The sequence below is a fragment of the Lepidochelys olivacea genome (genome assembly GCF_965140295.1).
Source record: "Lepidochelys olivacea isolate rLepOli2 genome assembly, chromosome: 21".
Classification (NCBI taxonomy): domain Eukaryota; kingdom Metazoa; phylum Chordata; order Testudines; family Cheloniidae; genus Lepidochelys; species Lepidochelys olivacea.
The window spans coordinates 10,444,070-10,565,965 of NC_140431.1; the positions used below are offsets into that span (position 1 = coordinate 10,444,070).

At 46.4% G+C, this 121,896-nt stretch overlaps 5 protein-coding genes and 1 long non-coding RNA gene across 20 annotated transcripts in view; 2 read left to right on the forward strand and 4 right to left on the reverse strand.

The window, feature by feature from the left end:
• Positions 1 to 8,937, forward strand: part of HMGA1 (high mobility group AT-hook 1) — a 21,133-nt gene extending 12,196 nt beyond the window's left edge. For all 9 annotated transcript variants that reach the window (XM_084610892.1, XM_084610890.1, XM_084610891.1 and 6 more), the window contains 2 exons: positions 1,629 to 1,679; positions 5,684 to 8,937. In XM_084610892.1, the coding sequence (XP_084467018.1) occupies positions 1,629 to 1,679; positions 5,684 to 5,740 (108 nt within the window). In that variant the 3' untranslated portion in view covers positions 5,741 to 8,937. The remainder of the gene's footprint in view (positions 1 to 1,628; positions 1,680 to 5,683) is intronic.
• Positions 8,938 to 10,884: 1,947 nt separating this feature from the next.
• On the reverse strand, positions 10,885 to 22,979 carry SMIM29 (small integral membrane protein 29). Of its 4 annotated transcripts, none has more exons than XM_084610954.1 (7): positions 22,889 to 22,979; positions 21,804 to 21,913; positions 20,953 to 21,003; positions 19,032 to 19,220; positions 17,540 to 17,565; positions 16,606 to 16,711; positions 10,885 to 11,958 (listed from the first exon to the last, which is right to left on the reverse strand). In XM_084610954.1, the coding sequence occupies exons 4-7, from the start codon at positions 19,140 to 19,142 to the stop codon at positions 11,896 to 11,898; spliced, it is 306 nt and encodes a 101-aa protein (XP_084467080.1). In that variant the 5' UTR covers positions 19,143 to 19,220; positions 20,953 to 21,003; positions 21,804 to 21,913; positions 22,889 to 22,979; the 3' UTR covers positions 10,885 to 11,895. The 4 variants fall into 4 exon arrangements, with proteins under 4 accessions (XP_084467080.1, XP_084467082.1, XP_084467081.1 ...); XM_084610956.1 differs by having other exon boundaries at positions 20,953 to 21,052; XM_084610955.1 differs by lacking the exon at positions 22,889 to 22,979 and adding an exon at positions 22,843 to 22,888.
• Positions 22,980 to 32,720: 9,741 nt separating this feature from the next.
• On the reverse strand, positions 32,721 to 42,356 carry LOC311510924 (suppressor of cytokine signaling 2-like). 4 transcript variants are annotated; one of them, XM_084611044.1, is made up of 3 exons: positions 42,338 to 42,356; positions 34,491 to 34,769; positions 32,721 to 33,475 (listed from the first exon to the last, which is right to left on the reverse strand). In XM_084611044.1, exons 2-3 carry the CDS (start codon positions 34,642 to 34,644, stop codon positions 32,994 to 32,996), a joined length of 636 nt encoding a protein of 211 aa, XP_084467170.1. In that variant the 5' UTR covers positions 34,645 to 34,769; positions 42,338 to 42,356; the 3' UTR covers positions 32,721 to 32,993. The 4 variants fall into 4 exon arrangements, with proteins under 4 accessions (XP_084467170.1, XP_084467167.1, XP_084467168.1 ...); XM_084611041.1 differs by lacking the exon at positions 42,338 to 42,356 and adding an exon at positions 41,908 to 42,187; XM_084611042.1 differs by lacking the exon at positions 42,338 to 42,356 and adding an exon at positions 36,667 to 36,876.
• A 17,940-nt stretch (positions 42,357 to 60,296) lies between these two features.
• On the reverse strand, positions 60,297 to 92,861 carry NUDT3 (nudix hydrolase 3). The gene is made up of 5 exons (XM_084611376.1): positions 92,646 to 92,861; positions 72,825 to 72,935; positions 66,438 to 66,482; positions 65,740 to 65,824; positions 60,297 to 64,796 (listed from the first exon to the last, which is right to left on the reverse strand). Exons 1-5 carry the CDS (start codon positions 92,742 to 92,744, stop codon positions 64,618 to 64,620), a joined length of 519 nt encoding a protein of 172 aa, XP_084467502.1. The 5' UTR covers positions 92,745 to 92,861; the 3' UTR covers positions 60,297 to 64,617.
• A 382-nt stretch (positions 92,862 to 93,243) lies between these two features.
• Positions 93,244 to 110,725, forward strand: LOC311511075. Its single transcript, XR_014709197.1, has 3 exons — positions 93,244 to 93,367; positions 107,730 to 107,853; positions 109,374 to 110,725. It is a non-coding gene; the product is annotated as an uncharacterized lncRNA (long non-coding RNA).
• On the reverse strand, positions 99,784 to 111,219 carry RPS10 (ribosomal protein S10). Its single transcript, XM_084611377.1, has 6 exons — positions 111,080 to 111,219; positions 109,135 to 109,284; positions 108,417 to 108,588; positions 101,576 to 101,653; positions 101,071 to 101,126; positions 99,784 to 99,873 (listed from the first exon to the last, which is right to left on the reverse strand). Exons 2-6 carry the CDS (start codon positions 109,282 to 109,284, stop codon positions 99,832 to 99,834), a joined length of 498 nt encoding a protein of 165 aa, XP_084467503.1. The 5' UTR covers positions 111,080 to 111,219; the 3' UTR covers positions 99,784 to 99,831.
• Positions 111,220 to 121,896: the final 10,677 nt, after the last annotated feature.

Sequence of the window (121,896 nt, forward strand, 5' to 3'; positions counted from 1 at the left end):
CTTCTTAATGGCCATTTAAGATTGAAGTGACTTCTTGGCATTTGGGCACTGGGAGCCTGAGGGTGTCTGGTCACAAGATGTCCCTCTCCCTTGGATTTCTTGGGGGCCAAAGTGTAGCATCCACAGGATTTCTGTTCTGGGAAGCAGGAGGTAACAGAACTTCCCACACGCACACATGCACGCAGTGGGCTCAGTGATGAGATTTCTACTCCAGCTGTGCAGACAGACAGGGTTTGGACCAGACAGATGGGCACCCAGAGTTTTGCAGGGAGGAACCTCCTGCCCCTCTGGAAAGTCCTAGGTGGCCTTCCCCGTCACACAAAGCCGGTTGCATCCAACTGGGACAGCTGGTGACATTTGTTTGTCGGTGTTGGCATGAGCATTGGCTTCGTGTGCAGCATCGAGGCAGCTGGGGTTTGCGTGCCCGAGGCTGGGCAGGGAAAGGAGGTCTCCCTGCTGCATGGGGCCCCAGGCCTTTCTCCAGGAAGGAAAGTGGGGGTGAAGCAGGGAAATGTCTTACCATAGACTCTGGGCTGCGATCAGATGGACGAGGGGAGGGTTCACACCCCATCTTCTGTTTAACGGCAGCCTTGAGCATCCCACCATTATTCTAGCCAGCTGCAAACGGTGGACGGGCCCCAAAGGAATTGTGTGGGGCAGAGGATAGAAGGAGGCTCATTTCTGAGCACATTCCTCCAGATCCAGACTCCGCAGCCGTTTCCAGTCATGTGCTTGCTCCGGCCATTGCTGTGCCTGCGCCCCCTGGATCTCAGCCCCAACAGGGAAGGAGTTTAAGAGGGGAGCCGTTCCAGAGGGATATTTTCCCCCAGTAAATGGGAAGGTTAAATTGGAAGGGGGAGGCGAGAGTTGGGATGCCTGGGTTCTATTCCTGCTGTGGGGGACCTTGGACAAGTCACTTTCTCCTGTGCCTCAGTTTGCCCAACTGTAAGATGGGAATAAGGATACCCATCACACAGGACTGGCGGGAGGAGTGCTTTGAGATCCTTGCCTCATAGAAGGATTAAGTCTTATAGCTAGGGCGATGCGTAGGGAGGAATCTGTGGCAGCAGTGACCCAGCAGCAGTGTGCTCGTTCTCCTGGGGTCGTGTGTGTGTGTTAGTGAGGGGGATGAGGTTACCAGCTTCCTTCAGGCCCCCACCCGCCTCCCCAGGAAGTCTTTGAGGACAAAATGTATAAATGACAGAGTATGAGACATCGCTATGCTTATCCGTGGGGGAAGAGATGGGGGAGAGATCGACAGAAGGTTCAGGGAATGTGGTATGTGTGTGTGTTTGTGTTTTAAAGCTGTTTTGAAAACACGCGACTCATATCCTGCAAATTTCTCTGAGTCATGGGGCTGGGGCCTAGCCATCGCATGCAGGAAAATAACTCTTGGGGGGGGGGGGAAGGATCTAGCCCAATGGGGCCATCTTTGTGTCCAGCAGCCCAAGGGCAGCCTGGGAACTGCCCCTCATGTGATGAGTTTGACAGGTGACAAGGGGGGAAGAGGAACGGTTGTCGTGACATCTGAGCTAGAAGACAATAGAAATCAAAGATGTCCAGGGAAGGAGGCGAGCGTGTGTTTCTTCGGTCCCCTCTGTGGATTTAAAAGTTCTCTCTGTGTTTAGAAAGCTGCAGTAACACCTGGGAGGAAACCTCGAGGCCGGCCCAAAAAATCGGTAAGTGGAACCTTCCTTTCCTAATCGTTCTCCTCTGGGGCCCGATTCTGCCAGGTGCAGAGCCCCCCTCTGCTCCCAGTGAATTGAGAGCATGCAGAGCCCCACAGGATCAGGCCCTTGCACAGATACAAGGTGGGGAAAGAGGCCTGCTTCTTGCAGGGAGGAAGCCAGTCTCGGTGGTGAGGGGTGGGATCAAGAGGAGTAGCATGAAACTCATCTGAGCTTCTTGTGTCCTGGAGGAATCACGGTGATGGCAGTCCAGGTATTCCACACTGCAGATGGATGGCTTCACTTCTGCACTGTAATAAGAGCTGGTCTCTGTTCTTGGGAGCTTTCCAGTTGGTGGTGGGCTAATGCATGTACTGACACTGGCTAGCCTGCATGGGTATCTGTGCTCGCCAACTACTGCGCCCCATGCCATAGCCCCTATACTGCTGATGGAAATCTCCTTTTGCACCAAAAGCTGGGTCTGAGAGCTGTCTCTTCTGTCATTGTGAATTTCCATGGGAATCATGCAGTTCAATGTGGTCCCACGCTCGTTCGACTACTTTGCAACCACAGCAGCACAACCGAGCGTGGAAGGGACTGGGGTGCAAGGAGCTGCGTCTCTGGGCTGAACATTAGCAACACAGGCCATGCTCTAACCGAGCAGAGGGCATGAGGTTGTATCTTGGTACTGGAAGGTCCTCGGAACCTGTGCTGTAATATAGCAGGGGGGATGCAAGTTCCTAGGGCAGCAGCATAGAATTAGCAGAAGGGTCGCAGTCCTGCATCGGTGCCAGATGGCCTTGGAAGCAGCATTGTGGTACACCTTAGGGGTGTGATGCAGTGTACTCTGGTCGAGGGGACACAGTCACATCCTGGTGCCGGATGACGCCTGGAGGGGTACAGCGAGGGGACGGGTGTCTCACTGCCAGAGGGTTCCTGGGGGGTAAACTGTAATATGGTAGGTAATAATCCACCTCTCTGTGGTCCATGACCACTCTAAATGGCTATAATTAGCTCAGTGTTCTTTCCTTGCTCCCTGGAGTGACTAACAGGAAGTGGCTTGTTCTCTTCAGCTAGCTGGCACAGGCCTGCCCAAGGCTTTGTGGTGTGTTACCAGGGTGGCATTCCTGCAGAGTGAGTGTGCAGCAAATTCCCTCTGCCCCCATATGTTGCTCCTCTTTCTTCCCTTTCCCAGCCACTGAGGATCTCTGGCTGTAACAGACCCTCCCACAGTGCCTGGCAGTCTGAGCTTACCCCAGCAGCACCCCGCCCCACCCCAGGAGCGATAAGCTACTGCAGCAGCCCCACCCTTCCCCTGCTGTAAGCTGCTATCTGCTGCCCTAGGGAGCACTCTGCTGGCTCGGCAAGCTCTGCAGAGCCGTGGTTTTCTTTCTTCTCTCCAGGCTAAGGCAGCGCTGCATGCCTCTTCCGCTGGGTCCCCTTCTACAGCCAGCTTGAATAGCCTGGCGATTTGGGGCACCCTGTAAACAGTACTTGAATTCCTCCCACCTTCTCCTAACTGCTCCACGGGCTCCTCTGCATCCCTCCAGCCCCCTGAGGATTTCAGTCTTTGCTGTCTCCAGCCACCACCTCTCTTTGAACACCCCGTAACTTTCTCCCTGGTGTAACTCCATTCAAGCTAAGCATTACGCCACTGTCAGGGTCACATTGCATAGCAGGACCCCCCCCGCCCCCCACCTCAGCCCTTGGCAGAAACAGCCTGGCTAAATGTGTCCTGCTCACCTGCTGCTGGTTGGCTGTACTGACTCCACATCCAGAGAAGGGGCGGGAGCCTGGATAGTTGGTTTCTAATATCCTGCATCAGTGCTGCAAGATGCTGCCGCTTGCCACCAGATTTGGAGGGGGCTCCTAAATGCAGCTTTGAAGGGAGTTTGTCTGGAAACTCAAGACCAGGGATGACAACGTACATGGTGCACAGAGCACTTGGCCGCTCGCTCTTCAAGACGTAGGTTCAAATCCCAGCTTGGATAATAAGAGGGGAATACTTGTTCTAGGCCTGTCTGGTAGGAAAATGCCTGACTTGCCAAATTCTGGAATCATCCCTAGCTAAATGGGGCCTGAGATGGGAATGGCAAAGGGTGGGCTTCAGATCTAGATTGAGGTGCATTCATAAAGCCACAAGGGACTGTTATGATCTAGTTTGACCTCCTGCACAATGCAGATGACAAGTGTCCCCAGCATTCCTGTGTGGTGGAGGGAGGGAATTGGGGTGCTTTGCCATGGCAACAGCAGCGGGGGGCTGGTCTGGCACTGCAGGGGTCTAGCCCAAAGATGCTTCGTTGAAACTTGCACAATCCCTCGCTCACTAGTGTTCTAGAACAAACATAAGAATGGCCACACTGGGTCAGACCAAAGGTCCGTCTAGTCCAGGATCCTGTTTTCCATGCCAGGTGCTTCAGTGGGAAGGAACAGAACAGGTAATTGTCAAGTGATCCACCAAGCTCGCCTCCAATTATTTTTACAGTGTCTTTGGCTTTGAAATCTGCAAATTCCTTTGCAGGCTCCCCTGGGGAGCTGTTACCTCTACACCTGAAATTCTCCAAGCAAAAGCAATGTCTAAACTGAAAACAACTCGGCCTGTGAGCAGGGCCTTGGCTTCGCACAGCTGCAGGATTTTCTAGCCGGCTTCCTCACTCTCCAGGTGGGGCTGCCAAACCCCTTTTTCTATTTTGGGTTGCCCTGGCATGCTAGTTAACCACAATCCGCTTCCCAGGAACGGAGAAGGGTTAACCAGGGCCCATCACTCCCTTCCTTCCTTCGCTAAGTGAGAAGGCCTGTGTCACTGGAAAACTTTGTATGGAATTGGCAGCTGCTTTCCATGCCGGCTTCAAGGGTTTGTTTGTTTTTTTTTTTTTATGAATGAAACGCGCGGAAGTGGAGGTTGCTGACTCAGGGCTGACTGTGAGGGTGACTCAGACTGGTTTGCGAGCGTGCGTGTCTCTTTAAAGAGAGCCAGGCGGAAGAGTGCATTTCAAGGAATGCCTTAGCTCCCCGGGTCCGTTTCATGCCATCGCTGGGGCACTCGGCCCAGGGGTTCCTGCCAGCGGTGCTGACGCGTGCTCCCTGCTTTGCAGGTTTGGGAGGTGGGGTGAGCAAGGGAGGGTGCTGCTCTCCGAGTGGGCGAACAGAGGTCGATTGCGAAAGGGGAGGAAGAGTAGGGTTGGTCTTAACAGGCATGTTGAGATTCCAGCTGCTGCTGCGGTCCCCTCTTGTGGACTCTGGGAAGCATTACATCTAGCCGCTGGATATGTTTTTTGTTGGGCTGTTCACGTCCATGGAAGTTACTAGTGTTGAGTATTTCTGCTATGGCCGAGGCTAAAGACCTACTCAGGACCAGGGCGCCCACCACCACATTAGTACCTGAGACTGGCCCTGCCAACACCAGCCGGCGCAGGTGCTTCTCCCTGAGGACGGTAACCAGAATCCATTACAGAGGCCCGTTGGAGGCACAGAAGTTGGGGTGTCTCCTTGGCAGAGGCGCTATAGTCCAATGCTAAGAGCAGGGCACTGAGCGTCAGGATTCTTCCATGTTCAGTTCCAACCATCGCCAATTATGCCGACTACCTTGGTTACGTGACTCTGTCTCTCACTCACTTTTTAATCTGGAGCTCTCCAAGACGGGCAAGTGCCCTTATCCCCATTTCCCAGGTATGGAAACCCGGGCAAAGAGATGGAGAGATTTCCCCAAAGTCACCATGGCAGTGCTGGGACTAGAATCCTGGCATCCTAGCTCGGATCTATGCCTTGGAGCGGAGCCAGTTCCAAGTGCCTGGCTGGGCCTGGAGGTACTTGGGAGCTTGATTTGAAGTTTAATCTGGTTAGGGCTCCACTCAAAGACCGCTGAGTATGAACGTTTTAAACATACAGAGTTGTCAAGGGGCAGGTCTAACGAGGGCTGTGTCTTTAATGGTGCAGCACTCGTCATGGGGTATGCTCCTATGCTGACCTGGAGCCAGGCTGGCCGGGTGCTGCCTCACTCCTCCCTTCTCTTACAGCAGAAGGACGAAGAGGAAGTGAACGTTTCGCAGGAGTCATCCGAAGAGGAGCAGTGAAAACGCTTGAACCCGGCACTACCTCATCGTTCAACTTACCAATTTCTCGTCAAGTTCTTGGACTGAGGAAGGAACCAAAACAAAACAGAAATCCTTGGTGGGAGTTTTTTTTTTTTTTTTTTTCCTCCTCCGCGCCCCCCACACAACTTTCTCACCCTCAAACAGCAGCAGCACTGGGGTTCAGATCAAACCGACGGAGCGGCCACCACGCTCGCTGACGGACGCTGTTAACTCGAAGGGGGAAACCGGGCTCTGTTGTTTCTCTTTCTTATTGGACAGGGTTAAAATTTAGCCTATTGGCTGATGTAGTTTCTTTTGTTCCTAGTGAAGTTCACTGTGGGAAGGCTCCTGTAGAACGGTTGCTTTATTGTTTTGTGATTTTTTTTTTTTTCCCAAACACACTTCAGGGTAGGGAAAGGAGGAGAGGGGGCTGCTTATGGCTGTCTGTATTTTTAGTTTTCTTTTTAAACTAGTTGGGGACAGATCTGTTAAAGCCCTCCACCCACGCACCCCTTTTCCCTGCAGCATCTCTACTTTGCACAGGAGCTGCCCCAAAGCTGCAGGTGATATGAGCTTCTCCCTGCAGCCCTGAGAGGGGAGCCAAGGTCTGTCAAGGGGAGTGGGGAGTGTTAGTCTGACAGGGCTGGCTGAGCACCACTCCCCCATCTCAAACTCCCTTGTCACACACAGCTGCAGAACCGTCTGACACTTCCCCCTCTTTCCTTGGTGCTGATGTTCGAGCCCACCCTCCTCAGCTGCTGGCCCTGCGGGGAAGATTTAAAGGTGGAGGCTGCCCTTTCTGCTCTGGGATCCCCTAACTGAGAGGGCATGAAGGAAGCTCCCTCTCCTGTGCTGCTCCAGCTGAGCTCCCCAAAGCTCTGTGCTGGCCTAGGGGAACCAGCACTTGTGTAGTTTTCTCCTTTGGGCCCAGCAGCAGAGCAGGGCTATGTATTAAAATCACTTTAGGGGGTAGGGCAATAGTAGTGCATCCATGGCTGGCTGCACGAGGGCCTCTGAGCTGCAGCTACGTGTTAATGGTTTGTTTCAGTTCAACCAAGGCATGTTCTGTTGGCACTGAGGTGTGATCACACCCAGCACGCAGAGCCCCGCTGGGGGAATATTCCACGAGATAGGACTAGAGAGACCCAAGTTCTATTCCAGACTCTGCCACTGGCCTGCGGCAAGTCACATCACCTGCGTGCCTCAGTTTTCCCCATCTGTAAAAGGGGGATAATGTTACCAACTGCCTCTGTAAAGTGCTGGGAGAGCTACAGATGAAAAGTGCTAGGCAAGAGCTAAGTATTACCATCGGGTGCATTTTGAAGGACCCCTAGACAAGCCTACAGAGCATCCTGCTCATGATAGAGCAGGCTCCTCCTTGCAGTCAGAAGAGTGGCACACCTGAAACACAGAGCAGACACATGGTATAGGGACCAGCTGGCAATCCGATCCACCCCTGCCCCCACAGGTGACCAGTGCACAATCGCAAGCCTGGAAGCAGGGTGCAGCCAGATTTGTCTGAATTACTCTAGGGCAGAGATTAAAACTGACCTGCTGCCATCTTGAGAGAACTTTTAAGACTCAGTGCTCAAGAATAGTTGTCCTTTTGTTTTAAGTTACAAAGTCCAGCCACCCCTTGCTCTTCTATTACGGAAGCACTAATGCTTTCTGCATCCCTCCTTCCAACTTACAAAAGCAGACTTCCCTCTCGGCAGAAGACCGAGACTCCCCGCAACACACAATAGATGTAACACGGCACTGTTGGCTGCCTTTTCGCTTCAGCTTCCCCCCACCCTGTGTGTAAGGCTCATAAGGCCGGCTACCCTCAGTCATGCTGCAACAGCCCTCTGATTGCAGGACTGTGGGATCAGCCCCAGAGGGGTGTCTGCCATTTAAAGGGGAATTTGCCTTTCACAGGCAGCATTGCTGATTCTTTCTCTTTCCCATCAGCTCTGCGGAGTTCTCCATCAGGAATAGCATCGCAGGCTTTTTAGTGACACTTGTACTTCCAGGCCAGATTTCAGGGGATTTTTTTTTTTAAGGTTTATTTTTGTTGGTTTGTTTTTTCCCTCCTCCATTCACAACTACCTCTGGATAATTTAAGTTCCATTCTCTTAACCATAGATATGCTGCTGCTGTTACTGCTGCTGTACTGGTTACAACATTTATTATTCCAACATGGTCTTTCTGGTTTTTATTCCTCCCCCCCGGGAATGATTCATTTACAGTCGGGAGCCGAAGCTGGGTGGATGGCTGGGAGCGGTGGGGGGAGATCATTTTAAAGTGTTAGGCTATTCTACTATAGAAAGGGACAGAATTTTTCAAGGGGGTGTGGTGAAGACACCCCGTCAACCTTTTCCCCCAGGCTTTCCAGCCAACATTAGAAAAACAAGAGAAAACGGCAAAGCAGCAACCCATGACCTATTCCCCACCAGCCATTAGCGCTTGCCAGTGGGGAAAATACCCCTCCCTGTCCCTCTACCCCATTGGGATTAGTGCTCTACTGCCGTGGCCTGGAAACATTCCCCGGCGGCTCGAGATAGCTGAACTGGAGATGTTGCTCTCTAGAGAGAGAAGCAGCCTGGGTCGGGCACAGGACTAGGCCTGGGTCTGAATAATGGTGGAGTCAGCCCCTGCCTCTGTTTCCCCACCTGCCTCTGGAGGGGATGATGTTCGTGAGGTGACTCAACAACATGGAGCGCCTTAGCTCGCAGGAAGGCGCCCCTGCTTGCGGCAGGTAAAGGAGGGGCTGGGGCGACATATTGTTCGCTCGTTAATCCACATCAGGTACCAGGCCACTTACTCTTTTCATGCTCCATGCCTCAGGCTGGGGGATTAGACTCAGCAGGAAAGTAAACAGCTTGAGCGGCTGCCTCCAACGACCTGAGAGATCCCTTCGCCACACCACACTCCATCCATTTAGCTACAAACAACTGCAGCGGAGCTGGAGGTTATTACTATGGGGAAGAACAAAGGGGTGAAAGCAGTTTTGGGGTTTACATTGAGAGTTTTTACTGGGTGTTCAAGTCACCTGTCCAGCAGGGCGGCGGGGGGGACACCACATGAGTGTAAGCCGTGGCTGGAGAAAGCAGGTAGATGGCTGACAATTGGTAAAAAGTGGATGTTTTTTGGTCCATTGTTAAAGACCTTTTGGTTTCCTATTTGCAGTTACTTGAATAAAACATTTTATGGATGTTTCCAGCCTCCCTGTCTCTCCCACCTGGTGGGTTGGTTTTAGAGCCGCACCCAGCCCCTGCCACAGAACCACCACCCCTCTCCCTGGCAGGCAGGCCTCTGCTTTCAAGCTACATACAGACAGAGCACACAACACAGGGCTGCTGGTGGCCACTCGCTTTCCACTGAGACCTCAGGTGAGCAGAACAGCACCGGACGCAAGGCCCCTCTTCCAGCCTGGAGCCACAAGGGGGGCAGGAGCATAGACATATATGACAGGTGAGAGCAGCAGCTCCTACTCTTCGCAACAATGGTTCACTTCTGAGCTAAATAGCTCCCCTGACTATATCCCCAGCACCTAGGGGTATTCCTTATAGATCTCTCCTCAGGGCAGGGAGAACATCTGACACCCCCCTGCCTGCCCGTTAGCTGAGGCAACAAGGGTGCAAGCATAATAGGGTTTCTGGCAGCAAATGGATCCTCTGTATAGTTTTTGGTTAAGGCTGCAGGGCACGTACAGCTCCACACAGAGCATGTTCCGTGCACTGACCTTGGGATTCCAGAAATACACCCGATGGAAGTAGTGGGACCTTCAAGTCAAAGAAAACCACACCCAGCATCTAGATTTTCAACTCGTGCCCCTCCACACAGCGTGAGCACCTCTGCAAGTAAAGAACTGCAAGCCTGCACGCTCAGAGCTGCAGAGAAAGTTAGAAACTTGCTGCCCACTACAAGTTTCATTTGGTCAATGCCACAAATGATGTGTGCTCGTCTCAGCTGCTTAGCTTGTGGGCTGCTGTCCACATTGCGCTTTGGGTGACCATGACACGCACGCTCACGTTACACATTCCCTATTAAACTGCATTTGCTACGTTACCATTCCCCACTCTTTCATGAGAGCCCGATCCTGCCAGGGGCTGAAGGCTCCTCCCGGGCGCTCAGCTCAGAATTGAGCGCTGCAATTCCCTATGGCACCCCAGTTGCTTTCATGTCTCCAGACAGGCCTCGCAGGCACTAATCGCGACAGAGAGTGCCTGTGAAAACAGCAAAGGCTACTGTAGGGACGAGGCAGCAGATTCACACATACCTATCTAACGGAACAGACTGCGAGGCCAGGTTTCAAACAAGATGGTGAGGAGGCATCTAAAGGGTCAGAGTTAAGGTGATATAGGCACCTTATTTGAGGAGTGTGCAGCCCTAACTCTGCATTTTCTGGGTTTCTAACCAGGGCTTTGGAGCGGAGCCTGGAGCTGGAGTACGGAGCAGCGGAGCTGCAGGTTTTTGCCTGGAGCTGGAGCAGAGCCGGAGCACAGCTCCAAAGCCCTGTTTCTAACATTTGAGGGATTTTTAAAATTGACGTTCTGGAATGGTTACCATGCATTTGAATTACTAATGTATACCTGTAACTTCAGCATCATTGTAACCACGATTGGTTTAGATCTCTATTTTTTTCCAAGCTTCCTGTCACCCAGTTTGAAGGAGGCAAACAGAACAGCCCTTTTACCCCAGGATCTCCCAGTGCAGAAGATCTCTCACTGGGTCACAGCCACATGCAACCTGCTTGCATGAAGCACTCAGCATTAGCACCCATCTCTACTGCATTCAGGGCAGGGATAGGGGGAGTGTGAGGAGAATCCTGGAAATAAAGGATTCTCTAAAGAGCAAGCAGACAGGACTGAGCCAAGGACCAGCCTTCCCCCACGCACACTCTATGCCACAGTCTGGAGAGATCAGTGGACCTGACTTCAAGACAAGTGATGGTGGTGTTTCTGTTCTGCTCAGAGGACACAGTTCCTCTTCAGTCAGGACATCCCAGGCCCAGCTCTGCAGTTGACAAAGGGTTAACACAACATAAGCTGCACTTCGCACGGGTTTTGACTGCTCTAAGCGGAAAGACAGGAACTGCAGATTATCCCCCCCTCCCAAAAAAAAAAGCAAAAAAAAAAAAGATGAGATCTTACCAGAGACACTCATGTTCACGGTGCCTTTTTATTTACAAAATATAGAGATGAGCTACTATTGAATACAAAAATCACCCACATAGAAAGATCCACCTTGCTGAACTATTACAGAGTTCGGTTGTTTTACTATCCAGTAGCTTTTGTGCCAGGAAGACTTCTCCTCCTTGGCAAATACATAAGGCCTCTTGGCTGAATGCAGAGACAGACATTTTTGCTCTACTAAATGCACCCTGTTTTTACTGCATAAGCAAACTGGACCCATCCCTGCCCTGGGGTGACTGGAATCAAAGGACTGCTTCAAATGCTCGCTGTCAGCTATTTCAAGATCACAGCAAAGGCTCCATTAAACTAGGTATTAAGATCCCCAGCTGCACAGTTCAACAACAGTCTCCATACAGAGAGCGCAAGAGATACAATCAATCAGATTTGTGCATGGGACTGCCCCCACGCAAAGTAACACGCCCAGCACGTGCATAAATAGATAGGCAGCATGGCAGGAGGTTTGTTCTCTGTGCAGTCAGCAGATGCATCTGCAATACCAGAGCTGCGTTGGTTTTAAGTGGCTTATACTGAAGGGGAGGCTGCGATAAACTGGGTTTATTGGGGTTGAGTCTTTGAGCCACCCAGCAACGGAGTTTCATCAACACACTCTCAGGATCGACAGCCTCTCTTCTGGGCCCACGCGAAAAGGCTCAGAGGGTTTTATATCCACAGCCAAGAGGGGGAAAGAGCCGCTCCTGGTCAAAACGTGCAAACCCAAGATTCAGCTCATGTCTTCAGTGCTTCGCCGGCAGGCACGCTCAGGGGCAGCTGCAGCACGGTCTGACAGCGCTCGGAAGCTAAAGCCGGCAGGGCCTACACCCACCTGCCCCAGAACGGGGAGAGGCGAGTGGAAGTAGAGCGAAATGGAGGATGGAGCTTTAACAATTAACTCCATGTGGGAGGACTTGACGTTAGCACAGAAATTGACGACAAGGGAGAGGGGTGGAGGTGGTTAGTACATCGCCTCTCCGAGCTGCGTTACGCTTTCATGTCCATGAGCGAAGTCCGATGGGGCTGGTATCCACCCCAGCCTCGCATCACCTGCAACAAACAATACATGCTTATTTGCCTTCCAAGTGTCAGGCATTCCCCCCTTCATGGGCACAAAAGCAAGGTCAGGGTTAACCTCTCGGTCAGATAAGGAAACCAAGGCACAGAGATTAAGCGATTTGCCAGAGGTGGGAAAGGCGTCGGGATTAGAACTCGGGAATTCCCAGGGTCCACTGAGGCGGTGAAAACAAACAAACACAGTCTGTATCATGAGGGGCTGGTTTTCCTTTCCCCCCTCCTACATGTGTCATGACCTGGAAATCCCATGCATCAGTCTCCAGGAGGAGGAGAAACTCTGGGTGCTGTCTGCCTAGGACATAGCAGCAAACAGCATTCCTCAAGTGCATGTAATAAGAGGCAGCTCTTGAGATGCTGGAGAAGCCAGATCAGCTGGAGTGGTCAGTTTCTCTCATGAAACATGCCTTAAAGTTCAATTGAAGCCCAGTATCACAGCCACAGTGCCTGTCCAAACCAGTTATTTTCATAAATGAGTTTTCACCACCCTGTAAAACCTACACAATCCTGCAGACCCAAGCCTTCGGTTTGTGCACCAAACAGGCAGAACATGGGCAAGCGCAGGAAAAATGTCCCCAGCACCTTCCCCTGGCCAAAGGAGTCAGTCTCTGAGCCAGTCAAATCATGGCCTCTGCTGAGTCTGCTTGCAAAAGGGGCCCCAAATTAGCACCACAAGTTTGTGTAGCGTGTACACTAGCCCGCTTGGAACGGAACTGAGTCTAAACCACTTCATTTCACCAGGGGGCACCGTAGTGCCACCAGAGAGTAAATGCACAGCTTGCTGCTGATCCAGGCAGGATTTGAATCAGCAGTCTAGCTCAGAAAGGTGCTATGGGCTGGTTTACATTATGAAGTTAGGTCAATCTAGATACATTACTCAGAAGTGTGAGCATAGTAAGGCGACCTAAACCCCAGTGTAGAATTCTTCCGTCAACCTAGTGCTGCATACACCGGGAGATAGATCGGCTTAAGCACATCACCCAGCGCATGGATTTGTCACACCCCTTAGCAACATAGCTGGCTTGACAATGTTTTAGTATAGACCTGGCCTTACTAAGAAGGCCTAGTAGAAACAGGCAAGGATTGAACCCTTTTGATCTAAATTTCCTCTAGTTTTGATCTAGTGCATTACGCTCATGCCTAGGACAGCTGGCCTGAACAAGATCATGCAGCTTTGTTGGTGATCATTTCAGCGCTAACACGTCCCCAGTAATCAGCCACGCCACACTCAGCCTGAATCACTGACCTAATTTCCACACGGCCGATGTTGTTTATCTCTAGCGCCTGGCCTCTTCTCAACTCCCCGTCCATTATACCCTTTAAATTAGAGCTTGAGGCCCCACATTTAGGTTTTGTGAAAGCCGGTTGTTGTTTTTTAAATTCAATATAATTAAGTTAAAAATTCCCCTGCTGTATTTGCAACCCAAACACTGCAGCCTTGGGCTAGCACGTGAGAACTACAATGGGAAACTGACCTGTTTTCATCATCCAAGTGGAATGAAATGCAAAGCAGTAGAAATGGTGGAAAGTCAGATCTGGACTTTTGTACAGTTTTAGTAATCTACAGTATTATTAATTCATTTATTTTAAGATGTGATTAACAGTTTATGCCCACTTTATTCTGGAGAGCTTTACATTAAATAGTTATAGATTCAGAATGTTCTACATATTTCAAGTGCATAATAAAATAAATAAAATACTACTACTAAATGCTTAATTCTTATATAGGGCTTTTAAACCATAGATCTCAAAGCACATTACAAAGCCTGATATTATCCCCATTTCACAGATCGGGAAACAGTCAGAGAGAAGCGAAGGACACTCGGCCAGGTCAATTACAGAGCTGAGAACAGAACTCAGCTTTCCTGACCCACAATTCAATGACTTATTCCCTCAACTGTGCAGCCTCCTTTCACCCAGGGGTCACTGTCACTACAGGCATATTTTAAAGGACAGACTGATCAATCTGAGAAAGGGGGAAATCTTGTACAGATTTTTACTGATCCTGGTAATTCATAGATTCATAGATATTAAGGTAAGAAGGGACCATTATGATCATCTAGTCTGACCTCCTGCACAATACAGGCCACAGAATCTCACTCACCCTCTCCTGCGATAAACATCTCACCTATGTCTGAGCTATTGAAGTCCTCAAATCATGGTTTAAAGACTTCAAGGAGCAGAGAATCCTCCAGCAAGTGACCCGTGCCCCATGCTACAGAGGAAGGTGAAAAACCTCCAGGCCTCTTCCAATCTGGAGGAAAATTCCTTCCCGACCCCAAATATGGCAATCAGCTGAACCCTGAGCATAGGGGCAAGATTCACCAGCCAGATATCCAGGAAAGAATTCTCTGTAGTAACTCAGATTCCACCCCATCTAACATCCCATTGGCCATTGGCCCTATTTACCATGAATATTTAAAGATCAATTAGTTGCCAAAATCATGTCATCCCATCATACCATCTCCTCCATAAACTTATCGAGTTTAATCTTAAAGCCAGATAGGTCTTTTGCCCCCACTGCTTCCCTTGGAAGGCTATTCCAAAACTTCACTCCTCTGATGGTTAGAAACCTTCGTCTAATTTCAAGTCTCAGCTTCCCGGTGGCCAGTTTATATCCCTTTGTTCTTGTGTCCACATTGGTACGGAGCTTAAATAATTCCTCTCCCTCTCCGGTATTTATCCCTCAGATATATTTACAGAGAGCAATCATATCTCCCCTCAACCTTCTTTTGGTTAGGCTAAACAAGCCAAGCTCTTCAAGTCTCCTTTCATAAGACAGGTTTTCCATTCCTCAGATCATCCTAGTAGCCCTTCTCTGTGCCTGTTCCAGTTTGAATTCATCCTTCTTAAACATGGGAGACCAGAACTGCACACAGTATTATGAAGTATTATGGTTCAAAGCTCTAGTTACAGCAGATGAAGGAGTTTTCAAAACCACATTTTTGAGAGGCAAGTGGGTATTTCCTCATATTTTTTTCTGAAGCCAGATTTTTAAAAATATACCTCCATTTCTATTCAATGGCTCCTGTTGAGTAACAGCAGTGATATTTAAAGGAACATAATCAATGTGAATTTCTCTTTTTTAAATGGACCAAGTGCAAAAAAAATCCTGTTTCTGACAGAGCCCCTTTAAAAAGAATATCTTGTTAAAATCCTTTGAAAACCAAATGACAAGGTTTTTCTGCTCTCTTGTTAGAGTTTAGGGCTCTTTTCAGCAGAGGAAATACCAATGCTGCAAACACAAAGGTAACTTTATACCCGGGAATAGACCCAATGAGTTACATGGTAAAATGTTTGCAAGGTTGGGTCCTGACAATACCGAGGAAATCCTTTGAACTGACTACACAGAAAGAGCTGCCAGAGAAAGGACGATTCATTTCACATATTCATAGGTTCCAATGCAAAGAGAGGCCGTTGTGATTATCACCTCCTGTGTAACACAGGCCAGAGAACTTCCCCAGAATAATTCCTAAAGCAGATCTTGTAGGAAAACATTCTGTCTTCTTTGAAAAATGATCAGTGCTGGAGAATCCCCCACGACCCTTGGGAAATTGTTCCAATGGTTAATTACTCTCACTGTTAAAATTTAACACCTTATTTCCAGTCTGAATTTGTCTAGCTTCAATTTCCAGCCCTTGGATCATGTTAAACCTTTATCTGCTAGAGTGAAGAGCTCATTGTTAAATATTTGTTCCTCCTGTAGACACTTATAGACTGTGATCAAGTCAGACATTCCTTGACCTTCTCTTTGTTAAGCTAAATAGACTCAAGAAGCTCAGTCTATCTATGACTATAAGGCAGGTTTTCTGATCCATTGATCATTCTCATGGCTCCTATCTGAAGCCTCTCCAATTTATCAACATCCTTCTTGAATTGTGGGCACTGGAGCTGGACACAGGAGTCCAGCAGCAGTCACACCAGTGCCAAATGCAGAGGTAAAACAAGCTCTCTGCTCCTACTCAAAATCCCCGTTTCTGCATCCCAAGACGTACGAACCCTTTTGGCCACAGTGTCACACCGGGAGCTCCTGTCAAGCTGATTCTCGACCACAACCCCCAACTTTTCTGCTAACACTCTGGTGATAGTGATCTCCGCTGTGACCATTAACAATACTAGATACAAATTTCCAGACCAAAAATGTGGTTTGCCAAGTTGACAGTGAACCTTTTCAACTTCGCATTTTACAACAGCCCTTAGGACTTAACCACCAGGAGCAAGCTCACTGGGAGACTACACAGAAGCTTGAGTCACCCTGTGTTTACAGGCCAACAGTGGCACCGAAAAGTTGTTACTGGCCCGCTTAACTAGTCACTCAAGCACTGATCCTGGTCCTGTGCTCAGACCCCATCCCCCATGTCTCTTGTACAAGACGGCTGAATGCACAGTGCTTTCCTGGACAGATCTACAGCAGGTGAGATAGGATGAGGAACATTACCGAGCATCCAGGCTGCTCCTGCCAAAGTGACTCCCTATGTTCCTCTCCGGCAATCCTCCTGACTCACAAGCACGTTACCCCAAAAGCAAACGTGACCGACACCTGGCTCCAAGTGGCATCATGCCCGCTCATGCCACCCATCCATAGCCGCCCTCACACGTGGGCTCTGGACCCGAGAAGCTCACCTTGGTGTCGTCTGGATCCCCCAGCAGCTCCTGTTCAGCCTCGTGCAGGTCCTCCGCGGGGTCGTAGCTGTACATCGGTAACAGGTGATGACGTAACCTGTCAAACCTGACGCAGGCAGAGACAGGGGACTGCGAGGCTGCTCTGGGAACCCGCAGCCCCGCCATGGACCAAAGACTGACGCTGACAATAGGGTCACACGGCCAGCGGAGGAGGCGGGACAGTCATGGGGGCTAAGATTTCCAGAGCCGCCTAGGGGATGTAGACACCTTCCTTGCCTTAATTTAAATGTTTAAACGGCTTTGAAAATCTCACCCCAGGTCTAGAGCCCATGGGCCAAAGCCAGCACTCGTTCCTCATTCAAAACTACCAGCTTGCTGTTACCTCACGCTCCTCCCCCATCTCTTTGTTCAATCCACCTGCTGTCGCCTCTTACACTCGGGTCTAAGCTCCTCGGGGCAGCGGAGCGCCTAGCACGCTGGGACCAAGCACGCTGAAGTCAATGGGAGTTTGGCCCGTGCAAGGACTGCAGCGTTTGAGCCCACAGCTATTGCCACCACAGGTCACAGCCGCACACAAAGGATGTGGTGTCACAGAGCCAAGTATCCAAGTCAGGTGGAAGATACTCATTGCCACAGAAGGCGGACATGGACAGACCATGGGGACAGACGTTAATTCTCACTGCACACCCTCCCTTCCCTTAGCACCATTCCTGATCTAGGGGGGAGACCCTAAATCTAAAGGGACCAAGTGACTACAGCCATTGAGTTCTCTCCCAGACACACAAATGCTCCCCCCGAGTGAGTCTGGATATACTCTACTATCTCCAGCTAGGCCAATGCTGCAGATGCCATATGACCACCACTCTTCTCCAGCCAAAGCAAACCCAGACGTCCCCTCCTAACACACCAGCAGCCCCCAGACTTAGCCACTTACCTCCTCTTCTTCTGAATGTACATCATCTGCAGTGGGGGGGAAAAAAGCATGTAGTGAACAGGAACACAGCCCATCGGTTGGCGTTATCACATTTAAGGTGAGTTTGGCCCTAATGAAAGGGACTGGCCAGCCCTAGAGACCTCCATTCGGAAGGTGGCAGCACTATCTTTCTCCCATATCACCCCCTGTCAGCGGGCCACAACCTCTAGCTGGAGGTCTCCAGGCACCTGAAGCCGGATTTTCAGGACAGCTCCGCACACTGGCGGCTGAGCTCTTTGGAGACGCTGGCGGTAGGTGTTAGCGAGGAGTTGGCCACTTGAGAAGAGCCGGTTCCAAAGAAGCTCGGTCTCTCTAGTCCATTCCACTGCTAGCAAGCTGCCAGCATTGGCATCTGATTTGTGATCCGGACACATGTTCAGCAGGAAGCAGATAAATCCGCCCATTTCACAGACAGCTGCTGGGTGGCCTGCAAGCAGTACCCATCCCGCTGGCAGAGGCGAAAGGCTCTGTACCCCATTACCATAGGCCAGGAAGGACCATTAGAACCTTCTGCTCTGACCTCCTGCACAGGCCAGGCCAGAGAACCTCACCCAATGATTCCTGCATTGAGTCCATGCCTTGTGGTCAAGCTAGAACACACTTCCTTTAAAAAAAAAATTTAAAAAAGCCCTCCAATCCCCTCACCCTACTTATAGTCTACAAGACACCACCCCGGGGATGGTCTTTGGCCCATCATTGCCCACTTACAATGAATCCTCCCTTCACATGCAACCCCACCCCAGGTCTCCCCTCCTCGATTCGAACAAAACTGTTTGGGGCAGGAGGATCTCTCGGGTTTTGGTTTTAGATTTGAGCTCTTCAACTGAGCAAGCTGCCTGGGCCAGCCCAGCTCTAAGGAGCTAAGATGTAGTCAGGTGTTTGGGGAGGCCACTAGCGACTGAGAAAGAGAGTCGAGGCACTTCCATGTCTGCATTTAAATGCCCAGTGCCCTCCCAGCAATCAGCCAAAGATCAGAGACAAGAAGCCACCAGGCACTGTACCAACAGGGCAGATTCTGCCAGGCCAGCAGGGAACCACGCCCTCCCGGATCTCACACTCCCCAACTCTTTGGGGATGTCAGTGCTGGGGAAAGGCCTCACACAGCCACCCCTCAGGTGGACTGACATCCTCTAGCCACAGAGCAGGGATGGCCCAGGCAGCAGCAACTCAAGCTCATCACACACCAGCATAGGTCAGCCCCAACCTGGAGAGAACACATCTAGGGGCAAGAGGGGAGTGTGGTCTCTATGGGGCCCATTCAGCCCTTGGTCTCTGCCGGAGCTCCCAATGAGAGGGGATCGTTTCTGTAGCATGATCCACACTGGGACCAGCAGCCACCAAGGCGGTTACAACTTTTGGTCAATGACGTGGATCTGAACCAGCGACCTAGAGGATCGCATCTATACACCATGGGGGCAGGCTAAACTCTTCCAAACAAAAACAAGTTTCTTACCACCACCACAACGATGCCCACGAGGGTGATGAGGAAGAAGGGCACCAGGACATACCCTACCAAGGAGTCGCTGGAGGTCCCGGCGGAGGTGGGAGTGGTCGTGTTACTCATTGCATCAGATGCAGCTGCTCGAGAGGAGACAGAGGGGTGGCTCCGATCTTCATCGGGAAGACAACCTCTTGGCTGACCCTCTCGGCCATAAACAAACAATCAAAACAAGAGGGTAGATTTAAGATGCAAATCAGTTTCTCCCATTCAGCTGCCAAATTCCAGCCGGGGGGAGGGAAGGGTGGAGGATGTGAAGCTGCCAAATTGGTACCATGGCGTATAACACGAGTCATGAGTTAGTCACAGACTGACCATGACGGCTGATTCCCACAGAGGAAACATATTCAAGCCTTTGGCATGTAGCCTAGCGGGTTGCTTCAGACCCCACCCAATGCCCATTAGGGTCAAGGGAAGGAGTAGCAGGTAAGGGATCGGATCCTTAGTGTTTAAACCTATGAGCATGAGTAATGCACTCAGGAAAGGGATACTTTAAAAAGCTACCCATGCTGCATAGGGAAACGGCACATTTAAAAACAAGCCTGCACTCGCTGAGCATCTGCTTTCCAATGCTTCAATGTGCTCAGAGAACATGGCCCAGCCACAGAGCCCCAAGCCCTCTGCATCAGTAACTCCACCCCCATTTTGACAGATGGGGAAAAACGGAGGCAAAAAATAGGGGGAAGTGATTTGCCCAAGACAGAGTCGGCCCCGGTGCAAATGTGGGCCAGTCACCTCTCTCAGTTTCCCCATCAGTTAAAACGGGGATGATACGCCTCCCTTCACCCTTGGTAACGTTTATGAGGCACTGAGAGGAAAGGTGCCAGAGAAGGAAACAGCCCTCCGCAGTGCTAGGTAATATCAGCCTGCAACCTGGGCAGGGATTGAAGCCCACACCCCTCGCCACCACCCTGTCGTGCCGCTGCATCTACTAGAGAGAGGGGACGGGCCTGTGGTTTAGGCACTGGCCTTTGGGACCTGGGTTCAGTTCCCTGTTATGCCACTGATTCCTGTATGACCTTGGGCAAGTCGCCCTCTTTGTGCCTCAGTTCCCCACCTATAAGACGGGGATGTTAATGCTTTGTTTCACCTCCCCTTTGTCTGTCTCACCTATTTCGATCGTAAGCACCATTCCTCACTTCATGCACATACAGCTCCTAGCACACCAGGGCCCTGATCTCAGCTGGAACACTAGGCATTAGCCTGACACCAATAACAGCACTAGGCTCAAGGAAATGCCAACACATCTTCACAGCATCACTGCTCCCCACAGAAACACCCAGATGAGGACATCGCTTCAGAGACAGCTCACAGCCCCTAGCACAATGAGCCCTGGGTGCAGCGGTAATACAAATAATAATTAACAATGCGCCATTTGCAGGCGGGGAGGAGGGGGAAAAACAGCTCAACTCTGTCTCAAATCTCTCCTCCGTGATGCCGGTGCAAAGACCTCCCCCAGCAGCTTAATCCATGAAAGAATCTCTGCCGTGGACAAGTATCTCAGAGCACGAGTTTGCAATACGCAGCACAGACAAAAACTCTCTTGAGATGGATAAAGACACACATTGAAATCGACAGCAAAGGCCAGACCTTGGCTTGGGAGCAGACCCCCGAGCATTCTGGAGTCAGGAGACACTCTGGAAGCCCTTACGCACCAAACAGCCATGAAGATGCATCTCAGAAGAGCACAATGGGCCTTTATCTATGACAGGGAATTACCCAAAGAGCCACAGGGAGCAGCTTGACAGAGTCCTGTGCAGGACTCATCCCAGGCCCCACCATTGTTTATTGTTTGTATTACCGTCGCACCTCATGATGGCCCATGAGCCCATTATGTTAGGTGTTATACAAAAAACAAAACAAAAAAAGTCTGTACCCCAAAGAGCTTCCAAATCCACGATCTGGTCTCTCCTCCTTTGAAGGAATGCTGGCAGCCAGTCGAGAGCCAGGTTTGGGGGAAAGAAGGCAGAATGGTCCTAAGAAATATTGTCATGCTTGGATGCAAACATTCTCCACCAGCAGCCCAAACCCCACAGTACTAGGCCATGGTATCATTAATCCTAGTATCCATGATTTACTTACCCCTGCCCCAGCGTGGGGGGGGGGGATGGAACAGGTGGCCTCTTGAGGTCCTTTCCATCCCTACATTTCTGTGGTGCTGTATCCCCCAGACAGAGCACAGATGACTTACAAACCTTGAAGGCTTATTTCAGATTTGGGGGGGAAAAGCCCAACAAAGAAAGAACGAATGTAAAGTCTGCACAAAAGACAGCACTCAGACTCGCCCTTAAAGCCCATCTGGAACGGACACCGTAGCAGATGGGTCTGGAGTCTTCTTGTACTCAAAGGCAATACAGAAAAAAAAATAGAATTGTAACATCTATCTTATGTACGCACGAGACTCATAGGAGTCAGCCTGCATTGCCCAAGCAAAAAAGAAATGCAATGAATAAGGCTCTAAAATCCTGAAACAGGTATCGGCCTTTTGACCCCCTATAGCAGGGATCTGCTGCGATGGAGTCCATTGCAGGATCAGGGACTGCATGCATATTGAGAAATGAATAGATGTTTAGAACTTAGTTATCTATAGGGTTATTGGTACTGAGCTAGGGGGCTTTATTGTTTTTAACCTGGTGGCAGTGTCCCCCTTTACCTGCAGTGTTCTCCATCCCCTTACACATAGCACCCCCTCCCAGGTCCCCCGTTGTTAGCGCATGCCCTGCTCACCACCAAAAACTCCACAGCGCTTGGGCAGTGTGTGCAATGGCTGCTGCTGGCAAGGTGTCACTCCCGAGCTGCGTTCATCACCCGCTCAGGGAGGCTTTGCGAAGCCACAGCTGGGTCCAGAGGAAGAAAAAGCACAGGCTCAAACTCGAGCCCTACCAGAAAACTCTGTGGGCTAGTGGACGATCCCTGCAGCGTGCTGTGCTTTGCTTGCTACGCTTTCCCCTAACCCACCCCCCCCTGCAGTCCCGCTGCAGGCCCCAAAGAGACTTCTGCCTTCCCCTAGTCTGGCCACCCTTCGCTTTCCAGTATCACTCCTGCCAGCTTCCACTTCATTTTTATCCCACTACACCCCACCCCTTGCCCCCTCTCCCTTTGCTGCCCCCCCAGCCCCCCTTAACCCCACGCCCTCTCCCTTTGCTGCCACCCCCAGACCCTCCCTTTGCCTTGCTGTGTCCCCCCTGCCCCCTCTCCCTTTGCTGCCACCCCCAGACCCTCCCTTTGCCCTGCTGTGTCCCCCCTGCCCTGCCCCCTCTCCCTTTGCTGGTACCCCCCCAGCTCCCCTTTGCCCTGCTGCGTCCCCCCCGGCGCTGCTCCCATTCCCTTCGCTGCCACCCCCAGACCCTCCCTTTGCCCTGCTGAATCCCCCCGCCCCCTCTCCCTTTACTACCACCCCCAGACCCTCCCTTTGCCCTGCTGAATCCCCCCACCCTGTCCCCACTCCCTTTACTACCACCCCCAGACCCTCCCTTTGCCCTGCTACGTCCCCCCGCCCTGCCCCCTCTCCTTTTGCTGCCCCCCTCAGCCCCCCTTTACCCCACTGCGCCCCACCCTACCCCCTCTCCCTTTGCTGCCACCCCCCAGCTCCCCTTTACCCCACCCCCTCTCCCTTTGCTGCCACCCCCCAGCTCCCCTTTGCCCTGCTGCGTCCCCCCCCGCCGCCCTGCCCCCTCTCCCTTCGCTGCCACCCCCAGACCCTCCCTTTGCCCTGCTGCGTCCCCCCCCGCCCCCTCTCCCTTTGCTGCCACCCTCCAGCCCCCACCTTTGCATGCCACGAGCTCCGGGCAGCGCCAGCGCCAGCCCCTTACCTGCCGCCCGGCCCCGCGCACCCGCTCCTCGCCCCACCCATCCGGAAGGGCCCGGAGGCGCATGACTGACAGCCGGCCGCGGCGGGGCGGGGCCTCGGCCGGGGCCGGGCGGGGGCGGCTGCTGGTGCAGCGGGGAGGCGGCAGGGGGCAGCAGCTGCTCGCCTCCGCGGCCAGGGTGAGCCGGCCGGCGAGGGGGGGCGACCAGGGGCAGGGAGGAGGAGGAGGAGGAGGAGGAGAAGGAGGGAAGAAGGCCCGGGAGGAGCTGTTGCCCCAGTAGCCCTGGGCGGGCTGGGAAGGGGGTGCAGTGGGGCAGCCCCCCCCGGGGAGGTGCTGTCAGGTTGGGGGGGCTGTCAGGTTCACACCAGCCGGGGGAGGGGGGGTCTGGCGGTGGGGAGAAGGGGCAGCACGCGGCTACAGCAGGGGACCAGGCACTGTCAGCCCAGGGCCCTGGCAGCAGCGAGGGAGCCGTTCGGGGCACTGTGCCCTGCAGGCTTCTCTGGGGCAGGGTCCCTCCTTTCGCCGGGGCTGCTGCCGCCTCGCCCGGGCCTAAGGTCCCTCCCACCTCCGGATGAACTCAGCGCCACGGGGCCGTGGTAGCCGTCCCAGGGCCACGGGCGGGCCGTAGGCACCGGCACTGACGTCGATGGGTCTTGCTGCCGCACCCTTGCTTCGGCTCAGACGCTGCTGCGGGCCCAGTGGCGCCCCACTGCCACCCAGCTCGGGTCAGCATCCTGAGACTGCTCCATGGGAGGGATGAGGGGAGATGCCTTCCAGCTATCGCGTGGTGAGCTATCTGACATACCTCCATGGCCACGAGGAGGAGAAAACCAGGGATCTCCTGGGAGGAGCTGGACTTTCCTATTTGTGGGAAGGATGGGTAGAATCCAACAAAGACTTCAGGGCAGACATAATGGAGAAGCTTTAAATGTCCCTCAACTGCAGGTCTTCCACCCCATCCTCAGCCAACTGGCAAAGGCCATAGGGCAGTAGGGGACCCCCAGCCGGCTCTGAGGCCCCATCCTGTGTCCTAACAAATGGTCTCCAAGGCCCAGTGCCACAGACGGCCCAATAGTCCATGAGGTTCCATATCATACCTCCAAGCCCCATAGCACATATCACCTCAGTGCTCTGTGCCCATCTCTAAGCCTCCTCACTACAGAAACTAGTACTGCATCCTCAGATCCAGCTGCAACACAGTTGTGTCCAGCCCAATTAACACATGGTTTGGCCTTGCAGCATCCACGGTCCCTAAATTGTGGACCCTGTTAACACCTTGTTCAGTCCCTTCTATACCCTGCTTTAACTACATCAGGTGACTATCGTGTCATCACCAGATCCTGTAACATGGGAGATGCTTACAGCACAGATCCAGGAGCTTTCAATGGCCCAGAGCTAAGTCTGCTGTCCCCTCCTCCTGAGAGCTTGGGGGCAGAGGTGTCAAAGGCCAATTTGGGGCTCATTTTTCAAGAAGCTGAGTGCCCATAACTCTCACTGAAGTTAATGCAGGTAGAGGGCTCTACACCCCTTTGCAAATCAGGCTAGTACAGAGCTCATGACAGCAAAGCCACAGGGGTGTCTTTCTTGTACTAGCAATCAAGGAACGGCTGAGTTGAATCAAAGACGGTGGCTGAAGTCTTCAAACTTGGGTGCTTAAAATTATTCACCTATATCCTTATCTCAGCACATAAATAAGAGACCTGATTTCCAGAGGGACTAAGCACCCACAGAGCCCCATGACTGCCACTGAGTTGTGGGGTGTTGGTCATCTCTGGAAATCAGGCCACTTATTTGGATGCCTCAATAGGGATGTAGGGACCTCACTTGAAACTCCCTCCTCCCCGGCCACCATGTTGTGACTCTTCTCTTTGGATTCCCCACTAATTGGAATTCTGGCCCTGCCTTTCAGACCAGGCTGGGTTGCAGTTTCCTTGGGAGAGGGAATTCTCTCCTTGATTAAAGCAGCATTCGAAGAGTCCACGGCAGTGGGGAGGAGGCCACCTGCCTCTGGCAGACACCGCATTACGCTACGCCTGGGCTTGCCAAGTCTTTCCGGTTGGAATCCCAGGACATGCCAGTCTGATGTTCCCTGGACATTCCCTGTCCCTGTGCGCCTGAGAGATCTGCATGCCAAGGAGAGGGCAGATCCTCCGATGTCCCCATTATGTTATCGGCCTTATCCCACTGGGAGATGTCTCCACTCTTCACATAGCGCTGATTGGCTCCTGGCCAGATGCTTCAAAACCAACGTGTTCACGAGGCAAAGAGCCAGCCTCAGGGAATCTGTAGTCAAGGCAATAGCTCTGGCAAGCGTAGGCAGGACATGAAGAGCAACTGTGGAATGGGAGAAAGCATAGTCTCAAGGTTAATGCACAGGAGAAGCGGGTTAAAGTCAGGGCACCTGGGTTCCACCTCCCCAGCTCTGCCAGTGACTGCCTGTGTGACAATTCACCGCTGTGCCTCAGTTTCCCTATGTGTTAAATGGGGATGATACCTCCCTCGCTTTGGGGTGTCCAAGGTGGTGGCATGGTTTGAGAGTCTGTCTCGGTCCTATCTACTCTGCAGAGCAAACTGAGTTTATCCATGTGGGAGGACTACTGTGTTATAGATTCTAGACAGAGATTACAGTGTAGACAGGACCGTGTCAGTTGGTTATTCTGACCTTAACATGCATGTCAAGAAGGCAAACACAGCGCTAACAGGTCTGAATGGAAATGCCATGTGTCTTCTCAAGCAGATTCAAAAGGAGGAGCATGCACCCACCACAGGCACACGGACATGGCTTATGAGCTCAGACATCCACACAGGGCTGCGTGCAACCTATGGGGAATTCAACCTGAGGCTCAGGCTCCTTGAAAAGTCTGCATGCTCCACAGCCTATGCACCCCGTGGCTTAAAACCGTCCAGACCAGCAGGGGTCTCTGTTCTGAGCTCTTTTGATCCTCTCTCATTCGCCAGGCCAGACCGTCAGCTGGCGTAAATCCACTCCCATGGAGCTCCACAGATTAATCCCATGCTTTGTCAGACCTGATGTGCCTAAAGCACTGTGTGGATGGGACAATAACTGAATTTCAGTGCATGCATGGACCAAATTCAGTGTCAAACTTAAGATGGGGAAGTGGAAAATGCTGACACTCTGTTATGGAGAAGGAGGGTTCAAGAGTAAAAAGAGAATTATCTTTATACATGTAAACAGCAACAGCTAGGAAACTATTCTAAGAGGAACATATACCTAGGCTTGGAAGAATTTTATTTTTATTTTCTTATCATTTCGACAGATACAATAGATATTTATTTTTAAGCATTTTCTTATTGATTTACATGTTCACAGTTGCATGAAATTCGGGGGGGGGGGGGCCAGGCATTATGTATTTAATGACAGTAGGCATTGCGAGTCAAAGTTAAAGCTTTATAACCATTAAAGCACAAATTATCAACAGCACATGTCAACATATACCAAGTGAATATCCTCAAATCAATCCCTAATAAGTTCCCAAGCAGCGTTTTTCTTACTTTGCCTCGCTGTACATTGTGATTACGGTGGATGGAAATATTGTTTCGTCAGTTTGTGTGTGTACAGTGACGTCGGCCTTTACCAACATGGATCAATAAAAACTAATCCTTCCAAGCTTACATATAGCTATTTCAGATGCCACATTGTTAGCCAGGGAAACTCATTGCTGCAGGGTATGAGGGCAGCAAATGGTTTAGGAGAATACAAAGAAAATAAGGCAGAAGGAGCCTGATTCTCCTTTGCCCTGCTACCAATCGGATCGGCTAGTGCCTTTCAGTCACCTCCCACTAGCGTGAATGAACAGCACTAGAATAGTGATGGCATCTGCAGGCACCGTAGCGAAGATGACCAGACTTTCCATTCTCATGCTTCAAGGCATGAGCTGTTCTCCAGCTGGGGTCAGGGTTCCCTTTGGGATACAGTATATTGGACCCCTGGTCTGGTGCCTTGTGTTTATTTCCCCACCACCACCACCTTCCTTTGAAATATCTGGGAGATGCTGCTGCTAGAGACAGGAGAGCAGACTGGACGAACTGTTGAGCTGCTCTGAACATTATTGGAAACTGACCCTGCAACACAAATGGCAGCCTGCATCAGCCATCACTCCCTCCCTCCAGCTGTCTTCGGGGTATGTTGCAGAGACTGGCTGCTTCTACCAGCAGCTGCCAAGTTTGCATGGTTCTTGCAAACTGTTGCTTTCCTTCACACGCGCACATCTCTGCAACCTTCCCCCAGCTCCTAAAGGGTCACAGGGAACCAAAGGGAAAATGGACAAGACTAGCTGGAGAGATCTCAGCTAGTTTCACCGCAGGCTCCAATCTTGTTTAATTTCATAAGGCTGGACCAAAGCTGCAGTCAGATGCCCTTCAGGGAAAGCTCAGGTGGTGTTGGCAATTCAATAGGTTGCACAATTCACCCCATCAGTATCTGACAGCGAATAATTCACAATGAATCGTTTAATCAGAAACTTTGGCTTAATGCCCTGGCCATGAGATTCTCAAATTCATTAGCTCACCACCATGATGTGCAAATTTCTTCAGGGAATCAGACTTGGCCTGCCTATTGCTCACAAATGCCATGCAGCAGCTATTCATAATTTGCACTGCATTGGGTAGTGATCATAATGACATGGGGCCTTGTTTCCCTTCGTTGAGTGGATGATTTATGTAACTGACCAACACCACATAAACGGGAAATTTTACCAGTGAATCTACAATGCGCCTTTGGCAAATATTCAAGTTTTATATCCATCTTTTGTGAGCATCTTATTCAGTGTGTTACCACCATAGAGCTTAGATCAGGGCCCTCTTGTGCTACAGACACATACTAAGAGAGACTCTCTGCCCCCAAAGCAAAGGGTGGGAGAAAGGAAGTATCACCCCTATTTTAGACACAGAGAGATAAAGGGACTTGCCCAAGGTCACCCAGAAAGTCCATGGCAGTATCAGTATCAAGAGTCTCCTGACTGCAGTGCCTTAAACACAGGTCCAGACGGGTCATCTCCTTGCGCACATGCGAGTAAAGCTTAAGCACCGAAGGACACGAAAAGAAATCACAACGGCGGACAAATGCCAATGTGCGTTGGCATTCAAACAGAAACAAGCAGAGAATATTTCCCCCCGATTCACGCAGCTCTAGACCGTCTCCGGGGTCCCAGTGTGTGTCATTAGGGAGTGCCGCGCTGTTACCAGGTGCCACCTTTCAAAGGAGACATAAACCCAGGCTCCTGCTCTCCTGGGAGCAGTCATAATGCAATCGCACTGTTTGCAAGAGCCGAAGCGTCCTGACAGTACATCTCTTCTGCCTTCTTAAAATCCCCTGGCAGTTTCACTGGCACTGGCATTCTCCATTTTCTGCCCTATTCTGCACTGTTGCTATGCTCTGTCAAACAGCCGCTGCCTTCCACATGAGTGGCTGTACGGAAGTAGTGAATAAAGCTATCTGTAGGGAGGAATTGTTATCTAGTGGGCCTGGGAAGTGGAACTGGCTTGTTTTCCTGGCTCAGTGGTTCACTCCGTGATCTGGGGCAGGACATTGAAAACGAACCAACCTCTCTATGACAGGTTTCAGAGTAGCAGCCGTGTTAGTCTGTATTCGCAAAAAGAAAAGGAGGACTTGTGGCACCTTAGAGTGGCACCTCACTTCATCGGATGCTGTAGCTCACGAAAGCTTATGCTCAAATAAATTTGTTAGTCTCTAAGGTGCCACAAGTCCTCCTGTTCTTTTTGCAACCTCTCTATGCCTCAGTTTCCCCCTGTAAAACAAAATGGAACTGATACTCCCCCAGCTCCCGGGGTGGGGGTCGAGCTTAGATAATGAACGCCAGGTGGAAAGTGCACCGGGTTGTTTCTATACAGCTGGCCTGGCAGAATTTGGGTAGCCCTCTGTGCTGCACTGGGGAGATGCACAAACGTGCCAGCCGATTATCTTCGCCATCTCACATGGGAGCCCAAGCCTGGATCCTCCCCGCAGCACCCAACCCCCACCTCAGCTTAGCCAGAGGAGGAGGGCGAGCCTCTTTGCACAAGTTCCCATCCCTCCTGCCGGCTGCTGCATAATCCTCTTTGCGGGCGCGGAGGCACCAGATGGCACTGCTAACTGGGTCAAACGAGAAATGGAGCCATAAAGCTCAAGTTGCAGTGGGGGAGGTTTAGATTGGATATTAGTCAAGTTGCAGTGGGGGAGGTTTAGATTGGATATTAGGAAAAACTTTTTCACTAAGAGGGTGGTGAAACACTGGAATGCGTTACCTAGGGAGGTGGTAGAATCTCCTTCCTTAGAGGTTTTTAAGGTCAGGCTTGACAAAGCCCTGGCTGGGATGATTTAACTGGGAATTGGTCCTGCTTTGAGCAGGGGGTTGGACTAGATGACCTTCTGGGGTCCCTTCCAACCCTGATATTCTATGATTCTATGATTCTATGATTCTATGAAAGCAAAAGGCGCGGGTGGGGCCGCAGGAGCTGACAAGCCTCTCAGCATCCTGTTCTCGGAAAGCCAGCAGCCATGCTAGGAGCCATGCAGGGGGCTTTCGAGGGAAAGACGAGGAAGGAGAGCGCGAGGCGGAGAGAACTCAGCCCTCCCAAGAGCACACAGGCATTTCAAAGCGGGGGGGGGGGGGTCTTTGCAAAGGAATAGGTGGGCATTGGGGAGACCAGACAAGCGCCGGTGAAGAATAACCGAGCTGGCCTCATGGAGAATCACTGGCATCCTGCGAAGAGAATAGGTGCCAGGCAGCAACCCTGCTACAGCAAGCCCATGGCTGCCGTGGAAGAATGCAGCGAACCCAGCACGAGAACCTGTCTCCGTTCAACGGACGCCGTAAGAAATTCTGCCCTCGGCCACGCCCACCTGCCTAGGCTACTTATGGTGATTTCTATGGCATGCGGCCACTGAGCAGCTAGCAAACGTTAGCACGCTGGGCTTGCCCACACCCTGGCAGGGAGGCCAGTATCGCTTCCATTTTACAGATGGGAAAACTGAGGCATGGAGGGTCAGGCCAACCCTTTCAGAACGGGCCACTGATTTCGGGTTCCCCACTTGCCTTCTGCAGCCCTCTCCCCCACAGCAATCCTGCATGAGCCAAGGCGGCCCAAAGAGCTCCTCCCTCGTTGCAGAATGTCTATGGTGGAGCCAGGAAGCGGACCCAGGCGTCCTGACTCAGAGTCCCTTTCAGTGGGGCTGTATGGGGGTAGCAGGGCAGAATTTCCCCTCCTGTTGTGCCTAGGGGGCTGTAGTCTGTGTGTGAATCTCGATTGCTGTGAGAGTGGTGCCTGCATAACCCTTGGCCTTAGGTATGAGCTCTATCCTGTGTGGGCCTCGTCCCACGCCGCAGGGCAGTGTGACAGCCTGGACTCCTGGCTCCAAGATGGGGCCGGGGGTGAGGGGGTTGCATTTTATTTGAAATCCTCCACAGCTTGGAGATCCCACAGTTAAAAACAGACAAACCGGCAGCAAACCAAATAAACCCCCGTGCCAGCCTTACTCCCCCAGCTGCCAAGTCACTCCCGCTTGGATTTCCACATGGAAACCCCTGGGGTGAGCCAGGGAACCATGCCAGGTTCATCCCCTGGCTCTCTCCCTGCATCACCCAGGGAACCAGTCACATACGGAGCCCTGGCTGAGGGGCTTCTATGCGGTCCCAGGGAGCAAGACACTGGACTCAGCCTCCCCTCCCCATTCTTCTACTCTTCCCAGAAGAGACTGGCTGGAACTCAGTCCCCTCATGAAACCAGAGGGGCGCACCTGGGTTTTTAAGTGATTTGCCCAAGGTCATACAGGGAGTCTGTGGCAGAGCTGGGAACGGAGCCCAGCTTTCTTGGCTCCAGCCTCTGTCTTTCCCCATGGTACTAAATGCACAGGCTTGAAGGACAGGGTTTCCTCCTAAGTGCCATTATTATTTATACCATATTTGCACCCAGAATTTCCAGGCATGGAGCAGAACCCCATTGTGCTCGGTGCTGTACAAACCACAAAACAAAACAACTGTCCCCTGCCCTGAAGGATTTAGCGCCACTGGGGCGCCGACATAAGATGAGGAATAAACCAGCCTGCCTCCCTCAGAGAGGGAGAGCGTGATGGCCATGGGCAGCCCCTCATTCAAGTCTTTCAGCAGCTTCGCAGGAAGCAAATCCAGAATCTGGAGCTCCAAAAGAGGAAACAACAATAAACCAGGCACCAGGCTGCTCCTGACATGCAGCAACTGCAAACCCACGGCAGGTAATTCCAAAGTGCGTCTCATCCTCCCTGCACAGATTCAACTGAAAGGCATCGGCTTCCAAGAACTGCGCTGGGCTAACGTATTTGCTCTCCCCTTCTCTTGCTGGCAGAATGATAAGCAGATGTGCCTGTTATCACGCTTTCCTAGAAAAGCTTGTGAGAGGCTCTAACCCTCCTGCAGAGGCTCGGGGTTTGCAAGGGGAAAGGCTAATAAAACCCCACGCGTGCGAGGCTTGGACACACACACACTCCCCACCCAAGCCCCACAAGGTTGTGAATCCACGGTAGCACTGGTTGTTTGTTTAAGAGGAAACAGGAGCATGTTTGTTGTTTTACAGACACTTGTTCCTAGCCCCAGTTGAGGAAGGCAGCAGGGTTCGAGGTAGGGACCATCTAAGCTACTGCTCCCAAATTTTTTTTTTTTAATAGAACTACCCAGCTGCAAAAACGCACGGCCAGTTACCCCAAATGCAGTCATTCTGCCCACACATCTGGGCCGAGAGGTTACTGACCAGGAAGTTCAGCCCTTTGCAGGGTACATGGGAACAGTGAACCAGGGCTTAAGGGGCACATAGCCTTTGTGGTGGCCCTCTGCACAGGGGTGAATTTCCTCCTGCCTTGGGAACGTGGTAGATTCCACACACAGCATGAGTAATACATCCCCCCCGCCGCTCCCACGGGAATAGGAATCACGGCTCAGTTGTGTTTCTAAGCAGGGCTACAGAACTGTCAGGGTTTGAATGCAGGGCTTGTGGAGAAGGGGCTGACGGGGTCTGTGGAACAGGGTGAGCCAGTCCGCCTACCTCCCAAGGACGTTGCACCATGTGTGGGAGAAGCCACCCACCATCCTCCTTGTGGTAGGAACAGCTAAGGCCTCATGGGAGCGGGGAAGGTTTTCCCCGGATGCACCAGTATAACTCTGGCTGTGCCCTGTGGACAGACCAAGACGGTGCTGCAGGAGGAACTGGTCTGGGAAGGGGAGCAGCAGTTGAGCCTGGTTTTACTTGGGCCTCGCGCAACTAACAAAACACTGGAACAAAGAACCACATGCTGCCAGAGAAAGCAGTCTGCCTGTTTCCCTCACACGTCTCCAGAGAAGCCAGCCAATCAATCCTGTCTGAGGTGAGCTTTAAAACCCGCAGTGGAGCAACTGCTGGGGTGTAAAGAGCACCATAGAGCTGAGCTTCAGTGTGTTTTAGCCCCGGCTGCTTCCACCATAGAGATGCCTAGAGATCTAGTCCCCCACTGGGGAAACCCAGGTCAAGATTTTCCCGTAGTGACCAGGGATTCTGGGTCCACGGCTGGAGACACCTTAAAAGGGGCCTGATTTCCAGGCAGCACCGAGCACCCACCCTCTGTCAGGCCCCTTTACGGTGTCTCAAGTTGGGCCCGAAAAAAACATCAGTCGCTCTGGAAAAAAAAAAATCTCAGCCCCAGACGTGCATCAGGACTTGGTTATATTAAAGAAATACCATCAAACCCTACCCAAACCAGCCCACCCTCTCCCCCAACAGCCATAATGGAAGCCCTGTCCAAGGGACGTTCGGTGAAGCAAGCAGAAGTCAGTGCAAAGATGTAGCAATGGGAGAACAAACAATAGTACAATGAATTTTTATTACCGGCCCTAGCTAGGGACACCAGAGCCAGAGAAAGACTGAAAAAAACCACGCTTTCTGCCCCCGGCCTGCTTCGATCCCAGACCCTGCCTTTCGCTCAGCCCCTCACACTTGTACCTGACCCCGAAGCCACGTTCTGCCGCACTCCAGCTGAGCAACACCAGGGGCCCTTCGGAGTCCATCCGTGCTGGCACCAGAGCGGAGTGGGTTGCGGGGAGAGCACCATGTTTTGCCAGGGTCGGATGGAGAGGTGCGGGGTCTCTCAGAGCACGTATGGGTACTTCAGCAGGTAATCCTTGAGCCTCCCAGGCAAGGGCAGGGCCGTGACCTGCCGGGTGCTCCTGTTGATAGTGAGTCTGCACAGGTGCTGCAAGGCCGGCACAGAAACATACAGGGGCTTGATCAGTTTCAGGTGGATGGCCGGATCCTTGGACAGGGACGTGATCTCCTGCTCCGATGGCCCCAGCCGCTCGGCTTGCTTCAGCGAGGCCAGGGAGTAGAACTGGACCAAGGCCATGGCGTCTTTGAAGCTCTGGAGCTTGGGCTTGGCCAGGACGGACGAGTCCAAGCCGAAACGGCCGGCACTGTAGCAGATCCGGATGTGGGTGGGCCCGACAGAGGTTTTGACCGACAGGGTGAGCAGGTTGTCTGGGCTGGAACTGTTGCGCACCAAGAAGGAGCCTTCCAGGGCAGGGCAGAGAATGCGCCTGGCCTCTGCTGCGGTGAGGGGACCCCAGTACCAACCTGCCCAAGAGAGAAAGCACCGTCACACGCAGGTCAGCCCTGGCGCTTCACCCCACAAAGCTGGCCCTGAGGGTCACAGAGAGGGGAAGAGTCAAGGTGGAAGGAGCATGCTGGCTGTCCCATGCAAGAGGTTTCCAGAGGAGCTGGGGGACAAGGGAATAGAAGGGGCAGAGGTATAAGGCCAATGGGTAGGCAGCTGGTGTGCTGTGACCGATGTTTTCGTGCTGACCAGTATCACCTTATTGCTTCCTCGTGTTCCCCCCAGCTGTTTGCTTTCTCCACCTGTTGTCTATAGTCTGAGAGCTCTTCAGGGCTCCGAGTGCACTGGGGCCCTGACCTCTAGGGCCGGATCTACCACAGTTCAAATAACAGAGGCCCATTTCCCTGTCCACTGGTGCAGATTTCTCCAGCAGCAAAGGCAGCTCTAGGGCTATCCCCACTGGTGCAAACTGACGCGTGGGGATTTAATGAGAGTAATGAGTTGCCAGATTGACATCCCCGGGGCTGATGGCCCCTGTTCAACCCAGGGTGAGGCCATGCTGCCCAGCCCATGTTTTCTGACCCAGAGGAAAGCTTATAAGGGTAAGAAGGGAATTCAGGTCTCCATGACCCAGCCAGTTAGTGATCTGTCTGCTGCGGCTACTGACAAGTTGTGTGTGTGCAGTTCTCAGAGCATGACTGAGGTTGCATTAGAAGCCCGAGAGAAGTGCTGAGCACTTGCCCTCTGGAAATCAGACGCATTTAAGGAGTCTCAAGACGGACACCCAAAAATCATTAGCTGCTTTGGCTTGTCTCCTGACCCTGAGATCTGGTTGGCTGGAAAGCAAATGGCCAGAACCAAGGGAAGCTATTTCTAGGGATATCTAAGACTTGGCCTGGACAGAGCCCTGGAGAATAGTCTCTAGGGAACAGCCTTGGGCTGGAGAAGGGTGAGGCTAGAGGATCTAATAGCTTTTCCCATGTCTAGCGTCTGTGATAATAGGTTTCAGCTTCTTGGACATCCATCCTCCCTTACCAGCTTGCTCCAGGTGGCTTATGGTGCAGTTGCTCTGGGCTGAGTTCACGTCCTCATCATCCCTGGCCTCTTCCCAGCCATCCCGTTCAGAGCCATAAGGGTAAACGCTCAGAGCCGGCTTCTCCCTGCAGATCACAGCACTGGGGGACTTCATGGTCCAGTGTTCCGTTGGCCACGGGGGCTCAGGGAGGGCATCTCAAGGTGCGATCAACGGGAGGTCGCTCGGGGAAAGGAATGCTGCTGGAATCACTGGGGACATCTCATATGGCTTCTCTACACCTAAAAGGTAACACAGAAGAGTAAAGAAAGGGGAAACCAGCACTAGGAGGCCCAACCTGTACAAAGCCACTCGCCCAGGAGCTTGGCATCACCAGAGACCATCACTATTGACACCGCCAGCTGCTGCAGGGCGTTCCTTACAAGACTGCTACACTGGAGGTAGCAAATCCAATGACGGCGATGAGGAGCAAAAGACAATAGGAAGGGACAAGAGCCGACACGGTGACTACTGCAGCTTGATAAGAGAATGGGGTAGAGCTGGTCAAAATGATCCAACTTTCAACGAAGGGCTTTTGGGGTCAAAATTTCAATACTTTAAATGTGGATTAAATCTGTGAATTTTTCTCCAGGGTTTTTCACCAGCTCTAGATCGTGGGGCGAGATTTTGATATGTTTCAATTACATTTCAGGACTTAGGGGGAGAAAAAAGTAAACCAAAAAAAATATATATATAACCCAACCCAAAAAACCATGAAAATTTATTTCTGTCCAATTCTATGCGTGTAAGGAAATACAGAAGCCGCTTCTGAGTTATATTGGGAAGAGTTTGTAACATGGAACCATCGCTGCAGGGGAAGTGGGGGAAACATCCGGGAATGGACAGAGCCCTGGAAACCATATCCTAGGCTGATGGAACCCTGACAGGTTTTTATGTCTGTCTCCTAACATTTCAGATAGACAAGACCAGCTTAAGAATGAGATGGGCAGGATGAAAGCCACCAAGCCCTCCGTCACCATGCTATTTGCCCTGTTTAAATGAAAGGTGGTGAAGGGAAAGACCAGATCCTGCCACCCTCACTGAGGTATCAGGTAACAAACCAGATTTCCCTGGGGGCCTGGAGGCTGGTGCCATTAATATGAATCAATAGCTGACTCTAACTTTTGGTGCTCAAGGCTGCAGTGGGTTAAGCAATGGCCACGCTGGTTCACACCCTTGCTTCATTAAGCATGTTTTGAGCTCCCTTGAGCCCGGGAGGAGCGAAGCCCTGATGAGGGGACCCTAGAAATAGAGAGAATCCCCTGGTTCTATCTCATCTAGTCATTAGGGGAAACCTCCTCATACTTTTATGGACAGATTAAGTGAGTTGCCCAAGGTCAGGCTGCAAGTCACTGTTGAAGCCAGGATTAGAACTCAAGAGTCCTGTCACCCAGTCCCTGCTCTAACTACTAGACCACAATATCTCAAATACCAGCCAAGACCACTTTGGCAAACACCAGACACTGAGAGATGGCACCATGCTGCCAAGCACCAAGCAGAATGGAGAGGAGCTTGGTTTAAAGAGACAGCAAACTCCTGAGTTTATCTGCTCTGCTCATGCGAAGCGCTCCATCAGCCCCACCGGCATGCGAACTGATGGGTCTTAGTGTTTCAAACCAGACGACCTTTCAGGGCCCTGAATTTAAGCCCTGGAAGTGTCCCTGCAACAGCCCCCTCCTGGTGGAGGTGACAGTCCCTGCCTTCAGGGACGAGTTTATTTCTCCAAACTAAAATAATCCCATGTAAATTAGAAGACCAACGAACCGGGTCCTACCACCTGGCCCCTTTCCAGATGATCTGCAGGTCTCACCTGATCCCCAGCCCCCGACCCACCACCAGGGAGGCAGATAATTCGTCACAAGGGGCTAAGCCCACCTCCCTTAACAGACAATCCCCCTCCCCTCATGACAGAACCCAACTCCCATGGGAAACGAATGGGAATGTGGTGCCTAACGCCCAGCTGTGCCTATGAAAGTCCCCCCCAGAGCAAATTGGGAAGCACAGACAAGGAGGAAGGATATGGTGCAAGGGCACACAGGTGCAGGGAAAGAGCCTGCAGACAAGAGAAGGTGAACAAGACAGATGACGCTGGTGGATTTGTGCAGTCCGGCACCAGAGCCAGCTGCAGCAGATACCTACCCGGGCTCTCTCCCCACCTCGAGCTGCTGCAGAGACTCCACCATGCATAGGTCACACAGTGCAGCCGATCCTCCCAGTGCTGGAGCATAAAACAAACACACTGTCTGGCTATTTAAATCCACCTCCCCCTGCACCTTGGCTCCAGCCTCTGTCCAACTGCTGCATTCAACTCCTCCGACAGCAGCTCTCACCTTGGATAACCCTCCAACAAGAGCAAGTCTCTGGGACACTGGCTGCCACCCTGGCCAAGGTGATTAAAGCCTTTGCTTTCCCTCTGCCTGCCAGAGCTCCCCCTAGGCCAAGTGAATTAATTCCCCTCTAACAGGACCGGCCCTAGGCACCAGCAAAGCAAGCACGTGCTCGGGGCGGCACAATTCCAGGGGTGGCATTCTGGCCCCCCCTCCCTTTTTTTTGGCTTTTCTCAGAGTTTGGGATGGCAAAGAACCTAGAGCCGGCCCTGCCCTCTAAGCCAGGCACAGGTAGGGGTCAAGCGAGCTCGTTTGGCCAGGCAAGAGCATTTCAGGGGCAGATGGCTGCCAGGAGAGGACTGCTCTGGAATCCTAATGAGGGTGGATTTATATTGGTCTATATGGAGAGGGATTTGCTGTCTGAGGAATGAACTGACGGTTGGTAAAAGAGACAAATGTGGCAGAGATCTGACCCTGGAGGGCGGGGGGAGGATCAGGGGGGTGCAGAGCTGAGGCTCAACTTAGGCAGAGTCCCCCACTTCCCCATGCTGAGATCAAGGGCCAATTCCGACCCCCTTCGCCACAGTGGGTTTATGAGATTTGACTGAAGTTTTCAAACCGAGAGTGTCTAAAATTAGCCTCCTAAATTCACCTAGCCCCACTCGGCCTGATTTGCTGAGCACCCCCAAATTCCACTGAAGTCAACAGGAGCTGCAGGGGCTCGACACCTCTGCTGCCCAGTACTCTTCCTCTCTGCCACACTGCTTTGCCTATTCAGACATCAAGCTCTCTGGAGCAGGAACTGGTCTCTTATTATGTTTGTACAGCACCTTAGGTGCTACTAATCCAAATAGCGATTGTTTCTATTTAGGAGCTTAATGATGAGTTAAAGAGCTTTGCTTTCGGTACCCAGGACCGAAAACTTCAGCCTCTATTCTGATCAGGATTATTTCCACCATCTGAATGCAAGGGTCTCTTCAGAGAGCTAACACCTACATGGATTGCATGAGGAAAAATGTAGCACAGCTCTAACATTTCTCCCCCCCACACGCACCATCTTCAAGAAGCTGTACTAACATCCACTCTTTAATCAACACAACGTCCCTGAAGTCTTTCAGATGGGGAAACTGAGGCAAAGGGAGGGTCACTGATTTGCCCAAGGTCTCACAGAGATAGTCAGTAAGCTGGAAGGAAGAGAAGATTCAAGGACACCATGGCCATGAGGTTTCTATCCCACAGCTCCCCCCTTCCCTCCCCCCCCGCCCCGGGTAGAACATTAGAGATAACAAGGTTAGAAGGCTTTTATCTAACAGCATGCTGCCTCTCTGGTGGGCATTTTAGAGCACCACAGTTCCAGGCTCTGGGTAAAGGGTGGAACAGTGTTGCCAGTAATTGACAAGGAGGAATTGTCAGAGCTTTGTACAAAACACAATGGTGCAGATGCCGATCAAGTGTATTCTCCCCAGGCTCTGCTAAAATAACCCCCCACTGCACTAAGGTTCTGACCCTGCTGGTAAAATCATTTCACCCTCCCAGGCTTGTCATTTACCTCACTCCTTATTATCTGTAAAACTCACCATAGCTGGAAAAATAATCAGTACACTGAGTGCTGGATCCAGAGCCCTCTCCCCAATGAGTGCTGGATCCAGAGGCTTGAGCACCTCTCTCTAATGGGCCCGACACAAACACCACCCAAATTTGGGACAGCCCAGATCTAAACTCCATGCCTTGAGTTCATCACTGGTTTCTAGACCCAGTATGATATCTGACCTTCAAACTGACATGGGTCCTGCACCACTCCAGTCCTGATCCCCATCCACGTCTTTGGTCTCTCTTATGCAGGGTCCATTTTTGGCTTAAGCTACTCCTTAAAACACCAGCCTTTCAGTCCCTGACTGTAATTTGATTGTTTGTGCAGCCACAAGAGCACTTTAAAAATAAAATGAGACAATGCTAAATAGAATTGGCAGAGTGTACATCACTGCCTTCTAACTATTCAGTTGCATGCCATAGCCTCTATAGTGTTAACAGCCAGTGGAGAGTCTCCGGCAGCTCATATAGCAGGGGTCTGAGCACAAGGATCTGAGGTCTGCCCCTGCTGTTCCCATGAACTTGTGTCACTGTAGGCATAGCGATATCTGTGAAGTCCTTGGGGGGCCCAGAGTCTCAGTCACACTGTTTTCAAATACATAAGGCAATCAGGATGCAAGGCAACACTGTATTGTTCTGAAGTCTCTACTGGCTGGAGTGGAAAACAACATCTGCTTGGAGGATGGCAGCTCATTCCAGATGCTGGGGCTTGAGGACTGGAATGTAAACACTGAAAACTCACCTTCTCTGGATCATCTCCAAAGGCTGTAAAAAAATGAAGTCATCTTGGGGAAAAGGAAAGAAAGAATAGAAGGAAGGAAGGAAGAAGGATGCCTTGGAAAGTCAGATTCCTCCCTCTCCAGCTGGAAAGTGATCTCCCCAGGACAATAAAACCACAACAGAGCTTGCTGCTTCGTGACACTGACATGCCTGCATCCTAAAGGAGCGCTGAAAAACCGCCAGGACATACATTGCAACATACTTGACAATCATCATCAAACATTAACGGCGAGCTACCGAGCCATGTCCCCGGCCAAATCCCTCCCCTCTCCCTGCATTTTCAAGTGGATACGGTCTCTTTCATTGGCCCGTCTTCAGGAAATGAACTCCCTTGCAGGTAGAAGACGGCTGCAGCTGCAATGTCTTCTAGGCTTTTTTGTTTATTTATTTGAAATCACATCCACCCATTTCCATCACCCCCACGGCAGAGAAGTCGCTGCATTCGGGCGTTTGGTCTACACTGGAAATAACATGGGATAGCCCTCATGAGGTCACACACAGCTTAGCTCAGCACAGGCCAAAGGACTGTCCTGCTTGACAGAGTCCGCGGACCACGGCGAACCAGGACAACACATCCTCCTTCACACTGAGCATTTACAATCATGTTACTCAACACGTGTCCTGACACCACCTCGCTTCCCAGCGGAGAAGAGGCTGCGGGGCCCAGTTCACAAGCGGGTGAAAGCACGATTGACTTCAGCGGAGTCTCAGGGGCTGGCACCAAGTCTGAATATGTTCCTGTGACTCCGCTCCCTGCCTCGTGGGCCAGCCTAGCCATGTGGGCACAGAATGGGCAATGGCCCATGACCAAGAACAAGAGGTTTTAGAAAGGAGACTCCTCTAGGGTGCTCTTTTGATTTAACCATTGGGAACAGGTTTGCTACATTTCCTCCAAACATTTGTCTCCCTCCCTTACTATAGTCTGTTTTAAGGAGCTTGTGGTCATTTCTTCCTGCGAACCATCACCCTATCCTATGGTTTAAAGCTCTCCCCAGCTCTAAGCCTGCTGCCCCTTCTGTTCACAGGTTCCCTGTTACCATCTCACCATGGCTCCCCAAACCTAAGTCTTTCTGATAGGCAGTTTTACGATCACTGAGAAGACACGTGTGACTATTCCCACTAGGATAAAGGTGATGGACGCTCATGGCACAGGGCATAAGCCGATTGTCTGAGGGAGGTCAGGAACTCCACTTATGAAAATAGTGCCTGGAACAAGTGGTTACGTGCATTATTTGCCTTCATGGGAAGCATCAAAGATGGGCTTACCAGTCCTGATGCGCCAGTGGTCTGATCTGGCATGGCAAAGCCTAGGGTGCTGAAAGTCGACAGTAACAGCCAAGGAGCATGGGAGAGGGTGAGAGCAAGACGCCTGTCAATCAAACCCTGAGGCTGCGGCTCCCCCTTGGCAGCTAGGCTGGGGAAGTCTGCAGTCAGCTGTGTCCCACTTTCCTCTCTACCAGTGAGCGGCACTAGAGACCCAGCACAGAGTTATTAACACCAGCTCTCAGGGCAGGCTACACTGCACCTCGGTGGGTTTCTTTGGTCACACTGGAGAAAAGGACTCGCAAGGGGAGGGGAGAAGTTGCAGGCAACCGACCCACACTGGAATCAAGACCCAGACCCCATCTTCTGGGCTCCTCCTGGGTGGGGGGAAGAGAACTGACACCAGCCAGCGAGCCAGGACTCAGCAGAATGCCAAGGAGCCAACCCCTCCCTCCCCCCTTCCACCTCTCTGCTGTCCAACAGGCTCCTGCTTTGAGCCAGGTTTGTGCTCGGGCCACCTCAAATGCCCAGAGCCAAAGAGAGGGGCATGCACCCCTCTGCGCCCCGGCAGAAACAGCTTGGTACTGAGGATTGACTCCCTTACAGAGGCTCCCTGGCACCCTTGGTTGCCGAGCACCCACACACGGGGGGTGCTGGAACCATTTGGGGGGGGGGCTCAGAGCCATTGACCCAAACTGTCAACCCTGCATATGATGGAAACCACTTCAAGTCAGGGGGTGCAGCAGCACCCCTAGTTCCAGCCCCTCTGGCCACCCACAGAACCCACTGCCCACCCTCCCCGGGGGCTGTGCTTCCCGGGAACAACTGCTGGAGACTTTGCAGGGCCAGCAGCCCTGGAAAGGATCTCTGCCGCTGACACCCACCCCTCGGATCTCGCTAATCCAGCCGCACACGCTCCTACCCCCCCACCCCACACGGTGCTGCTGTTTTAGGGGAAGGGGCAGCTAAGTGGCTGGCGCGGGGGGTGGGGGGTGGGGAGAGTTTGGTAATAAGTGATCAGTAATTCACTGCTCCTTGTGTGGGAACGAAAGGACCGGGCATTAAAATCCCTGGAGCTTGGGGGGGGGCGACGGGGGACTCTGCTCACAAAAGAAGAAGCGTTGCAAAAAAAGGGGGGTGGGGGCGCAATGCCCAGCTGCTGCGCTCTGTTTGCTGATCCCAGACACAACCCCCTCCCCCAGCATCCCCCCCGCCCCGTGCAAAAGTCATCCCAAGGGGAGGCACGATCCACCCTGCGGGGGGGGGGATCTCCCTGCAAGACCCCTCCGTGTCCTTTATCCAACCCGCCCAGGTGCCGCCCGGCGCAGCACACACCTGGCATCGCCTGCCCGCGCCCCGGGGGGCTGGCAGGGGCACGGACTCGGGGGGGGGGGCGCTCGCCGGCCGGAGCGGTGGGTACCTGTCTCCCGGTCGCCGGGCCGGGGAGGAGTGAGCGCGTCCAGGTGTGACCATCCCGGGGGGGTCACCGGCTGCTGGGGGGGGGAGACACGCGGGGGGGGGTCCCTCCCCTGCTTGCTCAGCTGGGGGAAGGAATCTGCTGGCAACCCTCCCTCCCCCGTGCTCAATGCACCAAGGGCCGCTGGCTGGCGCCCCCCTGCCCCAAGCCCCGGGCAGGTATCGGGGTCGCTGCAGCCTCTTCCCTGGGGGCGGGGCTCCAGGCCCCACCCCGCCAGCTCCGGACAGTGCCTGGCCGCGGAGGGGGGGCTCCTCCCCGGGGAGCTGGGGGAGGAGTTTCGTGCGGCCACACCCCTGCCCGCTGGAGCTGGGGGGCGCCCGGGTGGGGAGAGGGGGTCCAAGCAGCCTCTAAGGGGAGCGGGGGGGACACACACCACAAGACACGTGTATGGCCCCTGGGGGAGCGACCAGGATCCGCCCACGGGCCTCCAGATCGCTGCAGCTCCCTGCCCGGAGCAATGAACGGGGCTGGAGACCCCCCGGCCTCCCCCAAGGCAGCACCAGGGACCCACCCGCTGGGCAGAGCCGGGAGGGGGCCCCCTGGCAACCCAGAGAGGGCGGGCGCTGCAGGAGGTTGGGGGGGGGGGCACGTCCAGCCCTGCTGCTGCGTTGCAAGGAAGCTGCAGCAAGACACTGGGACTTGGGAGAAGAGGAAGGAAAACCTGAGGGTGCCGGTCTCCTGCCCCTTTAGAGGCTGGTCCGCTGGTGGATAACAGCCTCCTGCTGCTGCCAACTCATGGAGTTCCAGCCTGGGTTCAATGCTAAAGGCCAAGGGGTTCAAACCCCACAGAGGCATGGGGAGAAGGGGGGGGGGTTACATGAGCAGGATTTTGGGACAAGGGGCAGATCCTGCTCGGAGATCAGACATTAATAATGCCACCCCCCTAGACCCATTGTCCTGGCAAAGTCCTGTCCTGGGAAGATGCTTGATCACTAGGGTAATCCTGATATTAGGGGTCTTATACAGGCAACTATACCCCCCCACACACACGCGCACACACACGTTCCAATTTTCCACACTTGCTCCTTGGTCACCCTATTGATCACATGGGACATTGAGCTTTAGAAAGGTTTTGATCCCCTGCCCTACTTGTGAAACTGACCTACAGAGCATGCCCTGCCCCAGTCAGCAGGATGCGCACCCAGGGCTTGGGGAAGCTCCCATCCCTCCCATCATGGGCTCTCTCTCTCTTTACTTCGTCATCCAACGGCCAAGCCTACTGAAGTGGAGGGCAGTGGCGTGAATAGAAACGGGCCCAATTTGTCCCCAAGGCAAGTTGAGGGCATGGCCCATCCAGCCCCCTTCCAGAGGGAGAAAGAAGTTGGGATGCCCTATAAGAGAGGTGCTCAATCATCTCTAACCCCACCCTCGCCCCCACTCTGAGCCCTGCAGCTCCATGGGGAATATCAGGCATGAACAGTCACCCCTAGTGTTATCCCTTTACTGGGGCTGCATGGCAGGGGGCTCCCAGCCACACGCCGCATGGCACAGGGAACCCCACCTTTCCTATACTTAAAGTGTCATGAAAGACAGAGGGGACACATCGGGCATTCCTGTCCCGCAAGCTCAGCCCTGCGTTTGATACCACAGCTGTCTCTCCTCTCAGGGCCAGGCCCAGTTGTGAACACTTTCCCAGCTAACATCACACTGATGAGCAAGGTAGAAATACGTACGTGCAGCCTCGGCAGGGACCAGGCTGCAGGGGTATCTTTGCAGGACATTTTCTGGGAAAACCTCCCATGGGATTTACCTCACCATCCCTGCCCCAGCTCCCCAGCCAATGGGCTACAGCAAAGATGATCTCACTCCTTACCCGCCCACCCCACACACTCATACCTAGCTATTCCCAGCATTGGGTTTGCTGCTAGACTTGTCCAGCAAATCCTAAGGCAGCCACAGCTTGTGCTTGGGATCTAGGCAATCCCAAAGTTCCCGTGATGCCATGCCAGGGCCCAGAGTAAGGTTGAACTTCATCCCAGAATAAGAACCTGGATGGATGGATAGACAGCTCAGTGTAACCTAGTTTCCTGGTGCTCGTTAGAACCAAGAGCCAGCCAGAGCCTCCTGCTGCAGCTGTGTACCCCTGGACTAAGGCCTATTTTGAGGGCATCTAAAAGCAGTCTTTAGTTCATTCTCTAAAGCAGAGACTCTGCACTCACCTCCTCCCTCTCTCCCCATCTCGTTTGTTTCATCCCAGTGAATGAAGAGTTAATACGGCACAAAATCCGGCAAAAGGGGTGGGGGGGGGGGAATCAGCTTCGAGCCCAGGGAAAGCATGTGCAGATCTGCATGGTGAGGTTAGCTGTGCCTGGAGCTGAACACAAGTTCTGCACCAATGGTAAGCCCTTTGCTTTACTTCTTCCTGCAGTTTGCCTTCCTCAGCAGCCCTGCCAGAGTTCCTATAGCCTTTGCTGAGATGCTTTGGCCTTCTCTAGCCCCTTACATCGGAGGATCTCACAGCACATTACACACGTTTGTTTAACTAAACACAACATCTTAGTGAGACTGAGGGCTAAGTACCATTTGCCAGAGTGGAGGAAACTGAGGCACAGAGAAGTAAAAGCAACTTGCCTACAGTTAGTTGGCAAGTCACTGGCACAACCAGGAAGCGAGCCCCAGAGTCCTGCCTCCGAAGCCCAGGCTCTAACCACTAGACCACTTTCCTGCCTAAAGCTATAAAGCTGACTCCCAACCCCAGGCTCTATCTACCATCCCTATTCATTTTTTGTAAGTCACAATTTCATAGCCCATCTCTGCCCCATCCATTGGTTACCACAGAGGTGACCTGGATTTGAAGGCAGCTGCCCAGGAGAGGATGATGCAGTTGTCCTCAGGCAAGTTCTCCACCCATAACGCTGAAAGATCAAAGCCACGCTGCTGAGATACAGCAGGGATTTCACACACGTGATTGCCATTATTTGTATAACAGAGCACCCAGGGTCTCCACTCATGACCAGGGTTGCGTTGTGCTGGAGTGACATAGGAAGACTCGGTCCCTGTTCTGAGGTGCTTAATACTGAAGACAGATGGGGGTATGGGTGCTCAGCATCTCCAAAAAAGATCCAACCCTGTATCTCTACCATTGAGCACCCAGAAATGGTGACACCCAAAGTTACCGGCCCCACTAGAGAATTTTGGGTGTAGTTTGTGTGTGTCCCACATTGCTATCCACTGTTAGGGGAAAAAAGGGGGTGGGGGGGTTGATGGGACTGTGCGGCTTGGCTAATGTGCATTAGTGGGTGAAAGGCTCTGTAGCAACGAGGCCTGTTTAAGTCCCTTGTTCTGCTGTTTGCTCGTCACTAACCTAAGGTGTTCAAATCCGGAGAACAGTCACAACAAGGGCTGCGGTGGGTGTGTGGCAATTTTCCACTTGCAGACTATTTGGCATAGGCGGGACCCTGCCCCGTGGGATATAAGGCAAAAGAGCCAGAGGCTCACATCCCTCTGAAAGTCACTGGAAGTTGGGCACTTCACTCCCTTAGGCAACCTGGAAAATCCCAGGCTAAATCTGTCTAAGGCATTAGCTGAAAGCTCCAGAGATGGAATATTTATACATGATGTAACCTCCCATCAGGCACTTCGCTGGTCTCTGCTTCCTGCATGAGAAATGCTGGGGAGAACAGGATAGGGAGGGGGTGGGTAGTTCCCCCTCGGCTTCCATGGCGCAGTTAAAAATAAACCAAGAATTTCTAGGAAATTTCCTTGGACAGAGAGAGAGCGAGAAATGCATGCAGACTGGGCACCCTCTGGAGGTGAAGAGGGGTCTTGCAGCTACCTAAAAGAAATGGAGTCATTCTGGCTTATCCCCTCACGAAAGAGGCCTTTGAGCTTTTCCTGGAATCTCTTATTATATAGGAGCAGCCTTCAGGGTAGCTTGTAACCGTGGCTGAAATCAGTTTCAGGCGGAGTGTTGTCTGACCTAGGAAAATTAGGATCTGTATTTCACCACTGGTACCAGCAATGCCACAGAAAGGGCTTTGCTGTTTTTACCACCTCGCTCCGCAGAACCCTCTGCCTTCAGCTCTAGGGCACGTTCTCAACGAAGTAATAGAACTAACTCCCCTTTGCCTGGCATGAAAGCAGAAGGAGCCCAAGTTGCTTTGCAAGCCCCAGACGCAGCATGGTGGAGGGCAGCACCCGGCCCTGTACAATAGCTTGGTGCTGAGGGCTGAAACCACTTACTCTTAAAGTGCTCACAGAAGCCTTAATTTCGGCACAAGCCCTCATGATTTAAGGGCTCATTCCCACAGGTGTCAACTCCCTACAACTCAGGTTATCGATCAGAGAATGATGAAGGGCTGAGGCAGGCCTACTGGGATTTGAACCCGCGGCAACAGGGGGCATTGCCAGCCCAGTGTGGCTGTACACTTGTGACGAATACATCTTGCAGTTCTATGTAGGAAGGTTTGCTCTTCCGCAGCCCCAGCGTTTGGGAACAAAAACAGATCTCTGACCCTCAGAACAGTCGTTCCCATCTACCACTGAAGGGCCATTTAGCACTCTGCAGCCAATCACACTGGGCCAAACTCCACACATAGCTAACTTAACCGAGAGCTGCAGGTGCTCAGCCCCTCTTGGGCACTGGCCTTTCCCATGCAAGGATCACTTGCCTTCATCAGCGCCTGCATTCATCAAACCTGTGGCTGCAGCTTGTGGGAGTGAATAGCTGCCATGGTGTCAGAGAGGGTTTCCAACTCCCAGGAAACAAACAGGGTTTGCACATGGCCTGAGACATGCTAGACCCTGACTTTAATGACCCACAAAGGGGAGTGTTACAGGGTCGGTCTTTAGGGCACCCCGAGGGGCATGACAGGGCCCTAGCCTCACCCCAACTTTGGTTTTCAATATCTAGGTGGTCAGCAGCCCAAGTGTGGTGGTGGGAGACCCAGCCCTCTCTCCAGCTTAGCCTCTGGGCATGCACCCTTTCTGGGGTTACCAGCACAAATGGACCCAAGGGCGTGGCAGAGAGCCTCAGGCAGGCTGGAGCCCAACTCAGCTCCCCCCGGGGAGTCTCTAGCAATAGCCCCAAAGTGATGGTCCAGCACTGGGCCCTCCTTTTCCCTCCAAGGGAGCTCAGACCAGCAGTAGCTGCTGGAGCAGCTCCTGACTTCCACAAAACCCTCCCCAGGAGCTGAACTCTGCTCTCCTCCCAGGTCTGCCAGCATCTGAGCTGGGCGTCTCCCTTTCATGCCATCCCTCCTCACCGGACTAAGGTGGTGGTGGGGCAAGGCTGCTTGAGCCCAGAGCAGTTCATTGGTCCTCACCTGGTTGGCATGGGGTTTGAACCCCCCATCAAGCTGTGTGACTTCCATCATGCGGGAGGGTGGGCTTTACCCAAGGGAGCCCTGCCTCTGGCCACTCGCTCCCAGCCAGCTGCACAAACATAGGGGGAGAAGAATTCAAAAAAAGAATCGGGTAAATTCCCAGAGAGCAGGTCTATCAATAGGTATTAGCTAAGGTGGCCAGGATGCAACCCCACACTCTGGGTGTCCCTCAACCTCCAACTGCCAGAAGCTAGGACTGGACAACTGGGGACGGATCACTTGAAATTGCCCCATTCTGTTTGTTCCCTCTGGCACATCTGGCATTGGCCACAGTCAGGGACAGGATACTGGGTGACATGGACTCTTGGTCTGACCCAGTATGGCTGCTCTTATGGCATGAGAGGCTGTCTCAGAGCTCGTCTACAGGGTTTGTCTGGAAAGTTAAGACAAATCAACTAAAGATGTGAAGTTCTTGTGCGTAAGTTAAAGCATGTTAACCGAACTCTCATTCAGGAGTAAAGTGGCCCTAGTTACCAGCTAGTGGGCTTAGCTACAGCAAACAGGCTACTTTACCCCTGAATGAGAGCGCTTTAACTTCACTCCTTTAACTGATTTGTCTGAACTTTCCTGAGTGTCAGCTTCCAGGCCATTCAGGTGCTGACATATTACAGGGAAGTGGGGCCATACAAGAGCCTAGATATTCAGGAATTTTGAGGCTATTTAAAATTAAATGTGCCCAGCCTAGTAATCCCTTGAAAGATGGGTAAAGGAATACAAGAACCGGTGAGCCAGCACCATCCTAAACTAAAGGAATCAGGTACCTGTTTGGCTGCAGTGGGAGGGTCATGTGACTGCCTTTCAGCACATGCAATTCAAGCTTTTTACTTTTGGCATTTAAAGCCTTGATTAATACAGGACCAGAAATTGCTTCCTGTCCCATGGAACAGCTTGGGTAAGGGATGACGTCACTGGAACCCTCCTCCTTTCCGTATTTCTCAGATGGTCTCTGAAACATCCTTCCAGGCAAGCCTGAATGCTGCATTCCTACTCGAGCCTCCAGGATCCAGCCTTGGGATGCGTAACTCTGCTGTGGTAGGGCTTCTCCTACCTGCTTGCTCCCGTCTTCTGTCCAAGTCACCCTCTTTATGAGCCTCTGGGCCAGCTCCTGAGCAGGTGTAAACTGACATAGCTCCAGTGAATGGAGCGACACGGATTTACAGGAGCGGAGTATCTGGTCTACTGCCTTTAGAACGACATCGTTTTGTTGGGCTCTGCAGCATACAGGCATATGTGGATATAAAGTGTTGTAACAAGTGTCCCGCAGTTATACTTACTAACTAGCTCCCCGTGGGGGAAGAGGAGAGAGTTCTGCTGTAACGTGCTAAAGGTGGATGTTTAGCCTTCCCTTTGGCATACGTTCGCACTGCGATCTGCTAGAAGGGAGACAGCGCATGTGCATCTGTAGTGGATAAAGACCACCACACAAGGGCCGTGGCTAACTTTTCAAAAGGGCGAGAGATTGTATTCCCCACCTCTGCTGGCTACAACCTGCAAGCGATATTAAATGGTCCCCAAAACTTCATTAGTGTAGAGTTAAAGGTCACCCAGCAGTGCCTTGTGCCCCCAGACCATAGCCAAGAATAAGAGATATTAAGTCTTTAGAGATGAAATATTAGTATTAATTACTATTTAACACAGGGCATAAGCCTGTAAGATCTAGGCCTGTAAGATATTCAGCTTAGCCACACAAATCCTTAGGCCCAAAACAGGCTGGCATGACTATTTGCCCAGAAGATAACCTTGTAGCAGTAAAGGGTAAAATTACAGTGGCAAGACAGGCATGATGCCTGGGGAGACACCCGGATGACCACCACAGGTGGATGTAGTGATGAGGTGGAGGAAGATAAGGACGCTCACTCCAGGGTCCATCACCAGCGGACATGTGTGATGCCAGTCAGAGCACTCAATGCTTTACACTATCTGGTACTGTATCCGTGGCTGGGGGATTGTGTGCGTGCTTACTGGGTGTGTTAAAAAAGGGATAAATTGACATGGTTTCTCATCAATATCTAGAGTCTTTTATTCTAATGATACTGATAATATTCCTGGTGCAGTAACCCACAGTAGACCAAACCTTTATTGACCTCGGCTGTCTAAGACATTAATTAGTATGGAATTAATTCAATCACCAATAAAGCTACAAGATCCCAGTTCACATGGGAGGCATAGAGGGCCCCCCTCCCCCCCCAAAAACCCCATTAGAGCCCCTTTCTACAGTAGTTGTACTACTCAGGGCACATTTCCCAAAAGTCTAAAACCCCCTTGACAGAAGTGGATAGTGCGACATGCCTACAGAGGATACTCAAATTCCTGCCAAGGAAAGGGTTTGAACTTACATTGCAGAGATCAGTTCAATAGCCACAGGCTGCCTCTTGAGCCAACAAGCTGCTGTGAGAATGGACTGCCTGCAACCCCTTGTTTCAACAGAGCTCAAATCTCATGCACATTTCATTCTGTCTAACACTAGCTACTTTCCTAACCTCACTCTAAATAATTTATCTGGTATAATTCGTCCCTCTCCAAGCGGCAACCAGTGCCATGCGCTGGCTGAGAGAAATCCCACGCAATTCAAGAGTTTGGGGTGGATCCGAACCATAGTTTGAGCCCAGGGGTAGGCAAAAGAATATTAGAAGAATTTTAGATTTTGTAAGATGTTGGATCTGTAGGGGGGTTGATCTAGAGAAGACCTTGCTTGAATGACCTGAATTTTGGACCACTATCTAGCACCCCATCGAGGCACAGCAAATGTCAAGACCACCTGAGTTCACAGGCAGATTTTAGAGCGCATAGAAAAATCCATCTTTAAACAAAGTGATGATCAAGCTTCATTATAGACATTATGCATTACACACACGCGTGTACAAACTGCTACACACAAGCGTGAATCCCCGGCTCACTGAGAGTTGATATTTGGACAGCATGGTGACAAACTATGACCCCATGCAATATCTCCGAGGGCCATATGGTCGTCTACGAATGGTTTCCGTATTACTGCGGGCCCAGGACTGCGTGTAGCACAGCTCAGCCGGGAACTAAGACCAGTGGAAGGTGTGAAGGGGACTCGTCAGCTTGTAAACCCCACCAGAGAGATACCACCCCCTGAGGAGGCTTCCATATACTGGTTCAAACTGGCTTTTCCAGAGACTGATAGACAAAAGAAAGGGCTTTGGATATAAACTGGTTCAGAACCTTCCTTCTGATCCAGCAGACAGACAGCTTTCTGTTCATGGGCAGCCCTCCAACCCTTGTGGAAGGGCTGCAAAGACTTTAGCCTACTAGGGCATTAAGACTAAGGGGTGACTCCTGGCATGCTTAGTGCGTGTTTAAATCTATTATGTCTTCTCTGTAATTATTTTACCTTAAGAATAAATGTGCTTGCTTAGAAGGAACTGGGTGGTAACTACAGCTGGCAATATACTGTGCATAGCCCCTGGAGAGAAAGCAACCACCCGGGCTGGGCTTTAGGCAGCCTGGTTTGCTGGGGATATCACAGCAGAAGGCAGGGAGCTGGGCAGCCTTAAAGCCCTCAGGCAGAAGGGAGTAGGATAAGGGTCCCTGCCCAGAGACATATAATGGCTTAAGACCTGAGGGGGGATACAGGTGCACTTACCCTGAACCTGTGACAAGTGTTTGCAGAGATCCTTTGCTAAAAGGCAATATAAGCGCAATGTTAAATTACAACCTGGTTACTGATGAGCCATCATGCGGTTAGTGTTTGGGACATTAGGCAGGCAGGTAGAGCAGAGCAGGGTTTTTCTTCTATCTGCTCTCCGGGTATAGCTACAATCTGAGATGGGGAACCTGACATTAAACGTAATGCCTGAACTTTAGGAAAGCAGGGGCACCCGAGAGGAGGCTGCTATACCCCTCCCTCCTTCCCATGCCTAGCATTAGAGGGATACCGTTACATGTGGAACATGCCGTCACACTGACACTCGTGCTCTTGTCTCTGAGCCAATTCTCCTTCAAGCCTTTCCTGTGTTTTCTCTTTCCCTTCAGGATCTAAACGACCCTCTCCATAAAGCTTTTTGCCATCCTCGTGCTGGTTGCAGCATCATCAAATGGCCCAAAGATTAAAACAATTCATTCATGCAATAGCACGGGATAAAGGTAACCAACTTTGCCAGGCATGAAGTACGACAAGCGGCGCACTGGTTATTTTTACCCAGCCACAGAGTACTTGGCACAAGTCCGTGACATAGATCTCTCTGCTGTAATATGTATAACCCCCACTTAAGACGGTTTTGTCACCAGAAAATTGACGTTGTTCAGACAGGGTTCCCTTTTCCCCGAAAGGTTGCTTTGAAATCATCTCTAAACCTTCAGCGTGAGCTTTAAGTTCTATTAACTCTCAGCTTTGGTGAAGTCTGTGGATGAGAAGCTTTAACATCACCGGTTAGAGAAGGCAGAGGATTAGCCACACCCCAAGGACTGGTAACACCGATACTCCTATTTGGGGTATCTGAGCCAGCTTTCTATTTTCGAGGAAACCAGCACTTGGATCAGCAACTTCTTTTCTGGAAAAGGTGATTCGTTTCTCTACAGTGGGGCACAAGGCTAGGTAGGCTCAGGCTGCGCGATCTTATAAATTAAGCAGGCTCAGGCATAGTCAGTACACAGAGAGACTCTCTAGCGATAGCGTATGGAGTGCAAAGATTTCTACTAATAATTCAGCAGCTGGCACTCTTCCTTCGGGGTCAATGGGGACCCAATGGCATGGTGTGATTTTGTCAGGAGGCACTGGGTTGCTGGAGTTCCTATATTTCAGATGAGGCCTAAATAAAACTGAGGTCTTAACCACTTCTGATTATAGATTATTCTAGACTGAAGTTGGTCCCAAAGATATTACCTCACCTACCTTGTCTCTATTATAGATTGTGGCACTTTTTAAAAATAATCTGGGATGGGGAGTTTGGCCCCATGGTCCTGAGTCAGTTCCAGTTTGAGTAATGCATTCTGTGCAGTCTGGACTGCTCAAGGTAGTCTTTGCTTTCTGCCACACTGTAGGGTTGCTTTTCGCTATTAAACTTCCACATGCACAATGCGAGAAGATTGCAGCTCTGCAGTAGATGAAGTCAAACCACGCTATTGCTTCTTTCACATGACTGCTCCTTTACCTCAGCCCGATTCGCTGACGCTTAGTGTTCGGTTCCGGGTAGTGGAAAAGGTTTAAGTGTAAAGAGTCTTATGGGCGTTACAACGTACCAGTGACGTTTTGCTTTTTAAAATTAAGCTTGCAAGCGTGGGATTTGTCATGCTAAAAGGGATTGCCGTCCACTTGAACTATCACGCTTCTCCTCTGGCGATTTCGTTGACAAAAATCACTGCAGCAGAAAAAATAGAAACGTTTTTCAAGTGTTTACTTTGTGCAGTTATTAGCAAGCTACTTCACTGTTTTGCTGATGTTTGGTGGCACCTCATATGCCACTCTAGAAGGAGCTCATTTCCATGCTCTTCCCACCCAAACATTTGCAAAAGGATGTTCTGCACCATGCGTAGCAGTGAGGTCCTGGTCCATGACGGGGCTGGGGGCTAGGTGCTATTGCAGTACAAACACAAACCACCACCAAATCTGACATCAAAGACGCAAGACCACAAGCATCTGCATAGAGAGAAAAGGGAGGAGGGTGGAGCTGGGCATGTGGTGGTGTTGCTCTTAAGTGCACCCAAATGATTCTAAACACAAGCAAAGGAGCAGAGGGACGCTTCAATTTTAGGATATACCTTTCAGAAAAGGCCTTTAAGTTAGGGCTTGTCTACATGGGGAAGTTGACTGGAACAGCTTTTGCAGAATAGCTTCCCATGTAGACACTCTTCTTCCATTACAAAAGTGCCTTTTTCCAGTTTAGCATAATCCACTACCAAAGTTTGATGAAGCTACATCATAAAAAAGCATTCCTACTGGAAAAAAATGTGTCTACATGGGGAGCCATTCTGCAATAGCTATTGTGCTTTAAATTCACACCCTACCTTATTTTGGAATAGCTTCTCCACGTAGACAAGTCCTTAGTCAAGGTGAAGGCCTTCAAGATAGCAGTGTCCCTTAAATTTACATCCTTCTCTTGACTGTCGACTTACCTGGCAGATTCACAGAGGCAACTTCAAGCATGTTTTTCTTTTTCATCCTTTCATAACGTGTTTAAAGTTCACAGTGTCTGGGAACAACGTTAGGAAGAAGAAACACCACACAGTAAGCACAGTTGTGTGTGAAATACTGGTGCGTTTATTGGCTGGCACTAAATTACAACCTACCCTCTTGTCAAAACTTGAGTTCACCAGTTTTTAAAAGACAGTGGTTCCCCCCACCACCACTCAAATTGAGAGAGATCTTTTAAAAAGAGAAAGGAGCGGCACTCTCAGATGTAAGGGGCCAGATCATCAACTGATGTAAGCCAAGCTACCTGCCTGGACTGCTTTACATCAGTTCAGGATCTGGCTCAACCCGTACATGGATTTCTTTAAAAAGTGATTTTAGGAATAGTACCACAGCTGAACCTACAGCAAACCCCTCCGCGCCTTGTCTCTGGAAACAGTGAAGGATGAAAGTTCAAAATTATCCAGCTATCTATTGAACCTGCCCAGCCTCGAGCAAGAACAAAAAGGAGCGTGTCTGAATTACTGACTGACTTAAACAAAGATCTGGCCCTCAAAGAAAAACGTTCTCCATTCAACAAATTATACCTCGAACAAAACAAGAGAAGTCACAAATGAGAGAAATCAAGCCAAGGGATGAGTAAGACAGGGACCTCTGCTGAAATACGAGATTTCTGAAGTGTCCTCCCACTCCTCTTATTTTTAAGAGCCATTTTGATTTCAGAGAAGATTACGAAAAGCAGTGTCAAGCTTTTTTCCCCCTACACGATGTGCTCCTAACCCATTGTTTTGTGTGTTTCTTTGATCTTTGGATAAACTTAAGTGAGTTCGATGCCCAAATCCCATTGAAATTCACTGAACTGGGTACTTAACTCCCTTCAGCTCCTTTGAAAATACCAGCCTTAGTTTCAATTCTGACAAACTGGCTTGCTCAGAGGAGGGAAAACTGATTCAACTAATCTGACAATTCTATTAGAAAACTGAATTACTCGTCAGCAGTAACACAACAGCCAACATTGATTTTTCCAGTCAAGGACGTCCATTTCTAGCATTAGCAGGAAAACCTGGGGGCTTACAACATATCAGGCATTACCAAATCACACAAACCATTACCGTTCTTGTATGCTGGCCTCCCAGTACATTCCAAGTGACTTAATGTATCTACTATGTGCAGCTCCCAGAAAGACAGCTTCTCTTGGAAGTTTCAGTTTGTTTTGTCAACTGCAGAAGTATCCAGCAGAAGAGGTAAAGTGTCAGTCAGTACCTGGACTGACCTCACAAAGTCCTGTCCTTGGTCAAAAGGATAAGTTCAAATGTCCCATCTCAGGTGGGGCCACACAGAAACACGAGTGAATAAATGTAAGTAATGTTTGTAGAGTTATAGTGACCCAAACAGTTTGGTCTTGGAGGTATCAGAATTAGGTAAGGAATGATAGCAAATTGTGCTCATCAGACTTACTGAAGTCAAATTTTTCTGTTTTACTTTAAAGAATCCCTCATCGCTGGTTTTTTATACCTATTCAGAGAGAATTTCGATCAGATCTGGGATTCTGTACTCCGTGATGGGGTACACATTTTAGATTTTGCTGACATTGTGTTTTTATGACAAGACCAGGCCGAGAATGCAAGGTGGAGCGCCTGTTGAGTTTTGGCTTTTTACAAAAGCTAATATCCACTATGACACACAGGAAGCTTAGTAAATGCATGTGGAGTCTGGGTAGCAGAGGAAATCCCATCATGTCCAAAGTACAAGTCCAAAGCTCTCTTTCCCAGGAGACTATCAGCTAAAGTCACAAAAAGAAGGTCTTTTCACACAATGAAAAAACATGCTAACAAATGCACTTAATCCAGTTAAAGTGTTCCCTCTCAGACCATCTACTCCTCTTCCTTGATTAGGTTAAGGTATAATGACACTATAGCCAACATATCAGCATACATTTATATACCACCTTCCATCAGAGGATCTGAAAGCTCTCTACAAAGGTGGATGAGTTTTTAAACCCATTTTACAGGGGGGCAAGTGTGGGCACAGGGAGGTGAAATGAGTTGTGTTAAGTCAAAGTGAGTCCTTGGCAAACAGAGAAGAAGCAAGGTCTCCTGAATCCCAAATCCTCTGTTGTAACCACTAGATGATGCTGTCTAGTTAGCAAGAGGGGCCAGCTGAGTTGTGAGGGGGAAATAACTCATATTAGCTGCAAGAGGATTGCAGAAAGTTGTTAATGTAAATAGCTTTATGCAGAAATGTTGTTTAAACACAGAGCCTGCCCCAAAGTTTATTTCAGTGTGAAAGTCCTTCTAAAGGTGTATCGGCACCCCAACAACAGACCTGTGGCACCAAGTCTCAGAGCCTGGGTCAATTGACTCAGGCTGCAGGGCTAAAACCTGCAATGTCAACATTCCAGCTCAGGCTGGAGCTCGGGCTCTGACACGCAGTGAGCAGGTAGGATCTCAGAGCCCAGGCTCAACCCCTACCTAGATCAACATTGCTATTTTTAGCCCCATAGCCCAAGCCCGGCAAGCCCAAGCCAACTGACACATGCTCAGACTCTGTGCTGTGGGGTTTTCTTTGTAGAGCAGACATCAGATGACAGAAGGCAGTACAGAAACTAAAGGACTAGATTGCCCTTTCTCTGTCATGCTATTGCCACTCATCTGTTCTAACTTCCTCTCTTTAATTGACACATGGTGTGTGCAAGGGGCTGTAACTTGCTCAGCACTTTAGTTCTAATTTAGCTCTCCAGCTCCTGAAATGCAACATTGACTTCCTCTTCTAATCCAAACAAAGGAGCCCTGCAGAAAAGAGCATTTCCATCTCTTTCGAAGTATGTGCTAGATATGAATGGGATTTTAAAGTTACTAATGACAGCAATCACTGAGGCTCACATCCCCTGTATGGAGAGTAAACCTACACAGATCCATCTCATGAAAATAACTACTTCCTTAAGCCCTATTTGAATTAGGAAATTGATTTGGGGATCTCATTAAATCCGTGCTCAAAACATTTACCTGCTTTTGCGCTTTTCAGCACAGTCACAGAAAGTTTGACTGAGATGAGGGGAAAAGAGGCCAATCATGCTTTCTGTAATGGCAATGGAAACAGTTTAACCTTGTATACATTAGCCTACATATGCTGTTTTCAGCACCCCCCAGCTGCTATCAGTTTTCAGCAACAGGTCAGTTTCATGGTAGAGATGGGGCCAGAGACACCAACAGACCCCAAGCAGTCATCTCTCCTCAGTCACCTGCCACAGCACTGGTTTTAATTACCAGCCATGACTTCCACTCAAGGAAAAGTGAAACACACAAACATAGCACTTGCAAAACTATAGATCATCCACTTCCTTCTGAGCAAGAGATGGTCGTTGCAAACATAACAATGCATTTAGAATTGCGGCTTTAAAAGAAGGAACTAATGAGACATGTATGTTAATACAAGAGATGGGATAAGGTTGTATTCTTTAATAATGAAAGACACTAAAAGCTCTTCTGTTTAAGCTCTGCCCAGCATGTATCAAAACATATCTGGCTTCGCAATTTTAGAGCAATCTCAAAGCACTTCACAAATGGTGAACAAACATCCTTACATTTTTTGCAAAAGGGGAAACTTAGGAAGAGAGCGGTTGAGTGACTTGCCCAAAGTCAACTTAGAGAGTCAGTGGCGCAGTTGGGAATAGAACCCAAACCGCTTGGCACTCCGGACCCAAGCTTTAATGACTAAACACTATCCGCTGCATTGCATGATCTAAAAGATGATGTCAGGATAAACAGTGGAATCCCAAGAGCTTTGGCGCACTCGCTCTCTCAGGTGAAGTTTGGTTTTCAGTTTGTGCAAGTGTTTGCCTGATCAGGAGAAACACTAGTAAGGTAACGTAACATCCCTCCATACAGCAACTGAAGCTGACCAGCTCTCACTGTATTTTAGCTGAGTTCCCTCTTTTCCCCTAGTCCAACGATCCCAACACCTACCTCCAATGGCAACAGTCCTCCCTGAGGACTGGCCACAATCCTCCCAAGGCAGGTCATCTTGGAGCAGATTCCCACACTAGCCTCTGCTGATCTAGAAGCGAAAGAGCTTGAACTTCAATCCCCACCATAGCCGCACATTGTGCTATTGGCCCCGGCATGGCAATTTCGTCTTGCAGCACAGCTGCTGCAAAGGGGACACCCAAACTCAGTATCTGCCTCTCCAGCACCCATGTTACAATTACAGTCATAACCCACTTCAGACAGAGGAACCAATTCCTCCTCGTAAAAAGGAAAGCAAATCCCAAAGTGCCCATTTTGACAGAAGCAAAAGAGAGCAGTGGATGCAAACACAAGCGTCCATCTGGCTATAAAATACACCACCTTCAAGCTGCAGAGAGAACTACGTGGACCTCATTCAGGACTTTCCTCAAATAAAAACCACAGATCCATATATCCAATAGTTTCACATAATGCAAGAGCATACACAGACCAACCTCTCTAGGCAAGAAGTGGCATATTAGCAGTGTTTGCAATCAAGAACTTAGGCATGGTCTGCCAATGTTTTATTTCTCAGATCCGCATCTAATATAGTCAGAGATTAAAAGAAAAATCAACTCCCATGACTGAGGTTTTACTTTTTCATCCGCTCCAAACATTAGCATTAAAAGAGCTTATTGAGTCATCAATATCCCTTCGCTAGATTCGACATTTCTATCCCCATTCATTAGGTTTAAATTAATTGGTCAACACAATTCATCACTAATATTAACCCATTACTTCAGCGCTGTCTAGCAGGATAGATCTTCAACAGCTCCAGATACCTTCCTTTTACAGGAGACGATCACAGACTTATGCCAACCTAATTTCAAGAGAAAAATCTTCTACAGCTTCACCTGGGAATTTTACAGTTGTGAAGTTGTGCTGAGGTTGAGTATTTTAGCTAAAATAAGACTCCAATCTTAATCATGAGAGCGTAGTCCCATCATTGCAACTCATCAACAAAGACTTTACGCGGGGATGGGGGGGGGGGAAATCAGGCCCTCAGCATTCACATCTTTCAGGATCCCAATCCCTACGCGCACACACAAATTGTCACATTATCAGCCCCACTCAGTCTTATTAATTTAATCCAATTAAGGTGTTTTGAATTCTTTAAAGTTTTACACTCCAGTTTTTACTTTACAGAGTAGATTTTAATCAAGTCAAGGTTTTGTCATACAAGGCACATAGAGATGCACACGCCAAACACTCATATTTCCTAAGTTCCTCCAACACTGAAGAAAGGAGCGAGGCTACTGTGCGCTCAGAGGCAGTATTTTGGGCTTCAGTTGCTAGATGGTATGTAATATGACAAGAACAGGAATAAAACAGTTTTTCCAGTGATTATAGGAAGAAGTTCCTCTGCACAAAGCTGCCATAAAGCAAGATGAAAAAAGCATGAACTCCCACCTCATCCCCATGCTGTGTAAAATACTGGATTTTGCACATCTCCAGTGAGCCACTGGTCTAAAACCAAAAAATAAATATATCCATCTTTGTGGGGAGATCAGAAGATATGTAGCTTTACTCTTGGCAACACCATCTGCCAGTTTGCAGGATCATCAGCCCCAAAAAAATCCCTTAATTCTCCTCTTCAAGTCTCCAAGTAAAACGTACTACTTGCTGGGGTTTGAGAATGCAAAGATCTTCCGTTTCATCATAACAGGTCTTCCAAAGGTCCTTATAAGTATGTACAATAATTTATGTAGGGTGCGTCTAATCCAAACGCAGAACATTTGAACAAATTTAAAATCCCCCACAAAAAAACAGGAACAAAAGAGGAGAGAAAAATCTACACCAGAGGCTCCAACGAGTACACTTTTTAATCTGGCAGGTAGATTCCCCTTCCCCTCCACGCTTTACTCTTTAGAAGAACTAATGTGCTGGGTAACTGATTTTCCAGCAGCTCAACCATTTTTATTCTATTATCCTGATGCACAAATACCTGCTGGTTTCAAGTAGACAATCACAGCAGCCAAATCAGACTAAAGCTTGCACCTGGGAAAATATTGCCTGAAGGAAAGCATTGGTATTCTGGCATTGCTAGGGGTAAACTGTTCTAATGTCCGAGTTCCAAGTCTAATTATTCAGAAGAATATCTATACCCTTCTCTCAAAGACACTTTGCCCACCCCACACTGTCACACAGGAGACCCAAATGTGGACATGCTTGCTCCACAAGCCAGCAACAGCCCAGTCTGTTGTATAGCTCAGGGACAGAGCCCCAAACAATGAAGCTCGCACAGTCCATCTGAAACCTCTCATGGGCATGGGGACTTCAGCATCCCCATCAAGCAGAGGGTCATGCTGAAAAGGCAATACTCAGAACTAAAGTCAGCTGAAAACCCTTTATGTTCAGATTCCAGGATGCAAGACATCCTAATAAAGTCTGCCCTGGTGAGATGCGGGAAACCATTCCAACCGAAGATACAGAAAGGTCTGAAAACAGAGTACTACCCAGCCAGTGGAAAGCTGGTCTATAGCTCACCACTAGTTTTTCCACATGACTGAAGAACAGCGTGGCTTGGGGACATTTGTGTGTGACAGATGGCCAAAACCAAGCGAGCAGGGAGAGCGTGCCTGCATTTTTCTTTTTAAAATCAGTTACCCGCCAGTAAAACATTTAGGGTTTTTACCATCAGCAGTAACTCCGTAGTCATTGCCACCCATGATTTCCTTGAATTTTGACCAGTGTGGGAGTGCTAACTTCCCATGTGCTTCAGTGGTTGATTTTCAGAAGGCTTTTAAAACAGGCTAAGTGGCAGATGTGGGAAACCATTTATGCTTTTACCCTGGTTTAAAAAAAACAAAACAAACCAAAACCCAGAACACAGAGGTAACTGTTTTCTCCAGGGATCACATTTTAAATCTGCCCTGTGTCAGGCTTGAAATAACCAGAACGCTACTGAGATGACATATCGCAGTGGCACTCACCACTGTGGTTGGCAAATTTATTTCAGAAGTTAAAAAGGCCAAGGTCAATACATTTTTGGGAATGGAGATGGGAGGGGGGGAGACAAGATGAGAGATTGCTAGCCATAGTGGCATATAGATTAATAGGGAAAAAATAAAATTACGGCTAAGAGTGTAAGAAACTTAGATATACAGAGAGTATGTGGGGAGAGTAATGAGAGACTGCTCTGGATGTAAAACAAAAAAAGTGCGGGGGGGGGAGAAATCAAGCTAATCGCTTTATACAAGGATGATGCAGTTTTGTTTACTGCTAAGATGGACTTTTCTCTTTTTAAAAAGCCCGAATAGGAGTTAATTAACTCAAGGTTAAAGCCAAAAAAGATTTACAATAACTAGTTCCAAAGACTCCAAGGTACTGTATTTATTTTACTCACACAGACTTTCTAAATGGTGATACTAAAGCACAAAAATGCCACAGAAATCACTGTTCCACTGTACCAAAACAGGGGTTGAGAAATAATTCCAAGAGCCTGAAACATACATCCTCCTTCTAAGAGAAGGGCTATTCTCTATTCAAGCCTCTTCTACACTGTTGCTAACACTACTTCAGCTCTGCCAGGGTTAGTTACATTTGGCACCATAAATGCAGAGGACTCTCTGGCTGCCAGGTCAATTAAAACTGCTCTGAGCAAGGTTAAGTGACATGGAGCCAGCTTTTCAAAAGATTTTTAGGTGCCTAAAGATGGAGATAGGCTCCCAGGGGGAAATCTGGCCCACATGCTTAAAATGCAGGTGGGCAGCCTGCAGCCCATCTAGACTATGGCTCCCAACTTGGCTAACTTTGGTGGAGCTGCACCAGCATGTGTGACGGTGGGAAATGTTTGCCAAGTTTCCCTAATGTAGACAAGCCCTATGTCTCCATGCCCATGCATCACCATCGCCCTCCAACCCTGAGCCCTGCTGTAGGATGCAAAAGGAAAACCATTATTTCAAGATCACAATATCCAGCAACTTCTCCTCCCTCCTCCCCTGTAAGGACTCTTGCCTCCCAGCACCTCAGTGAGTATCTCCTCCTTATATATGCATGGAATAATGGTGCAGCTGGCAAAATATTGGGAAAAATGATCAGGTGAGTGAATTTACTCTACTACCCAGGTCTGCACTGAATTCCAGGCCTCTGATTTAGAATCCTGGGTTCAGGGGTGCTGAAGGAAACCTAATACTTACACACAATAATGAACCCCTGGTGTCTATGAGAGGTGGAAAATTCTGACCCAAAGCAAACACACTGAAACCTTCATAGTTGTGGCTGGAGCTTTGTAGCTACAGACTTCCCAGACTGCTACAACCTCAAAAGATTTCTAAAACCAAATCTAGAAATTTCTCCCCTATTCTGGTTTGAGGGCACCCAAGATCATATTGGCTAATATCCAATGCCAATCAAGAAGGAACTACACTGCAGGACATGTCTGCACCAGGCGGTTAAGCCAGCATCTGCCCTGGTTAAGTGAAGGTCTGAGACACATCCTCGCTCTAGATTTAGCGTGAGTCAATACAGAACACTGTTTTGTGGGGTAACAATTTTCACCCTTGCTAGCATGTTCAGAAACACCGGTCTTAGCAATGCCAGAAGTCCTAATCTAGTTCGGAAGCCATTTTGTGCACTGGGTCAGTCAGACTTGCTCTGGAGTGGTTTAACTGACATCATGCTGACAACAGCTGCCAGAGCCCACATCTTAAAATCCTAATATGTTTGCATATGAAAGGTAGCTCAATTGTGAGTCCCAAATCAATTTAGTGCCATTTTGGATAAGATTACTTACATGGATATACCACATGGCTATACGATTGTTAGAGAAGAACCTCAGATATTGGGGAGATGTGAACTCTATGTGGTAAGGGAGAAAGATTTATGTAAGTCAGGAACAAGGCTTGTTTTAAGTACACAGCTTTTGAATAAAGACTGCTTCCACCCCAGGAGCTCAATCTTCTATTTCCAGTTAATAAGGCATAACACCAGCCACTCAACATAATTGCATTAACAGCATCAATTCATGCCACATTAAAATACTTTCTTGGCACAATTTATTTTTCTGACCCAAACAAAGAAGCCACTAGCAAGTCATTAACAATATTCTACCCTAAAGTGTCAGTTTAACAGCCCTATAAAAACATTTTTAGATTTAAGGAAACAAAAATGTGCATGCTATTGATATTAAAACTGCAGTTACTCTTTCAGGAGTACCAGCTGCTTTCCTGCAAAGCATTTGTAATGTATTAATCTATACAGTGAAGGACAAAAACTCAACTGAAGGCAGTAGATGGCTGTGTTGTTAGGCCTGCTAACGGCTCGGAAAGAGCGGATTCTTCTACTTTCTTGTCCATTTCTGGATATATTTTTCAAGCCCTTTTTAGAGTTATCTTCAGGCTGATCAACAAAGACTAAGAAGGGACTGTACATTTGTTTCTAAGTTGAAGTGAACAGAACTGGTGTAATTTAGGCTGAATTCCAGATGCTCAGTTTCAAACTACTTCTTGAATAATGCCTCTCGGGATTTCCTTGTGTGCCTTTTCATGTTCGTGATCACTGGCACTGCTTTTGGCCTTGTTGTCCCATACTGATTAAAGTAGGGAGAACAAGGAAAGGAACAGAATGGGATCTCAAACTGAACAGCCTCTTGCCAAAGTAGTGAAAATACCAATTCCCATTACCCCAGCTCCATGGATACTTCTATCAGAATTTTATAAGTGCTTAATGGGAAGAAAGAATGCTCTTGAAAAGTATGAGTATTTATTAGAATAATTTCTGTTAAATATAAGGAAGAGTACTGCAGATTTAATTTCACATCTTGGCTATGCTCTGACAAAGGAGAAGTTACCAAATGCAGCAACTAGCTCCTGTCCCAAGCCAGGGATTAACTAATGCCCCTCCCAAACCTTTCCCTACCCTCCCACCCTCCAGCCCCAACCCTTTCCATTTTATTTCCCAACTAGACAACACTGTTGGCAAATCAAGACAGCATAAAACTTACATCAGTAAAAAACAAACAAACAAAAGGAACCATGAAGTGTGCCAATGCATCAGGGCAACTATCCTATTAAATGATGTACTTCTCCACACTAGCATTTCTGCTTGGGAGCCAGCTGTACCTTTGTCACAGAGGATGAGAAGTTTTAACATTCTGAGTATGCTCTGTGGTGCAATTATAAGTGCTGCAACGCCACATACAAGAGAGATTCAACACCTGAATTTTTTCCCCCCCAAGACTTCTTTTCAGGGTCACCCCGCACGGGTTTGTGCAATGACACTCAATAAGTACAATCGGATGCTTTAGCACAAATTACAATAGCCAGTTGAGCACAGTGTAAGGCATGTGGACAAGAAGAGACATCAGCAAGATGGGAAAAAATTCCAAAACAGCAGGGCAGCATTGGCGCTTGAAGCTCCAGTTGGTTAGATTTTAACCCCACTTTGAATCCCTGATTCCTACCATTGAGGCCAAAATTCAGTTTCTATCATAAAGTTTCTGAGGCTGTTTGCTTTTGGCTGGGCAGTAAAGACCAATTCCTTGTATTTCATTCTAATATAAAACCAAAAATGTTGGCTGAATCTGTAGGAGAAGGAACTGAGCACCAGGGATGTCTGAAGGTGATCAAAACTTCACTCTGACCTTAAAATGTCACTGCCCTAAATTTTGGGGGTTTATGGAGGAGAAAACTGGCCCAGCCACTAGCATGGTCACAAAAAGTTTCATATTAAAAAAAACAAGGCAAACTGATTAATTATGAAACCCTCTTTTCACAAGTAGCCCAGGTTTTAAAAAATTCCCGCAAAATTAAAAAGTTAGATTCCTCCATCTAAAAAAATAGTTTATACATATGCGCTGAAAGTGACCATCACAGGTCTGAACAGCACCTTACAGTACAGACTAAGACTTAAAGAATTGATCTCACATTTGCAGTCCAATTAAAAAAAAAGAAAAATGTCTGGCTATGGCTGGGATGACACATATGGGAACACTTCAGAACACAAGGCAGAGGCGAAACGAGCAGCGTCGCTCTCCAGGCCAGGGTAGCGGTGTAAAGGGAAAGGGGCACTTCATGCACAAAATGTATTTTACAAAATACATATCCAAAAAAGCAAAACACCCCACCTTGCACTAAACTGCAACACTCTTAACACTTGCTTTGCCACAGGCTGCTGCCCATGCCTTGTTCAACAGAGGAGGCATGTGAAAGGGGGTGGGAGAGGGAGGAGGAGAGAAATCCACATTTCAGTCTATTTTCCAAAAATCTCTCTTTTATAGGGACGTCTTCAGTCATCTGATGTCAGAGACAGAGCTCTCATTAGAGTCAGTGTATGAAGTGGTCATGACAGGAGTGCCGTTGTTTGCCAAACAGCCTTGTCTCAAGGTATCAAAGTATGAGGCCTGCACTGGTTTGTGGGACTGCAGAACTTCTTTAGCATCTTCTATCTTAAACCATTCCCTTTTCCTTCCTGTGGGTAGAGGAATAAATTAGTAAATGCAATAAGAGAACTAAAGATAGACATTTATCCCTTCTGTGAAGTTTTTACTGTTGACTAGCATTCTGTCCATGTCAATTGTGATTAAAGTGGAACAATGAAGCGGGCTTGCAGCCCAATGCCAATTCAAAAATCCCAAGAGACTTCTCTGATTAGTCTTTTGATCTCAAAGTGACTGAACTGTCCCCCTAGCCAAGTGTAACACAGATGCCTCCAACATTCCACAAAAAATGTATCATTAGGGTAGTAAATCCACCATCCAATTGATGGTGGTTTTGGATTCTGAGATTGTTTTTTTCAAATGTTATTTCCATGATTTCTGAGTGGGATTGAAAAATATAGAAACACCACCGATATTAAGGGAATTCATAACAAATTTTGAACTCTATCATCTAACAAATTTTCTCTTTTTAAATGATATGCTCCTGACAAGGAGGAAATGATGGCATTCTCTGGAACCTGGCTTAGCTTGAGGAAGTGCTTTTTCCCCCAAGGCATCTCAATCTTCTTGTACAGCATTTGTCTCTTTGTATTGAGACCTCTCCTGAGGAGAGCCTGCAAGATGAGTCCAATTATACATGGGCTTTTAAGAGTGTTGACAAACATCCTGCAGGAATTATACTGACAAACTCATTTCATTTGGGGATCTAATAAGGATTTAAATGCACAGCTTTTAGGAGTGAGTGGTCAAACAAAAGTGCAAGACTTAGATAAAACAAGAGTCTCTATATAAATCCACTGAGACGACTCAAAGGACCAGGGAAGGAAGAAGGAATCAACAACATGATCACATTTTTGCTTTCAAAAGAATTCAACTATCCTAACAATCACTTACAGTAAAGGGTGGGGAGTTAGCATGCTTCTGTATGAGAGGGAGGACATACACCAGTAATGCTAACAAGCATGAAGGTCTTACCAATATTGACAGAGTCCTCCCAGTCTTCCAACACTTCTGTGACGATAAGTACATAAACATATGTTCTGTGTTTCCTGTCCCGATTCTGAAAGGCAAAATGGACAGGATTATGGCAGAGCAGTCAGGACGATAACACCTAAATAAAATCCTAAACGTTTTTTTGGGGGGGGGGCGGGGGGGGGGGAAACACGACCTTAAAGCAGCCTCGAGAAGGTGGGATAGTGCAAGCCTTCCTTTAAGTAGTGAACTTATTTAGTCTACAGAACTACAATCAGTGGTCTCCCTTTTCAAGATCAAGGAAGCTGTTCAGAAAGGGTTAGTGTATAAAATCAAGGGAATACAATAAGTAGCATTAGAATGAAGTAGCATACGATCGTCCACACTCAATAAATAGGCCCAACACTATTCCATGAAGTCTTGCTCTTCACTGCTGGTGAATGGCGTTATTTAATAAGTGATCTGATTTTCATTGCTGCTGATCACCAGCCATTCCAACTGAAGTGGAAACTAAGCACTCAGCATCTCCAGAAAAACCAAAAACCAAAAAACCAGGCTGCACAAAAAGATGCTTTTTCTCCAAATCTGGTTGTCTAGTTTGGCCAACACCCATACTGCTGCAAGCTTAAATAGAAGCTTCACTAAAATGACATTTCTGCAGCAAGACTTTACAACCTGAACAGATATTTCAATAAACTTACCTCAAAAATTCCTACTAATCTTCCTAACGTCCCTTTCACTCCAGCCTAGAGAAAGTACAAACAGAAGAATGCGGTTTAATGTTTTTAACTACAGCTCAGCTCGTTTCTTTATTTCCAGTGTGACAGCAAGATTTGTAAAAACAGGAAGCAAATGTTGCAAGCAGTCAATTCACATGAAAACAGCATAATCACCAGAGGGATGATATAACTGTAGCACGAGCCCCAAAAGCCTGGGATCCATCTTCAAGAGAAAAATCAATCAAAACCCGCATATCGAGATACCCTCAATGTTCCAACAGCTCTTATATGGGGAACTGAACAGAATGACATGCTCAGCACAGTTTAAGCCCAGATAAAACTTGCTTAAAACAAAGGGGAAAAGGCTGAAGATCAGCTGGCTTGGGTTTCAAAGCTGAAAATAAGTTTGTGTGTCAGATGCAAAAAACAGTCTACAGCAACATCACCTATTCTACAGAAAGCTTTTATTTCCTTGCATCTGAGCTGAAGAAAACGTGGGTTGGGATTGCAGTTGTTTTACTTTGATCTACTTGGGTTCAAAGGCTGAGTCCACACTAGAAAACTTTAGGGTGAGGAACCTCAGGTAAAATCAATTGAATACTATCTACAATACAGCTTCCATCAAATATACTGGTGGTAAATTACAAGATATGAAGTTTGCTATTTTAGACAAGGGCCAAATACATCTTTAAGGGCTTGTTAGGCAAAATGTCTCTTTTACCCTTTCCTTTACACACATTGTTGGGAATGTAAGTCTGTGGACTTAATTCTCTGCTATCTTATAACTACCATAGAAGTGTGGATAATCAAATTTATAGATTAAAAATATCAGACATGTATTTAAATTGGATTTTTTATTTAAATTAAGTAAAATTTTAAATACATGTATTTAAATTAAATTTAAAATATCAACCTATTATATGGCCTAACCTTACAATATCAAAATAATTTTAATTAAATTAGCACAAACACTTTAAAAAAATCACAATTAATCACAAGATTAAAATAATAGTTGCAATTAATCACAGTTTTATTCATATGGTTAAACAATAGAATACCCATTTAAATTATAAATATTTTGGATGTTTTTCTACATTTTCAAATATATAAAAGTACTGTAGTGCAATCCCTAGCATGAAAGTGAAATTTACAAATGTCGAATTATTATTTTTGTTTTGTTTCTGAGTGCAGCTATGTACAAAAAACTTTAGAGCCCACAAGTCAAAGCATGAAGGGGCACATGAATGTTTATGTGCCAGATGTACTAAATACCTTGTAACCCCAGCTTTCAAGTACACAGGATTAGTTAGGATAGTTTAAAATTTAGGGCTCTCCATTACTGTTTCTAACCATCCTACCCTACCCTTCATTAGCAATTAATTTTGCTAACAATGAAGGTTACAGCAGATGAAAAGTACATTTTAAGTTACCATTGATGTTTGCCACCTGCAGGTTCAAATCAGTTCTTATAAACACATGGGGAACTTACAACTTCAGTTCAACAGCCTGGAAATCTTCGTAGTGACACCCAATATTTAAAGTCTGAGTGCTTGTATTTCTGTATCTTGGCGAATAAGGCATTTACATACCACAATGTTGACTGTGATAAGTTAATTATAATTCAAGATTAACTGTACTACAATGGAACTGGAAACACGTGAAATTCAAATGCATCTGTGCAGACAGCAGATTTTCTCATTCTTCATATGCTCTATCCTTACATGTAAAACTGGTGTTGGAATTCACAGCAAATATTTAATTAGCTGATGCAAATTAAAGATAAACAGCCTCTCACAAACTGATGAATTCAAATTGCGAGAGAAAAAAGTGAAAATGGCCGCACAACATTATTATATTTAAATGTAGAACTGTGTAGAAACCAGAGTTTCTTTTCAGAAATGTGAAATTTCCTACAGGAAAGGTTTTCATTCTGGATCTGAACAAAATGTCAGAAATGCATTTTCCTATGGAACGGAAACAATTGCAAAAGTTCATTTCAGGAGACCTGAAATGGAATTTTCCCAACATTTCCAGCCAGTTCCCTTGCACCCTAAGGTGCCCGCCCATCAGGTTGGCAGCCCAGAGAGCTGGGTAGCCATCCACCAGGGAAGACTCACAAACAGGTGGGCAGCCCAGGGAACTAGGGGGGGGAGATAGCCAGCTGAGGTCCTGGAATCCTGGGGAACCTGTCAGGTGGGCTGCCAAAGTTCCTGCAGGCCCAGGGAGCCATGAATCCGTAGCAGCCCATGAGGTGGGCTGCAAAGGAGCCAGCTGGGTCTACCTGCTCAGCCAATCCCTATATGTAGGAGGTGGATGCAGCTGTCCAAGAATGTCTGGGGATCAATTCTCATCAGAAAGGAGCTCCTACTAGTGCCCCCATAACACAACAATCCAATTATTGCCCCTCAAAAACTTCTGAAATCAAGCGATGGGGTGAATTCATTTAAGGCTTACACAATAGTCCTGAGTTCCAGGCAACTGATACTCTGATAAGCCATCACCATGGACCACAGCCTCTGCCAAATTAGCATTCCAAACTGGGCACCTCAGCTTCCCAAGTCCAGTAACAGATTATGCCCATCATATGACAGGCCCCCAGGCTAGCATTTTAGCACACACAAAGTAGTTCTGTGATCATAAAACTGAGATTTAATATTTTCTGTAATTCTGTGTAAGTATTATACATTGCACAATTATAACTGACATATTGGAATCTGATTTGAAGACTATCAAAACAAATACAGCTAAGTAGCATTTAATGATTACATTCACTAGATTAAGAAGTTATAATCAGCTGCTGTAGTGATCATATAGTCCTATACCAGTTTAACTACACGCAATAGATCACTCTTCTGAAGTTCATTTAGAAAGGAGTCTTCATCATGTCAGCATTTGATAGATTGAGGGCAGAGGTGGAATCTGAAATCAGTAGAAATACAATTGCGTGCTGCAGTGGTCAGCTGTTCCTGTAACCCTGCTCCTTTGAATGCATCTGATGAAGTGAGCTGTAGCCCACGAAAGCTTATGCTCAAATAAATTGGTTAGTCTCTAAGGTCCCCCAAGTACTCCTTTTCTTCCTGCTCCTTTTGGCACTTTTGATGTTTGTTGAGCAGCACTCAAGCAGGCAGGTACTTCACTCAAAGCAACTCAACCCTGTTAGGCTGCCACAGTTTGAATTACAGTCTCATTCAGCAGCAATACATGTGAGCAAGCTGAACACCAGCTGAGCAAGAGGGGATTATCTCAGCCAGCCCAAACCAGTTTCTTCACTGAAAATGGAGCCCATGCCAAGGCTTCCTTTCAACCACTGAGCTGTCATGGAAAGAGAGCAGCTTCTCCGAGGCTCTCAGCTGCCAGAGAAAGGGACGGCCAATGCAGATTTATTTTAGGATTTGAAAGGTGAAGCCACGGATCTGCTCAATGAACCTTTGACTTCAATATCAAATAGCTTAATTATTAATAGTGATTTCTTCATAAAGCAGGGCTGTGTCCCCAAGTAGAACATTTTTCACTAGCCTTGTTAAACTCCACCATTTGTCTTTTGCCAGCATCGTATTTTGCTATAGTCTTGATTATTAGTAGCTCAAGTTCAGTGTGCCATGTTACAGCTTGGGAACAAGAAAACTGAGTAGTTTCTCCTCAATTTCAAAGATATGAGCAGATGAAAAATGCTACCATCATAGAAAAAAACAAAAACACACCCCAACAAAAATAGACCTCAAATGAACTAGTGGGCTTTGGGAAGAGAGGTTCTTTTTAAAACATAACCATTTTATTCTTTCCATGGTATGCAAGCAAATAATTGCTCTGAAAGACGCCTGGGTGCTGCCAAGGATTTTCACAAGCACAATTAACCCCACCTGCATTTGAAACTGAATGCCATGGGCCTAGTTATACAATGGAGGTGAACAAAGTACAAAGTTCAATACCCTGCCCCACAATCCTCCTCACTACACAACTGGGGGAGGAAGATAATCTCAGCTCTAACCTTATCTGACTTTCAGCACAAAGCATAATATGAGGGGAAGCAGGTGTGGACATTTTTGAAAAAACCCTCAATCATTCTTCAAATACTTGCAATATTTTAGTTGATTTTTAAGTACTTCAGAGGTACATGAACCTGCTTCTTTTACAGGAATAAAATAGGGTGCCAATTGTGCCGTTAGTGAATTTTTAAAAAATGGCAGTTACTTCCTAATACAGATTTTTATGGAAGAGTTAAATAGGAAAGACATTTTGATATTAGGAGGCTTAGAGTTTATACAGCGGGTGGTATACATAAGGATTTTAAATTCTGATATGTAGATTTTGAGGACATCTGAATAGATACACAGAACACAGGAACTTCTGTATTAGACCAGACCAGGGGACCACTTAGTCCAGCATCTTGTCTGACAGCAGCCATTTCCAGATGCTTCAGAGGACAATGCAAGAAATTCCATAGTTGATAGATATGAAATAAACTGCCTATGGGGGAAGTTTCCTCCAACTCTCATCAGTTAGCTGTTGACTTATGCTCTGTAGCATGATGGTTTATAATCCTTACAAAAAGAAAAGGAGTACTTGTGGCACCTTAGAGACTAACCAATTTATCTGAGCATAAGCTACAGCTCACTTCATTGAAAGCTCATGCTCAAATAAATTGGTTAGTCTCTAAGGTGCCACAAGTACTCCTTTTCTTTTTGTGAATACAGACTAACATGGCTGCTACTCTGAAACCAATCCTTACAAAAACATTTTAAGTGTTATTTTATACAACTGTGGACCCCCTTGCTATCTATATGAACATCTAATCCTTCCCAAATCCCTGAACAGCTCTTGGCTTCAGTTAATCTGTGGAACTCACTGTTAGAAATCATGCGTGTTATGTAAAATAATATTCTTTTATAAGTTTTCAATGTGTTGCCTTTTAATTTAATTGAATGTACCTCATTCTTCTCACTGAAGAAGAGTCTACAGGAGTGCTCAATTTACTTTCTCTATGTAATTCTGTATACCTGTCACCTCTCCTTCTAGAACAGTCCCATATGAGGAGAGAGCTAAATGACAAGAAGTCTTTCCATGCCTCTAATTATTTTCATGGCCAGTCTCTGGATATCCACGCAGGATTTAAAAACCAAAACCAAAACCTGTTTATTGGACCAAAACACTATTTTAATTTATTCCCCAATAAATGGGCCTCAATGATTTGAAAGGTACCATTAAAATCTTCTATACTAACTCATGGACCATTCTGTAAGGACAGGTCTTTTCTGAAGCTGTTTTTTTAAGAAACTGCATTTTATTAACTACGCAATGTAAACTTCAACCTAACACAATACAGCTTCATTTTAACTTCTTTCAACTGAAGGTCTCAGACAAAAGGCAGTGCTTCTCTTGAACAAGAGAGCCTTTTTTAAACAACTGTGCTACCTTTCTTCTCATTTCTTATTTTCTTCCACTGTCTGTAACTTTGGCATCATGCATGACCCTGTCCCTTTCTTCTCCTCCTCCCACAACTATCTTGTCTTCAAACCTATTGTTTCTGCAAACATCATCTTCACACCACACCTTTGTTTCCTCCCACCTAACACAACCTTGTTTCCTTATTTTAAAAAAACAGGATACCTGCATTATATTTGGGGTGTGTGTACAGGAGAAGCACCAGCAACTATTTGAAAAGATATTTTAAATTCTAGTAACAGTAGTCAGGAACTGTATCAATCTATTAGATACAAAACAAACAGGACACAAAAGACTACTGAAAGTTAAGGCTGGACCGGGAATAGAAAAGATTGCCTCTTCACAGCAAGAAATGAGATGGGACAGTCAAACTTAAATCATTGTATAGCTTTTGGGGGACCTATGAGACATACCATGCCCATATTATGAAAGAGAATTTATGTATTTTTCACACTTAGATGAAGGAAAAAGATTAAACATATATTTGTAAGTTTCTTAAATAGATACCAAGACCCCGAATCAGTCTTAATTCTATTTGTGATGAGAATATTCTGTCTTGCGCCCAACATATCCTGTAGCGTTCAATTTAGAAATAATACACTTTAGAATTGTAATCAGTCCTCTATCACATATGAGCTTTGCACCTGGCTTTAAATGATTTTTACCGTTAAGGATATGAAGATAGAAAAGTACAGTAACAGACACTGTCACTAACAACGCAAGCACTATTAGTACCTGTAAATAAATTGCAGGGATACTGAAAAATGAACCAACCGGCTGAAAATATTTATCAACATGCAGATTAGTTTGGCAGCAGGGGAAGGGAAGGAAAGGAAAGGAAAAACAAGAATGGAAAAGAAGAAGAAAACAGAATCAACTACCGACCAGAGAGTGATTCCAGGTGTTCTGTTCTTGTTGGGTACATACCTCTTCACAGACTTCCCGCACAGCAGCCACGCTGGGCTCCTCCTCAGGCTCCATGCCACCTCCTGGGACAATCCATCTATCTGGATGGCGACTACTGCTCACCAAGAGCACCTGCCAATGAAAAGGGTTATATTTCAATGCAAAACAGAGTGCAACTGATATGCATACTCTCATGGTAGTATGCTTTAGTGGGACTTGGCTTAAAAAATGCAAGTTCTCATATATGACCCCCTAAGACTGGTCATATTGGGGTTCTGAAAAATATTCTGCTTCTTCCTTTTGAGGCCCAGCCTTCCCTAACCCCATCCTATTGAGACAGTTGCACATACTCTATTTTGTAAGCTACTCCAAGTTCTCCAAACTACTCCAACCACTACTACCCTGGAACAGGGATACTCAATCTTGAAAAGACAAAATAAATGGAGGCTGAGCACCTCAAAATTAAGGTTAGCAATTTGACATGGCATCACAAAGCTGCATCATTGCAAGTCAATGTCATCACATACTGTTTAAACTTCAAGACACGTCACAATACAGTATCAGACAGTCAAGACGCTTTACCACTACTTTGCTCCTGTCCATACCTACATTAAAAAAAAAAGTCCCATTTCATGTAAAGTTGGTTGGCCACAGAATTAAGGTAACTTGCCCTTATAAACTGCTAATTTTGATAGTTTAATGGAAAGATTTTCAAGCTGGGCGCCCAACTTCCCTTTTGCCTTTGAAAAGTTTCCCCCTGAATGTACATTCTATGCAGTACTCCACTAAGAGAATAAACACGTTAGGCAAATAATTGCACACCTTTTATTTAAAATTACATGTGTATCCCAACTCTTATACCCCTTTCTGGCTGCTGAAAAGAAGAGATGTTTCTCATCCATCACTCTTCTTCTGACCCTTGGGACTGATGGGAAGGGATCCTAGCTAATCCTGTCCATTCTCTCCCTGCTGCCTTGTGTATCAGGCACCATAGGAAGGGGTCCTGTGATCAGCACTCAGTTTCCTCTGCCTCAGATAAGGTAGAATATAAAAAAAATCACCAATTAGATCTGTGAAAAGCAATATCTGAAATATGAGTTTCATCAGCATAGAAAGAGTAAACAAACAAAAACCATGTTCCTATTTCAACAGAGTTGAGTTTGTGAACTAACAAAATAGGTTTGAACATATCTGAGTAGGAGCAATTCAAGTTTTCCCCTTAATATGCATTTTTGGGGTGGTTCTTTGGAGCACCTTTTACTCTCATGTTCTGCTATGAAACATAATGTGGTTTTATTGGTTTGCTTATCCTCTCCCATAAACAAATGCTAACTGTTAATCCCAGCTGGCTGAAAGTTCCCCCAAGGAATACCTGGACATTGTGTTTACTCAATCTGGCTGTGATTCATCCACAAGGAGAAAGACAAGCAAAAACAAAACCTGTGATGTTTTCCCAAGTTTCTAAGTGATATTTATTCACTCATTCTACTCAGAGCCATCATGTTACATCTCTCTATTTCACTGGCACAATTGCCAAAGTAGCCCTGAACTAATGCAACCATTCCACAATCTTTCCGACACACCAGTCCAATTAGGTTACAGGCCAACTGTAACAGTTTCACTCAAACATTTCAGAGCTAAGCTACAGAAAAGACTAAGCCTATGCCTTACTGTGTAAATGCTGATTTATAAATATATAGCAAGAATTGAAAGATTAGAGCAAATTAGTATGAGAAATTCTACATGCATATGACTGTACATATGGCATTCAAAAATCACATTTATGTGGAAAGCAAACTTAAGACTTACAGCATTCCCTCCACTTTTTACTTTTGACAGTTTATATAGTCTTGTCTAAGAACTGATCCATTTACAAAATAATGTTCTTTTTCTGTTAGCTAGAAAGCTTACTCACAAGTTACACTATTACACAAAAAGCTATGTTAAAAGAACATTAAGGTTGCAAAATCAAGCACTCAAAAGTTCAGAAATGCCAGAATTAAAGTTGCCTGTGAGATCTTAATTCAGCCCTCTTGTGTGTTTGCACTGTTAAACAATCTTTAAATATGTGATCATATACCATTTTTTCCACAGGACACTTGCCTCGTTTCAGTGCACACTTATCGAGCAGTTAGTCAATATTTTCAGAAGCTCCCTGATCTCAGTTCCAGTAACCTGACCCAGACCCAGCACCACCCACAGCAATCCAGAGCTGCAATTACAGGTAAAGTCCTGCTCAGTCCCAAACTGGAATGTGCCCAGCGCAGACAGAATCTTTCCGGAATTTAGCTGCTAAAATCTAAAGCCTACCTGAGCATAAGCAAACTGCAGTTTTTAAAAAGCTTGTAACTTAGCCAAATTCAAGCAGATTTTCACAGGGGTGGCAAAAGGAACACCCCTGACATGCAAACCACCAGCCCCCTGTGAAATTTCTAGTCCCTACTGCAAAGCATGGGGCAACAGAGTGTCTAAGAAATGGTCACCACAATTTAACAAGGGCAAAACATTTTCCCCTAGCCTTGTTCTCAGAAACAGCTAAACTATTCTGGCTGAATTTTCTAAAATACTTCAGCATGAGGCAGACACCCAGAATGGAAAATTTCAGCCCAAACAGTTAAGACAAAAGTTATAAGCAACTGAAAACAGGGTCACGATGAGAAGCATCGGGCAACCTTAATAATAGTTGGTGAAAGCAGAGCCACCTATAATAGATATGGTAAGCCCATTTTTTGAATTTGTTCAAATAGTGAATACAAAGATATTGTGTATTTTCTTGGTATTGACACCTCATCAATTATTGGGAGTGGAGCACATCCGCCCTGACTGAATTGGCCTTGTTAACACTGGTTCTCCATTTGTAAGCTAACTCCCTTCTCGTCATGTATCAGTATATTTATGCCTGCTTCTGTAATTTTCACTCCATGTATCTGAAGAAGTGGCTTTTTTTACCCACAAAAGCTTATGCCCATATAAATCTGCTAGTCTTTAAGGCGCTACCGGACTCATTGTTTTTGTGGATACACACTAACAAGGCTATCCCTGATACTTGAAAGATACTGTGATCTTACTAGATCTCACACTGTTATTCTACAGGGTGCTGGCAGCAACAGCTATAGTTAAGGCTGCCTAACACTCTTCATTGTTATAAATTAGGGAGAAAGATGTCATTTTGTCCACTTTAAGAATTCTTACGTCCATATTGTTGGAAATCTCAGTCAAGGGAGGGGTTCGCCAGAGTGTCAAAGATGTGCCTTTTTCCATCCCCATGAATATCTGTCCAAATTTGGCCAAGTTATAAGCTTCTGACAATCTCAATACGCACATGCTCAGTAGAGGATAATTAAGAGTCTGGCATGTAAATTCTCTGAGAATTCCATACATACACTGCTCCATTCCCACACAGCTCCTACTTTCCAGCCAGACCACACAGGCACCATCCCCACACTGCAACTGAACATACTGTATTATGCGGCTGCAGGTTCTGAATCCATGAGTCTACCTGCAATTGCTCCTCTGGGAACTCAGGGGATGCCATGGCATCAGGCAATCAATGGAGAGGATTCCAATGCCCCCACCTGCAGGTGCCCAGGCAGCATGAACAAGGAGATAGGGCAAGGGTACAATAGGTAAGGAGGGGCAGAAGGGTCTGGAACCCCTCCAAAACCTAGAACTGAGCTCAGGATTCCTAAGTGCTGACCTCTGAAGAACCACCATCTGTGAACCTCACTGGCAAAATGTGTGCTCACTGGGTTCTTTTTCCTGCAGAACACACCTTTCAACTAGTGCAATAAATGAGGCAGGAGTTCTATAGACAACCCTACGCAACCCTGATTCAGTCCCATCCCTCCTATGCACTGAATCAGACAAGTACTGTAAGAAAAACAATATGTGATTATGTAATTAAGGGCTACCATAATGCATACAGGGGCTCAGTTAAGGTTGAATGAGCAGCCTAAATTTCAGCATTTTGAGTGCTTAATTTTGCAACCTTAATGTTTTTAGCCTTAAAAAAAACCAAAAACCAAACATTCAATATATTTAGATTGTGGAAACAATCAGCATGTTAGGCACTCTCCAAAAGGCAACACAGCCCTTCCCCCAAAAAGCACTCGATCCATTTAAATCGCCAGCAACAAACCACAATTCTTACATACAGAATGCTAGCTTCAGATGTGCACAGCGTTTTCAATATTCACGACCCTATGACTCTATTCATAATAGAGAAGACTGGGATTCCACTACAATTGTCAGCAACTCCATACGCAACCACCTCTGATTATAAACTGATATTGGGCCATTATGTAAAAATGCCACCTGTACTAAGGAGCCCATGTCATCTTGTCATCACAGTCTCTTGTTCTATTACATTGCTGGTCTGGTACACTATACTGGTTTATCACCAGTATTACATATAAAGGAGCCTGGATTAAAGATTCCTAACTTCAGGTCAGCCAGTAGTACTGGGGGCAAAGGTGAGAGAAATACAATGCTGTCCCCTCCTCCATTTCAAAGAGAAAGTTGTCATGATTTACCCAAAATTTAAGAGAAGCAATGGCAAGAAAGAAGGGAATATCTATTTTCTAGTCAAGGTAAAATATACCTGTCCGCAGTAGCTACTGACTTCAATTTGTAGAGCCATCTCCAAAACAAAACCTGAGGCAGACCCCTGGAATATCAACAGAGCATACTCACTTGTGATCAATTTGCAGTTGTGAGGAAATTCAAATAAAAAGACTTTATCTGCTAATAAATCACAGTGCTAAAGCTTTTTAAAAAAGAGTGACAGTGCAGAACAAGGCAGTGCCCTAATTAACACCCAACTCCTAATGTTGACCTTTTAGATGTGAACAACAATTTTACAGCACGTAAGTTAGCTTCACTCTTTAATGCAACTCAGAAGACCCTTACTAACGGAACAGTTGGACAACCCTGAGTGAAAAGCAAAGTCCTGTCATTCTCACACTCTAGCATGGTTTGAATGCATACTTGAAAGAAAGAGGAAATACCCGCACAGGAGGAGGAAACATGCTCTACAGGGGGATCATTTTTGACTACTTTAAACAGGATATTGCCACTAATCAGCCCTTACCAGACAAAAACCTAGATCAAAGTGAAGTTGTGACATTGTTGTGTTCTTCGAAAGCAAACAGGATGTACACAGGGAAATTCATACATCTAAAAAGCTGTACTCCCCAGTAAAAGCATGGAGCTCAAAGGTCTCAAGTAAACTGGATACTGTGATCTAAGACTGCATGTAAACAGAAAAATAAAGACAACTTTAATGTTTTACAGTCTGCTGGTAACCAGTAAAAAAAAAAAAATCATACCTACTGTAAAGTAACATTTTTCTGTAAATCATTAAGAAATACCTGGGAGGAAGGATAGGAATGCCACTTCGAACAAGATCGAAACTTGAAAAATCCACCTCTGAGTGGAAAGCTTTGCCAGACAAAGTATAGAAGACTAAGTCATCAATTTCTACAGAATTCAGTTTCTAAACAATTACGTTTCTAGTCATTCTAGTATGAGGATAAGCTTCAAACCATGTACTGCATTTATTTAATTATTTGCTAGTGTAAATAGGACCCAAATGTGCAGGTGAAAAATGTTTTTCATGTGAAAGATGCAGGTGCCACAATGGAGATTGTCCTTTCCCTTGCCCCACCTTCACATGTTTTTAAAATATATGAACTTGTGCAAAGCTCTAAAGGGAATATTTATACTTTAAAACTGGTGTCCCTGAACAAAGGATTCACAAATGCATTTGTACAAGTCTCTTCCCCATCCCAAACAGCAGTGCTGAAAAGCTTCTGACATCTTCCCAGAACCCACTATTTTTGTGTTAACTCTCCTGGCCTGTAGAGAAAGCAATGGTAAAAAATTTCTCAACATTATTTCTGTGCTAGAGCAGTTCCTGGCCCACTCAACTGAAGCGCAATCTCTCATCTACTAGCCTATACTCATTTTTGGCTTGCTGTGGCCTTCATTCTGTACTTCTAAGACCAAGGTTAAGAAAATTTAACTCCTGGCCCTTCTGCCACCGGTCAAAATGTCAACTGAAGTCCAATACATATTTCAAGTAACATGAGGTAGTTTTTACAGCATTTCTTCTTTCCGCAAAAATAAAAAATTAAATGCGCCTGATAGTGCAACGCACTGCCAAGAGGCCAACAGTTATTATCCACCTTATCTTTCAGAACACACTGCTTTTATGTTTGAGATAGTAAAATCTATAGCCTCAGTTTCACAGTGAAGTTAACAAGGGGGTAGGGAAGCTTGTAGATTAGACCCACAGAGCAGCCAACTAGCACTTCTCCTTTTCTATTGCCCAGACAACCCTGCAGGGAAGGGGGGCCTCATGTGGCTTTAGGAGAAAGCCTGGCTGTCTTTCCATTCACTGTCAAAAAGCAGCTGTAATTAAAACAAAATCCCTCCTCTGTTCCCCCATCCCTATTCTCTAACACAGTCCTTTAAAAAGCATAAGCATTTCAAGTAGAGTTACTAAAATATGGAGAAAAAAGAACGAGGCGTACTTGTGGCACCTTAGAGACTAACGAATTTATCTGAGCATAAGCTTTCGTGGGCTAAAACCCACTTCATCGGATGTATGCAGTGGAAAATACAGTAGGAAGATTATATATATACACACACACAAAGAACATGAAAAATGGGTGTTGCCATACCCACTACAAAAAGAGTGATCAGTTAAGGTGAGCTATTACCAGCAAGAGAAAAAAAACCTTATGGAGATTTGCTAGCAAACACCTGTATTACAAGAAATAAATACAGAATTCTATAAAGAACTACGGCTTCTCCCAGCTTGATTTATCAAAACCAATAGGGATTACAAAGAAAATGCCTGGCACTGATATTCCTATAACTCTTCCTCCCACCACCCGCACCCTCGCTTCCTGGCAGTATTCCTTTTCTGCAGTGAGATCATGGGGGTGGGGAACAGTATTTCTTGCAAGCAATCTGGCTAAACAGTAGGGTTGCTGTAGAAAGGTCTCTCAACTATGCAGCAGACCCAAACGTAGCACATGACTGACACACCAAAATGAAGATCTTTGTCCTTTATAGAACGATAGAAAATAAAACCACAGCAGAAGAATTAACCAGATAGCAATGTCAGCCTGGTATTTAAGATGTAGCTTTACTGGTAAGAAAGGTGTGAAAGAAGAAGTCATCAAGCTTAACCAATCTCATGACAAATCAAAGGGCTCCATTAGCAGCTATGTATGTACTTGCACCACTTAAACACTGCTTAACATTCGGACGTTTGTATTTCTTAAGAAAATACCACAAGTGTTATTTTTAAATTTTTCCCCTCCTCCAAGAAATTTGAAAGTAAGAGCTCTATCCCTACTCATTTTTGTTATTTTCTATTTTTACCACAGATTCTAGGGCAATTAAAACTAACAATTTTGAAACAAACTCTGACATTAGCACAGTTCTGGGAATAAGATTGATCTGCTGTTGCAGAGGCAGGAGAAAGAAAGCAGGAACACAAACATATTACAGGTTTCAGAGTAGCAGCCGTGTTAGTCTGTATTCGCAAAAAGAAAAGGAGTACTTGTGGCACCTTAGAGACTAACAAATTTATTTGAGCATAAGCTTTCGTGAGCTACAGCTCACTTCATCGGATGCATTCAGCGGAAAATACAGTATCACCTCGCTCTCTGTCTCAAAAAACCCTACTACCCCAATGGCTACAGTTTTTTTCTCTAATTTGTTATTAATCAAACAGGCAGATATGGGGATTATTACAAGAATCAAAAGATGAGTAAGGAAGAGTTAAAACGGGAGGCTACAACTGGTCATACTGAAAGGTCAACTGTCAGGCTGAAAGGATGTTCCCCCTGGAGTTCCTCAAGGATCAGTCTAGGGACCAGTCTTATTCAATATTTTTATTAATTGCCTTGGCATAAAAAGTGGGAGTGTGCAAACAAAATCTGCAGATGACACAAAGTTGAGAGGTATTGCCAATATGGAGGAGGACTGGAATATCATACAAGAAGATTTGGACGACCTTGAAAACTAGAGTAATAGAAATGGGATGAAACTTAATAGTTCCATATGCAAGATCATGCACTTAGGGACTGACAACAAGAATTCTTGCTATAAGCTGGGGACGTATCAGTTAGAAGCAACCGACGAGGAGAAAGTTCAGGGCATATCGGTCGATCACAGGATGACTAAGAGCTGCTAATGTGATATGGCTGTGAAAAAAGCCTATGCAATCCTAGGATGCATCAAGCAAGATATTTCCAGCAGAGATAGGGAGATGTTATTACCATTAGACAAGGCACTGATGAGATCTTATCTGGAATACTGTGTGCAATTCTGGTCTCCCATGTTAAAAAAAAAATGAACTCAAACTGGAACAGGTTCAGATAAGAGCTACTAGGATGATCAGACGAATGGAGAACCTACCTTAGGAAAAGAGCCTGGCTTGTTTAGCCTAACAAAATGAAGGCTGAGGGGAGATATGATTGCTCTTTGTAAATATATCAGAGAAATAAACACCAGGGAGCGAGAGAGTTATTTAAGTTAATGGTCAAGGTTGGCATAAGAACAAATGGATACAAATTGGCCATCTACAGGAATCTAACCATCAGAGGAGTTTCAGAGTAGCAGCCGTGTTAGTCTGTATTCGCAAAAAGAAAAGGAGGACTTGTGGCACCTTAGAGACTAACCAATTTATTTGAGCATAAGCTCAGAGGAGTGAAGTTCTGGATCAGCCTTCCAAGGGAAGTCGTGGGGGTAAAACTCCTAATTGGATGCAAGACTGAGCTTGATAAATTTATGAGTAGATGGTATGATGAGATTACCTACAATGGCCTATGGCCCACCTGCGATTGCTATAAGCAAATATCTCAGAGGGCCGGAGATGGGACACTAGAGGGGGAGGGATCTGAGTTACTACAGACAGTGCTTTCCTAGGTGGCTAGCAGGTGGGTCTTGCCACATGCTCAAGGTCTAAATGATTGCCATATTTGGGGTTGAGAAGGAATTTTTCCCCAGGTCAGACTGGCAGAGCCCTAGGCAGTTTTCACCTTCCTCAGCAGCAGGGGGCACAAGTCATTTTCTGGTTTGAACTAGAGTAAATGGTGAACTCTCTGTAACATGAAGTCTTTAAATCAAGATTTGAGGACATCAGTATATTAACCAGAGGTTATGGGCCTATTACAGGTGTGGGTAGGTGAGGTTCCATGGGCTACAATGTGCAGGAGATTAAACTACATGATCACGATGGTCCCGTCTGGCCTTAAAGTCTATGAGCTATTTTCTAAACAAAACAACCCCTCTCCCCCATTGAACAGGAAAGGCAGGCCAAATGTTTGATCTAAACTACCTGACAACATCCTAATAGACTTAATCATTACCTTCCTCAGAAATACATAAACAAATGGCAAAAACATCCTAGTATCATCACACCATGGTGTCCTACATGATCAAAGTATAAGCAGTTTCCATTTATGCACTGAGATTCCCACATTAAAGAGGGAAAGTCTAGCCTTCTACTATCTGTGATTAACTCTCTATTACAGTCAGTGCAATTTAAAGATGTAGTCTACATTAATCTAATCTATATCAACTACATAAACCCTATCCATCCATACCAGTATTTATATGGCCCAGTATATAAACTATGTTACTAATTTTATGAATATTCTAAACCTAAATGAAAAAAACAGACAAAACTTTGTTGGGCTTAAGTTGACGTGTCTTTTATTGTCTTTACATGTCTTTGTAATATCAAAATGGATAACCAATAAACTGTCACATTCAGAAGCAGTTTTATTACATAATACAGCAAACTGACTTCGATACTGCATACCTTTTAAAAAGTGCACCATTGGCACCATTTTAGAAGATGGGCCAGTTTTAGAACAGATAACATATTACATATGCACACAGAGAAACAGTACTTGATCTGTCTGTTTTCTGTACCATCTAGCACAGTGGTCCCCAAATGGTGAAGTGGACCCCCTTGGGGGGCATGGAGGAACATTCGGGGGGGGAGGGGAGCGCAGCAAAGCCTGGGCCAGTCCAGATGTGGGGCAGGAGGTGCCACCCAGCCCCGCTCTGCCCTCAGCTGTTCCAGCCCCGCTCCTGGCTGCAGCTCCGCTCCCAGCCCCACCCCCAGCTGCAGCGCTGGCTCCCGGCTGCACCCCCGCTGCTGGCTGCCGGCCTCCAGCCCCGCCTCACAGCTGCAGCCCCCCAGCTCACGGCCTCCTGCTCCCAACAGTGGCGGGGGGCAGGGGTGCATGAGGTAAAAAGTTTGAGGACCACTGATCGAGCAAGTGGATTTTGTAGCATTATTTTCCAACTATCATTTTCAACTATCAACTCTTAATCTGGCCTTAATGTTGAATTTGTTTAAAAATACATCATTCTAAATCTTTTGTGTTATAAATATTTTCAGTCCACCTTAAAAAAAAAAATCAGACCTTCACAAGAACTGTTCTATTCTGCTCATGAGAATTATCTTATGTCTACACCTATTATGCATCCAGAATGTTCCTGAAGTGCTTTGCAAATTTTACTAAGTGAACATAAGGATCATATAATACATACACACATGAATGGTCATTTTGCCCATCATACAAGCATGGCCACCTTTGGTCAAATGGTTAACCCAGTGCACAATAATTTAGTGTAAGAAGTCAACACAACATCCATTTTTCAACTATAGTATAATACATTTAAATAGGAAGAATATAATTATTAAAGTTTGCATTTGGTCAGCCTGGGGCAGCTAATGGCTTCACCTGCCAAGTTTATAATCCAGTAATATACTATCACTAAAAGTCTTACTCCACTGTCTCTCGTTACACTGGTGGTTTCTGTTATTCAGATTTTTTTCAAAATAATCCTGTGAGAAAGTATTATACTTACTTTACAAAAAAAAACAACCAGGCAGAGAAGTGAAGTGAGCTCCATACCACACAGCAAGCCAGTGGCAAAGGTGGAAACAGAACCCAGGAGTCCTGACTCCCCAGATTCCTACTCTAACCACAGCATGTTCTAGAAGCAATAGTCATGAAGTACTAGCATCAGACAAAAGTACCTTTTGGAAACGTCCTAAAATTCACCAAGCATTTCAGTATACCTCCAACAGTGTGATGAAAATTTATTCCCATTGTTGCATTATATTTAAAAATACTCAAATATATTTGAAATCTACAAAATGAAGAGAAAGTTTATTTAAAAAAAGTATATAATAGCTATGCAGCCATTACACATGCTAGTTTTACTAGCAAAGTTCATTAGTGTTTCTGCAACAGAGATGAGGTGCGATTTTCACCAAGTTCAGCTAAAAATAGAATAGAATGTTTAAAAAAAATAAACGGAGTCTCTGAAATCTGCCTGAAAGCAGTGATAAAGACAGGGCACTGTTTTTCAGAAATACAGCAAAAATTGAAGAGAAGATGAATTGTTCAGTTCTTTCAATTGCAGTATTGTCTCTGTGCGTTCGTATAGGGACTCGTACAATGTACCTTATATCTTGTTTGGAGCCTCTGGGGCTACAGCAAGAACAATCCAAAATAATTTCTTTCCTCCATGACCCCAGGGTTTCTTCCTGTTCCTCTACCTCCCTTATGTACCGCAATGAACCTTGGGTCCATCACTGGTGAAACATATTTCAATGGTTCCTTAGAGGGTACCTTTAAAAGAGAGCAACCACCTTCTCAGCCAAGCATTTTGTATTAGGCTTAAGCATTGTGGATGTTAATCTTTCCTCACTATTCTTGTTAGTGAGACATTCGTAAGGAGATGGTCACTTACTAGAACCTCTTGCCAGGGGCACATCCTGGAGACAGTCCTTATGGTTCCTTTTGGAGAAGACCTTGCAGGCATCACAGCTCATGGCAAAGTGCCCTTCTCTGAAGCATAAAAAGGTACTTATGCGAATCCAAAGAAGGGAAAGTAGCAAGACAAACATCTTAGGCAAGGTCCAAGCCAACTCAAAACCAGAAAAAATTCAACCAAATAAGTGAAAATTATTAAACTAAAATTAAAGCATGTACAATACTCAAATTACAGTTACTTAACGTACCACTTACAACTTCCCTATACAAAACTAACATGACTGAAAAGGAGAGGCTGGTTTCTATGACTACTTTGGCAGGCAAAAACAGGGGAATTGAGAGATGTTAGAGAGGAGAAGGATCAATTCTCAGTTTATACATTGTAGCTATTGAGGAAGTTCCAGGCTCCTCTCAACTACAGCTCAAAACAAAAAACTCACTGTTCACTGCTTAGTCACAGCTAAGCATGTGACTTTTACAGTGTGGCTTCATGGAGGTAACTTTATGAAGGATACCTGGGAGTTATCAGCATGGAGATTTAGTTAAAGCTATGTGAGTAGATAGTAACCAAAAGATATTTTGGCGATGCACTTTCCAGACATTCAGGAAAAGCCAGTCCTTGCCCTGTGGTGCTCACAGTCTAAGGACAGACAGGCACGTAGACATACTTGATAAGACATGACAGAGGGAAGGCAGACAAGATATCAAGCAGCAGGATTTATCATTACCAAACTCATGAATGGCAATCAAAAGCTAATCCAGTTCCACTCCACATTGGCTACCTCCGCTATTTCTATTAGAACTTGCCACGAAACGTGAAGTCTTGAGATCAGTTCGGTGTTTCTCAATGACCGGCCCATGGACCAGCACAAGTCCCTGAGATCACCCTGACACAGTTTAGGAAGGCAGGAAGCCAGTCCCTGGGATCAAAAAGGTTGAGAAACAATGAGTTATATAAATAGTTGTTGCCATCTGAACCCCCAACCATTTCAAATCATTTCACATTTTACCACTATTTATCAGTGCATAGATTTCAAGGAACAGCTATGCTTCCTATAGTCTCAGGGTGGATCTATTTAAATCAAAGTGATTTAAACTGCCAAGTTTAATCTGGTTTTGCATTTGTACTTTTTAGTTTCCTAAAGAAAGTTAGTTCTCATTGGTTGATAACCATTAAAACATGTTAATCTGTAACTAAATATTGCCTTTACACTAAGAGCTAGTCTACATTACCCGCTGGATCGACCGGCAGCGATCGATCCAGCAGGTGTCGATTTATCATGTCTAGTCTAGCTGCAATAAATTGACCGAGCGCTCTCCCGTCGACTCCGGTACCCCACCAGGGCAAGAGGGGAAGGTGGAATTGACAGGAAAGCGTCAGCCATCGACTTACGGCAGTGAAGACACCACATTAGGTAGATCTAAGTACATCGACTTCAGCTACGTTATTCACATAGCTGAAGTTGTGTAACTTAGATCAACACTACCCCCACAGTGTAGACCAGGCCTAAATTTGCTGTTGATTTTTGGTAACACATTTAAGCATTAAATAATTTAATTTCCATTCATTGTCTTAATTTTTAAATATTGTACTGTGCTAGAAATGGCGAATGATGCATTTCTTGTTTATTAGATAATGATAATTTTTTTACTTGTGATTTGTATCAAGCTCTAGTTAGACGGAAATTCAAATTCAATTAAAAATACACAAAAACTACATTTCAAAGTGTTTTAAAATTAGTTAAATAAAGCTACCTTACATGTGCTGGATAAATAAGAAGGAAGTTTTAAATGGAGAACATGTTTTGATAAACTAACTGTTGTATTAAGAAAATAAAGTATCATCTATAGTCAGTGAATTGAACTCTTTCTGGTCATGATGTCCTTCAAGATTTTAGAACTAGTAGATCTCATCCTCTCAAACCTACTTTTATGTATAGATTGGGAGAGGAAACAAGCTCTTCTGTTTTTTCAATGCCCACTGGTTTCTTAACTCTTTACTAACTTTTTTTTTTTCAAAACAGAAATTGTGAAGTCTACACTGTACAGAGATATGAGCCTATATGTGCAAGAAGAAACATGAGCCAACTCATTAGGACTCAGAAAATAAACCAAGCACCAGTAATTTGTTTTTTAACTGTGACTAGATAGGAGTCTCTTATCCCACTGAATTCTGCAACCTCACATAATATTCTCAAAACAGTTTCAGAGTGCATTATTCTCTGTAACTCAAAGACAATTAAAAAGGGCCAAACTATATTATAAATGCATACAGAATTTTAAGAGTTTACCAGACACCTACTAGCCTGAGGATTAAACCTGCCAACCAGGGTGAGAAAGACCTGCAATTTAAAGAAATACAAGTTTTGTCCATTTACGATACACTGTATTTAGTTGTAACATTAAAATTTTCTATTCAATAAAGTTTAAAAGTTGTTGTTTTTCTTGGGGTTTTCATACCCTTCTTTCCCTTCCTGGCTTTACTTCCACTTTCTTCCCTATATTCAATTATGGTTCATCCTTCCCTACATTGCTTTCAGTGTCTATTTCATCTTTACTTCCTCTCCATACATTCTGGACCCTATATTTTCTGTCTTCCACAAGTTCTCTGTCAATCTCTTACTTTACACATATCCCACCAACTTTACCCCTCCTCTTTTTCTCCCACACAACCATATTCGCACCCCACAAGCATTTCCGCAGATTCAAGAAGACAACGTTGCTTCAGTTCACACACAGTTCAATTTAGGAAGGTAACCTTACAACCATACAGTCTAGAAACCACTTCTTTTTTTTAGATGAAAGCTTATATTTTCTTGGAAACTTACTACATGCCATGGGGAAGTGGATTTTAAGTCTAGATATAGATATAGTGCAGATGCAATACTGTATTAGCAAAACATGTTGGGTATTTTTATTTTGCTTTCACAGAAACCTTTTATGTAGTTGAAGGAAATATAAACAATAGTCAAGTTAAGCCTTTAGAGCAATGATTCTCAGACTATGGTCTGCGGAAAGCTGGCTGATCACATGATGCTGGCTTTCCTTATTTCCAGCTACTGAATAACATTAAAGATAGCTGAACATATATTTAATACTTTCTAATATTATCCTTCCATGTAAGCAATTGCTGTAAGGATACCACAGGGATGTTATGTGATCATCAGTAAGCAGGGAGATGTTCATATGTATCTCTTAAAACACAACTCACCTTGTTAAGTTTGAGAACCTCTGTGGTAGAGTGCTTACCTGGCATTCTCTTTAGGAATGCTCTCTGAAGACTGGGTCTACTTTCATAGCTTTCCTCTTCATTCAACAGTAAACCGGAGAGCAGTAATACCCTGCTTTTTGCAAAACAAGCATTTCCTCCAAAATTCCCTCAATAATGAGCAATCTGTCTTCTGTTAGATGTCAAGCTGTAGCCACTCTAAGCCAAGGCCATAAAAAACCCATTAGAACCGAACATTTCTAACTGGTATTTTTATTAAAATATAGCACAAAGTTCCAGTAAGTGGTTTTCCATTCTACCGAAGTGAATTTGTGAAATTTTCTGGACCTCTGCCTCAAATTCTTATTGAAAAAACAGTCTAAGAAAATGTTTTGTTTTGTTTTTTTAAATACAACCAGCAGCAAAATTTTTAAAACCTATAAGATATCACAGGTGCCAAAATACAGTATTTCAAAGTTCTAGATTGGGTTATAAACTAAATTCAGGATTATATTGCTTCCTTTAACAGTTATTTAAATTTCTAAACTAGTCTCTTCTCTCACACTCAGGCAGCAATCATCACAAGAATTTACTACCCTTAGTTTTTTCATCCTTTTCAGAGTACTTTTATGCTAACTATTGCTAGAAGGCTCTCTGAAAGCTGTTCAAAATCTCTTTGAAATAGCAATGTTGGGTTTTGTGTTTGTTTTTTTTTTTGGGGGGGGGGATGAGGGGGGAGGGTATGCCAGACTTTTCTTTAAGGCGTTCTATTGTTTCACAAAGAACAGGAATACAATAAAAGGTTTTCTGTGCTCTGAGCCAATTTAAGAAGTTTATTCTTTTTTATTTGTACTTCTGGTTTTCTTTTTAAATTAATTATTCCTTCACTACTTGTAGAGTAATTTTTGTAGCAGAAATGTGTTATCTAAAATTTGGGTATGGAAAACAGAATATGTGGAGGAAGAATGTATTCAATTTCTAACACAACCTCATTTAAGTAGCCTGTCCTAACACTAACTTTTCAATAATAGAGCTTTTAAAAAAAGAAGATACCTAGTCTGTATACAATTTATTGAAAAGTGGTTTGTTTCAAGATAGGCCACTTAAAGTAGTATACTAGGGATGTGAGATTCTGTTTCATCTATCCATTAGACTAGGAGTTCTCACCCTTTACGAAAACACCTTAGAGGGGTGTTTTTCCACCCTCATGCCCTCCCTGCAACATACACACTTGGAGCCCCTCACCACCCCTTACAATAGTGAGAAGGATACTGCCTGGTATGTGGGACTACAAAGCCACTCAAATTTGGCCCATCTGTCCCTCCATCATGACAGGCAGGCACAGGTGTGCCCAGAGATATTCTCAAAGCAGAGGTATGGTGAGGTTGCAAGGTAGGACAGAACAGGTGTAGGGGGAGCAGGACCTAAACTCTTGTTTTGTAACTGACTAAATGTCAAGTTGGCAGCAAACCGGTGGCAGCCCACTCAACAGGGGCTGGATACCCAACCCCACTTCTCCAATCCCCAGGGAGGGGTGGGAAGGACCCCCGAGAACTGGTCCCAGCTCAGAGACCCCAGTAGGCCCTATGGAGGGTTGGCACTGCCAGCCCCCCATCATACAGCGAGGCAGCCAAGGAAAGCAAAGTCCTCAAGGTTGTGCCGGAGCTACTGCTGCTCGGCAGGCCTGGTCTGCACCACCTGCCAGAGGTGTAACTGCACCTGGGTAAAGTGTGAGGCCAGCAGGACCAAGTGCAAGCAGCAGCAATTGGCATGGAGCCGGTGCGGTGAGACCACCAAGGAGTCCTGCTGTGATCCACATGGGTTCTCAGCCCTGTTGTCCTCCTCATCCATTTCCATAACTCCCTCCCACCCCCCTAGGCTACGCTAGGCTTCGCAGGGGGCCAAGCAGGTCAAATTTGTGTGGTGTTACAACCCCACATGCCAGGTTGCAATACCATTTGCTCAAATTTGCCCTGGCTGCCCCACTGTTGGTGATGGGGTGGGAGGGCTGGGCCAAATGTCAATGAATGGCATTATTGAAACCTTGTTGTGCCCCCCCACACCAAGTTGAGAACTTCCGTGCTAAGTGATTTTACTGTTTTGATCTCACACACTTCCTGTATATTAATAGTGGTTGGAATTAAATCCATAAAAGGACGGACATTGAGAATACAAATTCTCATTTCTCCAGAGCCCCACACACTGCCTTCTGTAACACAACTATGACAAGAAACAATCAGGCAGGGTTCAGTGGCCAGTCCTGAACTCTTAATTTTTTTTGTTTTTGAAAGCCAGAGTCAGAACTTTGCTAGACCTTATCTATACAGTGAAGTTACACCAGTTTAACTTAAATGGGGTTTTCAACCTCTTATTTTGGTGTAAGAGTAGCTTCTTTCAGTTTAACCTACGTTGATTCCTCATCAACTTAAACTACACTGAAAGAAGCCTGGTTTTAAACCAAAACAGTAAGAACATCCACACAACCATTAGCATCAATTTGCTAAACCAGTTTTTAAATAAATAATCAAACCTTAAATCAAATCAGTTCATCTTTCTCAGGTTGTCAAACCCTTAAAATACAGTCGTTTTGTGTAATCAAGGTCAAAACAGCTGTGAACTGATCAGTAATAGGAAAGAAGTTCCATCTCTGGTAGTATTCCAAATTCAACTGTAGTAATGTTCAAACTGACAACCTGTCAAAAGCTGATATTTGTCGATGGCAAGCATATGATCTATGTTTGCATGTTTAGTCATACTACAATACAGACATTACAATGAAAATGTACCTAAACACACCTGTCTAGAAATGCTTATGAAAAAGTTATCATATACTGTATGCCTAATCAACTGTGTAAAACTGCTCCAGGAAGTGTTATTTTCATAATTAGACCCAGCATCATTGCACCACAAAGCAACCTCTGAAACCACAAGGCTATATTTTTCCTTATACTTATTTTAAAATTGCGAAGTAGTTTCACAGAAATTGGTAAGACAGACCATTTTTTTTTGTCTAGACAAGTTTTTACATGCAAGTTTTAAATCACTGATTCTCAAACTTTTGTACTAGTGACCCCTTTCACATAGCAAGTCTCTGAGTGCGACCCCCGTTATAAATTAAAAACACTTTTTTTTATAAATTTAACACCATTATAAATGCTAGAGGCAAAGCAGGGTTTGGAGTGGAGGCTGAGGTTGTGACCCCCCCCATGTAATAACCTCGTGACCCCCTGAGGGGTCCCGACCCCCAGTTTGAGAACCCGTTTTATATCCTTCAGACCATTTATAACGGAAAAACTGATACACTTCACAATGACAGTACAACTATAATAAAGGCTCCTTCGCCACATTAAATAATAACCAAATAGCATGCTAATTAACTTTCCAGTGAACTATCTGCATTCCCTTCAGATTTCCTCTAGGTATAACTATGATAATCAGGAGAACAAAGACTTTGGTACAGCCACCATGGAACCAGGAAAACAGATCAAGTCAATATGATTCCAGTATGCTCACACAGGGGTATCTCTTAGTTTGTTTTAAATATTGTACCCCAAATAAGAAGTTTTGGGGCTTTTTAAGTGTTGAAAATCACATTTCTGGGCAAATTTGCTCCCTTTAGCTTTACAGACACAAGTGTTCTCTACAATATAATTGTTCTCAGGCAAACCAAATTCCCACTTCCTCCCAAGCCTCTCTAGACAGTGGTTTCTGGCAATGCACCAGTCCCATTTATCCCAGTTTCTTTTTATAAATCCAGGGTCATGTTTCCCTTCCCATCTCATGTGATGTGCTGGACTGACGCTCTGCCACTGTGGTTAGTGCAGCCCACTACCAAATCCTATCCCATACCATGCCACGCCAAGCCAAACCATAAGAGAGCATTTCACCCTTCTGTGTTTTAAACCTTTCATTCTGCATCTTTCTTTGATTTGCAGAGAAATCATGTTCACACCATCACTCAAAATTTTATCTTGCATTTTCTTAAATATGCTTTGCAAAATTTTTCTGTTACATTCAATTAATCAAATGCAACATAAACACTTTCAGAAGTCTAGATTTTGCACAAGGAGAAGAAGAAAAGTATGATCTGTGTTGGCTTGGCTTTATCTTTTCAGTTGTCCTTACTCTCAGAATCCTCCATCTTTCTGTTCTCAACCAAAATCTATTGTACCTTCCCACACTTCCAGTTTGCAAGACTGCAAAATAGAGAGCTAGCTATTTGACTGGCAAAATTAAAACCCTGTACGCTTCTCAAGTTATAGGGATAAAAGTGTTTACTCTTTCCAGCCAGCCATGTCAAGGACCTTAAATGTCTTGGCTCCTCACTCTCTGGGAACCCCCAATTCTTACCTTCCAAAAGGAGCACTACTCCCCCCCCCCAAACGTCTCACTCACAATTCCTTGTATCCTACTCTCTGGAGCTTCTGACACTTCTGAAGGTCTCTCAGCCTCTGCTCCTGTGGAGCCCACTATGTTTCCACAGACTTAACATTCAGCCTCCCCGGATCCCGCTGGTAACAGCGCCCCACTGCCTTTTCTTCCCACAACGAGCCACCCAAACAGCACCACCCCTTTGGCTCCCTCATTCTCTGACCAGGCCTCCTCCTCCCCACGCTGCTCCCAAGCACACACCTCGCCCCGATGCCCTACAGTACGGCCTCCTTCCCCCCGTCCCCCACACCCCTCACTCTCAACCCAGGCCAGCCCCGCCCCCATTCTACTTCCTCCCCATCCCCCCGCCTACTTCCGACCGCCCTCCCTCGAGCCCCTCTCTCTCTCACACCCACCCCCCATTTAGTGCCCCCCAACACCGCTCACCTCCTCCTCTCTCTCGTTGCGGAAGCACAGGCAGGCCGCCCGCTTCTTGTACCCGTCCCCGTCGTAGGTGCGAGTCTGGTTGGACTTGAGCTTCATCATCCTCCGTCCTGGGGAAGGGGGGGACCAGCGCGGGGGGCTGGGCTCCGGGGCGCTGAGAGGAGCGAGGGGCTGGGCTCTAAGGGGGGTAGGCCCAGGCGGGGGAGGAGGACACCGAGGATGGGGCGCGGCGGGGGGAGCAAGGCCTGGGCTCCAAGAGGCCCAGTGGGGAATAAGGGGGGCGCGGCGGCCCTGACCGGGGGGGGTGGGGGGGGAGGAAGCCGCCGGTCTCCAGCAGCGGGGACTGAGGGGACCCGCCTCCCAGGAGAGTCTCTCACACGCCGGGAGCCTCCGCTACGCGCTGCTGACGCTGCCGCCTTTCGCCCGCCTCAGCCCCCACGCCAGCCCCGCCGCCGCCGCCAGCTCTCCGGCCGCCGCCGACGACGACCGCGACGCCATCTTGGGGCACGCTACGCAACCGGCGTACAGGCAGCGGGCGGGGGCGGCTGATGCGGCGGCAACGGCCGCTGCGCAACCGGCGTGAAGACTCGCCCCTCCGCTTCCAGAGCCAGCACGAGCTCTACGCCAGGCACGCGGGCTAGATCCACGCCGGGAATAGGGGTGGCCTTACGCAGTTTGCGGGCACGGTGGGGGTCGGCAGTCCGCTACTTACGCCAGTTGTGCAGGTAGGAAGGGCAAGCAAACGCTGGCCGCTTGGCGTAACTTTTTGGCCATGGCTGGCGGCGGTTTTACGCAAAACACCTGGCTTACCCAGAAAGAATACCGGTCTTGTAGAGAGAGCGCTACGCTTGTAGCGTAGCGCTGCGATAGTTCCATTGTAGCAGCCCTGAGCACTTGGAATGGGAGGGACAAAGGTGGCTTCAGCCAGCTGGGCTGGGGGAGGGGAACAGGACCTGGGGGGGGACACTCCTCTGGGGGAGACCCTGCTCCTGCCTGTTAGGTACAGGCAGTGCTAGTCCTTTGGGGGCCTGAACCAGAAATATCCCCCCCCCCCCCCGCAAACAGCATATGCTAAAACTGCCCACTTGCTTAGTCTGCTTATGCCCAGCACTGGCTCTGCTACTAGGTGGCTGCTGTTTGCTTGGGAAATTAAGAGGGAGGCAGCTGCTCGCAAGGCCCCTGTGCCTCGTTTGTTGGGGTGTAGGAATAAAAAAGGGGGGGAACAACCTGCTTTCAAGGGGGGAGGAAGAAGAACTAGCCCTAGCTCATGGGGTGTAGGAATAAAAAGGGGGGGAAGAACCTGCTTTCAAGGGGGGAGGAAGAAGAACTAGCCCTAGCTCATAGGCCAAGAAAGGTGTCTAGTAACTCAAAAGGCAGCTGGGTTCCTGGTACGTACATTGCTGCTTTCCATCTAGGAGCTCAAAGTACTGCACCCAGAACTTAATGAATTACAGGTGGAGCATAGGCGAGCCACTATACAATGGGGTTGGTTGCATATGTAGTTAGATATTTATAGCACACCAATCACTACTGAAACACGTGCCTCCTACCTGCAGCTCCCAGAAAGGCTTCCCTGGCAACATCTGCATTAGGTGCCCTGTGCAACTTACAGGGGGTGGTTTTGACCTATTACAAGTTAAGTCTTAAGTACTAGGCCTAACTTGTGGTAGAAAAATGCCCCCCATCTTAAAGACCAAATCCCAATTTTGGGACTACCACACCAGCTGCCCTTCTCTAGGGCAAAACAGATCACAAAGCCGAGCATGAAGTACATGACAGCTGCGCAGGGACAAAAGTATTCTTAGTGAAGGAGAGCCAGTAACAGAACAAAGTTCCTGATCTTAAGAGAATCCAGAGTCCAACCACCTTGGAAAGCTGAAAAACCTCCCTCCGAAAAAAACAAACAAACCCAAACCTTTCCAGCATGAGAACGATACTTAGAAGACTAGGTGGGTGAGATAATATCTTGGGACCCACAGCCTATAACTACACTGCATAACTCAGAGCACTGACACACCCATTTAGCAAATTAACCCCTACTTACAAAACAAATATGGGAGGGGCAGGGAAAAGAAGGAATTAAAGAAATCTGAAAAGTTCCCAAGACTCCATGAAGTCGACTAAGGATTTTGATATTGATTTTACATGGAAAACAGCCAGTTACTGTGCGGATGGGTGGCAGCATAAATCCCTAAAATAGATCATGGACAGTAGGTGCAGCTAAATGTATGCTGAAGATGGTTTGAGTATAAGGACAAAACATTTCAGTAACATTGGTTAAAATAGAGGCAATTTTTCTGCTGTAGAGAACATCTCTCTCACTACTTCAGTAATAACTGAACTACACTTAACTGGAAGTAAAGGAGTTCATGCTAGCAGGGCCCCTGCTTTGAACAAGTGGGTCCTGCTAACAAGACACTTTCAGCAGAAAGTCCTTCTCTCTGGTCTGGCTGATGCTTTTGCTCAACTCCCATTGCAAAGCAGGAATTTGACAACTTTCAGGGTAGATTACAAGGCTCATCTGTTTACTGACAGTGGTGGAGGAGGGGTGAGGAAAAACAGCACTAGTATAACTCGTTTTTAAGAATTATTAGTGTTACAAAAATATTTTGGTATGTATTTTTTAATTTGTTTTTCCATGGGCAAAGCCTAGGCTAGGTTTAACAGAATAAAGAGTACTTTATTTCTGAACAGGTTGTTTTCTATCATCTAATTCATTTGTATGTCCTTTGACTATAAAGCTAAATTGGAAATAGGAAATATATTCACAGAATATCAGGGTTGGAAGGGACCTCAGGAGATCATCTAGTCCAATCCCCTGCTCAAAGCAGGACCAGTCCCCACTTTTTGTTCCAGATCAACTTAACAGCCCCCTCAAGGATTGAACTCACAACCCTGGGTTTAGCAGGCCAATGCTCAAACCACTGAGCTATCCCGGTGCAGTTCACTGTTTGCATGCTATTATGTTTCTCACAATTCTGTCAATTGCTTTACAAACATGAAACACTCAGTTAACTGATTATGAAAATTAACACCTTTGTACTTTTAACACCTTATTGTATTTTTACTGGAATAGGGCCTAGGGCTGCTGCAACAGTTCATCAGGACCCCATTGTGGTAGGTGCTAACTATAAAGAGTTCCTGTCCCACAATATTTACAATCTTAGAAAAAGATAAACATTTACACTTTTGAAGGTGGGATCCCCTCATTTGAAAGCTTCCCTGGCTAACTTTATCAGCATGAGTTGATAGTGTATAGGAAGCTAGCACAGACAGCAGTAAGACAGGGTTGATGTGTTCTCATGAGCTGTTTTACTGAGACAACAGAATGCTAGAGCACAAGTTAGAATTTCCTATTGTCTTTATGTCCTCATGTATTGCATTTCTGTAGTCTAGACAGAAAGTGACAAAGGTGTGTACGAGTAGGGGCAGGTCATGGTCTGCTAGGATAGGATGGAGGCTCCCAGCCAACAGGAGAGGAGAGGACAGAACAGGGGTAGGCAAGCTATGGCATGCGAGCTGATTTTCAGTGGCACTCAACATATAACTGCAATAATCGTTTAGTTATATATTATAGACTTATAGAAAGACCTTCTAAAAACGTTAAAGTATTACTGGCACGTGAAACCTTACATTACAGTGAATAAATGAAGACTCAGCACACCACTTCTGAAAGGTTGCTGACCCCTGTGATAGAAAGCATTACTTGTGCCACTTGAGAGTTTAGGGTCCCTGAGAAACCTAGAAGTCTTCTACTAACCTCCAATTGACCGATTGTAGGTATTTGCCTGTAACTGCAACAACAGGTTTGTCATAGTACAGAAAAATTACACAGTACAGGAAAGCTCCAGATGGATTGGTGGCTTAGGGCAGGAGAGAGGTCCCCCAAGGATAGATTTGGGGAGGGTTGAACAAACCACCTGCACGGCAACAGCTCCTGTACCTCTCCTCTATCATGACAACTTGTACTAAGTTTTGTGACAGCGCTGAGTTGTTTTAAACTGTCACAACAAATCAATGCCCCCACTAGAGCCGGAGGAGGCTGAAATATTACAGCCCCCTTGCAAAGAGCTTTCCTATGCCCACCCCACCCTACTCTTAGTCAGATGCAGCTCGAGCCAGCTTGTAGCTCTCCATCAATAAACCTCTCATCCAAACACTAGATGGAAATCTCAATGACAAGTCTATTGAGCTCCTCCAAGGTCCCAAGGTGGAATTTAAGACTATCACTATCAGGAGGAAGACTGATAAGAAGGTTATTAGCACAGCACCAGGAAGTTCATTTTAATTGTCAGGGTGTTGAATCACTTCTTTCTAGTGCCTGTACTTCAAGGTCAGCCATCACTAGAGCATTCTGTTTATCAGTATTATTTTAGTATTTTTAGTGTTCATATTTAGTGTTTTTGTTTTAGTGCGATATTCATAAGCACTGGGATTTTGTACACGGGGAAATCTCAAAGTGACACTGCTCAGAGCTTAGATTAGAACAGTGGTTCTCAAACTGTGGGTCACGACCCTGTTATATCAGGGTAGCTAGGACCAGCGTTAAGACTTGCTGGGGTATAGGGCTACGCCCTCTGGCTCCAGGTTCAGCCTCACTTAAGGTCATGTAGCAATTTTTGTTGTCAGCAGGGGGTCACAGTGCAATGAAGTTTGAATCCCTTGAAAGGGGTTCAAGTGCAATTAAGTCTGTCACATGCAGCTAATGAAACAAGACCAAAGCTAGCTCTGAAAAGCTAGTGCATCTCTGATTAACTGCAGCCCAGACTAATGCTCAAGTTACCATTTGTGAAGTTACATTCCAGACATCAGCATCTCACAAGTAGTGGTACATTTAGATGAAGCAGAGAACACATTAGGTGAATAGGCCAGAAAAAATTGATCAGACTCAGTTAAATAAGCATATGCACCTATCTAGCTAGCTAGTCTACAGTTAGAGAGAATGAGGTATCACAAAATAAAATGGGCATAGCATAGAGAGTTGATAAGATTCAGCAGCTGTTGACAGACTATCCCTTTGGATGGTACATGGCATGATTTTAATACACACTAAAAGAGGCAGACAATAACTATGCCTGTTACTGACTTAGAAGAGAAAACAAGCAGGACAATCATGTTAAACTACAGTAGTTACATAGCATCAGTAATCAATCCAGAAATATTAACTCATTGTTATTTATTATGCAACACCATGATTGGCTAGAAACAAGGAAAGATCAAATGCAACTATAATGACTGGAAATGTTTGTTTGCTAGGCAGGTATCTAGGCGATAAAGTGTATCATTAGATCCAGGGGTTAGGGAATCCATACTTTGCCATAATTTAATAGAAGTAACTTGGCTATATTGTGGTCTACAAACTTCAGTTAATGCAGCTGAAACTCTTGATTTAAAAAAAAAAAAATCAATAAAAAATGGATATGGCTGCATTTGAATTAACTTTCCACAGGTGAAAATGACCACCTGCTATGACACTGATACTCTGTAGTTTTAGAAAATTCACCCTCATCTCTAAAAATACCTTCTTCACTGGGGTGTTTGTGGTGATTAATTTCTTAGCATCTAACTTCTGCAGTGTTAAGTTATAATATACTGTCAAAGCCATTCAGGTTAGCATTCTATTACACTATGTGACTATATCATATAAATTTGCATTAGGATGACATCTACTGATGTGACAGAGTATTGCATACAGGCCTAGCTCCAACTATCCAACAATCTATTTATCCAAATCATCAGACTCAGTCTTTTCAAGGAAACTCTTGAAGTGTTCTTGAGCTAAGACAGGTAAACTCTGCTAAAATACAGGAACTTTGGTTTCCGCCCCACTCCCCACTGTTCAACTGTGTGTATGAGCGTAACATAGCCACACTTTACAATTGTTTGATTTACCTGCAGGTAGCAGCTCATGAATTTGTTGATGGCTCCAGTCAGTTAATCAGGTCCTTGATTTGCTCAGCACCTGAAAAACTTGCCCTTCATAACTGTGGTGTTTGCAACACAAAATTATGCAGCACATTGGAAGTTAAATTTACTTCCCCAATATTCTAAACAAGAAATACTGTAGTGATTGTGGGGTCATTCATATCTGCTTTAATAAAAGCCTCTACCCGAGAAAGATTTTTCAGTTTGCAGCACAAGACTGTCACAGAATCCAGACCTCTTGCTACAGAATCTAGTTTATACTTGCCAGAGTACACAAAGATAGCCAGGCAGCCAATTCAGATCAAACTAAAAACAGACATGAAATAATTAAGGGAACAGATCCTGTGTGCATAAGCAAAATTGCCTTGGAGAAATGGTTGCTTGTCCCCTATATCTGGCACAAAAGTAAGACAACTCAATTTTTTGCTAAGCAACATCAGAGGCCAGAGACCATCCTGTTTTACTGTAAATGATTACCTACACACTAGGATCTGAAACAGTGAAGAGTGCATTGACTTTGAAAACTTTGTACTTTAGGGAGCAGCTATGGATATCCCATACTGTATTGTCCTGATGGAGAATTTCCCACAAGTATTGCAAACCATGCCAAACTGGCACAGAGTGCTTGCCGCTGGGGCAAAAGAGTATCAACAATCATGAAGGGCTGGGTCCTCTAACCTTTTTAATGTAGTTACTTCAGTCTCACACCACATGAATCTTCCTAGACTCAGTGCATTTTAGCAGCTTCAACTTCACATTACCCATAATGCAAGATCAAGTTCTATAGGTGAGCCAAACCTCCAAGTTGCCTTATTAAGAGGGAGGCCCCATATTACCAGAAACCTACGATGGGTGCCCCCTTACTGAAAGCATAAAGGGTACCAGTGGTACTTCCAAGCGGCCGTGGAACCCAAAAGCCCATGTTCTCCTCCAGAAAGAACCATCAACCTCACTACCAAATCCTGCGGCAGCAATCACCTCTCCTATCACTGCTGCGAAGTCAGACTGATTTCCTAGGACCTAGTCTACTCCTCATAACCACTTTATAATCAGGTTTCAGAGTGGTAGCCGTGTTAGTCTGTATCAGATTTCTAATCAGGATTATCTTCAACTCTGTTGTAGCAGGAGCCAGAAGGCTTAGTGGTATAAATTGTTGCTTTGCTTTTCTCTGATATTAGCTTCCACACATTCAAATGATACAAGGAAGCAAGCACAATGAGATTTTCACCTATTTTATTATACACAAAAACATGACCAGAGAATTCTACTGAGGAGGCTGACCACGTCCACGACCGAATCCACCTCTCTGCAAAAACAAAAACAAAAAACCAAAACACACAGGATTAGAAGTTTGGGCACATCAGCAACTGAAAGTAGCACATAGCTACCAAACCAAATATTAAGTACATCCTAAATATACTAAATCATTGTTTCCCCTGATGTGGAATTCTGTACTGAATCATAAGAAGAACCATTCATTTTGCCTGCCTTTACTGATCAAGTTCAGAGAATGAAGACTTAAGGACTAATATCTGAAGTTAGTTACCATGTGTACTGAGAGCAAGGTGGAACTCTTGCTTGTCAAAACACAGCTCCTGGCTTTATAATCTATGGTGTGGGCCAAGCCCTGCTGACTTGGAATATGACAGCCTAGGAATTCAACCCACCTCTGTCAGTTTTGTACAGTGCTTTTCAACATGCAGCCCATGCAACATCCTCAGGGCTGTACAGGTAGCGTATATATTGTGTGGATGCGGCCCACAATGGTAAATAGGTTGAGAAACACTGATGTATTACGTCCAAGCTAGTCTGCTCAAACTAATGCTCTGTTAAAGTGTGAAGCAACCCCTTTCATCAGGAGCTCTCACAGCGCTTCACAAATATTAAGCCTCCATCTCACTTCTGAGATGAAGTAAGGGATATAGCGGTTGATGTGCCAATAAAATTTAGCAGCACCTCAAATGAGAGGCGTTATGTGCATTACCGTACACCTTCAAATTTAAAACAGATGGGGAGGATAACATATCAAGTTGAAAACAGAAGGAAAATTTGGAATTTGTCATGTTAATTGTAACTTGAGTAATGTGGGCAGATCACCAAGGCTACTGCTTGTCTAAAAAGGGTGCCACAGAAGAATTAATCTCAGATGATCATGGCCTCTGTAGTTTTCTTTCACCTGAAAGATTAAACAGATACGCTGGGGGTTCTCTACCCAGTACTGATCAATATTATCAATATCACCTCAGAAGACTTTCAAGGAACACATGTGCTGCCTAATATGACAGTTGTCTAGGTGGTGTAACTGCAGGCTCAAAAGGAGCTCCATCTATAGGTAGTACCTTATACAGTTCCAGCAGCAACTGCCGGCTGCTTAAGGGGGTGAATAAATGATGACTGCATTGTGAAAATACACCATCTCTTCTAGGGACAGCTTTAGTTAAAGCTTTCTTAAAGCATTAACATAGGGAACAAAAAACCCCATCTCTCAAATGCAGATACTTACAAACTGGAATTCAGTAGCTGCTCCAGCACCAGCCTCAGCCTTTTTGTCAGCACCAACTGGGAAGAGAGAAAGAGCTATTCTAGAAAACTACAAAGCAGAGAGAATCCATTGCCTGGGCTTTGACGACAAACTCTTATTTAGGATATACTGTCTTTAGCAGTATCAAATATTTAAACCCTTGGGATGTGCACACCACAAGCTACAGATAACTTCCACAATGCTATCTTTTTTTTACTGCAATTGCAAATTATGGCAATAGGAAACATCATGCCACATGGGAGAAAATCCAGCTTGACATGCAAGCGTAACTGCAGTACAGTGGGAGCGTACTGATAAACAGACCCTAGAATCAGCAGGGAAGTGGAGGCTTGAGACCTCAGACATTCATCACAGAAGTTAGCATGTTGTACATCTAAACGTTGAAGACGCTTCTACAGAAATGTAAACTGCACAAATGACAAGCTCAGTTTGGTTAAGTCATACTTGCACTAGATAGGACACTTACGTGGAGCGGTACTGCGTCTGTAGGTATCTCTGTCAGCCTCTCCCCGAGTAAGACGAGCAGGGCGTTCACCTTCCAGACCTGCAAGTCAGAGCAGCCTTGTCAATCCAAGGAATCCAATCTAAAGAGGCCTCGATTATGCTACAAGTGTGATGGTGTGGGAAGGCTTTAATACAGGATCAAAAGGGACATATATGCTCAGGCCTTATCGGGCCACAAATGCGTGCAACTAAATTTTAAATGCAGTTCTCTATTGTGGCCACACTACTAGACAGTCTTATAGATCAGTGCCTCTCAACCTTTCTAGACTACTGTATGAAATTTAATAGTGAGAAGTGTAAGGTCATGCATTTAGGGATTAATAACAAGAATTTTAGTTATAAGCTAGGGACGCATCAACTAGAAGTAACGGAGGAGGAAAAGGACCTTGGAGTATTGGTTGATCATAGGTTGACTATGAGCTGCCAATGTGATATGGCTGTGAAAAAAGCTAATGTCGTCTTGGGATGCATCAGGAGAGGTATTTCCAGTAGGGATAAGGAGGTTTTAGTACCGTTATATAAGGCACTGGTGAGACCTCACCTGGAATACTGTGTGCAGTTCTGGTCTCCCATGTTTAAGAAGGATGAATTCAAACTGGAACAGGTACAGAGAAGGGCTACTAGGATGATCCGAGGAATGGAAAACTTGTCTTATGAAAGGAGACTCAGGGAGCTTGGCTTGTTTAGCCTAACTAAAAGAAGGTTATGGGGAGATATGATTGCTCTCTATAAATATATCAGAGGGATAAATACCAGAGAGGGAGAGGAATTATTTAAACTCAATACCAATGTGGACACAAGAACAAATGGATATAAACTGGCCACTAGGAAATTTAGATTAGAAATTAGACGAAGGTTTCTAACCATCAGAGGAGTGAAGTTTTGGAATAGCCTTCCGAGGGAAGTAGTGGGGGCAAAAGATCTATCTTGCTTTAAGATTAAACTCGATAAGTTTATGGAGGAGATGGTATGATGGGATAACATGGTTTTGGTAATTAAATATTCATGGTAAATAGGCCCAATGGCCTGTGATGGGTTTTTAGATGGGGTAAGATCCAAGTTACCCGGGAAAGAATTTTCTGTAGTATCTGGCTGATGAATCTTGCCCATATGCTCAGGGTTTAGCTGATCGCCATATTTGGGGTCGGGAAGGAATTTTCCTCCAGGGCAGATTGGAAGGCCCTGGAGGTTTTTCGCCTTCCTCTGTAGCATGGGGCACGGTTCACTTGCTGGAGGATTCTCTGCTCCTTGAGGTCTTCAAACTACAATTTGAGGACTTCAATAGCACAGATATAGGTGTGAGGTCTTTTTTAGGAGTGGTGGGTGAAATTCTGTGGCCTGCATTGTGCAGGAGGTCAGACTAGATGATCATAATGGTCCCTTCTGACCTAAATATCTATGAATCTATGAATCCCTTTCAGGAGTCTGATGTGTCTTGCATACCCCAAGTTTCACCTCCCTTAAAAATGACATGCTTACAAAATCAACAAAAATACTTCCTCATTTTTACAATTATAAAATCAAACAACTGAAATATAAATATTGTACTTACATTTTAATATACAGAGCAGTATAAATAAGTCATTGTCTGTGAGAAATGTTAGTTTGTACTGACTTTGCTGGTGCTTTTTATGTAGCCTGTTGTAAAATAAGGCACATTATCTAGATGAGTTGATGTAACCCCTGGAAGACCTTTGCGTATCCCTAGGGGTACGCATACCCCTGGTTGAGAACCACTCTTAAAGACCACATCAACAGTGTTTGAACAATACAAATCTAAACATGTCGCTGCTTGCGGGGAGCCACCCAAGGTGAGCCCCACCCAGATCCAACATCCCACACCTCCCCACACACACCCCAATCCCCTCCCACACCCAAACTCCCTCTCAGAGCCCACACCCTGCACTCCAAACCCCTAGTGGCTGTTCTTCTGCCTAAGAGCAGCAGGGACATGTTGCTGCTTCTGGGGAGCCACTCAGAGCCAGGTAGGGAGCCTGCCAGCCCCACACCAACCGGACTATAGACTGGACTGTCAATGAAGATTAGAAATGCTGATTTAATAGAGCTTTCCGATTGGTAAAGAGCCAGATAACACAGCAGGAGAGTGAATCTGTGTGGGGGTGGAGGGTGAGAAAACCTGGATTTGTGCTGGAAATGGCCCACCTGATGATCACTTTAGATAAGCTATTACCAGCTGGACAATGGGGTGGGAGGAGGTATTTTTTCATATTCTCTGTGTATATATAAAGTCTGCTGCAGTTTCCACAGCATGCATCTGATGAAGTGAGCTGTAGCTCACGAAAGCTCATGCTCAAATAAATTGGTTAGTCTCTAAGGTGCCACAAGTACTCCTTTTCTTTTTGCGAATACAGACTAACACGGCTGTTACTCTGAAACAGCTTTTACTGTATTTGCTTGCCAAGTTTCTGACCAATGCAAATACAGCTAAATTATTACCAATCCTGAATTTACAACACACTTTCAACTACGTTGTGCTGCTAGCCAGGCCAATCTGCAAAAACTAGCTTCAAATAAGTGCTAAAATTGAAGGTTATGATACAAAAAACACATCAAGGTTGCGTGTTCATTATGCCTGACAAATGCACACTTTTACCCCAAATCCCAACTGTACAGAATTCTATCCCCAGCCCCAAATATTTGATTAAGCGTGGGCAATAAAAGTATCTTATGTTTTAAATATGGGATAAATTAGTACGCCTAAGAAAAGGTGATCTAAAGTAAAAAAAGAAATTAAGCTAAATAAAAGGTGGGCAGATGTTTCCAGGGAAGGAAGCAAGAGGCAGAGCTCAAATAGAAGCCTGATGGACTTGCCAGCCTTTTAAACTTCGGGAAAACCCTACTGTAAATCCTTAAAGACGAAGGTCTCCAATACCAGTGGCTCTCAGTCTTTCCAGATTACTGGAGTCTGATTTGTCTTGCGTACCCCCACGTTTCACCTCACTTAAAAACTACTTGCTTACAAAATCAGACAAAAATACAAAAGTGCCACAGCGCACTATCACTGAAAAATTGCTTTCTTGCTCATTTTAACCCTGTAATTATGAAACAGATCAACTGGAACGTAAATATTGCATCTAAACTGAAATGTATGGTATATAGAGCAGTATAAACAAGTCACGGTGTGTATGACATTTTAGTTTGTACTGACTTTGCTAGTGCTTTTTATGTAGCCTGTTGTAAAACTAGGCAAATATCTAGATGAGTTAATGTACTTCCTAGAAGACCTCTGTGTATCCCTGGTTGAGAACCACTGTCCTACACCACCAAGCACCAAAGCTTTACTGTTCTGCCAGTAAAATCCTGAGTAAGGGCTGGTGGTTGGATGGCTCACCACAAACTGACGTGCAGTTTCAAGCATGTTGAGAAATGCACAGCTCCCTGATTGATCCTTTCTGGAGAAAGGAAATTGCCTACCTATTAGAATTCATGGAAAACTAGTGCTCCTGTTTAGGTGAAGGGAAAAGTCACACAGTTTTCAAAATGCTTCTACCACAGGGAGGTATCATAGTGATACCATAGGGCACAGCCTCTGAACCGGCCTTCTGCTACATCCACTTCTCTGAGCAAAGAGGGCTATGCTTTGGGTAGTTATGTTCTATAGGAAGCCATGGACACTATGGCACTGTATCCTGGCCTCTCTCTACCCTGAAGCTTGCAATCAAACACTATGACACACCTAACATGGTTACAAACACTTAAGAGACTGTGGTATCAAATTCACAACAGTACTCTAGAGCACAATTAGCACACTTTAAAATACCATTTGCCTTGAACAGAGAAAGCATGTTGTATCCTAGGGGTTCTCAAACTGGGGGTCAGGACCCCTTATTACATGGGGGGTTGCGAGCTGTCAGTCTCCACCCCAAACCCTGCTTTGCATCCAGCATTTATAATGGTGTTATAAATTTAAAAAAACGTTTTTTTAAATTTATAAGGGGTGGGGGTCGCACTCAGGCTCTCTGTGTGAAAGGGGTCACCAGTACAAAAGTTTGAGAACCACTGTTATAACCACACTAGCTATTACAACTGGACAATAAGTATAGCTCTATGAGTGTTGTAAACACCATTAAGTTGTGGAGCAGTTAGGGCTTAACACTTCTGCACTATACACACTGAGATAAATATGGCAATAGCCAATTTACCTTCACTAGAGGAACTCAAAAGCAAATTTTAACCTGCAAGTTTCACACATACTTGTGTAAATCACAGCATTTCACAGGAAGGACAACAGACAAAACTTGGGACCTTAGGCTGTGTCTCCACTACACAGCTTTTAGTGCCACAGCCATGCCTCTAAAGGTCACACAGTATAGCTACTGGTTGTCAGCTCTCCTGGCGACAACTCGCTGTTCACACTGGCACTTGTCATGGCAAAACTTTTGTCTTTTGGGGACAGGGGGGTGTTAAACACCCCTGAAAGACAAAAGTTGTGTCGTTCAATTGCCAGTGTAGACATAGCCATAGAAACACAGCAATAAGTGGAATTAAACACACACACATTTAAACCCTGTCAATATTGGTCGAAGGCATCTTCCAAGCAAGAATTTAAACTGTTTGCTCAAAAGACACTACAGTTTCTCTGGCTAACATAGAAAGGTCTTAAAGTGTTACAGGTACAAGCCCACACACATTTTGGGCTAAGCATGTGGCTCAGCAGTAGTTAAGAGAGCTACAATGCAACTTAAAATCAGTGAGGCACTTTACACACTGTACTGGAAAGATCATTCTCCCAGCTCAAGAATAAATCTGTACCTCTAAGTGGTAGGGATGAGAGTATTCCTGCTTGAGGGCAGATTACACTTACTGCACATGAGTGGCAGACCCTCTGTACAAAAGTCCAACTTTCTCCCACCTCAAGGGAGAGCCAAAATTTTGAGTCACTACAGCAGACCTTGCAATATCAAGTTTTGCAGTAGTTTTTCCTCCTCCATCCAGTATCTATTCTCGAGTTTATGGCCACACCCAGATACCGAGTTGGGCCTTCAGAAGTTCAGCTGATTTTGCAGCAACAAGTCAAGGTACATCATCAAACTGAAATACAGTCAACCTAAAATAAAAGTGTATTTCAGGAAATACATCTGCCCCCTGTTCCCTGGGTAACTTGTCATTGTAAAAGCACGCTTTTCTATATTTTAATGTTTCTTCCCGTTGCCATGTGACATAAATGAATAGAGGAAACTGACTCGACAGAGAAAATAGCAAGGAAGTCAGAGTGCTTCCAAAGGCACAAAGGAAACAAGTCAAAGAAAGATAAATTATTTACTTTCAGTTTTTGTAATTTCAGTGTTACAAACACCTAAAGCATATTCATATAAACTGAGGGGGGTGTCAGAGTTTAAGGCCAGTAAAGGCTACTAGATCATCCAGTCAAACCTCCTGTTGGTGGCCTGTCATACACCACCCAGCACCCACACACTAACCCACCAACCAAAATCAGACTCAAGTGTCCTTTAACACAGTGGCAGAGATGCGGCAGTGCCGATTTGGCCACAGCTGTCTAAGACTAACTTATGCTTTATCTTTACTATAGCACCTTTTTGCCACAGAGAATCCCAAACATTTTTGCAAGCCATTCATACAGCTCCACTGAAACACTGCTACCTAATAAGGTGAGGTGGCAGGCCATCAGCCAGTGTGCAGCACATTGCATAACAGGTGAAATTTTAAATCAACCCTGGTTTTGTTCTTCATGTGCTATATTAGCCATCGTAAAATAAGCCTCTTGGAAGTACATGTATTGACTAGATTTCAGTGGTCCGTAGGAACCACTAATATATTTTGTATTTATGTACTGTCTTTGAAAATACACATTTACTCTATACTCACTGATTGCTCCTGTCTATCTAAAATATTCATTTTGCAAGTACATCCCTATCTAGAAGGATACTTTTAGCTGTGAAACAAGAATCAAAGTGATACTAAACAGCTTACCCAAATATGCAACGTGAATTTGTTGGGAAAGTCATAAAAGCTACAAGACAAGTTTTGCACATTGCCTGAAACTCAGATGCACTGAGTTTTAGGGTTTGCAATGAAACAGACGAGGCCAGAAGGGACTTTGGTGATCATCTAGTCTAACTTTCTGTTTAACACAGGCCACAAGACTTCCTTGAGTTAATTCCTGGTTGAACTAGAGCGGCATTGTTGTTTTTTTAAGAAAAACATGCTGTCTGGATTTAAAAGTTACTACTGATGAAGAATCCAAAAAGACAACTCTTGGTAAGTTGTTCCAATGTAAGTTACTCTGTTAAAAAGTTGCATCTTTCTTTAGTGTGACGTGGTCTAGTTTCAACCTCCAACCATTAGATTCCAACATTAGACCTCTGTCTGCCAAACTCAGTCAAATTTCTGTTCTCCATCTAAGTACTTCTAAACTAGTCAAGTCACTCTGTAATAACCTTTGTTAAGATAAACAGACTGAGTTCCTTGAATCTTTCACCATAAGACAAGTTTTCTAATCTTATTCTTGTGGCTCCTCTCTGAACCCTCTCAAATGTTTCAACTTCCTTTTAATCTGTGCACCCCAGAACTGGACATAATATCAAGTACCAGTCACACCAGTATCAAATGCAGAGGTAACAGAACCTCCCTACTCGACTTTTTCCTTTATATAGCCAAAGATTGCATTTGCCCTTTTGGCCATGGCACTGGAAGCTCACATTTTTATCCACCATGCCCACACAGCTCAGCAACCTCAACTTTAATTTATACCATTCTTCCGCACACCCCGTATCACCCATCCAAGAATCACATGGCAGTTGCTTTTATTAACTAGTGCTCACCTTTGGGCCGCGGTCTGCCAGTCTCAGGGCGGCTACGGCGCAGGGTGGCAGGCACAATCTCAGGGGGTAGATGAAGATAATCACGCAAATACTGGATACCCTCGTTGGTCAGATACCAGTAAAAGTGCCTCCAGGCAAACTGCTCCTTCACATAGCCACGCGATTTCAGTGACTAAGGAGAGAAATTCTGGTTCAGCTTTTTGCAGGTGGATTATTACATGAGCATTTGATTGTGACCATCTAACATCTTTAAATACTACCAGCCAGAACACTGGTAGTTTATTGGGGATGAGTGGAGGACTGACGACTAGACATTCAGTAGCTCAGAAGTACATGTGAAGGTACAGAAAGATGCAGTATCTTCAACATACTAACTATTCACATTCCACAAGACTAATAATTCAAGGGTCATTATGCAAAACTGAACTAAAAATGATGCTAAAATCATAGGTTCAGAGACAGGATTATGAATCTTATGCTACGCAATACAAAAGCTTTCTACACAGTTTGTGTATGATTGATGAAGTTAATATGAAAAAACTAGTAATCTGGAAAAAAGGCAAATTCCATTGGAGCTGCTGTTTCTCTCTCCTTAAACAAAGTTAAATAATGCCAGGATTAGTCAGGTGGTGCTCAATCCACCAGCTTCATAAGGTCCCAAAACATAAAAAAGCTGTTTTTAACAGCCCAGGTAGATCCATAAATTAATCTGTCACACCTGCATGGCTTTCATGACATGGAGGTTGGGCACATTCTTGTCTGCCAGCTCTGGGTGTTTAGGCATGTGAACATCTTTCTTGGCCACCATCACTCCCTCTTTAAAAAGGAGTTCGTAGATGGCAATCCGGTTCTTCTTGGGCATCAACATCTGGACAGGGAAATCAATAGTTAGTAGACTAGCAGTAATACATTAGTGTGTTGCCAGATCTAATAACTGGATCTATGTTTTATTTTAAGCCACCTGATTCCACGCTGGACCTGCAGTGACTCACTGAACAAAGCACCACCACCTTTAACCATGTTAGAAATTATGGGAATCCTTACTACACCTTAACTGGGAAGATATATACAAGTTTGCTACAGGCTAGAAGATCACGTAGTTCAGCTGCTCAGAAGCCCATGTTATGATCCACCAGGAAGAGCAAGCAGAGTAACCTTTTTGATAACTGTTGTTTTTGTAGTGTAGGTGGACTGTAAAAGAGCATCACTGCAAGTATGCATTTAGCGGTCTCCAGAGTCTTTTTCTATTGCATTTAATTCAATTATCCCAATAAAAGCTAGACAATTCCTTCTCACACTGAAGCCAGCCAAGGGAAGCAGGGAGGAGAGTAGTCTTCGTTTTAATTCTTAACAGTAGCAATTTTAAACTGTACTTTGCAACCACGCTTAGGCAAACATCTGCTACAGTCCTCATCAGGTAGTGCAGAAGGCAACAGCAAGACCAAGGACAGTAACGTGTGCAGTGGAATGACGCTTAGTAATGTTTGTACAATAGGCATCCTACATGCTGGACACCTAACAGAACTCCCAATCGCAATGTCTATAATCCACACTATCTAGTTATGTGGAATAACTTTCAAAGATTAGGAACCCCTTGATGCTTCACTTCCAAACAGATAGATGGGGAAGAAAATCCAATAAAGTGTGTGTTATCTGGTTAGCACCCAATACTTAATGAGTACTTTAACTGTGAAATGCCTGATACTTAAGTGCTTTAAATGTACAGAACTAGAGCATCATAATGAACAGCACCAACATACTGTGCCAAAGGCCTGCTGAAATAAAAAGGTACTTAAAAACCAATCTGAAAAGGTATTTTCCTATGGTAGTCACACACTTATGGCGGCCCAGAAAACAGTAACTGCCCACCACTGCACACAGTGACCCAAAAACAACAAACCAACCATTTTGGCTTGGGTTACTTCTTTCTGATTTAAGATTTGCACAGTTGCAAAACCAAAGCTTGTAAGTGTTAACTCTTTTTAGGAAAGGAAGCACCCAACAGCAAACATCCTACGTTCACAGATCATCATCCATATAAAGAGGAAACAGGTCCCACACACATGGGGGCCACGAAGAACCCATCACTAAGCAGCAGCACGAAAACAGCTCTTCAGCACTTTGGTACGGGAGCAGCACATGGTGGTGCTCAACCTACTACCCAGTCTCAATCGAAGACTAGAGTCAAACTAGACCTTTCCATGCCCCCTCTGCAGCACAAAGAAAGCAGGACCCTCTTCCATACCAGCAGGATTAGAGGTGCCGCCACTGCCTCAGTTTACAAGGGGGTAGAAAATGGACATCGGATTTCCCAGTTTAGCCCTGACTAACCCACCCCATCCCCTCTATCCCCCACATATGGGCCGTACCAAGGGCACAACATAGCAGCTTCTCCCAGCCCCCCCCCCATACACAATCAGCCTTCCAGGCCCCAGTCTCTTCCCCTCCCCCGCCTTCTGAGGCCCAACGTCCACCCCTAGGCCGCAAGTTCCCCCGCCCAATTTGCGGCCTAGTTCCCCCCACCGCTCGGGGCCCCTCCTGGGAAATATCCCCGAGCGCGTGTGGCACAGGGTGCCCGCCCGCCGACGAGAGCCAAGCCGGGGCCCCCAGCCGCAGGATGGCGGCGATGTGAGGGAGATGAAGCGACTGGAGCCCGGACTTACCGTGCCGCTAGCAGTAAGCCCGAGAGCTGGAAAGGAAAGAGCATGCGCAGGGCGGCGTCTTCCGGCCTGACGCGCAGGACCCCACGCAGCTGCGGCACAAGCGACTAATCGAGTGCCGGGAAGAAATCGCGTTAGGACCCCTCTCCCAGAGCAAAGCACGTGGTGACCGTGCAAGCGCCTGCGTGGAAGTGCCACTTATGTACTTGCGGCCAGTTTTTTGGGGCGGGGGGTTTAAGTGGCTTTTGATGTTGGGTGCTTCTTTTTTTTTTTTTTTTTTTTTAAATGTGCCTAGTTTAAGAGAACAAGGTCCTGATTTCCAGAGCTGTTGCTCCATTGAATTCAAGGAGAATTCAGCCCCTCTGACAGTCTAGCCAAGTCTGTACTTCACGCTGGGCACCCAAATCCAGAGACCCATTAGGCCAGATTGAATTAAGAACGACATCGGTCCCCCCAGCAAAATGACCCACCCTGCTACTCTCAGATCCCGTCCATGGTAGCAAAGCACTGTCATCTGGGGCATTGGAGCCCCCAATCCTCCAAGTCATCTCCCGCCCCCAATCCTGCAGCTGGACCCCTCCACCCACAAAGCCCCATTTGAAATCAGTGGAGCTCCATGCAGACACAGTGTAGCCCATCCTTGCTTATCCAGTTGCAGGATCATGGTCAGTGTTAACACAGTTGCCAGCTCTCTTCTTTGTAACCGGCCTAAGTCACAGAATCATAGAATATCAGGGTTGGAAGGGACCTCAGGAGGTCATCTAGTCCAACCCCCAGCTCAAAGCAGGACCAATCCCCACTTTTTGTTCCAGATCAACTTAACAGCCCCCTCAAGGATTGAACTCACAACCCTGGGTTTAGCAGGCCAATGCTCAAACCACTGAGCTATCCCTTGCTCCCCCCCCCCCCCGACCCCTCTCTGATCCTCTCGTCGAGTCAACAGAAATTCCTGAGATTTCGGGTATGGCGCTATGGGGACTATAGCAGCATAGCTATGTTGCTGTAGCTATGCTGGCATAATACCGTAGTGCAGATGAAAAGGATTTTTCTATCAGTGTGTGAATGCCATCTCCCCAAGCCGTGGTAGCTAGGTCAATGGAAGCAGTCTTCTATCAACCTAGCTGCATTTACACTGCGGGTTAGGTTGACAAAGCTATGTTGGACAGAGGTGTGGATTGACCAATATAGCTATGTTGACCTAAATTTTAAAAGTATAGACCAGGCCTTTGGAGGCAAGTCTGAGCCTCTGAGAAATATCAGTGAAGGGAACATCCACTACAGGAACACAGCTACGACGCTGCAATTATGCTGCTGTAGCATCATAGCGTAGATGCGTCCTACATCAGCGGAGGGGCTTTTCCACCTCTCCAGGAGATGGTAGCTAGATTGTTGGCAGAATTCTTCCATTGGGCTAGCTGCATCTACACGAGGGGCTAGTTCAACCTAACGACAGTGCTCAGGACACAAAACTTTTCACAGCCCAGAGCAATGTAGCTATGTTGATCTAATTTTTAAGTGTAGACCAGGCCTGAATTTCAAGCCAACAGCCTGAGGTGAGGCAGATATGCTATGTCATGAAGATAACCGGGGGGCATTGGATCAGTGTTCACATTGCATCCCCCATCAGTACCTGGCTAACCTCTGGGAAGCTAATGATCCAACCTAGCAGACCAAATTCAATTAAGTCACTGAATGCCAGTCACTTGCTAGCCATCACCCCTGTCGCGGTGCCATCCTTGGCTTTCTAGTCGTCAGTCTGGCTTTTAGTTCTCCCACTAAACGTTGAGGGTTTGTTGGCATCCAAGCACAGTGAAATTAAGATAACTAATTTCTCTATATAACCCTTGTAAAGGAGCCCAGAGCCAATGGTGACTGGTGCTCTATAAATGCTCATAATAATAAACAAGAATAAGTTTTGCGATTACACAGATTAAAATCCTGGTGACCACGTACTGTATTTTAAAGGAGACACCTTCGCTGAGAAATGCTGAGTGTCTCCTCAGAGGTACTGAGCAGATGACAATCAGAACCTCAACAGATCTGGCTTTTAGCGCCCATCCTCTAACATACTTTGCCTGGTATTTCACTGAAGCATCGTACCCTGTGCACAAACATATGACTTTTTACCGTGAACAGAACAGTCAAGATACTGGCCCTTAAAAAGAAATGCTGATGCTGTCCGGTCTTCATACAGATGTGCTTTCCTTCCTTGAAACATAGATAGATGCCCTAATTTAAATTCAAATTAGAGAAGACATTTGCAAAAATCTAAGAGAAATCAACAACCAGTCAAACATTAAACAAAATATATGGGTCTTACATCATGGCCTCAACTGGTTGCTAGACACTGGATCTTACGAGCTGCTAATGGAAATGAATTCTCATCAACTTACAAAAAACTACTGAAGCATTCCACAGTAAAAGCATTAAACAACATCACTAATGGAGTGATTGCTGTAAACCAAATCACTATTGTACATTGGAGCCTTTGGACCTTTGCTATACAATATTGCAGCTTGTATACATTTACATATGAGACAAGCGGGGGACCCACCACTGAGAAAGCAGGAAAAATGATATACCTATGGGACAAGTAGAGGCAGGAAGTCTTTATTATATTCTTTTGGACATTGTTATTTCATAATACAGATAAATAAAATAAATCATTCTGCTCCCACCAGAGGGCAGAAGGTTCCTCATCCCAGTTTGCATTATCTCACAGAAATCTTAAAAATCTTGTATCAAAGAACATATTTATTTAGCTATCCACAGGTCTGCATGAAGGGGGGGGTTGTCTTTTATTATGGTAATGAATATAAGAACCACATAGAAACACTTTGGTGATTGAATCTGTGTCTTGGAGTCAGAAACCTGAGGATTAATCCAATAAGCCATTCCCTCCCATTTACAGCAGAGTCATTCCTATGCATTATTGTCACTCATGAAAGTCTCTTCACAGAGTACAGTCTCTGGTCTTGATCCTGCAGCATGCTCTTTGTGGGCTGCCTGCATGGAGCTCCTGGCAAGATCAGGGCTTGTGTGGTGAACGACTAATAAACCAAACTCCAAGCCAATAACTTGGGTGCAAAAATAAATAAATACACAGTCCACCACTATTAAATTAATTTTGAAGTTTCACAGGTCCACTGGTTTCAAGATGGAGCCTTGCACAGAGGGGCTTGTAGTCTCCATAGGCTGCGTCACTGCATGGAAGATGAGGACAGATGCAGTCAGATTCTTTTTTGGCTACTTATGTCTGTCAGATTGTCTTTCATGTGCTCCTGGCCCATTACTTCTCTGTGGTCCCTCACTTGGGAAAAATTGGGAGCCACCACTGAAATGGAATCATGAGAGGAACAGAAATAAATAAATAAAGCCATCAAGCTGACCCTGCATTGCCTCAGCACATCAAAGCAGCTGCTGCCTCCCAAGGAGGCTGCCCTTTCCAGCTGGCTGAACAAGCTGCGAGAGAGTTTGCTCTCTGCAACACAATAAAGGTCACATCGTCTTTAATACAAAAAGGCTGGGGTGAATGTAGCTCATGTTCCTATGTGGAAGAGAATACAACACATTATCTGAGACATGCAGCCCCAGGGAACTCATCCTTCTCTTTAGAGCCTCAAAATAATACCTGACACGCCAGTGCGAGAATCAGACTTTTGGTGGGAGAAGGTGTACACAGCTGTCAGATAGGAGCAGTGTAAGAGCCAGCTGCAATCATAATAAGGATTGATTGATTCTATCAGCAATCCCAAAGTGACTGTGTATATTATACCAGACCCATTTTCTCCCTAAAATCCTTCCCTAACATGTGGGTCAAGTATTTATTTAACTGCTAATATTGGGCCAAATTCACCTTTCAACGGTCATAGGATCTTCCCTGCAGACTTTGAAAAAGCAACAGAGTTGGCTTGGCCTGCCAGTGCCATTTAAATAACTAACCTTTGCGATAATAAAACAATAATTTTGTTTATAAACCATCCCCTGCTCCAAAACACTCAGGATTTTACACCAGAAATACAGCCTTTACAATTATGCATAATTAGTCCATGCCCAAAGTGTTTTCCAGCCAGATAAATTCAAAACGGTCCCTGTCCTGAAGAGCTTGCAGTCCAAGGCACCGGTCTTGAATGCTGTTCAGCATGAGCAGTCTCTTAGCCCAGTGGGGAGCCCCTACTAAAGTCAATGGGGCTCCATAGGGATGCAGGGATCTGCACACATGGACAGCTTCCAGGATAGCAGTTAATTCTAAACATAATGTAACAAGTGAGCCAGGAAGGGAGAAAGGTTGCACACACACACACACACACAATTTTTTGCACTCATCACAATGATATTGCTTTAAACCCACTTTTACTTCTTTGGGTTCATTGCATTAAATCCCACCCTTCATACCTCTAATTGGAGCCCCCCTCAGCCTCTCTTCCTGCATCCTCTCCTCTGCTCCCTTCCCTCTGCACACATGCAATAAGCTAATGGCTAACAATCTCTGCAGAAGTGCGGGGTCTCCCTTCTGAAAGTTTTCTGGAGCAACGGTTCTGTCCAGCCAATAGCACTAGAGGGCACTGCAGTTATCAGAATGAAGGGCTGGCTGCACTCACTGCGGTGAATAGGGAGGGTTCTTCACAAGGTGTCCATTCCTCTCCGCACAATTTGCTCTGCTCTTGTTTCATCCAGCAAAAACAGTTGCTTTCAGTAGGCTCAGCCCAGCAGTCCCTCTCTCTAACCAGCTGAGTCCTCCTGGTTTTTGCATCTGGTTATTTAACAGTCCCTCCAGGATGAGCAAAAGGAAGTAGGCACATGTTGTTTACCAGTGACGATCAGGATCAGCCTCTCCCTTTACGCGCGCATCTCCCCACTTCAGGCACAAGCACAATAAATGAAAACTTGCACGTTTCTGGGACCACCTTCACTCTAGCCTCAGTAATTCAAAGATGGGAGCCGTTTCGTGGGTCCGTGCAGATCCCAAGGCCATCCTTACATGCTGAATCTCCCTTTCCTTTCCCTCTAGCATGTTGGCGCATCTTCATGAGGGCTGAGGCCTATCTCTCAGATAGATTGGCCAGGAGGACTAGCTCCCATTGGGTAGCTGGCTGCTCCTTGTGCTAGCAGAGATGCTACAGAGAGTGGATGCTCATTTGCTTGTAATGAGTTTTTCCCTGGGAACCCGGACCTCAGATTCCACTCTCAGCATTCACTGACATACACATTCAAGCCATGCTTAACTATGTTACAGCACAACTTGGATCAGCCTTAGCATTTATCAATTATTAACTGCTATTGTTGTCATCGTCTCTTATGGACTGCCATCCAGCTCTGATGTGTCTGTTAATTTACCATGCGTCCTCGTGATTCATGCTCTGTACTTCCCCATGGGATGGCAGCTGGGTTCAATTCCGCATCCTAGTCACCTGCCCACCAGGGTGGAAGCGGTGCATGTTCCATCCTGTCACAGAGCCGGAGGGCCTCGCCTGGTTCAACAACATCCTCAGTAACGCAGACTAAGCAGAGATTGCTGGAGCGTTAAGGGCTGGATCCAAAGTCCACTGAAGTGAGTGGGAATCTTTCTATTGATGTCTGGTGGGTTGGATCAGGCCACACAGGGGCTTTTAATCTATCCGCAGTTGGAAGGATTGTATCTATGCCTCAGGGCCTCGAGTCGACAAGCACGGACAATGGCATTTTTTTAAATGACTTACATTTTTGCATGTCTCACCAAAAGACAACACTTTGTGCCCCCCTCTCACCCCCGTGCAGGTATTGCGAGAGTAATGCTGGCTGTGCTGGCATCAGGCAACGTAATAGGGTACAAAAGAAGGCCAGACATAGAAGGCAGCTATTCCAGACACTGAGGGTTTGGAGAATTGTGGTTCATTAATGAACTGTGCATATGACTGCCCTCTACGAGTTGGAATCAGAACTGTTCAACTGTGTGCCGTAGGACCAATACTGTTTACTAGTGGAGATTCTCCTTTAGCATAAGTGGCAGAAGCCTGTGCTGTTTTGTTGTTTTTTGAGCAGGAGGATCAAATTTGTGTCTCTGTGACGTTCTAAGTGCCACCGTGCATATCCTAGTGATGAATGACATTCCCACTGTAGATGGCTGTGTAGCATACACAATAGGGTTGATCATGTATACCTTATCCTTCATATTACTTTGCCATTGTGAATGATTCTATCCTGTTCATTGAAACTCATGGAGCCATTATAATTCTATAAATTATACATTGATCATGGGTCCTGTTTACAAGGGTGGGGGTACAACCAATTCCAACAGATTCAATGTGCTAATTCGGGGGGGGGAGGGGAGGGATGGCATGTAGTTATGCTGGCTTAGTACCAGAAGAGCTGGGTTCTGTTCCCAACTCTGTAATTCTGTGCAGCCTCGGGAAGCCACTACAACTCGCTGTACTCCAGTGGGGATAATAAACTGAGCACCTTCACAAGGGGTCTGCTTACCCAATGTGTGCAGGGTGCAGAGAGCTGAATTTCCTCCAAATGTGGAAGTGTCCAGCCCTGGGATTTTGGTTTGAGCCCATCGCTATTATAATGATTAAGCCTATTATTCTACATTTCTTTATGAATTTGTCAAAACAAAAATGCAAATTCAAAATAAAGGAAACAACTTCTGCTGGATCTGTTGGTTTTGTCCATCTGTCTGCATTCTCTTTGCCGGTCTGCCCATCCTGCCCCCCCGGTTAGTGGCCAGGTGTAACGATGCTGGTTCTGGTGGGACCCAACTGAGAGTGCCAATTCATGACAAATTGCTTAAAGCAGGGCAGTTACAGCCCAAGGCTGGGGTTTTTCCACCTCTAAGGCAAACCAAACCAGCCAAACAGAGAAGACTTTGGTTTTACCCCACTGGCTAACCACAAGTCACACAAGCAATTCCCTTAGACACTCCAGTTTTCCAGTATCACCACCAGTGCCACTTGTTATGGGACAAAGGGTTATGAAAACCAAAACCCCATAAAAAAAAAAGGTTCTCTCGATCCCACAGGACCAAAGCCCCAGACCCAGGTCAATATACAAGTTAGATCTTACCCACAAATCACGCTGTTGCCCATCCTTTAGAATCTAAAATCTAAAGGTTTATTCATAAAAGGAAAGAGATCTAGATGAGAGCTAGAATTGGTTAAATTGTAATCAATTACATACAGTAATGGCAAAGTTCCTGGTTCAGGCTTGCAGCAGTAATGGAATAAACTGCCGGTTCAAATCAAGTCTCTGGAGAACATCCGCAGCTGGGATGGGTCATCAGTCCTTTGTGTAGAGCTTCCATGTGTAGCAAAGTCCCTCCAGAGGTCAGAAGCAGGATTGAAGACAAGATGGCGGAGCTGCAGCAGCTTTTTATAGTCTCTTGCCATGTGGTCTTTCTTTCTTTGTCCCAAAGACAAGCTGTCCAACATATGGCCTGGAAAAACCTCAGAGTTCTGTCCATAGGCAGGTCCCTGCATGCCTTGCTGAGTCCCAAGGTGTATCTGCCTTCTCTCAATGGGTCAATTGTATCGCTGATGGTCCTTAATGGGCCACCACGCAGGCTAGGCAGAGCTGACACCAACTTGTCTGGGGTGTTACCCAGAACCATAGCATAAATTTGAACTACAGACAGTATAGAGCCAATACTTATACATTTAAATACAAAAATGACACATGCACACAGATAGCATAATCATAACCGGCAAACCATAACCTTGTCTTAGACACCTTATTTGACCCCTTTATACAAGATTTGTTGCCACTACAGGACCTTGGTTGCAACAATGATTTATACAGTCCCAGTTCATGTCAATAACATCACACCAGGGCAGAGTTTTCAAAAGCACTCAACATAGACCTAACTCTGCTGGCATGGGAGCAGACTTAGGCCAGGGCTGATTTTCCCAGCTGGCCATCTTGGTTGTCAGGGCACAATCCTGACTCTTTTGAGCAAATACTTGCAACCTTTCCCTTATTTTCTAGGAGTCTTTCTTTTCAAAGCAGGATGGGCTAGTAACTAGCGCCCTAAACTAGCATTCTAGAATCCAGGGCTCTACTCCCTGCTCTGAATCATAGAATACCATGGTTGGAAGGGACCTCAGGAGGTCATCTAGTCCAACCCCCTGCTCAAAGCAGGACGAATCCCCAATTTTTGCCCCAGATCCCAAATGGCCCCTTCAAGGATTGAACTTACAACCCTGGGTTTAGCAGGCCAAAGCTCAAACCACTGAGCTATCCCTCCTTCCCTCTGCTACTAACCAGTTGGGCAAGTTACTTCCCTGCTGTATGACTCACTTTTTCCATCTGTTAAATGGGGTTAATGATAATGAAGTCCTTTGTAAAGCACTTTGAGCTCTTCCAACTATCCTGCCGGGCCATGCAGACAAATGAAAGAGGAACAAGGATTTAGCCCTTATTATTGCTCCCAGCCCTGGTGCCCGAAATGAAACAAATCAGAAATAGACCAATTCAGGGACAAAAGCTGTGCTGGATGCAGAAAATGTGAAATGTTAAGGTCCCTCTCCACACATTCTGCGCTCAAAGCAGAAAGAACAACCCTCACTGTTTGTCCTCCCCCACAGCGAAATGAAATGGGACTTGGTTTGATGGAGGTTTTAAATCTTTTATAGAGTAAGAAAATACAAGCAGTCTCATGGGGCTTCATCCAGGTCCTAGTGCCAGCCAACTGGTTTTTTAACTGGAGAGTTAATGTGCTCATGGCTAGCTGACTGACATATATTTAGATAGATAGTATTTGCAATCCAGAGAGATTGAGGGACTTGATAAATCATGAGCCTAACCCTGCTGGCTTTTCTCGTGTAGGCAGTCTATCTACAACAACAGATAGTGTTACGGCACAGGGGCTGCATCCTGCAAAAGGATGAGCCCTCTGGTCCTGACCCAGCAAAGTGCTTAACATGAAGCACGTGAATAGCCCCACTCTCAAGGCCCTTGCAGGACTGAAACCTAAAACTCTCACAGATGGAGGCCCTCAGGTTAGAACCTTCCTCCCTTACTTCTGTCGGTTACCGTCAGGTGCTACGTTAGTTTAGGCCTTGATCCTGCAATCACGCGGTTCTCCGGGCACATATGGAGCGGCATTGACTTCATGTGGGTAGGCCCTTAAGAATCCTATTCGAGTCAGAGAGGCTCCACATAGGCACAGGGTGTCTATTTGTATGGATAAAATTACAGGATTGGGTGGCTTAAATTGTAAATCCTTCTGAGCAGGGGCTGGGTTTATTTTAATCTCTATAGACAGCCATGCATAGTTATGGCACTATGACCATGTGCTCCCACCATTCATAAACAACATTTTAAATACTATAAAAATCAATAGCTGTATTGACACACTGGGAATCTGAGCCTGTTGCTCCGGGGGCGGGACTGGCCCTCCAAACCCAGTACAAATCGAACTGCTGGAAGTGAGAAAAGAGTGGGGTTGTGTCATGTTCCTGAACGGAGTAGATTCAGTGAAGAGAAGACACAGATTTCGGTGCTGTGATGAAAACGGAATCCAGTTTAGACTCTCCGGGGGATTTTTAGATTAAAATGGTTTGTAAAATCCTTCCAACAGATTCTTTTAATCAGATCAGTGCAAAATGATGTGCCTCAAAGAGTTTATTGTTTGGAGGCGCATTTTTATGCAGCTTTCTGGGTGGGAGATCCCCTTCTGTCCGCTCGGAGTCTGCAGCACTCCCCAGAGCCAGCCATTCAAACAGCTCAAGATGGGACAATGGGCATTGTAGCTGTGCGGGCTACATCCCCGTTTATGCCTGCAGTCCTGCCTGCCTCGGCTGCAGTAGCACACACAACACTGTCACACAAACCCTCCTCCTTGTGATGTGTGGGAAGGACACCCTGCCTTTCACGCTCTGTCTCGGCGGGTGTTTAACAACCCAGACACTTTTTTCACTGTGGGGGCAGATTTCCTTGGCACCCTCATAGGGATCGCAGTCCTTGTGACAGAGCAGTACAGTGATCCATGCCCTCCTACCCACAGTCCCCCTGCAGACAGATGTAGGTATCTGGTATTGTAGGAAATGTGGATCAAATTCTAAAGGCCAGTTAATACTGAGGAGGCGAGGGATGCTGCCCACAAAACCCTTTACAGGCCAGCCTGACTTACAAAACCAAGCAACACGGGGTGAGATTTTCCAAACCTCTCAGTGTTGGCCTAATTCCTCCACTGCTTTTGCAATCAAGGATGAACTCTCCCTTTGATGCCAGTGGGAGCTGAGCTAGGCCAGTAAGGGACACTTGAAACCCCACCACCACCACCTGGGTATCCAGAGGGGATGCATGTTAGCACACAGGAGAATAAGAGGTGAGACAGAGAGCCCAATAATATCAATGATTTACACCAGTTCAGCACTGTCTATGTGAGGGTCTCAAAGCATTTTACTAGTGTTAATGAGCTCAGCCTCACAACCTCCATGAGAGATGGAAAAGTACTGTCCCTATTTCACAGATAAGAGAAACTGAGGCAGAAAGAGGGGAAGTGACTTGACCCAGTGTCACCCAAGACATCTGTGGCAGAGCTGGGCATAGAACTTCAGATTCATAGTCTGGACTGCAGATGCCACCGACAGCCTCAACTCAGAGCCCGACTCCGCGTTCTCTTCATTTATCTCCTCTCCCTCCTGCTCTTTCCCTGTATTTGCATCCTCAGCAAAACATAATTAGGTATATGTAGATGTGCTCGGGTTTTTTTATTGGGCATGATGGAATCTTCTTTTTCCTCCTGCATTTTAATACAGCTAAATGCAAAGTTAAGCGTCAGAGAACAAGGAATGCAGGCCACCCTTACAGAACAGACTAAAGGATCTTGGAAAGCAGCG

Coding starts and splice junctions, on each gene's coding strand:
- RPS10 (XM_084611377.1), bottom strand. CDS start 109,284: ATGTTGATGCCCAAGAAGAACCGGATTGCCATCTACGAACTCCTTTTT. Junction 108,589..109,134: donor ATGTCATGAAAGCCATGCAG/GTGTGACAGATT, acceptor TTCTCTCCTTAG/TCACTGAAATCGCGTGGCTA. Junction 101,654..108,416: donor TGGCAGACCGCGGCCCAAAG/GTGAGCACTAGT, acceptor TCTGACTTGCAG/GTCTGGAAGGTGAACGCCCT.
- LOC311510924 (XM_084611044.1), bottom strand. CDS start 34,644: ATGAAGTCCCCCAGTGCTGTGATCTGCAGGGAGAAGCCGGCTCTGAGC. Junction 33,476..34,490: donor AAGCCACCTGGAGCAAGCTG/GTAAGGGAGGAT, acceptor TCTCTTGGGCAG/GTTGGTACTGGGGTCCCCTC.
- SMIM29 (XM_084610954.1), bottom strand. CDS start 19,142: ATGAGTAACACGACCACTCCCACCTCCGCCGGGACCTCCAGCGACTCC. Junction 17,566..19,031: donor TGGGCATCGTTGTGGTGGTG/GTAAGAAACTTG, acceptor CCCCCACTGCAG/ATGATGTACATTCAGAAGAA. Junction 11,959..16,605: donor GGGATCCAGACGACACCAAG/GTGAGCTTCTCG, acceptor TGTTTGTTGCAG/GTGATGCGAGGCTGGGGTGG.
- NUDT3 (XM_084611376.1), bottom strand. CDS start 92,744: ATGATGAAGCTCAAGTCCAACCAGACTCGCACCTACGACGGGGACGGG. Junction 72,936..92,645: donor GCAACGAGAGAGAGGAGGAG/GTGAGCGGTGTT, acceptor TTTCATTGGCAG/GTGCTCTTGGTGAGCAGTAG. Junction 65,825..66,437: donor GATTAGTAGGAATTTTTGAG/GTAAGTTTATTG, acceptor TTTGCCTTTCAG/AATCGGGACAGGAAACACAG.